Genomic DNA, 143,566 nt, shown 5'->3' with positions numbered 1-143,566 from the left:
CACTCCCCCCCCCCCATCTTCTTGTTTTTGGTGGGCACACATGATTTACCCATCTATGTAATTTTTTGGCTGCTTAAATCAGGGGTGCCCAAACCCCGGCCCTGGGGCCACTTGCAGCCCTCAAGGACTCCCAATCCGGCCCACGGGGAACACCCGCTTTCCAATGAGACTCTGGCTGGAGCCCACCCTGGTCCAGCACAACTGCTCTCAGTGTGAAGGCTAACTGTTCGACCTCTCACATGAGCTGTGGAACGAGGGCTTGCTGTTTGACATCTGTGATGCAGCAGCAGCAGCAAAGGAAAGGCCGGCCTTGCTTTGTGCAAGGCCTTTTATAGTAAGACTTCATTCATTCATAAAAGTTCCATCTCTAGTATAGTCATTTATATGCATTTATTCAAATTTGAAATGTAAATTAATTCTTTTTTTTTTCTGGACCCTGACAGTGTCAGAGAGATGATGTGGCCCTCCTGCTAAAAAGTTTGGACACCCCTGGCTTAAATGCTGTGTTAATCTGGTTTACTCTGAGGCTCTTTCTGTGGCCTCTTAATTCACTGTCATCAGGGCCCAACACATTATTTATGTACCATGTAGTTCGGCAGCACAGAAAAACTAGTACTGCCAGCACAGAAAAGCTATGCCAGTACAGAAAAACTAGTACTATACTGAGCACTGGTTTTTAGCACCCTGAAAATATGTAGCTTCCATTTATTTTTTTCTTTAACAAAAAGTTTCTATCCCAAATGGCCCAATCCTATCCCCCTCCCCTGCCAGCATAACTAGTGTAGTGCAGGCAGGGACTGCTTTCAAACAGTCGCAAAATATCCTCTGCTAGTATGTGCTGCAGGCCTGCTGCAGGCCAGATCTCAACCCTTCCTGGTCCTGATCCACATTCTCAGGTCAATGTGGACTTGTGCCAGCAGTGGCGTAGCTAGAGGGGGTGCAAAGCACTAAGTTTGGCAGCGAGCCTCACTGCACCATGCCAGTGGCCCCCTCTCCTTCAGAGCCAGGCATATGCCTTCATTTTGCTCCCACCACCTGGAAGGGCTCTGAAAGGGAAGGGAGGTGCCCCTTGCACGCTGCAGTGAGGCTCCCTGCAAACCTTAGTGCTTTGCACCCCCTCTAGCTATGCCCTGTGCCGGCGATCACTGCTTTTGGCATCTGTGCAATCACTTTAGAGCTTTCCATATAAGACACTTGTTTTCTCGCAAGATTCAGGATAGTGTGGAAAGAGACTTAAGCATGCAGCCGTTGCATAATATGATATGATATGTCGTTATGTTTTTATCTGTTTTTAAATTATGTTTTAAATTTGTTTTAACCTTGTTTGTAAGCTGCCTTGGGTGTAAGCACCCCTCCAGGGTGTCCCTCCGGGGAGAAAGGTGCTCTAAAAATAAAGTTAATAATAATAATAAATACAGTCATATGCACTGAAATCTTCAACTGTGTGGGGGTGTGTGTGGAGGTCAGGAACAGTGTGAATGTCTTGATCCCCCCCTCCACACTGCACACTGAAAGAATGTCTGTCTGTGACAGGTCCTTCTCTCAGTCAAATTAGAGGGCAAAGCAGCAGCCTCTTAACTGAGGAGGGGTTTCAGCAGTTTGCATAGCCCTGAGGACATGTTGTGTTTGCATAATGCACATTGGTTCCATTTGTCTGAATGTTCACAGGTCACCAAATTCTGCTTTTCCTTTGAGTCACCTTGTATCGAGTTCTAATTATAAGCTCTAATTATAAGCGCACATTACAATTGATCCTGGCTCAGGGACAATACAATGCTTAATTTTGAGAGGAAGAAGAGCAAAAAACTCCGGCAAGGGAGGGGTTGGAGTTGTTCTTTTTTTAGGGGGACTTTAACCACATTGATGGTGTTAAAACTCTGCCTGAAACGTTTCAACTCAGTCCTGCTGGGTGAGAATTGAATGCTGCCTGTAGCCCTGTGCCATTTTAAATCTTTGTCTGGGTTTTAGTGTACACTCTTGAAACAAGCCAAGGCTGGTATTTTCCTGGCTCTTTGAGCCCCTGATGTCAGAATGATGATAAAAAGCCCACTTCAAAGTCTGAGACTTAAAACTCTGACTCCAACTGAATTTATATTTTTGGTTGTCCAAATTGTATTTTGCTCATCGTCTGAACTGAGCAATGCAAACGGGACTTCTGCTATTCAAGAGGGCAGTGAATGTGATGCTTGTCGGCCCACCCCAAAAATGCGGTAGTTCTCTGCCCTTTCGAGCAGCAGGACTTGGCTGCCACTATAGATGAAGTTGAAGGCAATTTGAACCCACCAAGGGTCTCCGCCTGCTCTTTTTTAAAGGGGGAGGGGTGGGCAGATGCACAAACTTCCCAAACTGAATCAAAATTCGAAAGTGAAACTGAATTGAAAGCAACCGGTTCTTCTGCATTTCCAAAGAATCTGACCACACGGTTATCGCAAGGGCCAACCAATGAAAAAACATCTCCCTATGAGGCTGCCCAGGATGCTGATTGGCTGGCCCTTGTGGCAATCACAAAGCCACTTCACCCTTTCTCAGAGCAAGAGTTCAAGTTTTGTTTTTTTTAAAACTGCTAATCTTAATGTTTGATCAGCCAGCCTTATGTTTTCTTTGTGGCTATGAAGGTTCATATGACGAAGCCTTCTACCCAGTGAGACGGGTCTAATACAGCCACATGAGCCTAGCGAAACAGGGTTCCCAAGAATCTGATCTGTTCCTGTGCTCTCTTAACAGCAGTTTGATCTGCAGAATTCAGAAGGTGACGCTTTTCCTGGTACAGATATAAGTACTGTCATTGCAAAGTGACTGTAGGTGAACCACGGCTCAAGGCAAAACAGCCAGTTGGCAACTTTAGTAGCCATGAGTTACCCTATGCCAGGGGTGTCCAAACTTTTTGGCAGGAGGGCCACATCATCTCTCTGACACTGTGTTGAGAGCCAGGAAAAAAAAAAAGAATTAATTTACGTTTCAAGTTTGAATAAATTCACATAAATTTACATAAATGAATATATTAGAACTGGAACTTATATGAATGAATGAATGAAGGTCTCAGGATAGCTCAAGCCCATAAAAGACCTTGCACAAAGCAAGGCCGGCCTCTTCCAGCTGCAGCAGTGACACCTCAGAGGTCCTTCTCTCAGTTCTCAGAAGTCCTGTGGCCGCCCATCAGTCTCCACTCCTGCACTGTAGCAGCCACCCATACCCTCTCTTTCTTTGAGAGACCACTTTTATTTCCAAGGTCCTCATCATCTCCACTTGGTTGCAGCTGTGAACCACACCCAATGCAATTCCAGGTCCTGGTATTAACTCCATACCTCCCAGACCTGTCAAAAGCAGGGGACCACTGCTGACACCACACTATCTCCTCCAGGGATCTTCTGCCTTTCCATTACAGCAGGGCTGTTTGATCCCCAGCCCGGGGGCCGGATCCAGGGTTCAGATGGATCCATCTACCTGGTGAGTGGACTGTTTTGTTCTCCTTTCGCATGGCTCCTTTTCTGGGTAGACCCAAGCATCAGCATGCTCCAGGCAGTCGCGACTGCCTGGATATCCTGTTGTGCAGACTTCCGGGGTGCTGGGCAACAGACGCAACTTCCCAGAGCATCCTGGCACTGAAGTCTACCAGACGGACGAGGTGCACTGAGGTGGAACAAAAAGCTGCAATCTGGATGGGGACTAAATTTTCATAGAACCCTGGTCCCTGGGCACTGCTGCATTACATTGTCAGGAGTCAGCTATATGGTGGCATTGACTGAACACCCACAACTATCAAAGGGACCCTGTGGCCAGTCACTAAGGCCAGGTACCCAGAGGCAGTGGTGGCTATGGGGTTGTGTAGATTTCTCTGGTTTTCAAGGTCAGCTTAAGTTGCCCTGCCTAAGCCCCTGTCAAACTTGCAGTCAGTGAGGGCCACTCCGGTCGGTCCCATGCATAACGTCTTCAGGGCCAAGGCAAACATGTACAACAGTGGTCTCTAAATGTTTCGGCCAAAGGGCCACATCAAACATCTGGCATGGTGTTGAGGGCCGGAAAAAAAAAATGTAAATATAAAATTTAAATAAATACATTAGAGATGGAACTTACATGAATGAATAAATGGACTCAAATGTCCAGTATTTCTCCAAACACCAACACAGCCCAAAGCACACACTTAAACAGACCCTCATCCCCCCACAGCACAAACACAGCTCCAGCTGTGATTGGTCATCTGGGCCAGAGGCTCTCAGGGGATCAGAGGTTGGCCGCGGGCCAGATAGAGGCTCTCTGCAGGCCACATCTGGCCCCCGGGCCGGGGTTTGGAAACCCCTGGTGTACAACATGAGTTCTTTTGTAAATGAAGAAAGTCTCCCATTGCTTTCCATAGAAGCTTGCGGGTTTATTTTCATTGAAAAGTGATGAGCAGCGAGAAAGAGGCAATCAGGATGAATAGTTCAGCTGGGATTGTATTGGCAACCTTCAGTCTCGAAGGACTATGGTATCGCGCTCTGAAAAGTGGTTCTGGCACAGCGTCTAGTGTGGCTGAAAAGGCCAATCCGGGAGTGACAATCCCTTCCACACCGGGAGCAAGTGCAGTCTGTCCCTGGTCTGTCTCCCTGGCTATGGGCCTTCCTTCTTTGCCTCTTAGCCTCAGACTGTTGGCCAAGTGTCTCTTCAAACTGGGAAAGGCCATGCTGCACAGCCTGCCTCCAAGCGGGCCGCTCAGAGGCCAGGGTTTCCCACTTGTTGAGGTCCATCCCTAAGGCCTTCAGATCCCTCTTGCAGATGTCCTTGTATCGCAGCTGTGGTCTACCTGTAGGGCGCTTTCCTTGCACGAGTTCTCCATAGAGGAGATCCTTTGGGATCCGGCCATCATCCATTCTCACGACATGACCAAGCCAACGCAGGCGTCTCTGTTTCAGCAGTGAATACATGCTAGGGATTCCAGCACGTTCCAGGACTGTGTTGTTTGGAACTTTGTCCTGCCAGGTGATGCCGAGGATGCGTCGGAGGCAGCGCATGTGGAACGCGCTCAGTTTCCTCTCCTGTTGTGAGCGAAGAGTCCATGACTCGCTGCAGTACAGAAGTGTACTCAGGACGCAAGCTCTGTAGACCTGGATCTTGGTATGTTCCGTCAGCTTCTTGTTGGACCAGACTCTCTTTGTGAGTCTGGAAAACGTGGTAGCTGCTTTACCGATGCGCTTGTTTAGCTCGGTATCGAGAGAATGAGTGTCGGAGATCGTTGAGCCAAGGTACACAAAGTCATGGACAACCTCCAGTTCATGCTCAGAGATTGTAATGCAGGGAGGTGAGTCCACATCCTGAACCATGACCTGTGTTTTCTTCAGGCTGATTGTCAGTCCAAAATCTTGGCAGGCCTTGCTAAAACGATCCATGAGCTGCTGGAGATCTTTGGCAGAGTGGGTAGTGACAGCTGCATTGTCGGCAAAGAGGAAGTCACGCAGACATTTCAGCTGGACTTTGGATTTTGCTCTCAGTCTGGAGAGGTTGAAGAGCTTTCCGTCTGATCTGGTCCGGAGATAGATGCCTTCTGTTGCAGTTCCAAAGGCCTGCTTCAGCAGGACAGTGAAGAAAATCCCAAACAAGGTTGGTGCAAGAACACAGCCCTGCTTCACTCCGCTTCGGATGTCAAAAGGGTCTGATGTGGAGCCATCAAAGACAACAGTGCCCTTCATGTCCTTGTGGAAAGATCTGATGATGCTGAGGAGCCTGGGTGGACATCCAATCTTGGGGAGAATCTTGAAGAGGCCGTCTCTGCTGACCAGGTCGAAAGCCTTTGTGAGATCAGCTGGGATAACTTATTAAAAACCCCTCCCCCAGTGTGGGTTTGCCTCATCTCATGGAGGAGGGGCCACTTCCTAGTTTATGCTAACCCTAAGGGCAAACTGCACAACTAAGTGCATGTCTAACTAGACCTCCTTAGAAATGCTGGAATCTCCTGGACAGACTTTTTTTCAGGCTGAACTGGCAGCTGCTGTTTGGAAAGTTGTTTGTTCTGATTCCGATTTGCTCTAGCAAATCTTGCAAGATCTGGACACCCCATAGAGCAGCCATTTTCAACCACTGTGCCGTGGCACACTGGTGTGCCGCAGATGGTCTGCAGGTGTGCCACGGGAGTGTCCAAAACCTGATTGTGTGCCTTGACAATTTTAGCACCTTGTTAGTGTGCCCTGAGATGAAAAAGTTGAAAATCACTGCCATAGAGATACATTTGCCTAAACTTCCTCATGAATCTATGGTTGCACCTTGTGGTAATGGGCTTGTAATCCAGGTTGTGCCCTTCTGGGCTGAGTGAAGTGTGCCTCCCCAGGTCCTACCATACCTGGGCCCTCTGCCAAAGCAGACCCAATGCATGGGTGATCTGTGAACAGTATTTCTCACCTTTGTGTATGTGTGTTTAATTGAGTAACATGAGGGGGGATTCAGACTGGAACATCACAGAAGGCACATTTACCCTTTTTTCTGTACCGTTTTCCTGAGAGAAGGTTCTGTTGTGTATATGTGGGAACACACGCACACAAACCTATCTGAAAGGATTTTTAATGTCTTTGGCTTCCCTTTGTTTTACTGCCTACTTGAAACAACCTCCCCTTTTTGTTGTTACAGAATTAATTTAGTTCAAGGTGTTTTGTAATTGTTTTTCTATTGCACTCAACTTCCAGGCACCTTCACAATCTCTTCTGCCAAGGCCTTCAAGGAAAGTGTTCTTTCCTTGTAGTAACTTCAACTTGCATGTTGGCAACAGGGCTACAGGAGTTTGGTTTGGTTATGGGGAAATGGGTTGAACTAAATCTTTTTTTTTGGGGGGGGGGGGGGAACTCATCTTGTGAGGAAGGTAGGTTTGAGCCTGGGAATCCATGCATGCAAAGCGTGTCTTCTGCCACTCAGAGATGGCACCCTCCCCTTCAAAAGTGCCTGTTCTTCCCTGAAGAAAAACAACGTGTTTGGTCTCCTTCCTTCCTTTCCCCCTCCCCAAACTGGGTTGGGAAAATTCAGAATACTAAATTTACCATAGAAAGGAACAGCACGCAAAAGTGATACTCCGTTTGTGCTGCAGTAACAAATGCTACTGCCTTGTTCTCTGTTTTAGGAGCAAATTCAGACCTCTGATTAAGGATGATCACAAGTCTGCCCACAAAGCAATTCTGATCCCCAGAAACTGGACGCTTCAGCACAGGTCGATTACCCTCCCCATCACTTTGCTGATGGTACATGGGGGACTTCTGCATTGAGGATCAAGCAGGCCTCTCACCTGGCAGAAGTGAGAGTCCAGATAAGGAGCTTCTTTCCCAGTCCACCAACAAGCTCTGTTCCTACTGCAGATTTGCAAAATGGGCTTGGACCTAAATCTGGAATTTGGAGCCTGTTCCTCACAGAGCTGCTACTCGAAAGCATCCTCAGTGCAATGGTTAACCCAGTTCTGCCCAGCCAACAGGTGTACACATTTTATCCCTGTTGCGTACATGGGCAGAAATGGCCCAGTTCATTGGTTTCAATTCGTCTTGACCAGGGGTCCCCAAAGTTTTCAGTATGAGGGACGCATTGTATATTTTGTACATTTTCAAGGGCCAGAAAAAAAAAAAACAGTTTCATGAACGAATGAAATTTAAATGAATAAGTTTTACTTGGATCTTTTTATCATTGGCATGTTATGACTCAGAACAAAAAAGAAATGTGACCATTACAAAGCAACAATGCCATGCTTAAACGGAGAAATCATATTATATATGAGTAAATATGTCAAACATTAGCAAAAACGCAGACCAAAAAAAAAGTTGCAGCAGGTGAGATAAAAATCTTGTGGCAGGCCTGATTTGCCCCCACCCCAGGTCTGGAGTTTGGAGACCCCTGATCTTCACAAATGCCTGATGTAGAATAAGTAAGGTTGAAACTGGAGAGTACCCAAAGGTCACCTAGTCCTGCTTTCTCCAACTTACTTGGCCAGGTTTCTTTGCAACCCTCTCGCAATAGGTGTTGCTTTGGATGTGGGTGTCTCAGAAACCCTTCTGTTGGAATTCTGGTCCTGCTTCAAGTTTCTTGAACTTCCAGGCCAGGGAGTGCAAAGGATCAGAGCTGGTGCTTAAAAACAAAAAGACACCTCATTTTGCGCACACACAGCCCACTTGAAATAATGCAGCTCAAGCCAGCTTGCTGCGTGCAGTCTTGGCTGGCCGACAATAGTACTTAACGTCTGGCAATGTGAACCCACCCTGACGATGAATACGAGCTCGAGCTGCCTGCGAGCTGTGGGTGTTTGATTCCTGAGGGAAGCTACTAATTACGGCATTATAGTTCCTGAAAGACACCACACTCTCTCGGGTGCAGCACCAAGGAGAAGTGAAGAGCACCAGCTTTCATCTTGGAAGTGCTTATTAGCCTCCAGAATGAGCAAGTCCTGGAAACAATCCTGCTTGGGTTCTGCCCCCCACCCCAAGTTGCAAGGTGGGAGGAACTGTGCAGCTGATAGGGCCAAGGGCTGATTGGGCCGCGGGTGGCCTTTTGATGAATGCTGCCTGTGGAGTCCTGTATATTTTGCTTGACTGTGTGTCGCCGTTCCCCCCCCCCCCCCATTTCGACATGTATAATTTTATCCCAGTGTTCCGTCTCCTACACCTTCATATGCTCCAGCTGTTCTTCTTTTCTGCCCCTGGCAGTAACGCTGTCCCTATTTTGTCTTAAGAGAAGATGTTGGAAGGGTAGTCTTAAAAAAAAAATACTAGTGTGTGCTAGAACAGTAGTCTTCAACCTTTTTTCATGCCATAACTCCAATATATAAGTAAATAAAGTATATGCCTGGGGACCCCACTGTTAATCCTGCCTTCTCCCAGGACCCTATTCAGTCACCCCCATCACTGCCCAATCCCCACCCCCATAATGCCCTTCCAGTACAGTTCACTGTAGCCAAATATTCTTATTAGAGAGAGCCAAAAAACTCAGCATGAAGCCTGGCACTAGTGAAAGGTATATTAGCACAATTGCTAAGAGCCTGAGCAGGACTGGGCCACCATCTCCTGGAACTTGAAGGTCTACGTCAGATGCCTCCTCCTTTACCTGGTGGAGCTCTAATCCAGTGGTCTTCACCTTTTTCTTCACCCAGACTATATGCCTCTGGGGCATAACTCATGGGTGTGTCCTCGGTGCAAGGAGCTCCAGGGACTCAGGGAATGCGTCCGCTCCCTTGAAGCCTTGGTGGCTGATCCGGAGAAGCAGAGGCAGGCAGAGAAGGATCAAGGGGAGACTTCCGGGGATGATCAGGCTTCGTCCCACCTTCAGGTGTGCAGCTCCTCAGCTGCCCGGGTGGGAAGTCTCGGGACTGGAGGACGTCATCTTGGAGAGGAGGGAAACAATCCCCTAGGGCAGACCCCTTCTCCAGGGGACGGGCCCATATCTGAATGCACTCAGGATACTCCTCAGCGGGAAGGGGGTCGGTGGCTTCTTGTAGTGGGGGATTCGATTAATAGAAACATAGAGAGGGGGGTTTGCGATAGATGTGAGGACCGCATGACGACTTGCCTGCCTGGTGCAAAGGTTGCGGTCATCACTTCTCGTCTAGACAGGCTGGTAGACAGTGCTGGGGAGGAGGTAGCGGTTGTGGTGCATGTCGGCACCAACGACATGGGCAAGTGTAGCCGGGAGGTCCTGGAGGACAAATTTCGGCTTTTAGATAGGAAGCTGAAAGCCAGGACTTCAAAGGTAGCGTTCTCTGAAGTGCTACCTGTTTCACGTGCAGGGCCAGCTAGGCAGGCGGAGATCAGGGGTCTCAATGCATGGATGAGAAGGTGGTGTAGGGAGGAGGGGTTTAGATTGTTAGGCACTGGGGAACGTTTTGGGACAAGCGGGCCTGTACAAGAGGGGCGGGCTTCACTTGAACCAGAATGGAACCAGACTGCTGGCGCATAACATTAAAAAGGTGGCAGAGCAGCTTTTAAACTGATCCCTGGGGGAAGGCCGACAAGAGCCGAGGGGCATCCAGTTTGGGACTCCTCATCCCTATGGGACGAGGATGAAGAGGTTAGAGAACAACAAGGTAAAGGCAGAGTAGGAGAAGAAATTGGGAATGGCACAGTGAGAGGATGCGGGGACAAAGGAGCGAATAAGCAGCCCATCCTGGGGCATTCCATGTACAAATGCTTTTATGTCTCCGAGCAAAGATGGGAGAACTGGAATGTCTGGTGACAAGGGAAAACATTGATATAGTGAGCATAACGGAAACCTGGTGGAATGCGGAGAATCAGTGGGATACCGCAATCCCAGGCTATAAACTCTACAGGAGGGACAGGCAGGGGCGTGTTGGAGGTGGGGTAGCCGTTTAGGTTAAGGAAGGGATAGAATCCAGCAAAGTAGAGATTGAAGGTGGGTCCGACTCCACCGTAGAATCTCTGTGGGTTAAATTACCAGGCCTGAGGAGCGATGTAATACTGGGGGCATACTATCGTCCTCCAGACCAGAAACCCGAAGGGGACCGTGAAATGAGGAAACAGATCAGGGAGGTAACAAGGAGGGACAGGGTTGTAATCATGGGGGACATCAATTATCCTCATATAGACTGGGTCAATTGGTGTTCTGGTCACGAAAAGGAGACCAGATTCCTTGACATGCTAAATTACTGTGCCTTAGAGCAGCTAGTCATGGAGCCCACCAGAGACAGGTGACTCTGGATTTAATATTGTGCGGTACACAGAACCTGGTTAGAGATGTAAATGTTACTGAGCCATTGGGGAACAGTGATCATGCTGCGATCCGTTTTGATGTGCACGTCGGGGGAAGAATACCGGGCAAATCTCTCACAAAAACCCTTGACTTCCGACGGGCGGACTTCCCTCAAATGAGGAGGCTGGTTAGAAGTAGGCTGAAAGGGAAGGTAAAAAGAGTCCAATCTCTCTGACATAGCCCATTTCTAAAACCAGGAGGTTGCGCATACACATCATGGCTTGTAACCCATAATGGATTTTTCCTCCAGAAACTTGTCCAATCCCTTTTAAAGGCGTCCAGGACAGATGCCGTCACCACATCCTGTGGCAAGGAGTTCCACAGACCAACCACATGCTGAGTAAAGAAATATTTTCTTTTGTCTGTCCTAACCCGCCCAACACTCAATTTGAGTGGATGTCCCCTGGTTCTGGTGTGATGTGAGAGTGTAAAGAGCATCTCCCTATCCACTCTGTCCATCCCCTGCATAATTTTGTATGTCTCAATCATATCCTCAGATGAGCTGCCTTCCCAGGCTGACAAGTCCCATCTACCCGCCTCTTACGACAAGTACAGCCAAACTGAGGGCCTATTCTTATCCCCAGCCCCCAGGGGTAAGCTCATCTGAGAGAAGGCAGCTCATCTGAGAGAAGGAAAACTCTGATCTCAAACCTCCACTGCCTTGTGGCTACATCCAGTTACGGAAAAGGCTTCAGGAGTCAACCTCGAGGCAAAATCCGGAGCTGGAGTCCCTGAGGCAGTTCATGGCTGAACGCAGTCACGTTCTGGCAACTCCTGCAACGCTGCTGGAACCAACCGTGTTGGCCTCTGCCTTTCCATTGGACCATTTCAGCGACGTGGAGAGGGGGGATTTGCTACATGGGTAACAGCCTATCCTCCATACCTACTTTACCCAGGGTTCGTGCACTGGAAAGGACACTCTGTTCCAGAACCACCCTTCAGAGTGTGACACCATAGTCTTCTGAGACTGAAGGATGCCAACAACAAAAAATCACGTCACTCCTGAGGCGCCTCTTTTCTAGGCTGAAGAGGCCCAAACGCCGCAGCCTTTCTTCATAAGGAAGGTGCCCGAGTGTCCAGTTCTGGTCGCCGCATCTCAAAAAAGACATAGTGGAAATGGAAATGGTGCAAAAGAGAGCGACTAAGATGTTTACGGGGCTGGGGCACCTTCCTTATGAGGAAAGGCTACGGCGTTTGGGCCTCTTCAGCCTAGAAAAGAGACGCCTGAGGGGGGACATGATTGAGACATACAAAATTATGCAGGGGATGGACAGAGTGGATAGGGAGATGCTCTTTACACTCTCACATAACACCAGAACCAGGGGACATCCACTAAAATTGAATGCTGGGAGAGTTAGAACAGACAAAAGAAAATATTTCTTTACTCAGCGTGTGGTTGGTCTGTGGAACTCCTTGCCATAGCATGTGGTGATGGCATCTGGCCTAGATGCCTTTGAAAGGGGATTGGACAAGTTTCTGGAGGGAAAATCCATTACTGGTTACAAGCCATGATGCATATGTGCAACCTCCTGATTTTAGAAATGGGCTATGTCAGAACGCCAGATGCAAGGGAGGGCACTGGTTGCAGCTGTGAACCACACCCAATGCAATTCCAGGTCCTGGTATTAACTTCATACCTCCCAGACCTGTCAAAAGCAAGGGACCACTGCTGACATCCAAAGCGGCGTGAAGCAGGGCTGTGTTCTTGCACCAACCTTGTTTGGGATTTTCTTCGCTGTTCTGCTGAATCAGGCCTTTGGAACTGCAACAGAAGGCATCTATCTCCGGACCAGATCTGATGGAAAGCTCTTTAACCTCTCCAGACTGAGAGCAAAATCCAAAGTCCAGCTGAAATGTCTGCGTGACTTCCTCTTTGCCGACGATGCAGCTGTCACTACCCACTCTGCCAAAGATCTCCAGCAGTTCATGGATCGTTTTAGCAAGGCCTGCCAAGATTTTGGACTGACAATCAGCCTGAAGAAAACACAGGTCATGGTTCAGGATGTGGACTCACCTCCCTGCATTACAATCTCTGAGCATGAACTGGAGGTTGTCCATGACTTTGTGTACCTTGGCTCAACGATCTCTGACGAGTGTTCTCTCGATACCGAGCTAAACAAGTGCATCGGTAAAGCAGCTACCACGTTTTCCAGACTCACAAAGAGAGTCTGGTCCAACAAGAAGCTGACGGAACATACCAAGATCCAGGTCTACAGAGCTTGCGTCCTGAGTACACTTCTGTACTGCAGCGAGTCATGGACTCTTCGCTCACAACAGGAGAGGAAACTGAGCGCTTTCCACATGCGCTGCCTCCGACGCATCCTCGGCATCACCTGGCAGGACAAAGTTCCAAACAACACAGTCCTGGAACGTGCTGGAATCCCTAGCATGTATTCACTGCTGAAACAGAGACGCCTGCGTTGGCTTGGTCATGTCGTGAGAATGGATGATGGCCGGATCCCAAAGGATCTCCTCTATGGAGAACTCGTGCAAGGAAAGCGCCCTACAGGTAGACCACAGCTGCGATACAAGGACATCTGCAAGAGGGATCTGAAGGCCTTAGGGATGGACCTCAACAAGTGGGAAACCCTGGCCTCTGAGCGGCCCGCTCGGAGGCAGGCTGTGCAGCATGGCCTTTCCCAGTTTGAAGAGACACTTTGCCAACAGTCTGATGCTAAGAGGCAAAGAAGGAAGGCCCATAGCCAGGGAGACAGACCAGGGACAGACTGCACTTGCTCCCGGTGTGGAAGGGATTGTCACTCCCGGATTGGCCTTTTCAGCCACACTAGACGCTGTGCCAGAACCACCTTTCAGAGCACGATACCATAGTCTTTCGAGACTGAAGGTTGCCAATACAATACAATACTGCTGACATCACACTATCTCCTCCAGGGATCTTCTGCCTTTCCATTACAGCAGGGCTGTTTGATCCCCAGCCCGGGGGCCAGATCCAGGGTTCAGATGGATCCATCTACCCGGTGAGTGGACTGTTTTGTTCTGCCTTCGCATGGCTCCTTTTCTGGGTAGACCCAAGCACCAGCAAGTGAGGTCTCTTGTTATCTGGTGTGCTCCCTGGGACATTTGGTGGGCCGCTGTGAGATACAGGAAGCTGGACTAGATGGGCCTATGGCCTGATCCAGTGGGGCTGTTCTTATGTTCTTATGTTCAGTAATCATCTTAGTCACTCTCTTTTGCACCTTTTCCTTTTCCATTTCCACTACGTCTTTTTTGAGATGTGGCGACCAGAACTGGACACAATACTCCAGGTGTGGCCTTACCATAGATTTGTACAACGGCATTATAATACTAGCCGTTTTGTTCTCAATACCTTTTCTAATGATCCCAAGCATAGAATTTGCTCCCAAGCACCCACCAGGTACCCTTCTGTAAGCTCTCTTGCTGGGCACAGGGATAATTTCTGTTGGAAGTTATCTAGAAATACTCCCTCTCTAACAGTTTAACGATTTTTTTTTTTTTAAAAGGAGAAGCAGCATTAGGATGAATTGTTCTGACCCTGCATTGAACTGAAAGAGGGTTTAATTGCACGTTATGGAGGACAGGTTGTTTCTTCCGACTTGGATCCTCGCAACTAAAGCTGGGTTTAAAAAAAACAAAACACCATTGTGCCATTATGTCATTGTGTTCTTCATCTCTTCTACCCTCTGCAAGTGGCAGGTAATGAACTGGGGCGTAAAACATTGAAACACCACATTGGGTCCTAGAAAGCTGCCTTATGCTTCCTTCAGGCCACTGGTCCAGCTAGCTCAGAATTGTCAACATTGGCTGGCAGCAGAATCTCACCTGGGTTTCAGGGAGAAAAAGATCTTTCCCAGTCTGACATAGAGATGCCAAGCGAAAGCAGAGTTCTTTTCACACCCCCAAAGAAATGAAGCAGAACCAGAACAAAAAGCCACAACTGTAACTTAAATGCATCCAGCAGCTTATTGATTTAGGGAAGATCTAGCAGGGCACGTGTGATTCTGGAGCAAATAAAAGAGAAATTGACAAAGCCACTAACGCATAATCATAAAATGCAATATATCTGAGGATAATGATGGGACGTGGGAGAAGTATCAAAATAAATGCAGATCAAGCGATGTGATGTAGCACAACCAATTAAAAGGGATGTGCTCGTCACTGAGCCTGAGTCACAAATGAAATCCCGAGTCAGTGACCCCTCAACTCAATTAGCTAGTGATGCACAACCATCATAACTCGGCCCATGAGCAATTTAGAGTCGTTTGAGTTGAGTCACAAGTCATTTCAAGAAACTAGTAGTCTTCTGGACTCTTCCCCCCAGCCTTGTGCAGCCAAAAAAAGACTCTTAAGCCTTCCTCCTCCCCTCAACCCCCCAGCCCCTGCCTCCTGGAACTCCTACTCTCCTCCTACAGTGTCTATGGCTGCTGTCCTTCTGAATGCCAGCTTCTGGATCGCCCACAAGGTCTTTGGCATGATGTGGAAGTGGCGGGGGGAAAAAATCAGCCAGAACACACACACGATATAGGGACTTGTGATAGAACTTGAGTCTTTTTGAGTCCCACCTTTTTTTTTAGAGTCACTGGCACTGAGTTGTGAGTTGAGTCAGGGTCTGCGATGTCTGTGACTCGAGTCTACTTGAGTGTTTAAAAAAGTGTGTTTGTGCAACTCGAGTCAAGTAATCCCGAGTCAAGTGCCCATCCCTGCCACATAATTCTATTAAGCCCATCTAAACTCTTCCTGCCCTATACTTCAGGCCCAAAGCCTGCTAGCTTAGTTCCAGGCTGCAGTACCAAATACATCCCGCAGAAAACAAACCTCACCAAATACAATGAGATTTGGCAATTAGTAGTCCTGCAGGACTGCACTAGTTAGTTGGCAACCTTCAGTCTCGAAAGACTCTGGTATCGCGCTCTGAATGGTGGCTCTGGAACAGCGTCTAGTGTGGCTGAAAAGGCCGATTCGGGAGTGACAATCCCTTCCACACTGGGAGCAAGTGCAGTCTGTCCCTGGTCTGTCTCCCTGGCTACGGGCCTTCCTTCTTTGCCTCTTTGCCTCAGACTGTTGGCCAAGTGTCTCTTCAAACTGGGGAAGGCCATGCTGCACAGCCTGCCTCCAAGCGGGACGCTCAGAGGCCAGGGTTTCCCACCTGTTGAGGTCCACTCCTAAGGCTTTCAGATCCCTCTTGCAAATGTCCTTGTATCACAGCTGTGGTCTAGCTGTAGGGCGCTTTCCTTGCCCGAGTCCTCCATAGAGGAGATCCTTTGGGATCCGGCCATCATCCATTCTCACAACATGACCGAGCCAACACAGGCGTCTCTGTTTCAGCAGTGCATACATGCTAGGGATTCCAGTTCTTTCCAGGACTATGTTGTTTGGAACTTTGTCCTGCCAGGTGATGCCGAGGATGCGTCGGAGGCAGCGCATGTGGAATGCGTTCAGTTTCCTCTCCTGTTGTGAGTGAAGAGTCCATGACTCGCTGCAGAAGTGTACTCAGGACGCAAGCTCTGTAGACCTGGATCTTGGTATGTTCCATCAGCTTCTTGTTGGACCAGACCAAACATATCGGTAAAGCAGGACTGCACTAGAAATTTCCTAATTTAACCCAATAGCCAACCCCACTAAGTTAAAAGAGGAAAATCAAGTCCATAGCTTCCAGACTTGCTTAAATCTCTCAAGACTGATGAGTGGAGACCAAGGAATGGCTGGACAGCAGGGTGCAGGGTGAAATTGGTGATATTTAAAGATACTCCAAAAAAAGAGCTTCATCAACTAAAATTGGCTTTATTTTGCAAATACCAAAAACAAACACCTGCCCTAATAAGTAAACTTAGCCAATGTAATAGGCAGGAATGGGAACTTGTCAGGTGACTCATGTCTGAGTCACAGAAACATGTGTTTTTTGCTGACTCATGTACACTTGAGTCAGGACTGTCACTAAGGAAGGCTGCAAATTTAACCACACTTTCCTGAGAATAAGCCCTATTGAACAAAATAGGACTTACTTCTGAGTAGACCTGTATAGGATTGTGCCTTTAGGCACTGACTCGAGGTGCTGACTCAGAAATTAGTCTCCACATGTGGAGACACAGTTTGTCTGCTTACCTTTTTCAGTGTGTGAAACACCTCATGGGGCCATAATTCAAACCAGGTGAGCTGCAGCAGAAAACTTCCACCCAGAAGGCAAGGAAGGGTTAACGTTTTACATCAAGCAAGTGGTGTGGGAGGGAGGTGGGAGCAGGCTGTCTTGTCCATCTCTGAAGAAACCAATGATTATTGAATGAAGAATGGGTGGTCTTTTTTCCCTTCTGGAGAGTAGGGCAGAAGGAGGAGGCCAAGGGGGTTCTTGCCTTAGGATTGGCTGGAGGGGGGGAGGAAAGAGTCAGGGAAGCCAGGAAGCAGTTCCTCATGGCTCTGGCCATTGTTACCTGGAAGGAAGAAGCTGGCTTCCTCATTGAATGATAGGCAATGGGACTACTTATGAGTAGAGCTGCAAAGAATTGGGTCATACTCTTACCATAAGACTCCCAGCTGCTGCCATGCGACCCTTTTCCAGCTTGCTGCTTCTGTCCCCTCCTGCTGTCCATTCCACCCCCTCCTGCCTTGCAGAGCTCAAATGCTTCCCAGACCCTTTTGGTCCGTGCCCTGGTGTGCCTGACCCAAAATGACTTGGGAATTTCAGAGGGCAAGTTAGCAAAGAGTGCCCATTAAGACTCATGCACAAGTCGAGTTACAGGGATGGAGACTCAGGACTCAACTCGAGTCTTGCCACAGTGCCAACTTCCCATCCCTGGCAATAGACATAATTATATATAATAAATATCAAGACTGAATAATAATGATCCATTGCAAACACTTTATCAAAACTGAGTTACAAAAGCAATGCGTACACCCAGTCACATAACAACTCCATTCTGGATGGGTGGGGGTGAACTTGCATTCCTTTCCTTATTGCAGCAAGGAGCTTTTTTCTGCTTCTTGCAGGGCTTCAAGTCTGCAAGGTCCCTGACTGGAGGTGACAATGAAATGTGTGTACACCACAGGAAGTGAAATGCTCTCAGAACCTGCTTTCCCATCACTTCCAGCACTCTTTAAAAAATCCTCTCTCTAGCCTTCCTTTAATGGGTCTTCAATCTTAGGCTCTTGCAGAAAAATAAGTCCTATGACCTTTTCAAGGTCAATGCAGGGTATTTTGTGTACACAAGTTTTTCATTACTGCTTATGCTGTAATGAATGTGTTGGGGTTTTTTTTTAAGCTTCGTCTCAAAAACTGATCCAAAGGGGGCTTTTTTTCCGTGATCGGAACTGATCTCAAACCTAAAATCTCTCTGTTGCCACGATCCTGAATTGGAATCAACCCCTAAACACAAAGCAGTCACCAGTCCCAAAAATTGCCACAAAAAGTGGTTCAGCCATTTCCATGGCATGATTAATGGCCCAATCCTAACTGCTCCTTACGCTGCCAGAAAAAGCATTCCAGCAGCACAAGGTCCTTTATGGCTGTGGCAAAACATGGCACACTGTTTTGTTCAGCCAGGCCACCTCTGCGAGGGGCCAATGGTTTGACCACATCTGCTGGAGCCGGTAAGACAGCATGGGGGGTGGGTGGGTGGGAGGGAGGGGGAGTGGGTATAATAGAGAGGGGAGGAACAGGGAGCAGACTGGGGCAGGGAGGAGGGCAGCTCAAAACCAGGAAGAGGGTGGCATCGGTGTCAATAGCACCACCAATATCCTATTCCCTTGACCAGCCTCAATCTATCTTCCTGGATCTAGTCAGACTTGTGCCAGCTAAATTGCAAGCAGCAGAGGTTTACCCCCAGGCAAAGGAACAAATGTTTCCTTACCTGGAGGAGGCCTCTGGGACTGCCCCCCCCCCCCCACATACACAGAATGCAGCATATGCTCCAGTGGTACAGCTTCTAGTGTGTGCAATAGGATTGAACTGTTAATGCTTTGTTTTTGTGGGTTTTCTGTTGCAAACATTTTTTAAACACAAAGTAGCTTGAAATTTGTGCTTTTGTTTTGTGTTTTTTTTAATTTAAATGTCAAGTTAAATAGTTCTCACTGTAATTAGAGAGTTTGAGATTATTCTGCTTGAAATGTACCTTGACTCAGTGCTTCAAAATCAGTTTAAACTGTCACTGATAGTCCTAAACCACCTTCCTTCCTTCCTTCCTTCCTTCCTTCCTTCCTTCCTTCCTTTCTTTCTTTCTTTCTTTCTTTCTTTCAAGGTGCCACAGGACTTGTTTGTTGTCAATTGGTTTTATACCCATCTAGTATCTTCTCCATGCCCCTATTTAGATTTTGTGCTCAGATGTGCTTTTGTACAAATTTGTCTGCCCCTTCCTGTGACTTTCTATGAGGTGAGAGCAGGAGATATTCCCAAGAACTCTCTCCCTCCCCATGTTCCTGCTTCTGCTCCATCTCTCCACTTTCTAATTGCTTCCAAACAGGTTTTCTAGAACCCTCCAAAGTGGCATGTAGGGAGCAGCCCAGGCATGCCGAAATAAAACAGGCCTCCAGGAATTCTCTTTCTCTCTCCCCTCCCTTTTTATAAATAGCTGTGGAAGGCTGAAGACAGCTGGTGTTCTGCAAAATTGAATATAACTTTGAATCAAACTAGATGTGGGAGATCATGACTGGATTGTTTTTTTTTTTCTGTTTGAAGCAGTTCTGGAGGAGGGAGAACTTGGCTTGGGCCTCAGTGCTGGGGGAAGGGTGCCCAACCCACCAGAGACCCCTGTTCTGGAGAGTCACTGGCCAGCATCAAATCTCCTTTTTCTGGGCAAGGTGATTGAGCAGATAGTGGCATTTCAACTCCAGAGGGTGCTAGATAAAATGGACTATCTGGATCCCTTTCAGCCTGGCTCCAGAACAAAAGACTTGTTCACCCTGGAAGATGAGCTGTGTCAGGGACTGAATGGGGGAATTCATCCCTGTTGATCCTGCTGGACCTCTCAGTGGCCTGCAATACCATTGGCCATTATCTGGGGCAGTTGGTTGAGTTAGGATTTGGAGGCACTCTTTTGCTCCTTCCTGTCTGACAAATCCTGGAGACACCTGTTCGGCACTCTAGTCATTGGTGTGCAGTACCACATGGATCTATCTTGCCCCATCCATGCTGCTTAACATGTACATGAGCCTGCTGGGATTTGGGGATTTGGAGTCAAGTGTCATGCTGGTGACACTCAATGCTCTCTCTTTTTTCCATCAAATCCTAAGGGGGCTGTCAAGATCCTGGAGTGCTGCCTGGAGGAGGTTGAGAATTGGTTGGTTGGCAACCTTCAGTCTCGAAAGACTGTGTTATAAGCCTACAGCACCCAGTAGTCCCAGGCGGTCTCCCATCCAAGTACTAACCAGGCCTGACCCTGCTTAGCTTCCGAGATCAGATGAGATCGAGCATGTGCAGGGTAACAGTTGCTGTCTTGAGAATTGGATATGGGTTAATAGACTGAAATTAAATCCACACAATACAGAGGTCCATCTCTCCCAGTCCAGCCATCCATGACTCAGGTGCTACCTTCCCATTCTGAATGGGGTTGTACTCCCTCTTCAGGAACAGGTGTGCAGCTTGGGAGTCATCCTGGACCCAGAGCAACTCCTAGATTGCTAGGTGGCAGATGTGCCAAGGGGGGCTTTTGCCCATTTTGGCTGGTGCACTAATTCCTGCAGCCATACCTCTAAGGCACTGGTTCTCAAACTCTCTGGGAGAGTTTGAGAACCACTAAGTACTTGTGTGGGTAGAGGCAGTGGGGGTGGGGGGAAGGCAGCGGCGCGATCCCCAGGATCGCACCGCCCAGGGGGGCTGCAGGGGCTTGGGTGCATGTACCCAAGCCTCCTGCAGCCTCCCCAGGCTGCGGGGAGCCCGGCGTGTCCTGCAGCAGGGCTCCCCGCAGCAGTGAAAGTAGATCTCTCCACATTTACTTTCACTGCTGCAGGGAGCCCTGCTGCAGGTTGCGCCAGGCTCCCTGCAACCTGGGAAGGCTGCAGGAGGCTTGGGTGAGTGCATCCAAGCCCCTGCAGCCCCCCTGGGTGGCGCGATCCTGGGGAATCGCACCGCTGCCTCCTCCCTGCCTCCAGGCTGCCCCCGCCCCTTAAGGGGGCAGAGGCCACAGCTCACAGGCTGGGGCATCACGATGCCCCAGTTTGACAAGCCCTGCTCTAAGGGCGCAATCCCACCCCACTTTCCAGCACTGACATCAGGGTATTGCAGCTCTGAAGTAAGGGAACAAATATCCCCTTACTTTGAGGAGGCCTCAGTGACTGCATTTATATACTGTTTTTGTGTGCTCAGAAAACATCTTCTGCAACTCACTTTATTAGCCTTACAACAGCTTTCTAAGATAGGTAAGAATTATTATCCCCCAGATTGCAGCCGAGGCTGAGAGGGAACGGCCTGCCCAGCACCATCTATTGAGTGATGGCCGTGGTAAATCAAGCCAGTCTCTCAATTTGCACGCTGTCATTCGAGCCTTTAGGGAAAGCTGCCTGCATAAGCCCAAATAACACATGACTTTCTGTAACCATTGGACCTGGTCTTCCCAAATCTAAATTGCCACCAGTTAGTTTTCAAGTAAACTCTTGTGCTCTCTTCAATTGCATCCCATAAAATTAAGTTGCAATTCTATAAACACTTACCAGGAAGTAAGTTCCATTCCACTCAGAAGGGCTCACTTCTGAATAGACATGCACAGGATTGTACCGTTAGACTCTTCAACCTTCATGCTCTACTAGGTTTCCATAAGCGTGCAAGCCGTGCTGGTGAGACATTGCTCTTCTGCAGTGGGCTGGGAATGGAATTAAACCAGCCAAACACACGACATGTGATATAGTGCTATGCCAGGCAGCCACAACGCTGAACCAGATCTCTCTATAATGTTTATAATGAACATGACTTAATGTTTATATATTTGATGGTTGGAGAGCAACTGTCCTTGTTCACCCCAGCAGAGTGTCTTTTCCAAGGGCTTTTCTTTCTAGCCTCTGAGCCCCTTTGGGACAGGTACACTAAATCTTCATTTTGTTTGCTACGGAGACAGCTTTGAACGCGTTTGTTGAGAAGCAGTACATAGACCTCTTTAATAATCAGAAGTCAGTCCTGCTTTGCAAAGCCTCTTAGAAGTTGCTCCTTTTTCCACTGAGCAGGAAGCAATTCTGTTGGCATCCTTCAGTCTCGGAAGACTATGGTATCGCGCTCTGAATGGTGGTTGTGGAACAGTGTCCTCTCCAGTGTGCGAAGCCTGGGTAAAGTAGATATGGAGGATAGACTGTTTCCCATGCAGCAAATCCCCCCATCGCTGAAACGGTCCAATGGAAAGGCAGAGGCCAATACAGTTGGTTCCAGCGGCGTCGCAGGAGTTGCCACAACGTGACTGTGTTCAGCCATGAACTGCCTCAGGGACTCCGGCTCTGGATTTTGCCTGGAGGTTGACTCCTGAAGCCTTTTCCATAACTGGATGTAGCCACAAGGCAGCGGAGGTTTGGGATCAGAGTTTTCCTTCTCTCAGATGAGCTGCCTTCCCTGGCTGATGAGTCCCATCTATCCACTGGCTGTTTAGTCGCCTCTTACGACAAGTACAGCCAAAGTGAGGGCCTATTCTTATCCCCAGCCCTCAGGGGAAGGAAGCAGTTACAGGGGAAGAATACCACATTACTTAATCAAATCCTTAATTAGCCAGTTCCTGTTCTGGAGGTGTGCGTGGTGTCTCTCCAGCTCCCTCTTTCCTCTCTTTAACAAGACCACCAATTGGGTCGGGGGGGGGGAGTCACCCCATCACTTCTTAAGCTTCCGTCCTGCAGCAGGCTGGCAATAGCGTCCTCTGGATTCTCTGCTTAAAACAAAAAAATGAGGCAACAAAGGATGCAATTCTAGACTCCAGTGGCTTGTGTGGAAACAACCCAATCTACATTTCACAGCTCCGCAGTCCCTTTCAAACCAGGCCCCATTAAATCGTTGGGTTTGCCTCATTACTGTGCTAGGAGTAGTTGCTGTTCCTGAAGAATACCAGGAGAATTTTCTTCTGTACATGATATAATGACTTCAGAGTTTTTTGAATAACAATAAAATTGAATTGTAAAAAATGAAAACAAGGGAAGAGGCTGCTGTGGGAAAGAAGCAAAAAATTACTGAAATACAGAGACCATCTCCAGGGCTTACAGTTCTAGCTGCACAGAGGATGGTTTTTCGCCCTCTATAACAGGCTGTTGCAATGTTAATATAGTCTTCCTCCACAACATATTCGCTTTGTGGGAGACTTGCAGATACGCTCTTGGGCTGAGTCGTACAGGCAGAGAGAGGCTCTTCTCCTTTATCATGTCCTCTTCTGTCTTTTGGCCTTGACTCTTCTTGGAAAGAAGCAAGTGTTGGACACTGCTTTGTGGAGTACTTTTTGTTGAAAAGTACTGTATACAGTATAAATCTTCTCATCAATAATCATATTCTCTCATCAGTAATAGAGTATGCCTGACCATACACAGAGTGCTCTTTTCCCCCCACTGAGCAACTGCAGCCTATTCACTGTGCGCTTGGAATAAAGAGGATGAAGCTAACATGCTGGCTTAATGAGAATGATTCCATGCACTGCCTTATCTCTTTTTTCAAAGCCTGGACTATGTTCTTACAAAGCTACAAGCAAAACCAAAAATTAAACTGTTCTGCAGCTACCAAACCACCACGAAATCTTAAGCCAAGCACACCTCCATGGAGACAGGATCATCACGTGCCCTGAGGCTGAGACCTGGGCAAGTGGGAACTCAGAGGTGAAAATTTTTGGAGGAAAGAGTGGCGCTTGGCACCGCACTATGTGGTGATTCTTTAGGAAGACCTCTGACTTCTCCTTCCTCATGACTCTTCAGTGACTTATGCTTGCGCTGCTGGCAGCAGCCTCTCTGTCACAGTCCCGCACTGAAAGATCTGAAGACACAGCAGTGGGGGCCGGGGCATCACGACTGAGTCTTTAAAAGATGGCCACCACCAGTGCTGCTGCTGCCAGCTTCAGGGGTGGGGCACCAAGGCCCCCTCCCAAAAAAAAACCCAGAACCGGCCTTGAGGTTTATAGTCTAAATGCCTAATCCTGTTTAGGTGTAAGTCCCTATAACACTCAACCCTTTCTTCACCCCGCGGGGGGCCGGCCAAGGACCTCCCACTCATGCACAGACAGACTCACTATGAGATGTCAAGAGAAGATTAAAGAGAAGATTAAAGGGAGACAAGATAACCAAGCACCAAGAACCAGGGGAAATCCACTAAAATTGAGTGCTGGGACAGTTAGGACAGACAAAAGAAAATATTTCTTTACTCAGCGTGTGGTTGGTCTGTGGAACTCCTTGCCACAGCATGTGGTGATGGCATCTGGCCTAGATGCTTTTGAAAGGGGATTGGACAAGTTTCTGGAGGAAAAATCCATTACGGGGTACAAGCCATGATGTGTATGCGCAACCTCCTGATTTTAGAAATCGGCTACGTCAGAATGCCAGATGCAAGGGAGGGCACCAGGATGCAGGTCTCTTGCTGTCTTGTGTGCTCCCTGGGGCATTTGGTGGGCCGCTGTGAGATACAGGAAGCTGGGCTAGATAGGCCTGTGGCCTGATCCAGCGGGGCTGTTCTTATGTTATTAAACAAACCACATTGAAATATCACTATTCCATCAAAAGTTATAGGCAAAAAACCAGCAGGGGTGGGATGATGGTAGATTGCCACACCCAGCACCCAGGGAATTGCCCCACCCACTTTATGGAAGAAGGTCCATCACAGGCGTGTGACACTTTGGCCTCCTGTACCTGGTGATGCAAACCCTCGTGACGTCACTGAGTGGACTGAAGTGATGGGAAAGTAGATTCAGACTAGACGTGAGTTAGAATTTTCTACCCAGCAGAGCCACCCAGCACCGTAACTGTCTCCCTCACACAGTAGTGGCCTCGCTCTCATGGGAAGTTTTCAAACAGAGGCTGGATGGCCATCAGTCAGGAATGCCATAGTGGCCTGTGCTGAGCAGGGGGTGATGACCTCTGAAGTTCCTTCCACATGGACACCCTGCAATTCCCCTACTCCATTGTTGTTTTTAAATGATAAACAACTGATAGCAAAGTATTCCTAAATCCCAGCCCCCTGTATCTTTTTTTTCCTGGTAGACAAGTCCTTCTTGCAATCAGTCACTGTGTCCTTGTTATGACCTATGGTTTAGAGAGGGGAAAAATTCAAAATAGGTTATTAAAAGGATCATGAGTAAATATAACTAAAAGAATCCCTCTCATTGCTGAATGCTGAACAATCTCCTATTGGCACTGAAGAATTCTTGGTGCAGCCTCATCCCTTTTTTTGCACAAGTCACAAGTCTGGATTCCTTGCCACAAGAACTCCTTGCCAGAGGAAATGGTGATGGCATCTCACCTAGATGCCTTTAAGAGGGGACTGGACAAATTTCTGGAGGAAATGTCCATCATGGGTTGCAAGTCATGATAGGTATGTGCAAGCTCCTGGTTTTAGAGATAGGCTACCTCAGATTGCCAGATGCAGGGGGTGGCACCAGGATGCAGGTTGTGTCCTGCTGTCTTGTGTGCTCCCTGATGCACCTGGTGGGCCACTGGGAGTTACAGGAAACTGGACTAGATGGGCCTTTGGCCTGACCCAGCAGGGCTCTTATGTTCTTATATTCTTGTGTAGAGGCCAGAAACTGCCTGTAGTCCACCCCAGAGGCAAGCACTTCATTCTAAGAGTGTCAGTAATCGACAGCTAAGCCAGCACCTTTAGCCCCAAAACAACTGGACAAAAGGGCTGTCTTGAACTTCCAGCTATGTGATAAATGAAGCCAGATAAGAAGCAATGCCAGAACTCTGCTTAATTCTCAGAACAGGGGAACCTGTAGGGAAGCCCCATCTCTTGGCCTGCAGGACTTGCGTCCTAATCTCAAGCATGTGACAGCTGGCTCTGATTGCTCAGTGCTAGGGGAGGGAGAGTGTTCTTTGCACATGCTCAGGTGCACTCTGCTCCCTGACTGGTATTCCAAGGCCGAGTCCAGCCATTCCTCGAACAGGTATTTGGACTGAACACCGAAGAGAGGGTAGATCTGCTATTGTCATCCATAAGTTCTTTGGCGCCCTCCTCCCTGCTCTTTGCACAATCAATAATTACTTATATCTCCACTTCCCTGGTTTTCCCTTGGGTGGCTGCATTCTATGTTTATCTTGTTTGTCACGTGACCTACAGGTAAAGCCGGGACTGCAGGTCTCCAGACATGTCCCTCAGAGCATCCTAAAGTGGCTGCCTGCCGTTGCCTGTTCAATTAATTGATTTGCTGGCCGTTCCTTTTCCGGAGTTGGATCTGTGACCAGCCCCTTGTTTGCAGCTCCTTTATCGCAAAAGGCCAGGAATAGAGCTGGCAAGTGTTTCTTTGTCCTTCCTCCCAAGAGGGACCTGCTGTGTCTGGATGGAAGCACATCAGTATGCCAGTCAGAGATGGAGAAGTCCCTGGTGCAGTCAGTCTGGTACCCAGAAAGAATCTGAGCACTGTTTAAAGGGAAGGCATCAGAAAAGGTAACAGGCGAAGCAGGAGCTCTTTTGCCTGCAACACCTGGATTCCTCCTCAGCCATTTCTCCCCAGCATTCTTCTCCCTCCCGCAACCCCCCCCCCAATAATCTCTTCAGCTGCATCTAGGCCACAAAAGTAAAACTGGATCTCTAACCTATTTAATTGCTGTAGCTTCTGATCTGTGTTACAGGAAGGCTCCTTCTGGCAGTGGCTAGAAAGCTGCAGTCTTCCTCCTTCCAGCATGTAGGCAGATGGCTCCTATCCTGGGTGTAAAATGAACTGTACACCTGGATTAATACCTGAGCAACCTTTGATGACTGTGGGCATCCTGCTGCAGCTTTTGCCATTCAATAGGCCCCCTCCTACAAGGTCATCCCCTTCCCCCTCCCTCTCCCTGGACACTCATGATAAATATCACGTATTAGGGATGCTCTGCTGGGGAGAATCTCCAGGCCTATTCCTCTGGTTGCCCTCTGGAAGACAAAGATGCCTTCTCATCTCATCATAACCAAGGAGGGAGTTGGTACCACCAAGCAAACAAGCCCCTATTAAGGGCACGTGTCACCAGATGAGCTCAAGTTGTGTTGACAGGATGAATGATGAGAGTGATGCGCATTTTTGCATCTGGAAATGCCCAGATTGTTTTTCTACTGAATGTGTTTCTTGGTACTGAAACAGGAATGGCATGTCTGATAACGCTGAAATTGTGGCTTAGAGGGAAATGTAATGTTGATGGCAGCGTGGTAATGATTAGATCAGATTAGATTGAGCCTAACTGGGGAAGAAAACTGGGCTTGATTCCTTGTGCAGCCATGAAGCTCTCTGGTTGCCCTTAGTCACTATCTCTTGGCCTATCCTACCTTGCAGGGTTGTTATGAGGACGGCCGGACCTCCTTGAAGGGAGGATAAAGGGATAAAGATAGAATAAATGGTGTTAGAAGTGGAATAGTTAGGCCTGTGATAAGGTCTGTATCCTGTTCAAAGGCCCAATAAGCTGAATTGGCTTGAAGTTGCAACTTGCCCCAAGGGTACTGATACACCAGCCAGTTCAGCACTTGAGCAACTTCCAAAAGTTCCTCGGGTAGCCCAGTTCCCTCTGGTCAACCAGTCAGCACATACTTCAGCAACATACTTATTAAAGCTTTACCATGTTCATTAGTAAGAGGAAATCCCTCTATCCCACATGCTGGGGCTCTTAAAAGGAGGGTTCCAAACTGTGAGTGAGGTACATATATTTTAAAGGCTGCAGACAACAATGAACTCACTCCTTACTACAGGGCTAAATTTTTAAAGTCCCACCATGCAGGATCAGTGCAGAAGCAGACAGAGTGTCCCACCCTACTCCAGGCACAAACCACACTAGAGGCTCTCTTCTCCCACTTATATAGCTCATACCCTTTTTGGTCTGGTCCAGTCCAGTCAGCTTTAATTCTGCTGAGTCATAATCTGCCCCTCTGTTGCTACCACATTCCCAGCTTCTAATTCCCAGGTACCTGCATTGCTCCAAATTGACAGCACCTGGTCGCTGTCCTTGCAGCCCCCCATGTCATCAGATAAGTGGCCACCTGGCAGGTTACTCCCTTTAGGTTTCCTGAGCAGAAATGCTCCACACTGGAGAATCTAGTTTGTCAGCTTTCTTCCTCTGGCTGGGCAGTCCTCTGACTTCTCCCTTTACTTCAAACAATTTCACACTTCCCTTCAATCTGAATGTTACAGAAAAGACATTTCCACTTCAGCACAACCCAGATCTTACAGAAAGGGCATCTCTCTTCCAAGCGCAGCACACCCAGCATTCTTCGTCCACATTCCCCACTCACTCCTCTGAGAGGATATAACAGGATGCGGGAAACCCACCTCCATGACAGGACGTAGAGGCATAAACGGGGGTGGGTTTAATGTAAGAAGAGCAGTGGCGTAGCTAATGGGGTGCGGAGGTGGTCCGCCCCAGGTACCACCCTTGGGGGGTGTAACACCACAAATGCCCCAACATTGCTCACATCGCAAAGGTTAGGCTTAACCCCATCATGCCATATACCGTTGGATGCAGAATTTCCAGCGGAATGCAATGCAAAAACCCGGATTGAAACATCTCCTTTCCATCAAAAGTTATGGCCAAAAAACCGGAAACAAAAAAAAATGCATGGAACCCTATGGAAAATGAAACTGAGCCATATCACACATTTACTCATGATTAGGCGAACTTGCCATAGTTCGTTGGAAAGGGCAGGCTGAGAGGAATCCAGTGACACCAGAATGGTTCCTATCCAATGAAAGCAGCCCCCAAAAAAAACCCAAGAAAGAAGTCCCTCCCTCCAAGCAGATAAATGTATTAAGCCCTATGGAAAGCAAAAGTAAGCCACATGGTCACGTTTACTTGCAAGTAAGCAAAGGTGCCTTGGCTCCTGGTCAAGTCAGGCAAAGAGGAATGCAAGGCTAACTGCAAGGTTCCAATCTGATGAAAGTGGAGCTCAACAAATGCTCCAGAGGGTGGCACCCCCCCCCAAAGAATAAACCAGAGGCTTGAGCTGGTAAGGTGGGCACTGGGGAGGGCTGAAAATCATCACTTCTGGTGGGTCCTGGACAGTTTGTCATTCTAAAAAGTGGGTCCAGTGTGAAAAGTTTGAGAACCACTGCCTTAACTCAAAACAGGCTAATGGGACATCGGGGGTGACGGGGTGACACTCTAGTGACCAAAATTCTGGAAATCCTGGCTTTTAGGAATGCCACCATCATGTTATATACCATCTGATGCAGAATTTCATCCATTGCTTGTGGGGAAATATTCACTGCTTTTATTTTTCTGGCCATTATTATTATTCATCCCATGTCATGACTATTACTATCTCTGTCTCACCTACCTCACAGGGTTGTTGTGAGGACAGAATAAGGGGAGGAGCCATGTACACCACCCTGAGCTGCTTAGAGGAAGGGTGGTATAAAAATTGAATTAATTAATTAATCAATATAATTAATTAAACAATATAATTAATTGATTAAGTCATATGCGGTGACAAGAATTTATGGGCCCCGGGTGTCAAATGACCTAGCTACGCCTCTGAAGAAGAGAAGGCACGGAGGAGGCCAGAGGCGAGACTCCAGAAGTGTGATCAGTTTCCAAGTGACTGCTCCTAAAAACTGAAATGTAGCCAGGGGGAAGAGTTGTGTGTGGGAGGTGCTTAACCCTTTCAACTTGGGCTGCTTTTCTACCTGCACTGGAAAAAGATACAGTGACCTCATTACCAAAGAGTACAGGCAACACTTAGAGAAAAGTAAAGGAGCAGTCTCATTCTCTTTCCTCTCCTTGGATCTCTGATAGAAATCAAGGATGTGGGGGGCGGCAGGTGAGGCAGAGCCACCCCACCACAGAACACCTGGGTTATGGGTGCTTGCGCTCTTCACATGGTGGCAATGGTGGCAGCGCTTTTTGAAGGACTCCAGTGGAGTGGCTCTGCCTCACCAGTGCTGGAAAGCACTGACATACTGTTACCCTGCACATGCCCAGTCTCGTCTGATCTCAGAAGCTAAGCAGGGTCAGGCCTGGTTAGTACTTGGATGGGAGACTGCCTGGGAATACTGGGTGCTGCAGGCTTATACCATAGTCTTTCGAGACTGAAGGTTGCCAACCAACCAACCAAGGGGTTAGGATTGCACCCATAGTTTATTCTGTTGCAGCACAAGCCTAAGCAGGTCTACTCAGAAGCAAGTCTCACTGTATTCAAAAGAGCTTATTCCCAAGAAAGTGTGTATGGGGTTGCAGCTTTAGGGCCCAATTCTACCCAGTTTTCCAGTGCTGGTGCAGTTGTGTCACTGTGTACTGTATCCTGTGGTGGAGGGCCAGTCACTGGGGCCCCCTCAAAGTATGGGAACTTGTGTTCCCTTACCACTGGGCTGCATTATGGCTGCACTGGAGCTGGAAAATTGAATAGGATTGGGCCCTCTGTTATTTAACACAGCGGCCAGAAAACCCTAGTTCTGCAGAGCCAACGGAGTGAGGAACAGCTCTGGCTGAAGGATTAAAGAGGTAACAATCAATATTCTACAAGAGGAGAATTCTACAATATTCTCTGTGGTGTTCAAAAAGCACCACTGCATCTGAGGTATGCAAGCACATGGTCTGTGTGTGTGTACTTGCACACCCCACACCAACAGCACTTTTTGAAGGACTCAAGTGGGGAGGCTCTGCCTCACCTGCCTCCCCAGCCACTGTTCTACAAGGCTGCTTTCCCATTTTTTAAAATGTAATCTTGGCTGTAGCCAAGAATCACCTTAACATAAGAACATAGGAACAGCCCCACTGGATCAGGCCATAGGCCCATCTAGTCCAGCTTCCTGTATCTCACAGCAGCCCACCAAATGCCCCAGGGAGCACACCAGATAACAAGAGACCTCATCCTGGTGTCCTCCCCTACATCTGGCATTCTGACTTAACCCATTTCTAAAATCAGGAGGTTGTGCATACACATCATGGCTTGTACCCCATAATGGATTTTTCCTCCAGAAACTCGTCCAATCCCCTTTTAAAGGCGTCTAGGCTAGACGCCAGCACCACATCCTGTGGCAAGGAGTTCCACAGACCGACCGCACGCTGAGTAAAGAAATATTTTATTTTGTCTGTCCTAACCCGCCCTTTTGACCTTTGCAATGAGTCCTGTAGGTTCTATCAGATGAAGCAGAAGAGGCACGTGCTGTGGCTCTTCTTCATCCTGTTTCCTTAAAGTAGGTATACTGTTCAATGACAAGATGCCTACTGTGCTAGATGTGGAGATCCCAAGTCTCTGAAATCTTCAGCTTAGGATCTTGAATTAGGCTGGGGGAAAGATTCAAAAGTGAGGTAATCCCTTTGTCCAAACTGCTTAAACCATTTCTGCCCAACCTTGCATATACGCAACAGTAACTAAATGTGTACACCTGTGGGCTGGGCAAAAATTGGTTAAAATGGCTTGGTGACAGTGAGCTGAACTCCAGAACTCTTCTTCAGGCTGGGTCTTAAATGAGTCAACAAAGGGGGGGGGAGTGTTGCAGCCCTAAGTCAGTGGTGTGTAACCTGCTTAAGCAGCAGGTGTTAGGCAGACTTGATTAAATGAAGGTTCAAAAGCAAGAATAGTGGGACACTTGGGAGCATCACACAGATAGGGGGGATATTCAGCCTATTGAGTTCATAAGCAAGGTACCTTTAGAATTGGACCCTTCCAGGTGCAAAGTGGATTTCAGGTAGTGCTGGTGGCTGCTGGGACAGAAGGACAATAGTGTGTGAGCAAGAGAGAGTCATTCAGATCTGGCTGGGAGAGACTGCTGGCTTGACCCTGGGAGAGCCACTGCTACTCAGAGTAAACACTATACTGGACTTGTTGTCTGACTTTGTATCATCTTCCTGTTCAAAGGCAGGTACTGTACTCTTCTTTCTGTTTGTTCAATGGAGATAGTAATAGTATCTGGTTTTTTCCTTGTTTCTGTTGTCTTCTGCCCCAAAATCCTTTCTCCCTTTGGTGTCTCCTGTTTACTTCCTGCCATCCTCTCATCTCCTTCCTTCCTCTATACCTTGTGTGCCATTTCCAACATCCCCCATCCCCCAGACTTCCATTTATTTCACTGAAGCTTTGATCAGCTCTATATGCTTTTTTTCCCCTTGGGGAAGGTCTAGAGTGCTTAGCCAGGAGAGAAGGAAGGGAGGGAGGCAGCTGTGGAACCCTGGGCTATTACAGGGGCTCTAAGGCTGCAATCCTATCCACATTTACCTGGGAGTAAGCCCCATTGAATATAATATCTGAGTAGACATGCCTAGGATGGGACTGTAAGGCTGCCCTCCTATCCACACTGACCTGGGAGTAAGCCCCATTGACTATAATGTGACTTACTTCTGAGTAGACATGCCTAGGATTGGGCTGTAAAGTTCTCCCCGTCCCCCCACCGCCCGGGCCTCCCCTTGGCTGGAGATCAGGGGGGGGGGGAGCCAGGAGGTGCAGAGAGGAGGAGGATCCCCCCCCCCAAGGGAAGGGCGAGGAAGGCGGCTGAATCTCGCCAGCCCACCTTAAGAAAAACAATGCGTGGCTGAACCGAGGCAGGCGGGCAGGCAGTAGGGGTGACCTGACAAAAACAAGTTAGCTCGGAGCAGGCTGGGCAGCAGTAGTGGATCGCCCCCCCCCCATCTCCTCCAGGCAGCTCCCCGGCTTTGCAAGACTGAGACCAGGCAGGGCTTGGCGGAGCAGTTCCCCAAAGCTGGGGAGGGAGGGAGGGGGGAGGGAGACTCTTCCCCCCCTTCGTCGTCGTCCTCCTCCTCCTCCTGCCTGAACTGGTACATTGTTGCAAGCGGAGCCCCGCCAATGCTAGGCAACCGGGGGGGGCCGATTGCTGAACCCGCAGCGAGGGGGGCGCCGGAGCTGCAGCGAGACACGGCCAGACTGCCAAGCGCGGCCGTCCGGAGGGGGCGCGCACAAACCCGGGCTGCGGCGGAGGGGATCGGCGGCTGCCTGGCTGGGGGCGCCCGTCCTGTGGATGCTGCCCGCCCGCCCTCTCGCCCGCTCGCCCTTGCACCCACCCCGGCGCTTGCTCCTGCCCACCCTCGGGGGATCGCCGCTGCTCCCCGGGCGGGGAGCCCGTGATCCAGCGGCGCCCTCCATTCCAGGGGTCCCCCCGCCCCAGCCCACCCCCTGGCGAGCTGCCCAGCTCTGGGGCGCTGCGGAGAGCGAGACCGCCGCTCCGCCAGGTGAGTGCAGGAGGGGGCTGCGTGGACGTGCCTGGCTGGGCATCCTGGGGGAGGGGGAGGGCTGGGGGGCTGGGGGGCTCCTTGGGCACCGATCCCCCCTCCCCGCTGTCCGCGCGTGTGTTTTGGTGCTGGGCAGTGGCGTAGCCAGAGGGGGGACAGAGCGCTGAGTTGGGCAGGGAGCCTCCAAGCGGCCCCTCCCCTTCGCAGCCATTCGCCTCCGTTTTGCCCCCCGCCCGGAATGGCTCCGAAGGGGAAGGGCCGCTTGGAAGCTCCCTGCTCAACTCGGCGCTCTGCCCCCCTCTGGCTACGCCACCACCTTCCTTGCTTGCTCTGCTGACGCTCTTGACATGCTCTGTTCCCTCCAGTAAGCCCGCGATCACTCCACCTCGGAGCATGGATGCCAGAGGGCTGTGGACCTGCCTCCTCCTGCCTCTGCTGCTCGGGAGATGGCCAGGTAAGCCGCGACCCACCCGTTGTAGGGGAGATGTTCTTGAAAGAGCCAGCCCGGTGGCATAGCCGGAGGGGGTGCAAAGCACCAAGTTTTGCAGGGAGCTTCATCGCAGCGTGCAAGGGGCCTCTCCCCCCCCCTTGGGAGCCACTCCAGGCAGGGGGAGCAAAACGCAGTGCTTTGCCCCCCCTCTAGCTACGCCACTGAGACAGCTTTGTTTTCCAACTTGGATCCACACTCCCTAACCCCCCCCTTTCTCCTTACAAAACCAGTTCTCTGGCATCAGTGGAGTGGCATAGCTAGAGGGGGTGCAAAGCACTAAGTTTTGAAGGGAGCCTCAGCAAGGCATGCAAGGAGCACCAGATGTCATCTCCATTTTGCTCCCCTTACTCGTAATGGCTCCAAAGGGGGGGGCCACTTGCACGCCATGTTGAGACTCCCTGTAAAATTTAGTGCTTTGCACCCAGTCTAGCTGCGCCACTGTCTGGGATGAAAATCCACACAGGAAATATTGGTGTTTTTGTGGGTTGCTGCAACTGGAGCAGCAGCCGTGAGTTCACACAGGGCTGGTTGGATGCAGCCTGACCCCCTTTCTCTCTTGCAAGATTTTCCTTCCCAAACAGCCGCCTACAGACTGTTTCTAGATGGATGGCTGGGACTTGCAGCAACATGCTCAGGCAGGGTTTTGTAACTGCCGGAGCAAGGCAGAGGATTGCAACTGTGCCAAGGACATGCTGGGTCTGTGGTGGTCATGGGGTAGTCGTCCTTGGATGTAGTATTGGTGCTGCGGAGTCATTGGGCTGGTGTGCAAGATGGGGGGGGGCTGTTGACCCAGTAAGGGAGCGGAGAAGACAACAGAGAGAGAAGAGATGAGGTCCCTGTCTTGTAGCTTTGCTGGGTGTTTGCTCATTTGAGAGGGTAGGAGACACTTTGCAAACAGCCCTCTTGAAACAGCCCTGTAAGTTCGATCACATTGTTCCAACGTGGCTATTATATGTGGACTGTTGGTATCAGGTAGACCACAGGACTCCCTGTTCAGGTGGAAAGTAGTCTTTCAAGTTCATGACAACCTCAGACTTGCTGGGGAGGGAGCCTGCTGAGGAAAGTGGCTTGACCCACCCTAAGCTCATGGAGAGAACCTCCTTTTTCCTCGAGGTTCACCAAAGTCTGGATGGATCGGTGGGAGAATCTTTCTAGAGCTGTGGCCAGTGTCTGTTTCAGCAGACACTGAATGATTTGCATTTGCATCCCGTAATATTAGATTGTTACTCACTTTGGTTTCATGGGTAGGGCAGGTTATAAATTGCAGCCAATGAAGCATGGGTTTCCAACTTGAACCTCCCCCCCCCCCCCCTTCATTCTCACAACAGCTCCTTGGACTAGAGTGTGGGGGCATTTTCATTTTACAGATGGAAGTGACAAGCCACTCCCTGTCACAAGGCTACCAAACCAGGTTTTGGCTGGGCTGTGTCTGAATCTGCGGCTCTTGGATCCAGTGTTGTGTCTCTGTGAGCCCTACAGACACTAATGGATGTTTAAAAGCTTTCCGGTTCAGGGCCAAACAACACATTTATGTTAATCAAACAAACTGAGCATGTGTGCTGGAAGGATTTTTGGTGATCTGGAAAGGGGAGAATTAGGACCATGGTGCTAGGTAGGGGAGCTACCACCCTCTCCCCCCCACAGTCCCAGTCTGGATCAGGACCCTACACAGCTTCTATTTTCCCCAGTGGAAATGTCCATTGGCATCAAGAGTCTGATCTGCTTATTAAAGATGATTTAAAACGGGGACCTGTATCTTTTCAACACATCCCTGTTGAATTCTTTGATAATTAAAGAAGGAAATTCAGTTGTCTGCACAAGCAAGCAGAAGGGGAAGTCTTTCCAAGTCCTGGTTCCTCATCTTTACAATGGGAATACTAGCATTTCTCTGTTTTACATGGCAATTGTGATAGTACATTAACTATAGAATTGGATAGGATTCAGCTGGCCACGATCTCTGTCAATTGTCTGAAAGCAAGAGGAGATTCTATACCTGCCCAGGATGTCCTTTTTTCCTTGAAAGCTTTCCAGCCTGCCTTGCTTCCTGATAGGTGCCCATCCAGCCTTAGCTGGTTGCCATTGTCGGCAGCTTGTTCTGCTGTAAGATTTAACTGTAGGAGGAGGAAATTTTCCCTGTCGTTTTAAGGGCATCTCCATGTACTATAATTGCTGCGGGAAATGCCAGTGTTAAGCTGGTGTTTCCCATAACAAGTATATGGGCATTCCACATCAAAGTTCCAGAAAACCTTATTAGGCCAGGTCTCCCAGACAGGGGAGCGCTATCTGGTGTCTTAAATATACATTATGTTCATATGTGATATCCCACACTTTCCCCTGGGGGCTGGGGAAAAGGCCCTCAGTTTAGCTGTACTTGTCGTAAGAGGCGACTAAACAGCCACCGGGTAGATGGGACTTGTCAGCCTGGGAAGACAGCTCATCTGAGAGAAGGAAAACTCTGATCCCAAACCTCCACTGCCTTGTGGCTACATCCAGTTATGGAAAAGGCTTCAGGAGTCAACCTCGAGGCAAAATCCAGAGCCGGAGTCCCTGAGGCAGTTCATGGCTGAACACAGTCATGTTCTGGCAACTCCCGCGACACCGCTGGAACCAACCGTATTGGCCTCTGCCTTTCCATTGGACCATTTCAGCGACGTGGAGAGGGGGGATTTTCTGCATGGGAAACAGCCTATCCTCCATACCTACTTTACCCAGGCTTCGCGCACTGGAGAGGACACTCTGTTCCAGAACCACCATTCAGAGCGCAATACCATAGTCTTCCGAGACTGAAAGATGCCAGCAACAACAATCCCACTCTGGTCGTAATGCATGGAGCAGCAAAGATTTGACATGGGGAGGCAGGGCGTCTGGCTCAGAAAAGAAGCCAAGCTATTGACTGATTGGAAGTCGCTTGTGCACTTAGGGTGTGGAGTGGCCCATTGCTGGTTTTTGGCAGCAATTACAATGTGTTGTAAGAGACTGTGGCATTTAAAGTGTCTTCTGGTGCTGAAAGCACACTGTGTACCAGTTGTCATCCTTGTAATTAAGGTATTACTGCACCACTATTTTGCAAAAAAGGGGGTAGGGCTGAGTTTGAGGGACTTTCCTAAGGCCACAGGTCATGAGCTCGTGGGAGATGTAAGAGTTGGGCAGTGCCTAACTGTCTCTTGACCACTGCATCCTGTGGTTGCTGTGTGCAACTAGTGCTTTTTATCTGATGTTTGATGGGTTGGATGACAATCTTGCTTCTCTCCCCTTCCTCCTTCAGAATGTTCCAAGTAGCTGAAAACTACCAACCCGATCTCCCTTAATCTTGTTTTCCTGTAGGCTAAACACACCCACGTCCTCTGCTCGCATGTACGATTTGCTTTACCCCTGTCACAGCAGGGCTGGTTCACACATGCTCCGAATTGAATGTGTGAGCTGACTCCACTGTAAAGCACTGGCAGGCAAAGTGAAGTGATTGATTTGGATGCCTCAGTCAGTGTCTGCGTGGTGCATGCCTGCGAAATCCGCCCACAGTGAATTTCATTTGTTATGTTTGCATCCTGTCTTCCTTCCATTCTGGCATTCAAGTTAGCACTCGTAGGCTTCCCAGGCGGTCTTCCATCCTGGCGCAATGGCCTGGCCTAGACCCGCCTAGCGTGGTGGTTCCCGCAAGGTGGCATCATGTGGCCTCGAGTCTTGTCCTGGGATTGGGATTTCACCTCTCTGCAGTGCTCACTGGCGACACTGGCTGTGAACCTTGAAGAAGCAGAGGTGGACCCCAGGAGGACCTGTTCCAGGTACCTTTCTTGGGTTGAGAAAGACTGGCATCTAAGAACATAAGAAGAGCCCCGCTGGATCAGGCCAAAGGCCCATCTAGTCCAGCTTCCTGCATCTCACAGTGGCCCATCAGATGTCTCAGGGAACACACAAGACAACAAGAGACCTGCATCCTATTGCCACTGCCTTCCATCTGGCACTCTGACATAGCCCATTTCTAAAACCAGGAGGTTGCACATACCAATCATGGCTTGTAACATCTGATGGATTTTCCTTCATCTATCTGTCCAATCCCCTTTTAAAGGCATCTAGGCCAGGTTTCATCACTACATCCTGTGGCAAGGAGTTCCACAGACTAATTATGCACTGGGTAAGAACATAAGAACAGCCCCACTGGATCAGACCATAGGCCCATCTAGTCCAGCTTCCTGTATCTCCTCACAATCACTTCTGGTCTTCACCACTCTGAAAAGTTTGGTATCGTCTGCAAACTTAACCAGCTCACTGCTCAACCCTGTCTCCAGGTCATTTATGAAGAGATTGAAGAGCACCGGTCCCAGGACAGATCCTTGGGGCACACGCTTTTCACCTCTCTCCATTGTGAAAATTGCCCATTGACACCCACTCTCTGTTTCCATCTTCAACCAGGTCTCAATCCAGGAGAGGACCTGCCCTCTAATCCCCTGACTGTGGAGTTTTCTCAGCAGCCTTTGGTGAGGGACCGTGTCGAACACCTTCTGAAAGTCCAGATATATAATGTCTATGGGTTCTCCCACATCCACATGCCTGTTGACCTTTTCAAAGAATTCTGTAAGGTTCATGAGGCAAGGCTTAGCCTTACAGAAGCCACGCTGATTCTCCCTCAGCAAGGCCTGTTCGTCTATGTGTTTTGAGATTCTATCTTTGATGAGGCATTCCACCATCTTACCCCGTATAGATGTTAGGCTTATAGTTTCCTGGGTCCCCCCTCTTTCCCTTTGTAAAGATTGGTATGACAGTAAAGAACTCTTTTCTTTTGTCTGTCCTAATGCTCCCGACACTCAATTTTAGTGGATGTCCCCTGGCTCTGGTGTTGTGTGAGAGGGAAAAGAACATCCCTCAATCCATCCTCTACATAATTTTGTGCGTCTCAATCATGTCCCCCCTCAGGTGCCTTTTTTTATGACTGAATATCAAATGCTGTAGCCCAGGGGTGCTCAATAGGTGGATCGTGATCTACCGGTAGATCGCGAGGCAAAATGAGTAGATCACGGAGTGCCGACCCCCCCCTTCAGGTGCCTCTGAGAGGAAACGCCGGGAGTAAGGCCCATTGTACTCAATGGGGCTTACTCCCAGGTAAGTGTGGCTAGGATTGCAGCCTCAAGCCTAATCCTAGGCATGTCTACTCAGGAGTAAGTCCTGTTATACTCAGTGGGGCTCAAGGTACACCAACATACATTGTACACATAAATGTTATATGTTATGATGGTGCGAACATTGTAAAAAAAACTCTGGTAGATCTCCGGGCCTTGCTGGGTTTCAAAGTAGCTCTCGAGCCAAAAAAAGTGTGAGCACCCCTGCTGTAGCCTTTCCTCGTAAGCGAGATGCCCCCAGCCCAGTAATCATTTTGTTCACTCTCTTCTGCACCTACCCAGAGCTGGGCCTTGTCTGTGGTGGCACTCTGTCTGCGGGATGCTCCCTCCCTTGAAAGCCACATTGCTACATCCCTTCTGGCCAGTGAATATGTGTTTGTTTTTCCAGGCCTGTAAGTTTTTGGTTTTCTGCTGTTTATGCATATTTTAGAACTGCTCTAAAATAGTATTTGTATGGTGTCCTTTTCTTCCAGATAGGTATGTGCAAGAGTAAAGTGTGTCTGGAAACTCCATTAGGTTAAAGGCACACTGGGAGGAGACTTTGAGCAGAAAAATGGTGGGTGGAGAAAAGGCAAAACATCCCCTTGTAGCCTGGGATGTGGACGGGTCTGGATGACTTATTTATTGCCCTGCTGGCCCCACCTGATTAAGGATGTGGTGCGCCTTTCCCGGTTTCTCACCTCACGTCTAGATAAATGCTGCCAGTACTAGTGGTAAAAAGTACTAGTAATAGAACAGTATAGTGGTTCTCAAACTTTTCAGCATCAGGACCCACTTTTTAGAATGACAATCTGTCGGGACCCATCGGAAGTGATGTCATGGCCGGAAGTGACATCTTCAAGCAGGAAAATTTTCAGCACCTCCATGTGACAAAATCAAATCCATCAGGTAAATTAAAAGTTTCCAATAAGTATAAGTTTAAAAATGTATTGAAAATAAAGCAGAACCTTCCTAACCTCCCTCCCCCTCCCCCCCGCAAGCAGTTGCTGATCTGTTAAAAAAAAAAAAAAATCCTAGACATCCCAAAAGCAGTAATCCTACCCACACTTACCAGGGAGTAAGTCCCATTAACTATCATTGTTAAAAGCATATACATAGTAGCCTGTTCAAAGTACAGATCTGTAACATTTCCCCAGATGCAGTCACATAGCATAAGAACATAAAAACATAACAGCCCCACTGGATCAGGCCATAGGCCCATCTAGTCCAGCTTCCTGTATCTCACAGCGGCCCACCAAATGCCCCAGGGAGCACACCAGATCACAAGAGACCTCATCCTGGTGCCCTCCCCTACATCTGGCATTCTGACTTAACCCATTTCTAAAATCAGGAGGTTGCGCATACACATCATGGCTTGTACCCCATAATGGATTTTTCCTCCAGAAACTTGTCCAATCCCCTTTTAAAGGCGTCTAGGCTAGACGCCAGCACCACATCCTGTGGCAAGGAGTTCCACAGCCCGACCACACGCTGAGTAAAGAAATATTTTCTTTTGTCTGTCCTAACCCGCCCAACACTCAATTTTAGTGGATGTCCCCTGGTTCTGGTATTATGTGAGAGTGTAAAGAGCATCTCCCTATCCACTCTGTCCATTCCCTGCATAATTTTGTATGTCTCAATCATGTCCCCCCTCAGGCGTCTCTTTTCTAGGCTGAAGAGGCCCAAACGCCGTAGCCTTTCCTCATAAGGAAGGTGCCCCAGCCCCGTAATCATCTTAGTCGCTCTCTTTTGCACCTTTTCCATTTCCACTATGGTAGCATCAAGTCTAGTATCTTAAAAATAAAAGACACATTGAAATGAATGGGGACCTACCTGAAACTAGCTCACAACCCACCTAGTGGGTCCTGACCCACAGTTTGAGAAACACTGAAGTAGTATTAGTGTGTGCAGAGGACAGCTCAAATGAATTTGGCCCTTCCCTTACTGTTAAGAAGACTAACTCCAATGTGAAGAGTGGGGCCAGGAATTGAGCATACAGTTGTATGGTGCAGGTCTGGCACTTAAAGTATTGTTCAATCCGGCCCATTGCTTATGGAAAAGCAGCTTTGGAAGAGGCAAAGTAACTGTCGCAGTTTAAACCTCTAGCTTGGCCTTTGCTTGGCAAGTGGTGATGTGCCTTGCTGTTGAGTTTGTTAATTTGGGAGAGAGATAGAACAGTCTTTAGCAAAGGCCTTGCAACTGGTTCCTGAAGATGAGGGCTAAACTTGTGTCTGGGGTGGAAAATGTTGCATGAGGACATGCTCCTCTGAACAAGAGAAAAAACCTTGCATCTAAACAGCTAGCATGTCAGGAAGCAGGCTAGACAAGATCCTTCTTCCCTGTGTGCTAGTTTTCTACATGCATTCCATAATGTGAACTTCGTCCTGCAGTCCAAAGTGGTACGGTCTAGATACAGGTTATCCACCCAGTCTTCTGTCTTGTCAGAACTGCCCAGTAGGTTGAAGGCTTGGAAGGGAAGCAGTGTCACTTCCTGTTCTGGTCTCTCCCTGCTCTTTTTTTCTCCCTCCCCCCCCCAACCGTAATAGTGAGCAAACCTCACATGATTGCATAACTGCATTTACTGTGAGACATTTTGTAATGTTTTCCTTCTTCTCACCACAACAGCCTTCGCAGGCAGTTCTGAAATTCAGACTTCATTTCAAGGGAATTGCTCCCTTGTACGTACTAAATCGTTGGCCTGGCTGGCTTATGTGTCTGTCTGTCTCTTTAGTACGTGGCCTGGGTGCAAGCACTGCCGGCTTGATTGAGGCGGCAGGCACCTTGGAAAGGCTTGGTGGTGCCGGAGTGTGCAGCTCTTTCAGTGAGAACGATGCCCACTGCCCCCTGGGAAAAGAACTGAGAGGGCCACTGCCTCTGCGCCCTGCTTGTAAACATCCCAGAAGCATCTTGGTGTATGCTGGGGTGGGAAACTTATCTGCACAGAACCCGGTTCTCACGCAGCAGAAGTGCCCATCTGCAAGACAAGCCTTGCTGCTCAGTTGCCCGTCGCTTTCATGGGAGTGTGCGACCGACCCCCTTGCTTCAGTGTTGTGCATTTTCTTTGGTGTGCACATTTGGAACGGGAGTGGAGGAGGGGAGATTCGGGTTGCCCGACAGCATCAAGATGGGAGAGGAAGAGCCCCAAGGCTTCCGCTTGCTTGAGCATCTGGAAGGCAACCTGACCTCTGAATTGCGGTCCTGGGGCTGGCTGAGGCAGCACAAGCACGGGGAGGGGTTGTATGGGCCCAGGCAGGAGAAGGAGTCTTAGTGCTCAAATGACACCGGGGCCAACGTGAAGGCACATGGACTGGGTGCGCACACCGGTGGGGCAGAAGCTCTGAATTTTGCTGGGTGAGAGAAGCCCCTCCCCAAGTAGCCTATGAGAAGGGGAGAGGGGCTTCTCCTTCCTTCTGACTAAGCTTTGCAGGAGAACAGGCTCTCCTCCCCCCCCCCCCCGAAAAACCGATTTTGCAAGTCCCATCCAGCAGCAGGGAAAAGACCTTCTCACTGCCAGAGCCTCCTTTCTCTGGCCACAGGAGCCCCAGTTGGTTGGAGCCTGTGTGTTCGGTTGACCTTCAGCTTCCCATCCTCGTGTTCACTGTGGGTCCAGGCCTCTCATTCTCCAGCTGTGTTTGCATGTTGCAAGCGGGCTGGAGGGAATTGCTGTCAAAGGTTTGCCAACGCGGGTCATCCTTCCCGCCTCTGTTGCCTACTTCCTTCCTCAGTCTATGCTGATCCTTATCCTTACAGGAAATTATTGCTGTGTGTGTATAATGTGTGTCATTTGCTGTCACACTCTTTCTCCCCCACCCCCTGCTGCGGCACTGATGCTTTTTAATTTTGTGTGCTAGTATGAAATGATGATGCATCAGCCCGGCGTACCGAATTCATTTCGAACCACCTGCGAGAGCAGAGGTCTGGGCTGTGGCAATGCTATTCTGGGCTATCTCGTGACTGTGTGGAACTGAGCTGGTGGAGCTGCCTGCCAAGGATGGAGGGTGGTGTCTTAAAGAGCGCTGCCAGCCTGGAAACACTGGGGGAGCTGTATAAAAGCTCTGAGGCAGAATCCTTTAACATTCCCAGAGCTTCTCTTCCACTGTAGCATGTTCTGGAAGGGAAATCTGGTGTCATCAGTGGTACTTTTTAGCATAGTGAATTTGGGGCCTGAGAGCTCAGTAAGGGGAGAAGGAAACTATAGGATAGCTGTGAAAAAGGTCTATAGCAGTGGTTCTTAAGCTTTTAGCACTGGGACCCACTTTTTAGAAGGAGAATCTGTTGTGACACACCGAGGTGATGTTATGATTGGAAGTGACATCACCAAGCAGGAAGAGTTTTAACAATCCTACCCACACTTGACCAGGAGTAAGCCCCCTCGACTATCATTGTTAAAAGCATAGTAGCCTATTCGAAGTAAAGATCTGTAACATTTCCTCAAATGCAGTCACATGTCATGGCAGCATCAAGTCTAATACATTAAAAATAAAATATTGAAATGAATGGGGACTCAGCAGGAATTTCCCTGCAACCCACCTAGTGGGTCTCGACCCACAGTTTGAGAAACACTGGTCTACAGGATGCATGGTCTATGCCTGAGCTGGGAGAATGTTGATAGAGAAGTTTTTCTGTCTCAGAATACTAGAACTTGGGGCCGTCTGGGAAAACTGATGGGCAGGAGAGTCAAGGCAGATGAAAGAACTGCTTCAGCAGATGTAAGTCAGTTTTTGGAATTCACTGTCACCCGTGGTGGTGAGGATGGCCACTGGCTTGAATGCCTTTCCACAGGTCTTTCAGGGCTAGTATTCCATGGAATATCAGTTGCTGTGAGGTGGGGGCAGGGGCTTTATGTTCCACTTGTACTTATAGCTTCTCCAAAAGCATCAGGTTGGTCAATGTGGGGAGCAGATGGATCTTTGGTCTGATCCATCAGGGCTGTTCTGTGTTTTTACAGTGGCACACCTGCTCTCCATGTGTTCATCGCCTCTCCTGCCCAGAGCCTGTGCGCAGTGGGCCAGCAGTTGCATAACAGGCCCCCCTGCCCACCCCCTTCCAAGACAATCCATGTAGGATGAGTAAATGGGTGGGCAGGGGGAGCTCTGAGGCAGGCTCCGCCCTCTCTCCCACCTGTCTTCTACTGACTGTGCGAACAAATCCTATGTGTGCGTTATTTGCTGTGTGCATGTAGGATACTCCACACCATTGGGAAGACTGTCTTTATAGACTTCACAGTTGCTTGTACAGTTTGGTTTCACATGGCACCTGTTCCCCCAGCCTACTAAAAGAGAGCGTTGGTTGGGAGTGGAACTTGTCGCTTTTACCCTGCTTCTTTCCAGTGCCTGTATCAGGTTGCTGGGGGCTCTGGGGCACATTCCTATGCTGCAGCCTCCATGCTCCTGTCCCCCCCTCACCCTTATGGTACACTGTTACTCATGCTAAGGGCTCAAGGGTCCAGCTGTCTAGGTGGGCCTTCTGTTGGGGGTGGGCTCTTGGTCAACCGAGCTGCCTTCCAAGGAGTGTGGCAGAGTGCTCTCTTCCAATCCTCCTGTGGCCGTGTTAGGGTGACCAGATATCATAGCCACAAGACACCCCAAAATGGAGGACATCCAAGAAAAATGTAGGACATGACAAAATAAGAGCTGAAAAACACTTGCTTAGTGATTTCACGTGGTTAATTTAAACATGATATTACTGTTTATTAAATTCAAAACTATATTACCCATTATTTGTTACATACAATATACTAATTACAAGAAAGCTATGTGCTGCCTGCTCACAGGGAAAAGGAGGAACACATTTTACAGGACACGAGGCTAAAAAAAAAAGAGAACATGTCCTGGAAAAAGAGGACATTTGGTCACCCGGAGCCCTGCGCTCCCAGTTATGCATCCACACAGTGAACTTTGGAGCAGAGCAGTGGCAGGCCTGCCATTAACTAAAAGGGGCAAATGCCACAGGTGCAGAGCCTCGCATGCCTCTAGGACAGCGCATAAGCCACTCTGAGGCTCCCAACACAGTCAGAAACTGTGCTTCCGGTTTACCAGGAGGTTTCCCTGATGTGTCCTAGAGTTGCAGAAGGCTCAGTGACATTTTGGTGAGTGGGGGAAGCAGATTTGCACTGGGGGGGGCAGCAGCATTCAGTGGGGGGCAGGAGGTCTGGTCTAGAGGGTAAAGCCTCCGTTTGCCTGAAGATAACATCCACAGGTCGCCAGTTCGAGGCCACCGGCAACGTGCGACCTTGAAGCAGCTGTCAGGCTGAGCCGAGTTATTCCATCTGCTCTGAGTGTGGGAGGACAGAGGCCAGAATGTGAAACCAGATCAGAGTGAAACATCTGGACTGTTGTGGTTCTTGAAAGATAGAACCTTCTTTCAGTTGTAAAAATCCCTAAGGGGATTTAAATAGCCTGCCTAAGTAAACCGCCTTGAATAAAGTCTGAGGAGAAATCTGATGACCAAGAAAGGCGGTATATAAATACCTGTATTATTATTATTATTATTATCATGGACCTTTGCCCCAGGGTCTTTGGAGGTTCACCTCTAGAGCAGAGTGGGGATCTTAATCTCCATTTCCCCATAACCGAGCCTAGTACTCCAGCCACTACTACACTGCTTCTCAAAAGCTGAAGAACTGAGGGAGTTTCAGTTTGCCTTTATCTGCTCTTTTTATGATCGTCCGTCCTATTTATTGTCACAAGCATAAGTCATGATGACCAGAGAAAGATCAACTGCAAAGCGTTCCAGGAAAAAAAAAATGTCTTCAGTAAAACTGACCCACCTCATATGAATCGCTGTGGAAGTCCATCACATGTGAGTATTTTAAAGAACCTGACTCTTCAGCAATTTGTCTTTAGTAGCAGCGAGGACGGATGTTGCTACATCATGCTTCTGTTAACACCAGCTGCTAGGAATGCCTGTTTTCTGCTGGAATGGCCAGAAGACATCTTGGAGCAAATGTAGAGTTAAGTGCTCCATTCTGGTATGGGCTTTTAAATATACTAGCTGAAGAAGTGGGAAGGTCTCCAAGGATGTCGCCCTCCCAAAGCAGTGTCAGAGCTCATTCGTAGTATTTCTAAGCAAAGTACCCAATGGCTTTCCTCCAGGGACAAATGGCAGTGGGGTGCTTGTCTGTCTGTGAGGTTTGGCTAGAAAATGGCACAGGGAAAAGGACTGGAAAGCTGTTTTTTCCCCACCCCATGCTGCTGTTCTGATCTATACCAGCACTCTTGCAGCAGTGCTTAAAAGCTGACATGCAGTGATCTGTTTCTTGTTTCATCTAGTTCTGCCCAAATGCTGCAATCTGAAACACTTAAGAGTAAGTGGGGTTGAACACAGTGGGATTTACTTCTGAGTAAAAGCATAGGACTACACTGCACACCTGGCTTCCAGCATGGTTGATTTACAGCTGGTAGATAAAAGAGTAAAGACTCCCCTGAGAGGAAACCAAAACTGTATTGGTTTCCAGGAGAAAGTTCTGAAAACTAGTTTGCTAAACCAAAAGGGCCATTTTGAGATTAGCATGAGTATGAATGCACTGAACCCCCCTTCCCCCCCTTATTTTACTTGTAGACATTTCCAATATGCCATCTAGGTTCAGCTGAGGCACTTTCTGGTCCCCCAGAGAAGGGGTTAGGCTGGATTCTGGGTTCAAATCTCAGCTCTCCCCAACAGTCAGAGTCCATGGGAATGTCACTTTAGCTTTTGTTTTCCTCATCTGTAAAATGTAATAGTAGCATTTTTGCTTGGTCACTTTAAGATGGTGAACACAAATGGCTCTTGCATGTGGCTTGCCCACATTGAGTGACATGACAGAGACTTGAGCTGGAGTCTCTTGCCTATAGAAGGATTAGATGAATTCATGGAGGATTATGTCAGTGGCTGTTCTCTCACTGAATGGAACCTCCATGTTCAACTGTCTACCTCTAAGTACTAGACGCTGGTGGCAAACATTTGCCTGCCTGTTCTCTTTGTGGACTTCTGATGGAAACAGGATGCTAGACCAACATGGAGCTAGATGCTCCATTTAGAGCATAGGAACCTGCCTTGTACTGAATCAGGTTGATTCATCTGGCTCAGTGTTCTCCACTCTGGTTGGCAGCAACTCTCTGGGGTCTCGGATGAGAGTCTCAGTTCTAACTGGAGTTGCTGGGAATTGAAATGCCATGCAAAGCAGGGGCTCTCCCAGAGAGCAACGGCCCCTCGCACTTTTGGTCTGATTCAGCTGGGCACTCTGTATCTAAGGCACGACTGACTGGCTATATCAGTGTGTTTATCTTTGCCACAGCTGCCTCTTCGTAGTGCTATCTGTGCAGGCTGACAAAAAGACTTGTTGCGTTCCTTCCAGAGACGCCACCACTTTTGAATGAGGGTGAATGATTGCATATTTCAATGCCCTGCCATGTCTGACAATGCATGGAAATCGAGGCTGTTGGGGAGCAGTTGTTTTTCCCCAACCTACATAAAGAATCAGTATAGGAGTGTTAGGTGTTGGGGAGAATTTTAATTTGCTTTCCTCATCTGTAGTCATACGACCCAAGAAAGGCTGAACCAACTGCTGCTTCTGCAATGAACCGGCTCTTAACTGGAGCTCAGAATCCTTGAAGAAGCCAGAACCGGGTCTCTTTGGGCCCAGTCCAACATTCCAGTATTCCAGGGCTGATGCAGCCCCAAGGTAAGGGAACAAATGTTGCCTTGAGGCGGCCTCCCTGACTGCCTCCCCACTACAGGATGCAGCACATGCCCTGTTGGCCAGTGGTGGTCCTGGGCTTTTTACCATCCAGGGCCACCCCTGTATTTGCCGCCCCCCCCTCCTGACCTGGAAGTAATTGCGATGATATCATCACATCACTGCAGTCACTTCCAGAATCACGCCAGGAGTTCAAACCTCTCCCGGCGCAATTCTGCACCTCTCTGGGGCATCTCTTTCATCTCCTCCAAGGCCGCGATTCAGACTCCTCCACTCTGGCCGCGATTCAGCACCATTTTGGGCAGCCCCCCGGTCTCTCCTCCTTTATAGTTTCGCAACTTTTGGAGTGCTGCCACTCTAGACCACCCCCCGCCTCCTGTAGAAGGGAGGAGAGGGGGGCAGCCTACAACAGTACATAAGAACAGCCCTGCTGAATCAGGCCATAGGCTCATCTAGTTCAGCTTCCTGTATCTCACAGTACTGGTTCGTGGCCAGAGAGGCCACAACTTGCAGCCACTCCAGCTGCAGTTCTGGGCGCCATAAATGGGCGATGGGGAGGCAAGGCTGGCGGCACTGCAGGCGTGGCTTCCGGGGCATTTGCCCCATTGCCCCCCCCAGGTATGCCACTGCTGTTGGCACAGCTGCATCAACCCTGGAAAATTGAATTGGAATGGGCCCTTATACAATCTGAGAGATCAGCCCAAAGTACCCCCAGCATTTCAGTTACCCATCTGCCATCCAAGGCAGTTTATTTCATTCCTGGCCTGCTTTGGGGACTTATTGACAAAGGCTTTCAGCCGAGTTCTTATTCCAGTTTTAACACTTGGCGCCTCCACCAGAGAAGCCTGGGAATTATAGCCTGGTGAGAAGGTAATGCCTCTATCACAGGTCACCCCAGAACTGCAGTTCCCAGGGCTGTACTGTACTAGTCGCTTTTCTCTGTAGTGTGGACTTGATGCATTTTCTCCTGTTTAACCTAAATCTGTCTTCCTGTCATTCCAAGCCATTTCTTTCCTTCTTGCCTTGTTCACCGTATTCACCAAGGACAGTCATATTTTTCTCTCTACTCTGACGGCCTTTTGCATATTTGAAATCTGACAGCCAGCGGTCCCTTTTTTCATCTTGTTTTCTCTGGGCCAGACACATCCTGTTTTTCTTCAGAATTTTCTCCTGCATGTTTGACTTCTGGATATTTTTTGCTCTTATAGTTTTCCTCCAAACAACTTCAGGCTTGTCAACAGCCTTGAAATGTGGTACCCAGTTAAGTATTCCACAATGAACTCCTAACTAGCCTTGGGCTGAATAGCCCCCCCCCCCTTTTTGGTTAGAAATGTTGTTTCCTTCTCTCACCAGCATGACTTAGACTGTGTGACTCTCTTCCCCTTTTCTACCCTCTTTGGGGTTATTTTTAACCCTGTCTGCAGCTGTCTTGTGCAATAGTCACAGGTGTGCAAAAGGTGAACATCCTTGCTATGAGCAGGGACATGTGGTGGGTGGGGCAACAGGTGAGGCAGAGCCTCCCTACTGGAGTCCTTCACTTTTCACTTCATGAAAAGAGGCTGCACTTTTCGAAGGACTCCAGTGGAGAGGCTCTGCCTCTTCTGCCTCCCCACCCACCACATGTCCCTGGGGCAGGAGGGCTCATGCACATGTTTTCCCCAAGGTTTTACTTAATTATTTAATAATAATAAATATAGGTATTTATATACCACCTTTCTTGGTCTTTATTCAAGACTTTATTCAAGGCGGTTTACATAGGCAGGCTGATTAAATCCCTGTAGGGATTTTTACAGTTGAAAGAAGGTTCTATCTTTCAAGAACCACAACAGTCCAGATGTTTCACTCTGATCTGGTTTCACATTCTGGCCTCCATCCTCCCACACTCAGAGCAGATGGAATAGCTCGGCTCAGCTTGTCAGCTGCTTCAAGGTCGCACGGTGCCGGTGGCCTCGAATTGGCGACCTTGTGGATGTTATCTTCAGGCAGACGGAGGCTCTACCCTCTAGACCAGACCTCCTGCCCACTTTTTCTCCTCCTACTTTTGCTACCTAAAATCAGAATGGGCAAACATTTGGCTCAGCCTAAGTGTAGCAAGTCATTTCTCATACAAATCATCATTACAATAGCCTTGTACGGTAGGACAGTATTCTTATGTGACCCTTTTATGAAACTAGCATCCCAATGAGAGAGTGATAGGTGCAGTGGCTGACTATTCAGATGAAATGTGCTTCACTCAAGAGTAGCCAACCTTCACTCATGCATTCCGTGAGCAGAGCTGTAACACACTGCCCTGTTGTTTGACATCACTACGTCACTTCTGGCTTCTCCCTGAAGGAGGGGGCAGTAGCTATGGCATACCCCATTCCTTTTCCTCTAGGACCCTCCAAAGGAACAGGGTGCATGAAATCCCCAGCGCCTTCTCCATAACTAGGGCAATACGTGTCTGTTTTGCTGTTTGGAGCTGAGCTTCTGAGAATAGGGGTTTGCCTAAAGCCGTCTCAGGAGCTCATGGCTAAAGTGAGATTTGAACTGGGGACTTAAAGGCTTGCACACTTTGCCCCCTGCACTACGCCTGCTTTTGAAAACAGCATTAGCGTCACCCAAGAGCATGGCATTGTATGGGTTTTGCGTATTGTTCCCTAATGGCTGTTGATGGAGCAGTAATCCCAGGGCTGCCACAGTGCGCATACTTTCTAAGGCACTGCACCCAACCCCAGCTCTCTCACTTGGGTACATTTGCTACAACTTGCTTGAAAGCATTTTGTCACATGCGTGCATTGAACCCCTAAAGACAATGACTAGTGTGTGTGCATTTGGGTTCTCAGTTCTTATGTTTTGCCTTCTTGGGATGTGCACCTTGTGGCAAAGCCAGCTCTCTGATGCATAGGATCATCCTCTAGTCACACACCCTCCTTATTGTCATGCAAGGGCCCAACTAAATGCAACGGAGGCTGCTCTGTTTGGGGCCAATTCAATCCAGCTTTCCAGAGTGGATTCAGAGTGGATTTCCAGCTGCATCAGTGGGTTGTGCACTGCATCGTGTGGGGGCGGCAGCAGTCACGGAGGCCTTCTTAAGGTAAGGGAATGTTTGTTCCCTTACTCTGGGGCTGCATTGTGGCTGTATCTATCAGCACTGGAGGGTTGGTTTGGTTTGGGTGCTTTGTTTCTTCATGTGTCTATCAGTGTTTCTCAGACTGTGGATTGGGACCCACTAGGTCTATGCCATTCATGTCTCTCTCTGGCCCTTTACTCTCCACTCATTTCACTTCTGGTATACGAGTTGGACCAGGAGCAAAGGCAAGAAAGGATTGAACTTTCCTCTCACAGGTCACGCCCCTTCTGACCCTAAACCAGCTTCAGGCTTGAGGGTGGTTCTCATCAAGGTGCCACCCAGGGTCCTCTCCCTTGGCATCAGGCATTGGCAAAGGGTCGGCTTTTTAGTTCTGCTGCAGCAGAGAAAGGAAATGTGATGACACCTTGGCTGATAGCTGCCCACAATGCCCACCCAACATGGCTTTGTGCTGACACCCTACCCACCTTCTTCTTGAATGAGCCAGGCATGTGCGCCTGCCTCTATCCTCTGTGCTTTGGTCTCGCAGGAGAGCCAGACTTGCTGAAAGGAGGGCCTCCTTCAGACCTTCAATGATTTTCAACCGGTGTGCCGTAGCGCATTGGATGTGCTGCAGAATGTCCACAGGTGTGCCGTGGGGGTTTGGAGCACAGCGGCAGAAAAATGCTGTTCCAGCTTCCACGGTTCTGTTTCTCAGGCAACGGTTTGTGGTAACAAATTGCCTGTTATTACTACAGCCCTAGAAACAGAGCCGCGGAAGCCAGGAGAGTCTCCCGGAAATAACATCACAAGAGGCGTAGACCATAGAGAAGACCATAGAAGTCAGTGAGAAGAAAATGCTGAAAATTGCTGCTCTGTGCAACACTGTGGGAGAGCTCAGAGGCAACAAAGGGGTTCAGAAGCACCGGGGCGGAGAGAGAAGCAGCTGTCCACTGCGGGAGTTCTGTGAGCACTGGGTGGCAAGTGAAGATGAGTTGAGCTTTCAGGCAGTTGCTGGTTTCGCTTCAAATGCAGTGCGTTGAGTGCTGGGGTACAGGCTGTGTTCCAAGACTGGACTTCTTTGAAATGAGAAAAGCATTCCGTGACTGCTAGGCGGCTATCTGTGTCAATCGACACCCACAAAATTGCTTTTGCAAATGAGACTTGGGTCTCTCTAAAGCCTCAAAATGGCTTCCCTTCGTTCTTCATTCCCTGCCTTTAATTTTTTTTAGCTATAGAGAAGTCAGTCCAGTGAATTAGAACATGAGCAGCTCCAACCGATGGTGAGGACCCATGAATAACTTGTGCTCTGCTCTGAATTGGTCTCACATCCGAAGGCCCTGGTCCTCTTCTTCTTTCAGACTTCGGGATATTTTAAGAGGAGAACAAGGGGTGAGGGGGAAGTTAACTCACAAACCTGCCTGATGCTGAACCAGACCACTGTTCCATCTCAGTCAGTACTGTCTGTGCTGACTGGCAGCTGTTCTCCAGGGTCTTGGGAGACTTTCCCAGCCATACCTGGAGATACCAGGGTTGGAACCTGGACCATCGGATTGCAAAACAGGGGCAGGGGCTCCACCACTATAGCTGTGAGCTACAGCCTCTCCCCAAATGAGGGCCCGTACTAGACAGTACTAGAGTTTTTCCCAGCCATATTACGTGACAGAGCAATCTCATGCATATTCAGTGGAACTTGCTTCCAAGAGAGCATGTACAGGATTACAGCCTTAACTGGAGATCCCGGGGACTGAAGCCGAGACCATCCCCATAACACATATGAAATGTGACCCCAATGCTGCTTTGATGGTCATGGTGCCTGCAGGTGTGTGTGTAATTTTCTTGTCTGTTTTTCCCCCAACCTGTCGACAGAGATGAAAGATGGGGAGATAATCCCTGACTAGAGAAACCAAGTAGGAGAACTGGCAACTCTCTGTGTCTGACTGAAGTGTGTGTGTGTGTGTGTGTGTGTGTGTGTGTGTGTGTGTGTGTGTGTGTGTGTGTGTGTGTGTGTGTGTGTGAGAGAGAGAGAGAGAGAGAGAGAGAGAGAGAGAGAGAGAGAGAGAGAGAGAGAGAGAGAATGATTTGTTTTAAATGCTGTCTTTGACCTGGTGGCTGCAGTTTGTGTGTTTAAATCTGAGCAAGAAGGCAAAAAAATATTTTCATGTTTGGTCCCAAGAGTCTCCCAGCTGAGCTCCTTTGGCAGCTTCCCTGGAGGTGGGCCCTAGTCTGAAAAGGTGGGAGGCTGCTGCAGGAGAATTGGTTTTCAGCTGCTTGGTTGTGTGGTCCACGATGGAACCTTGACCTGACTAAGGGAGCTTCCCAAACTAGCGCCACAGTTGAACATTTAGAGCGAAAAGGAACAGCAAAACTGAAGCCGAGAACCTCTCAGTGCAGTGCATGAAATGTGGCCCAAACTCTGCTGTGATCATAAATGAATAATATGATGCAGTAAATCATAAATAAGCACAGTCGACCAAAGGCTGCCTGTGGAATATTTTGGACAATCAGGTGAATGGGGGTGAAATTGGCCATTCCTCTTTCAGCCCTCGTGGCCTCTTTCACCACCACTGCCCTGTCTTGCAACAATGGCTGGAGCACCAGCAGATTCCACCGTTTTTCCCCAGAGTCCGCTTGGAATGATGCTGTGTCATGATATGGTGGTGTGATGAGGGCAGTTTGGGGTGTGGGAGAGTGCTGACTCTCAGGAGAAGCAATGCTGCCACCATTGTTAGCTTTGTCACCATTGTTCTTTTGGAGTATGGCTGACAGAGGCATAACTAGGGTGGAGCCTGAAGGGCGCCTTTCCCAGGTGCTACACCAAGGGAGGGGTGCATGACTGTCCTTCAGGCTCCACGCTGGTTACAGAGGAGGTACTGGTGGATTTGCACCCTGTTCCCCATCCTTCAAAGGGAAGCCTCCACAGGAAAAGGAATGGGGGTGCAAAGGCGCCAGCATCCCCTCCTCTGAGGAAAACCCGGAAGTGACATCAGAGTGTTGCACAACGTCAGTGTCCTGGGTGCCAGGGCAATGAGTTATGCCTCTGATCACTGAAATGTGTTGCAGCCTGGGCATAGCAAAAGTAGAGGGACCACTTTGTCATAACCATATAGGAAAATGGGATGGAAATGAAGTGTGTGTCCAGTGGTGCCGGCTAGGAAAGAGGTGGGTCCTTGGGTTGGGGAAGCTAGCAGCGTCCTGGCAGCAGGTGAGAACTGCCCTTCATTCTCGCTCTCTTTTTCCTGTGTTCTTTGCACTGCAGCAAGGTATTCTTGGTGTAATCCTTTTTTCCAATCCCCAAATCCTTGCCAAATGATTCAAAATGAAAATGAGAGCTGGGTTTTGAGAATGGATTCAATTAGGCAGAAGAAGAGAACAGGGAGATAACTGAATGTCTGTGCAGCTTCCAAGTTCTGTAAGCAAGACTGCATTTTCTTGATGCAGGGCTCGGGAAGGAGGGGAGGAGAAGTTCATTGGAATGTGATGTGAGCAGATTTCACATGCCCAGAGAGGCCATCACTCAGTAGTGGAACATACACCTTGCGTGAAGAAGATCCCAGGTTCAGTCCCTGGTATCACCACTTGAAAGAATATTGGGGCAGCAGGACTGGGAGAGCCCTGCCAGCCACAGTGGGCAAATGGGGGCAAGATGAACTACTGGCTAGTGCAAGGCAGTTTCATACTCTCTGGGTCTCTGGAGACTGCCTAGCTAGAGAGATCTGTCATCTGTTGTAGCAGATCACCCCCCCCCCTCCACCGCAAAGATTTGTTCTGGGTGGTTGACCCTTCTTTAATTGGCTTGTCATCTTCTGCCAAGTGATAATGAGGCTTGTGTCCACCTTCAACTCTTGATGTTGAATAGTACAAACCCAGCAATGGTCACTTACTGCATGACAGTTTGAAGCTGCTTCATGTGGAGACAGACTGACACTGTCTATTTTCTGATGGGCAGTGGCTGCCCAGGGCCTCAGGCCGAGAGAGCGCCATTGCACCCCTGGTACCTTGATCCTTGTCACTGGAGTTGCTGGTGATCAAGCCTGAAAAGTTCAGCACACAAAGCATATGCTCAGCCCCTGTGATGTGACACCTTCCTGCAAAGTAGTTTTCCCTCTTTCCCTTTAGCATAGACCCATCTGAGAAAATTTTTAGGATGGTCGTCTTACTTCTATCCCTACACTTACCAGCCCCTGCAAGGATGGAAGGTGCACTTCCTAGCAAATACTGCAGTGCCTTCTCTGTGCAGCTGCCATTCAGAGGTTCTTACTGATGTGCTGACTTGCTGTGGAATTCTGGGCCCAACTCAGAGGGCAGAAAGCAATGATTGGAAATCTCACTGCTTTTCTCCATTGGGTAGGGGACAATTTGGAATCAGGATTGCAGAGGAGCCTGTCCCTGAGTGCGTGGGCGTTAGCAGTCACCTACACACAGGCTTGGAGCCACCACTAGCTGTGGGAGGAAAAACAGACGAGAACTCTTGTCGTGCTAGTGAGTTTCTCCCCTCACCCACCCACTTGCTAGTAGCTGAGAAGGGGAAAGTGTGTGAGAAGAAATGGGGGTGATGTGTGTGTGTGTGGGGGGGTGTAACTATTAGAGCACTCTCTTCATGCAGAAGGTTCAGTCCCTGGCATCTGAGGAAAAATCCATTACGGGGTACAAGCCATGATATGTGTGTGCAACTTCCTGATTTTAGAAATGGGCTATGTCAGAAGGCCAGATGCAAGGGAGGGCACCAGGATGAGGTCTTCTTGTTGTCTGGTGTGCTCCCTGGGGCATCTGGTGGGCCACTGTGAGATATAGGAAGCTGGACTAGATGGGCCTATGGCCTGATCCAGTGGGGCAGTTCTTATGTTCTTATCTCTGAAAGACCCTGGTCTAAAACCCTGGAGAGTTGCCTCCAATCAGTGTAGATTGTAGATGATGCTCAGTAGAAGGGCCAGTGTTCTGATGTTGCAGGAGGCAGCTTTCCATGAGACAGAGAGATTTGAATTAAGATAATGCTGCAAAGGAGAGGAAAGGCTAGCCGCATACCACTGCAACCCCAATCCAGATTGCCCCCTCCCCACAGCTGTCACTTGACCAGCCACAGAACTCCCCTGTGACAGAGTTTAGGCCTTAGGCTGTCAATGATGGAGCTCTACTTATCTTCAAGATCACACCATTTCCTCTGTCGCATTGCGATCTTTGTGGTCTGTCTTAAAAGGAAAACACTCCCTTCTTTTTTAAACACAGGATCTGCATGATTCTTGCAATTAACTGTTTGTAATCAATTCAGCATCAATGCCTGAAGAAATTAAGACAGGGAGGTCTGGAATTCTGGGCATGCGCATCTCACTTCTGTGAGGAACATACAGTCTGTAGATCTGATAAGTTGCATAAGATTTGCATAATAACAGAGTGATTTGTTGTTTTTCATTAAAAGCACTTCTTCCCTACTGCAAACAGTGGAAACAAGAAGGCCACTTATGAAGATATGTGCTTGGGAACTTTCCAGCAGAAGCTCTACTGAAATCAGTGGCGTAGCTAGAGGGGGTGCAAAGCTCTAAGTTTTGCAGGGAGCCTCACTGTGGCATGCAAGCAGCCCCTCTTCCTCCCCTTTGGAGCCATTCCAGGCAATGGAATGGTGCATACACCTCCGTTTTGCACCCACCACCTGGAGTGGCTCTGAGGGGGAGGGGCTGCTTGCACGCCACAGTGAGGCTCCCTGCAAAACGTAGTGCTTTGCACCCCCTCTAGCTACGCCACTGACTGAAATGAATGCAGTGCCACTGGGCTCCTTTCTGTGGGTCTTATGTGTGAGATTTCCCCCCCCCTCCCAGGACAGGTATGGGCATGGGGAAAATCACTGAGAGGTGGAGGGATATTGCATGAATCCCTCCACTAACACACTAAGATTGTGGGGTGAGGAGGTGGCATCTCTTTTGCTTAGCTTTTTGGGATGAAGTTATATTTCTGTTCCCAAGTGTTTTCTATACACTGAGAACTAGAAGCTGGATTTTGTTTTTAAAGCAAAGCAAATGGAAGAAGTTGGATTATTTGTGTGATCAGATGAATGCTTTTTTTCCCCCCTCAGAACTCCATCTTTGTGCCCTATTTAAAAGATGTGGATTTTCATCAAATGTGATGCTTTCATTTTATTTAGGAATGATTCCACTGGAAACTCATGCAGTGCTTTGCCCTTGTATTAAAAAATTAAATTAAATTAAAAGGGGTTTAATGAGGGGATTGGGGCTCTGAGACTTTTCCTACAGCAGTTGTGTTGATGTCCTTGGCAGAAGCACATGCGCGTTGCCTTTGACACTTTTTCAAAAAGCTCTTAAGATGTGTCAGGCTCAGCAGGAGACAAGCTGAGAAATTTGCCTAGGGGCATAAGCTAATATCTCTAGGACAGGGGTCGCAACCTTAAATACTCAAAGAGCCGTTTGGACCCATTTTCCACAGGGAAAAAAACCTCAGGAGCCACAAAACCCTTTTGACATCTAAAATGAAGATAATACTGCATATATAGTTTTTTTCCACCTTTATGCTCTTATAGGTCCCATTTTTATAATGTAGCCCCCTCTTGTAGCTTTTAGTTAGTTTTGTCATACATTCTTGTCCTGTGTTTTCAGACACCTGGTCCTCTATGGTGTTTTGCCTGATTCCAAGGCCATTCTCTGCCTGGAGAATTAGGCCCACTTTAAGCAAATTAGCTCCCCTTCTTTCCCCCAACAAATGACCCTGGTTCTGCCCTGCAGTCCTGCTGGACCCCACCTCCAGGGTAGCTCACCTGTTCAACCTGCAGAGGTCCTCTCTCCTGCCAGCAGCCTCCCACCACTACAGCAGACCCTGGGTCCTCAGCAGGTCTTGGGCACAGCAGCCACACACCAAACTCCAGTGTCTCCAGCAGTCCATTAGTCACAAAGTCAGTCAGAGCATCCAGGGCAGTCCAAGATCAGATTCCAAAGTAAGTCAGCCAAATCAGTCAGAGTATCTTATTGCCTCAAAGTCAATAAGCCAAGCCCGTCTCCAACCCACACCCCCTTCCTCAAGTGCTCCTTATATCCCTGAGGGCCCAATTGCCTTCAAGTGGCTGCAGCTGTGCAGCACACTCTGCTGGATGCCCAGGCCTTACCCTTAAAGGGGCCACTGCTGACACCACATCTACCTCCTCACCAGATCTTCCAGGATTCCAATACATATGGCGGTTATGACATCTGCTTATCTTACATGGATACTAAAGAACTCCTCCCACCTTCCAGAGGCACCCTACTGGAAGGAAAAAAGGACACAGACTCCAGAGAAGAAGCCAGAGCTGGGGGGGAAGGTGGGAGGGGCAACCACAGGCCAGCTTCTGCCCTGCTTGCCCTCCCTCCCTCACTCACTCACTCACTCAGGCTGCAACCCTCTCCACACTATCCTGGGAGTAAGCCCCATTGGCTACAATGGGACTTCTGAGCAGACAAGTTGGTTGGAGCTCTCAGGCTGCAGTCCTCTCCACACTTTCCTGGGAGGAAGCCTCACTGACTACTTGTGAGTAGACCTGCATAGGAGGGGGCTGAGGCTGCAGCCCTCCACACCTTCCTGGGAGGAAGCCCCACTGACTACAGCGGGGCTTACTTGTGAGTAGACCTGCACAGGAGGTGGCTGATACAGCTCTCCACACCTTCCTGGGAGTAGCCCAGGGACTACATTGGGGCTTACTCTGGAACAGACCTGCTCGGGCTCCCACTCACCCATCCTTGCGCTTGGCCTTGAGCAGGCTTCAAGGCTGCCATCCCAGGCACCCTTTCCTGGGAGTAAGCTTCATTCTCTGTAATGGGGCTTACAACTGAGTAGACACATGTAGGAGCTCTGTAATGGGGCTTACAACTGAGTAGACATGCATAGGAGCAGGCTCCACGGCTGCAATCCCAGGCACCCTTTCCTGGGAGCAAGCTTCATCCACTGTAATGGGGCTTACTACTGAGTAGACACACAGGATGTCTCCTCTGCTGTGGAGGAAAAGCCTCTCCTTGCACTGAGTGGGGACCTGCTCAGGGAAAGGCGGGCTGCAAGGGCTCGAAATGGCTGAGGAGGAGGGAGGCTCAGGATTGGCTGGTGGTCAGCCAGTGAAGGGCCCTGAGCCATTCCAACAGAAAAAGCCAGGAGCCTGCTGGATGCTGATTGGCTGAGCCTGCTGGAGAGTTGGGGGAGGGAAAAACAGGGAGCTTAAGCCTGCAGAGCAGCAAAATTGAAAAGGGAAACCAATGTGGGGCAGGTGGGGGTGAAGGGAGAGGAGGCAGTGAGCTCAGGGGGCGGAGGGAAGCAGCCTGCACTCCCAACACAGGTGCCTCCTGTTAACCCCTTTGCCTCTTTCACCTGGAGGAGCCACAGCAGACAGCTGAAAGAGCCACATGCGGCTCTAGAGCTGCAGGTTGCCGACCCCTGCTCTAGGAGGTCATCATGGTTCCCAGGAGCTGCCTGAGAGACACTGTGTAGCTCATATTTAATGGGCCGGCTTGCCAGCGGAGCAAGAGTTCTGTAACTCTGGAGGTGCTGGCCCAGCAACAAGCATGACAAGACTGCCAGTGCAGTTGACTTTCAGTGTCATGCATGGTCCAGTGGGGAGACTTCCCATTGGCAGTATAGGTAAGCTAACAGTGGGGGCAGGAGGAATGGGGGAGGAAGGAGTTTCTGGGCAGGGCTGGGGTGGGGCAGAACAGGAAGGGGAAAATTACCAGCAGCACTCATGTGCTCACTCCTTCCCCCCTTCCCTCCCCCTTACTCTCCTTGGTTCCGCAGCATCAAAATAGCTGGTATACATCTGAAGAGACTCGGAGCCCAATCCTAAGCATGCCTACTTAGAAGTAAGTCCCATGATAATCAATGGGGCTCACTCCCAGGAAAGTGTGAATAGGATTGCCGCCTCACTGGGGTAGTGGATCCCCCCCCCCCCCGCGCACTGGATGCAGTTCTAGAAAGGCCTGCCAAGACTTTGGACTGACAATCAGCCTGAAGAAAACACAGGTCATGGTTCCAGATGCGTACCTTGGCTCAACGATCTCCGACACTCTTTCTCTCAATACCGAGCAACAAACAAACAAACATCGCATTGCTCTCAACAACGCATGCGCTCTCAACAAACGCATCGGTAAAGCAGCTACCACGTTTTCCAGACTCACAAAGATAGCCTGGTTCAACAAGAAGCTGACGGAACATACCAAGATCCAGGTCTACAGAGCTTGCGTCCTGAGTACACTTCTGTACTGCAGCAAGTCCTGGAATCTTCGCTCACAACAGGAGAGGAAGCTGAACGCTTTCCACATGCGCTGCCTCCAACACATCCTCGGTATCACCTGGCAGGACAAAGTTCCAAACAACACAGTCCTGGAACGAGCTGGAATCCCTAGCATGTATGCACTGCTGAAACAGAGACGCCTGCATTGGCTTGGTCATGTCGTGAGAATGGACGATGGCCGGATCCCAAAGGATCTCCTCTATGGAGAACTCATGCAGGGAAAGCGCCCTACAGGTAGACCACAGCTGCACTACAAGGATATCTGCAAGAGGGATCTGAAGTCCTTAGGAATGGACCTCAACAGGTGGGAAACCCTGGCCTCTTAGCGGCCTGCTTGGAGGCAGGCTGTACAGCATGGCCTCTCCCAGTTTGAAGAGACACTTGGCCAACAGACTGAGGCAAGGAGGCAAAGAAGGAAGGCCCATTGCCAGGGAGACAGGCCAGGGACAGACTGCACTTGCTCCCGGTGTGGAAGGGATTGTCACTCCTGAATCGGCCTTTTCAGCCACACTAGACGCTGTTCCAGAACCACTTTTCAGAGCGCGATACCAGAGTCTTCCGAGACTAAAGGATGCCAATGAGATGTTGGTGCAGCTGCCTCAACAGGGGAGGCTTTAGTTAGGATTGGGTCCAAAGGCTATCGTGATCCTATGCAGCTGTCTCTGGGAGTAAGTCCTCCTATTAAGCACAGTGGCACTTACCTGAAAACTGCATGGGTTGGTATAAAATATACCTTTTATAGTTTTTTAATATATCTGTTTTACTTCTTTATCTGCAGATTTTATATCCATGGATCTGGCTCAATGCGGGTCCCCTGGACCCATGTTGCGCCAGACTTGGCCCCACCTGGACCCTCCGAAGGCCACTGGTGTTGTGTTCCGATCACCTCCAGAGGGCTTTCAGAAGCCACAGAAGCTGTGCACATCTGGCTGTAAAGGTCAAAAAAAATTATTTCCACTTCCTATTTTTAATGCCTTATAAGGCATTAGGAGGCCTGGGGTATCCGTGGGGGGGGGGGATTCGAGAACGAATCCTTCATGGATACTGGCTCCACCTGTAATCCCATGTTTTTGTGTGTTACATTTAAAATTATTGCAAGCCACCCCAAGAGTCTGAGGGCGCCAGGATGCAGGTCCCTTGTTATCTGGTGTGCTCCCTGGGGCATTTGGTGGGCCGCTGTGAGATACAGGAAGCTGGACTAGATGGGCCTTTGGCTGATCCAGTGGGGCTGTTCTTATGTTCTTAAACTACAATTCCCAGGAGGCCTTGCAGGTCTCTTGTTATCTGGTGTGCTCCCTGGGGCATTTGGTGGGCCGCTGTGAGATACAGGAAGTTGAACTAGATGGGCCTTTGGCTGATCCAGTGGGGCTGTTCTTATGTTCTTATGGAATGAAATGAGTGACGTCTTTAGTAGGCATAAGTGGTAAGAGAAGAAAACACTTGAAGAAATGCACAGATGAGTGGTGGTTGTTATAGTCTTAATGGGGAATGGCTACATGAGTTGTCATGATAAGCACCTGCATTTAATTTTGCCCCCACGCTATATCAGCACTCCATCTCTCTTGCAGTTGCATGGGAAGGGTTGTGGGGGAATCCACTGCTGGTCAAACAAAGTTGGTCATTGAAAAATGCTTGGAGAAAATCTTCTTTTCCTGACAACTGGACGTCTCGAGGCAGGACTGGAAGACCACACATGTAGACTGAGACCCGCGCGTATAAGCCTCTGATTTCCAGGCTGTTCTGAGGAAGCCTGAGGTTTCCTGGAAGCTTCTCAGGGATTCCCTGGTGGGAAGAATGAGGGTTAACAACCCAACCCTGCCTTGTCCACAATAATCAGCCTTTCCCCTGCAGTGCACAGCTTTGAAGGACCAGGGTGTACCATGATGTGTTTTCATGGAGTGCCAGCTGGGCCTGGGCAGCAGTTGATGTGAAACAAGGCTATGCAGTGTGTGACTTGATTGATGTGCAGGAGTTTTCCCACAGTTAGCGCAATATGGATAAAGATCCCCATGCGTGGTAAGAAGCTCTGAAAACTACTAGTTGCTACCTCAGTGTTTTGTGTAACCATTTGGGAGGATCCTTTTTTATTCACAAAAATGGATTAGCAATTGATTTTGAGAAGACTTCAAAGAATGTTTTAAAGTCATTAGTTATTGCTTTCTCTGTTTAAGCGAAATTCCCATCTGCTGCTTCTTTCATGCAATAAAATTTGCATCCTTTTTTTTTTCTCTCTTCCAACAACATGGCCAAGATTTTTCTTGGTTTTCCCATATTCCAGAAAGACTTAGTATGGCAGGTTGGACCAGTAACGTAACTTGTTGCTCACTGTATCCCATCTTTGCTTTATTTCATGAGCTGCACCTGGAATACGTTCTTCTCTGTTTGTGTTAAACTCTTTCGGTTTTTTCTTTTCCTGTGCTGCTACTGATTATCATCATCATCCCTCTTCTCCAAATCTTGAAAGTGTTCCCTATTGTTAATGCGTCCCATTCCCAGGACCTGATTTATCTGAAAAAGGTCTCCTTATCTTGTTTAGGTTGGGTTTGAGTACCGGTTTTACTTGGTAAGAGATTATCCATTTTCTATATCTTTAAATATATCTTTCTCTGCAAATGTTAACACAACTAGCACGTGATATGCATAGATCATCATCGTGATTGTAACATCCTGCACCTTTAATTGTACTATACAGCAGGAGAAGCAAAGATGTGATCAGTCCTGGAGAATGCCCCATGTCTCCCTGTCAAATAAATGCATTTTTTCCCAGATTACCTGATCCCCAGACATCCTCTAATTCTCCGATTTGTAACCAGTTTCTAAGTATTCGGGGTATTCTACTGTGCACTGAGTTGTGGCTAGAGGTGTTAATAATGACCATTGACAGCATTAAGGTCTCCTTCTAGAATCCCATCTCCTTCTTTCCAATTTTGTAGATCTTCAATCGTTTTCTCGTAATACAGTCTCTGGACATTATTAGGGACAGCTATTGGATCAATAGCTGAGGACTTCATTTTCCATCTCAGCATGTATCAACCATCTGAGTCTTGTGATACAGGAGGTCTGGTCTAGAGGGTAGAGCCTCCATTTGCCTGAAGATAACATCTGAAGGTCGCCAGTTTGAGGCCACCGGCACCGTGAACAGCGAGACCTTGAAGCAGCTGACAAGCCTAGCCGAGTTATGCTGAGTTATTCCACCTGCTCTTTGGCCGCTGTGAGCCTGTGTGGGAGGAAAATGGAGGCCAGAAAGTGATAACAGACCATAAAAGATCCATCTGTAATGTTGTGGTTCTTGAAAGATAGAACCTTCTTCAATTGTAAAAATCCCTATAGGGATTTAGTATAGCCTGCCTATGTAAACCGCCTTGAATTAAAGTCTGAGGAGAAATCTGACGACCAAGAAAGGCGGTATATAAATACCAGTATTATACACTTTTCCTAAGAAAGGCAGTTTATGGCATGCTTCTCCCCCATACGACCCCTTTCTCTTTGTCTTAGCTGTAGCATCAGAAGTCTGTCCATTGATAAATATTTTTCACAATCCTTTCAAATTGGGTTTCCTATGTGCATAATACTTCTAGTAATTGCCCTTCAGATCCTATTGCTTGTGACGGGGCAGGGAGTGGGGTGTTCCTACCTGAACTCCACACTGTATGTTTTTTAGCCTCAGGTCATTTCCAGCTTCTAAAATAAACCTTTGGAAACTAAAATGCTGGATTCTAAAATTTTGGACCATCCGAGTTGGGTGTGAGTTTAATTTTTGTGGCATTTTTCAGTTTGTAGCTGTAATTCTGTTCATAAGACTTGAACATCAGCTGGGCCTTGACAAACCGACTGTCTGTGGGTTTCCGTGAGACTTCTGCCTTGAAGAGGCCAGTCTGTGGTTTTGCCCAAGACTCCCCGAAGCTCTACTGGTCTTCATTTTCAGTTCTGCTATCAATGCTGACTAATGAGATATGGGGGCGGGCGTATTTCCAAAATCCCCATTTGTCTCTAATTATTACCACAAGCTTGTCCCTTCTGCTGGTGGTGGACCATCATATGATGCTCCAGGTTGCAACAGAAGTCCTTTTTTGCTGACTGCATAGTTCAAAATAGTTACACTTCTCAAACCCATCTTCTCTTCCATCGGAAAAAGTATATTGTGCAGGGTGTCAAACATAAGGCCCTGGGGCCAGATGCGGCCCGTGGAGGCTTTTTATACAGCCCTCAGACTTTCAGCTGCTGAATGGCCGTAAACGGGTGGCCGTTTATGTTAAGGAAGGGATAGAATCCAGCAAAGTAGAGATTGAAGGTGGGTCCGACTCCACCGTAGAATCTCTGTGGGTTAAAGTACCAGGCTTGTGCAGCGATGTAATACTGGGGGCATGCTATTGTCCTCCAGACCAGAAATCGGATGGGGACCTTGAAATGAGGAAACAGATCAGGGAGGTGACAAGGAGGGACAGGGTTGTAATCATGGGGGACTTCAATTATCCTCATATAGACTGGGTCAATTTGTGTTCTGGTCACGATAAGGAGACCGGATTTCTTGACGTGCTAAATGACTGTGCCTTAGAGCAGCTAGTCATGGAGCTCACCAGAGACAGGTGACTCTGGATTTAATATTGTGCGGTACACAGAACCTGGTTAGAGATGTAAATGTTACTGAGCCATTGGGGAACAGTGATCATGCTGCGATCCGTTTTGATGTGCACGTCGGGGGAAGAATACCGGGCAAATCTCTAACAAAAACCCTTGACTTCCGACGGGCGGACTTCCCTCAAATGAGGAGGCTGGTTAGAAGGAGGTTGAAAGGGAGGGTAAAAAGAGTCCAATCTCTCCAGAGTGCTTAAAACAACAGTAATAGAGGCCCAGCAGAGGTGTATACCGCAAAGAAAGAAGGGTTCCACTAAATCCAGGAGGGTGCCCGCATGGCTAACCAGCCAAGTTAGAGAGGCTGTGAAGGGCAAGGAAGCTTCCTTCCGTAAATGGAAGTCTTGCCCTAATGAGGAGAATAAAAAGGAACATAAACTTCGGCAAAAGAAATGTAAGAAGGTGATACGGGAGGCCAAGCGAGACTATGAGGAACGCATGGCCAGCAACATTAAGGGGAATAATAAAAGCTTCTTCAAATATGCTAGAAGCAGGAAACCCGCCAGAGAAGCGGCTGGCCCTCTGGATGGTGAGGGAGGGAAAGGGGAGATAAAAGGAGACTTAGAGATGGCAGAGAAATTAAATGAGTTCTTTGCATCTGTCTTCACGGCAGAAGGCCTCGGACAGATACCGCTGCCCGAACGGCCCCTCCTGACCGAGGAGTTAAGTCAGATAGAGGTTAAAAGAGAAGATGTTTCAGACCTCATTGATAAATTAAAGATCAATAAGTCACCGGGCCCTGATGGCATCCACCCAAGAGTTATTAAGGAATTGAAGAATGAAGTTGCAGATTTCTTGACTAAGGTATGCAACTTGTCCCTCAAAACGGCCACAGTGCCAGAAGATTGGAGGATAGCAAATGTCACGCTTATTTTTAAAAAGGGAAAGAGGGGGGACCCGGGAAACTATAGGCCGGTCAGCCTAACATCCATACCGGGTAAGATGACGAACAGGCCTTGCTGAGGGAGAGTCAGCATGGCTTCTGTAAGGGTAAGTCTTGCCTCACGAACCTTATAGAATTCTTTGAAAAGGTCAACAGGCATGTGGATGTGAGAGAACCCGTGGACATTATCTATCTGGACTTTCAGAAGGCGTTTGACACGGTCCCTCACCAAAGACTACTGAAAAAACTCCACAGTCAGGGGATTAGAAGGCAGGTCCTCCCTGTGCCCTCCTGCCCTCCTGTGCCACCTTGCTTGATTTACCTTTGCTAAGAGACACTGCTCTAAATTGGAACTGAGCCCAAAATCATCCTTGTAATGGTGATGAGCTCCTGGGCAAGGCTGATTTGTTTTTTCAGGTGGATTTAATTACAGCTATGTGTCTACAGGTGCATACAGGATTCTAACTCAACAAAAGCATTCCTTCTCTTTTAAATCCACCCCCCCCCCAACTTGGGCTCTTCTGTAGTCAACAAGTAATCAAAGAAAACAAAGAAATCCTGTAGCATGTCTGCAGAAGTGCAACCTTTGGAGTTCTACAACCCATCTACAACCCATCTCAGTTAGGACAAGCTGTAAAAATCATGTTTACTGAATTGGTGGTGCATATACGATACTTTCAGACTATCCAGATGAGCTAGTTTTCCACCACTTAGTGACTGAAAAACTAATCATTTACCATGGGGTCTGCAGGGAGAAATGGTTATCTGATGCTTTAAAAAAAAAAAATTTAAAGGCATTTCTAAGAAAATTTGGAGCAGAAGGTCTCAGTGCCCTTCTAAGGGCCCAATCCTATCCAACTTTCCAGTGCCAGTGCAGCTGTGCCAATGGGGCATGCACTGCATCTTGTGGTGGGGCAGCAGTCACAGAGGCCTCCTAAAGGTATGGGAACATTTTTTCCCTTACCTTGGGGCTGCATTGCGGTTGCACTGGTGCTGGAAAATTGGATAGGATTTGGCGCTAATGCGTGTTGGAATCCATGCACCCTCCAATCTGTCATGCACGTTCATGCATGCTGCTGACGTTCATCTGTCATGCATGCTGCTAGTTCCTGCACAAAAGTCCAGAAAAACCAGTCACTTCCAACTTTTGTGACCTCAAGCCTCTGTTGCATTTTGGTCTGAACTGAACATTTTATGTTTATAAAAAGTGTTTTAAATTTCAGGCTACCTTTTAAGTTTGAGATCCAGGCCAAAGAGCCCTCCTGGATCCTCTCCCCTCATTGGCCCTGGATCTTGGGTGTCATGATCTCTCGGTGCTGAGAAGGTGGGTTGGTGTCATGTGAGTGCCTACCTAGTAATGACAAGTGGGGGGGGGGTTGTGGGAAATGGAAGGAAAGAAATGCATGTCCTCAGCTTTGTGCCCAAAAGGCAGCCTTGCAGCACGCTCTGCCCTGCAGCAACCCTCAAGGAGGATCACCAGTGGGGAATTTTGTTAGCTGGACTTGGTTTCATTTGGAGGCAGCTCTCCCAAGCATCACCCTTTACAGGAACAGGATGTTCCTGTATTGGAACATCCAAGAAGGGGGCAGAGCACATCTTGCATGCAGGAGGTCTCCGCTTCAGGACTTGCCCTCTGGTGAAAAGGATGTTGAGCAGCTGGACTGGGGGCTCTTTGTCAGGTCTTGGAGCTCTGCTGCTGGCCAGAGTAGAGAACACTCAACCAATGGCTTGCCTCAGTCAAAGGCAACTTTGATCTTTTAGCCATGGACGAATACAGCTGAACGTATGCCTTGCTGGCCTGCTTCCTTGCCTGTGGGCTAGTTCCTCCCTGCACCCCGGGGAGGGCACCCTTGGAACTGGCATCTCAACTTTGAACTCTGCCAGCAAACATCTCAGTCCCTGGACATCACTATGAGCCTCAGCTCGGTGGCTACTCTGACTCCCTGGCAACAGTGGTCCCTGCAGATATTCTTGGCTGCTTCTGACCTGGCCTCAATCCCTGGAGGCATGAAAACCCACCCCAAGGAACAACGTACAGCTAGGCTCTCCCAAGCTGTGCTACTTTTTTCTCTATGGATGCAAAAACAAGAGTATAGAGGGGGAAAATGCTGAGAAATCACAGCTGTGACTAGACACAAATAAACAAACATTGACCACCCCCCCTCCAGGAAATCAGGGTGTGAAGCTGTTTGTTCACAGCCCTGCTGGGAATCTTCATTGGCTCCTTCTGAAATGGAAGCTCTATCCAGAGCATTGACCCCGCCGCAGCTGCTTGACCTACAGTGGGACGTTTGTGATGCCAACTGGACCAGACAAACAATGGGGTGACTCACAATAGCCAAGCACTACACCCTCACGCAGACAGCAGTGCGGCCCCTAACACGGAGCATGAACGAGACCCAGCCAGACGGTGTGTGATGGCAGACCAACAGCTTGCAGAGAGCCGGGCTTGGAGCCTCAAGATTGCCTTTAATCTGTAAAGCAATGTTCAGCAGTAATCTTTTGTGCATCTTGTGTTGTTATTTGGCTGGAAGACGTCAAAGAAAGAAGGCAGAACATAAGGCCTCTGTCAAAAACACAGCATGCACTGAGTCACACAAAACTGCCATTGACAAGGCGGCCCAGTGGTCCCTCTTGCTCAGCCGCCTCCTGGGACTGGTAGCCGCTCTCCTGAGACTCCAGGCAGAGGGTCTTTCGCAGCCCCGCGACGTGAGACCCTTTCAGTTTGGTAATGAGAAAATTGGCACCTCCTTGCAAGAGAGCTGATGGACCTCTTTTCAAGGCACCAATTGAGCAATTTTCCTTTTATCGTTTAGTTATATATACGACACAAGAAACACACTATATTTGATCCAACAGTATTACTTTATTGCAACATTTATAAATTTTTGTGTTGTATAGCAAAACAGTTTTTTTTTTTCTTAATAGAGGGAGCCAAATGCAGCCCTCAGGAGAGTCATTCTTCTTTGGTTAATTTTTTGCATACTGTCTGCTCAAATGCAAATAACTGCACACATTTTGATCCTCTGCAATATGTAGAGGTGCAAAATGTTGCTTGGTTATCCAGGGAATTTTGGTTGTGCTCTTAGTTATCCAAGCAATCCTCAAAGACATGAGGAGACTCCAAATAAATTCAGCATGCTTTGATGGAGCACTAGCTAAAGCTGCTACATGTTGCATCTTCTACATCTTATTACCAACTTCAAAAAAATAGCTACTCTCTCTAATATCCTGACATCCTCCAGCAATAGAATGCAACCTATTTTATCTTGATCAGACCACCCACCAATCTTTGTCAATATCAGGTCTAGCTATTGAAGGCTCACATCTTGGTACAATATAGGATTGGGCTGTCAGTTACTTTTTGCAAACTGGACCAATAGTTTCGACTCTTTGGCTGCAATCCTAACCACGCTTTCCTGAGAGTAAGAACAAAATAGGACTTACTTCTGAGTAGACCTGGTTAGGATTGTGCCCTAAATTAAAGAAGTTATTTCCATGTGCAGAATTCTTTTGTTGCACTTATGGCCCAATCTTATGGGCATATTGCACCACCAGAACTCATGTTCCAGCAGCACAGTGTGCATTATGGCAATCACAAAACATGATGCACCCTGGCCGCTGCAATCAACAGTGAGCAGCAGTGGCCAAGCAACAGTGGGAGCCCCGATGCAAAAAAGTTGTCATAAGAACAGCCCCACTGGATCAGGCCATAGGCCCATCTAGTCCAGCTTCCTGTATCTCACAGCGGCCCACCAAATGCCCCAGGGAGCACACCAGATAACAAGAGACCTGCAAGGCCTCCTGGGAATTGTAGTTAAGAACATAAGAACTGCCCCACTGGATCAGGCCATAGGCCCATCTAGTCCAGCTTCCTTTATCTCACAGCGGCCCACCAAATGCCCCAGGGAGCACACCAGATAACAAGAGACCTGCAAGGCTTCCTGGGAATTGTAGTTAAGAACATAAGAACAGCCCCGCTGGATCAGGCCATAGGCCCATCTAGTCCAGCTTCCTGTATCTCACAGCGGCCCACCAAATGCCCCAGGGAGCACACCAGATAACAAGAGACCTGCATCCTGGTGCCCTCCCTTGCATCTGGCCTTCTGACGTAGCCCATTTCTAAAATCGGGAGGTTGCGCATACACATCATGGCTTGTACCCCGTAATGGATTTTTCCTCCAGAAACTGCTCACCCCTATCTCCAGGTCATTTATGAAGAGGATGAAGAGCACCGATCCCAGGACAGATCCTTGGGGCACACCGCTTTTCACCTCTCTCCATTGTGAAAATTGCCCATTGACACCTACTCTGTTTCCTGGTCTCAATCCAGGAGAGGACCTGCCCTCTAATCCCCTGACTGTGGAGTTTTTTCAGTAGCCTTTGGTGAGGGACCGTGTCGAACGCCTTCTGAAAGTCCTGATATATAATGTTCATGGGTTCTCCAGCATCCACATGCCTATTGACCTTTTCAAAGAATTCTAAAAAGTTTGTGAGGCAAGACTTACCCTTACAGAAGCCAGGCTGATTCTCCCTCAGCAAGGCCTGTTCGTCTGTGTGTTTGGGATTCTATCTTTGATGAGGCATTCCACCATCTTACCCGGTATGGATGTTAGGCTGACTGACCTATAGTTTTCAGGGTCCCCCCTCTTTCCCTTTTTAAAGTTTGGCGTGACATTTGCTATCCTCCAATCTTCTGGCACCGTGGCCGTTTTGAGGGACAAGTTGCATATCCTAGTCAAGAGATCTGCAACTTCATTCTTCAATTCCTTAATAACTCTTGGGTGGATGCCATCAGGGCCCGGTGACTTATTGATCTTAAATTTATCAATGAGGTCTGAAACATCTTCTCTTTTAACCTCTGTCTGACTTCATTCCTTGGTCAGGAGGAATTGGCCACTGCACACCGGTTGACAATTGCTTTCCTAAGGCCTTGATAAATCTCTTGTTTTGGTCTCCTGGTTGGGCTCTCCGAAAGGCAGGAGAGTCCTTGAGTCCTTGACAAGTACCAGTCTGTGGCTGGGAGACTGCCTTCCAGCTTGGTGGGTCACAGGTTGTGCAGAATGCCTTACTGGAGCTGCTGGGATTGATCTTCTTTAGCACTGTGCTGTGGTCCAACTCTTGACGCACATGTGGCACACCATGACTGGCCAGATGTTCAAGGCGTTGATGGTCTTATCTCGCATCCCCAGCAACCTTTTGTCTTCAAAGCAAAAAACCAGATTCTGTGTAGTTGTTGCCTGTGTCCTGGTGGTTTTGTTGTCCCTGGCAGGTATATCATTGGTAGGAGGAGAGAGAGAGCATCTATTCCCTCTCATTCTCCTGCCTTCCTTCTGGGTAGCTTCCCAAGTGATGCTTAACCTTTTTGCACCTCTGACAGCACTTCAGAATGACGCTAATGTGGCATATCATGCACTAGAGACAGACTTTAATCGATCAAGGGCGCTGCTTGAAAATGGCTTTAAAATTCACATTTAATGCTTGACATGGTGTTCCAGTCACCTGTGAACCGATGTGATCATGAACAGGTGCATTAGCATCAAGATTGAAAAATTGAAGCATCTGGGCTCCTGGGGGAGGGGGGAAGCAAGTCTCCTGACAGCTCTTTTCAGCTTGGGGAAGTTGACAGGTGCACCTCTTGGAAGGCGGATCCAGGCGGGGCTGGAGACGAGGAGGTCTCAAGCTTTTCATTGACTGCAAGGGGAGTTGCCCGCACCCTGTTTAGTGTCTTCACACCTCTGTGCTTGAAAGAGTAGGCTTTTCAATGTGTCTCCAAAGTCCGTATCTGTGGCTAAATGGAAATGTAGCATTCTCAAATTGTCAGTTTTGCACAAAAGTTGAAGGGGGAGGACAGATGCTGAGTTTGTCAGGGGCACAGAAGTGTCTAGATGTAACCCTGTCTCCTAGCGTGATGGTGGGTGGCAGGAGAGGGAATTAGATGCTGGGTAAATGCCGCACCGTGAATGTTTGTTGCGCAGGTGTTTGTGGCATCATCAGGAAAGTGCATGAAACTTAAAGCAGTAATTTGCACATCAGCGGTTGACATCTCTCCTGTTTGCCTTTAACTCTGCGCTGTTTGAGTTCTTGGGTTGGTGAAAAGGGATGCTGAAACAAACGTCTCTGCAATTTCCAAAACTTTCCCACAACTGCATAGCTCTGTCTCCTCTGTTTTGCCCCTTCCCCTTATACGTTCCAGGCGTTTCAGTTCTCGCTTGTATACAGGAATTAGTTTTCATTGGCCATCTCTTTCAGCCCTTTTGTGTACACATCGGACCCGGGTGCTCTGTTCTCTTTGATTACTAAGGAGAAAGAGCAGTCACGTAACCCATTCAAGGCTGTGGTAGCCTCTCCAAGACTCTTCCTGTGTCATCCGTCACACGAGATGGTAATTCTTCTGCAGTGGTGTAACTAGAGGGGGTGCAAAGCACTAAGTTTTGCAAGGACCCTCACGGCAGCATGCAAACAGCTCCTCTCCTTTGGAGCCATTCCAGGAGGGCAAGTAAAACAGAGGTGACTGCAGGGAACCAAACACCTCCATTTTGCTTCCACTGTCCAGAACGGCTTGGGGGGGGGGCACTTGCACACTGCGGTGAGGCTCCCTGCAAAACTTAGTGCCTTGCACCCCATCTAGCCATGCCACTGCTCTTCTGCTCTGCAAATTAATCCCCAGATTAGCCACTCGTTTCCGTATTTGCCAGGCATCACCTGGGTTCTAAAACAAGCACTGAGGTCTTGGGGGTGTGCAGAAACTCCCTGAGAAATTTCACTAGTCTCTGACCTTCTGGGTGGTGCTGCAACAAGGCCAGGGCAAGAGCTCCCTCTGCCTGAGAGCTGCCTCAGTGGCAGAAGTGAGTCTGGTGCCTGAGCTGGCAAGAGGAAACTTTGGACCATCCTGCACACATATCACTTTGGACAGCAGGTGGGGGCTGATGTGACTGAATGCTTTACAGACTTGCCACTGCACACGCAGTCCCTGCAAACAAGCATGTCTGGGGTAATGCAAGACTTGAAACCCTTTTCTCTAACATGCTAATTTTCTGCGAGTGGTGAGATTCCACTAGGAGCAGGACCTTTTTGGCAATGGCAGCAATTCTGTGGAATCCCCCTGCTCTCTTTCTCAAAGAGCCAGCTTCAAATTGGGTTCTTCTGGGGTGGTTCTTGGGGGGGGGGGGGATGACTTGCTATTTTTGCTTAAGATCATGTATTTTTAAAATTTGTTTGCGCAAGCAGTTTTGAATTGTTCTGGTGAGGAAAGGGATACTTGGGATGTTTTAAAATGCAATTGACAAACTTTGTATGTACCAGGTATTATATTTTCTTATGCAGTAATGCAGAACTTGAGGTTGATCTCAATAGCCAAAATGCAACCAGTCTGCAGAGTTTGTTTGTTTGTTTGTTTGTTTTTGGGGGGGGGGACAACCTTTAAGGTGTCAAAAACAGAATGATTTTTTTTTTTAATCTGCAGAATGCAGGGATTGACAAGATAGAGGGGAATTCCTCTTAGCATAGCCATTTCTTGCCAATGTCAGGCATGGACAAGCAGGTGCATGTTTACTTTAGAACGGAGTAGCAAGTTCTGTTTGCAGTCTGAGGGTGAAAGAACACCAAAGCAGAGTCAGGAAGATTGGAAATGCAATCTGCTGCCTTACAGTGTGAACAGATCGTGGCTACTCTGAAGTAAGCCCCATAGAGGCCAATGGGACTTCCAGGAAGACAGGAACAATAAAAAAAGAGGGAATGGGGAAGAAAAAAGGCTCCCATCCAGCGCCAGCAGCCTTGTATATTGGTCCATGGCATGTTTATTCTACAAAGATTGAAACTAACAATTAGAGAAAGGTTGCAGAGGAGAGGGAAGGAAGAATGCAAACAGACGTGGAGTTAATGACAGGGAAAAAACGAAGGGATGGAAAGATGCACATGCTGGGAAAAAAACTGCAAAAAATGGGGGGAGAGGGGGAAGAGTAGAAAGGCAGAGTACAAAGCAAGGGACTGATTGCAGCATCCTGCAGTGGCGGGGGGGCAGTCACAGAGGCCTTCTCAAGGTAAGGGAATGTTTGTTCTCTAACCTTGGGGATGCATTGCTGCTGCATCAGTGTGGGAAAGCTGGATAGGACTGGGGCCTCACAGATGTGACTTCTCACTGAATAACTGCTTGGTTGGCCTGGGCTCATTTGCACTTGCAAAGGTTGAAGTGCCTAAAAGAAAGAGCCAGCCCAGCTATGACGCAGCAAGGTGAGCTAGGAGCACTGCTTGGCCACTGTTCAGTGGTGCCAAAGTGTCAGTGGGCATAATGACTTCTGTCCCGCAGTGTCTGCTTGCCAGGGGCCCTGGGGCCAACCCCCCAGCACCCCTGCCCACCCCATGACAAGCTGAGCACGCTCACTGCCACCAATGCCAAGAGTTCAGAGATTGGCCTGCCCTGCTGGCTATGCTCTGGTCACTGGGGGTCCTCACCCTGATTTCACCTGGCTGATCTCTGGGCCCCCACACCCCTCTTCCTACACGGGCAGGCACAATTGAGGTGCTGTGCCTTGGGCATTGTTTTCCCTTCTTGCTGGGCAAAGAGGCACCTTTCAAACTCACTGCTCTCTTGTGTTTAGCAGGGACAGAGCAATCCAGCTTCACCTCCCTGCCAGTGGCTGTTTGCTGGTGCCTGCCTTTGGGAGAAAGAGCCGTCCTCTCATTTCTTTTGCTGTGTGAGCTGCCTTGATAACCGAGTGCTGGGAAGCAGCATGGCCCTTGTTAATAATAAATAACATAATCTAAAATGACATGGGCCAGGCCTGGCAGAGGGAGGGTCTTTTCTCCTGCTTGATGATGATCTTCAGAGCCCTCTCTCTCTGAAATGAGGTCTGTCGGGATGTGGCACGAGGTCAGCCAGGGTGCAGGAGTCAAGGTAGAGTTCTCTGAATGCTTGATGAGGTGTTGTTTAAATAGAAATTTTTGGATTTTGACATCCCCAAAGGGAATGTCAAACTTAAATTAATACATCTCCTTCCCCACTTCTTCCATGAGAAATGTATTGACAGAGCAGACATCTTGAAAAGTCATCGTTGCTCTTGGGGTGAAAGTGCCCGGACAGCTTTTAGATCCATTGACCAGCTCCAGAAGTATGCTTGCTGTATTCAGTCCAAATGTACTTTTTCTTCTCTAGGGTCAAGCTCTTGGAATAGGGAACTCTCTTGGAATAGGGAGTGGTTCTACAAGCTTGAAGCCGAATCTGTACAGCACTGATTGGCTGCCACCTGTGATGTGGTGAAGAAACCTCCTTTCTGCCATTCCCTGACCATTTGCACTTGAGTGAATTTATTTTCTTTTCAGTTAAATAAGGACATTAAGGCTGCAATTCTAACCTCGCTTTCCTGGGAGTAAGCCCCATTGAACACAATAGGACTTACTTCTGAGTAGATCTGCTTAGGATTGTGCCCAAAATTAAATAAGGTAAATATAACATGCGTGGAACTTCTAAAAATATTCTAAAGTGGACAGCCTACCTAAAGCATACAAGCAGAGGCCAGATTGATGGCCATCATTTCAGTTGGAAAGGTCACCCCCCGCCCATAACTTGGGGCCAAACTTTGCACATTACATTGTCAGTGCTTCTCAAACTTTCTGCTTCCGGGACCCACTTGGCCAGCCATGGTGGACACGTTGCTTCCCAGGATGCCTTGCAGCTTCTGAGTCACATCCCAAAATGCAATACCGCAAGGCATTCTAGGGCATGATGCAGCCGACAAAGTGGTTTGTGGGGCTGGCATGACCTGGCAGCCACAAGGTATTCTGGGGCATGATATGGCCCAGAAAGCCTTGCAGCTTCCAGGTCACACTCATCCCACAACCCACCAAAAATCAGGTTGTGACCCACAGTTTGAGAACTAAGCTACATTCGGTCCATTATTGACCCTGGATTATTTTCATTTTGTTTGTTCATTTGAAATAGTAGCTTTGACAGATCGGGACTGTGTCATGGGGGAAAAGAGGTGATATAAACCATTTTCCCACCCACACTGTCATCCCAAAGCTGATTGCTCACCTTTCCTGTGTCTGCTATGGGGAAAAACATAAGCATACCAGGGTCAATGAGAATATGCTTAATACAACATATTGTTTGGCTTCTGGGGATGGCACTGTGAGATCTTGTTAAAATATTTCTACTCGCGGGGCAGAACTATATCCCATACAGCTCCAGGTTGCTTAGGAACCGGGGTCAAAGTCTGGCATTGGACCCTTCCCCATAGCAACCCCTGCCCACCCTGACGGTGCACTGGGTGCTGCCACTGCCACCAGTTCGAAGGGTTCAGACAGCCTGGCCAAGTGAGTTTTCTTGTGGGTCGGACCACTCAGTCCTGTGGCCCATTTGGCCAACCCCGAAGTTATTCTAAAAAACTGCGTGCGTTGTAAAAGGCAGTGGTGTAGCTAGATGGGGTTCAAAGCACTCAGTTTTGCAGAGAGCCTCACTGCAGTGTGCAAGGGGCCCCTCTCCCTTCCCTTCAGAGCCATTCCAGGCAGGGGAAGCAAAACGAAGGTGTATGCCTCCATTACTGCTTTTGCTTATTTTCTGCTTGCCTTTGAACCCCCTGTGCCATTCTCTCCGCTGTACCCATTCCATCTAAAGCAGCTTCCTTGTTGCAAGAGGGCTGGGAGTGAGTGCTGGCGGTTTGTTGTCTCCCACACCTTTTGTTGCTCTTTGCTCACCGCTCCAAGTAACGAATGGACCAAGTCAAGAGTGTGAAGAAGCAATTAGCCTGTGTCCAGTGACACTGCCGAGTGTGTCCCTTTTGGGGAACTCAGGACCTAAACTGCGCGTCTCCTAAGCACTTCTTTTGCAACAGAGCAGCTGCCACAAAAAAGCAGGAGTTAATAATAACCGAAGCGTTACAGTTTCTGCCTAAGGAGTTTGAGTCGCCAGCCCCCCGAAGGCTCTGCACGCTCCCCACTCTTCCTATTGCCACACAGTTTTAGCCTCCCTGAGCGGTCGACAGATGGAGAGGAGGAAGCCGGGAAGGCTAGCATGCTCTGAAATCTATCACACACTGTACACTTTGCCGAGCCTACACACACTTGCTGCCTGGAGAGACTGATCCACGCAAGCTCCGTCTCTCGGGGAGTACATCCTCAGAACAGTTACGAGTTTGAAGGCAGCAGGGACCTGTTTTCTGCCAGCATTTGGACTGCAGAGTCCCCTTTTTTCCTTCCCTTCTGGCTCATTTGGAATAATGATGGGCCCCATTCAGTTTTTTGGCAAGAGTTATTTAATTAATTGCTCCCATTTCGAGACATGATGTAGAGGGCAACCTACCCTCCCCGTGAACTTCTGTAGGCGAAATGCAAAAATGTGGGCAGCGAGTCTTGTTGTTACTAAACTCCGTGTACTCTGCAGTGTTTGAAGGAAAAACAAACAGTGCTTTTTCAAATCCACAGATCGGATTCGAGCACCTGTTTCGTACTTGGATGAATATTTGCAGCTACAGGCGGTATTGACATAGGAATTCAAATTAACTTGGAATTTTTTCGCTTTGTGCAAAGTTAATCAAAATTTTAAATGCTCCAGAGCTGAATTACCTGGATTTGGAAATAATTAGTGAACTCCTTACTTGACCAATCAAGTAATGTCCCCCACAGCATAATAGGAGAGACATTTGCAAATTTCATAAATAAAGGGAGGAAATTAAGCTTAAAAAGCTCAAACAGCAAATTTCAAATTCATGAATTCTCAGTAAGCAAAATTAAATCAGCCTGCATGTTTTCAGTTTTGAAGTCTATGTTTGTGCACGTGGAGGCAAATGTGAGTTTGTTCCTTTTCAAAGCTATTATGCTTTTGAAATTCTGAATATGCAAATATTCTTGGCGTTAAACTATTGCCGAAACCAGAGCTGAAGTCCAGAAATACCCAGGTGGGGTGGTGATAGCCCAGATTCATAAGAGGCTTTCCTCCTAACGAGGACAAGACTCCTCTTAGAGACTTTCTAAACCAGCCATTTTCAACCACTGTGCCATGGCACAGTGGTGTGCCGCAAATGGTCTGCAGATGTGCCTCAGGAATTTGGGGGAGGGTCATTTATTAGTAGAGCCATTGGGGGATGTGAGCCCCCACCAATAGCATGGTGTGCCTTGTCAATTGTCAAAAAACTGAAGGTGTGCCTTGACAATTTTAGTGCCTTGTCGTCATGTCCTGAGATTGAAAAGGTTGAAAATCACTGTTCTAAACTCTTTGCTCAGATACATTTGCTGGGCTGGGGCTGCTAATTTCCCAAAAAAGAGGCAATGGAACTTGAAGCTCCCTGGTAGCCACATCACTCTGCATGTACTTGGGAGGGGCGAGGGGGCACTCTCTTTTTTTTCACAGAACCAGAATATACAGAAAACGTGTGCTTAACTGAGATCTGGATTTGGATAGCCATGTGGTCGTGGGGTGGTTGTGGGTGTATTGCTGTCTTGACCTCTGTTTCCCCCATCTGTAAAGTGGGAATAAAAGTGACTGTAGTTCATAGGGCTGTTGGGAACTGACAAGGCAAAGCTGTTAAATACTTCTCAGATTTTAAAATGCTGTTATTGGGTCACCATTTCAGTAGAGCCCTTATGAGGGCTCAAGTGCACCCGCAAGGCAGATGGAAGCACCCAGATTCAGTCCCTGGCACTTTCTGTTAAAAGATAACAGCATTGGGTTTGGGAAGGACCTTCTCCCAATATCCCAGATTGATAGCCTGCTGTAAGCGTAGGACACGCTGGAGTGCCATGAGAGGTCCGCAGGGATTTGCCGCACAGCGGTTGAAAATATTGAGAAACTCTCCTGGGTTAAGTGGCTCTGATTCTAGGGCAACTCCACAGAGCCAGTGGAGGAAGAGGGAATGGACAGTTCATTATAACAGATAGTTGCCCTAGAAGTAGAGCCACAAAACCTGGAAGAGTCACCTGGAATGTCACTTCAGGAAGTCGGAAGTGACATCACAAGAGGCAAAGACCATAGAGTAGACCATAGAGGTGTGTGCCATGAAAAGAAAAACGTTGAAATTTGCTGATGTAGAGGTAGGGCTCAATAGTCTGTATCAATATAAGGCAGCTCTGTATGTCCATGTGCCACTGTTTAGTTATAGGACCACTTGTATGAACATGCATAATTTTCATGCTTGATTCTCCTTTACACTTTGGTTCCCTTCCCACAACATGGAGCAGCTTTCTCATGGCTCCCAGGCTATTTCCCCTCCAGAGACCATACAAGGCCAAATCTGCTTAGCCTCAGCGGTTGAGCTACTGTGCATCTTGCGCCTTTAGGCTATTCCTTGTGCCTGTGGATACTGCACATGCGAATGTTGTTGTAGCGGCAAAGAGACTGGCTCGCAAATTGGCAAGTCCCTGATTTGTATCTCACTTTTTCCTTGAACTTGCCAGGGGGCCTCAGGCAAGTCACAGGCTCTTTGCTTCAAGCTCCTCCTTGCAGTATAATCAACCTACCTGCAAGGATAGCAGAGTTCCTTACACAGAGTTGAGAAGTCTTTGAAGGCTTGAAGTTGGTAGACACATCACTGCCCTGAGATGTGATGCCTACTAGTTTAGATAGTTTTAAAAGAAGAGTGGACTAATTCATGGAGAACAAAAGGCCAGTCATTAGCCCTGATGGCTGGAAGGAACCATCAAGGTTCAACCATCAAGGGTAGTATACCAGTTGCTGACAAAGAAAAGCAAGAGAGGGCCTGATTTGCTTTCACCTCCCCCTTGTGGACTCTGGCACCCGGTGGATGCTGATGGACTTTCAGTCTGATGGACTGTCAATACGACAAGGCTCCTCTTAGGTTTTAGTAAATAAGATGGTCACATTTCCATAAGTCATTCCTGCTGGTTTTTTATGAAAAACTGAATATAGGAAAGAATTACTTCTATCTGGTGAACCTTCTCATGTTGCAGTGTTGGCTGGGGGTGCATTGCTCCAATGTTAAATCTTGTGGCTTATTCAGTACCCCCACTATGGCTATGTACTTGCATGCTTCATGAGCCCCACAGAATCGCCACTCTGTGGCTGTGTGTGCAACCTCTTCTCCCTTGCCACTTTGGCCACACCTTCTCCTCTATCTGCCTTCCTCCCCATATCTGTTCCGGATCACATGTTCCCTGGGGATAGAGAGTTGTCAGGAATTTGTGTGTGTATGAAACTCAGAGAGGCGCCATCTGCACTTTTGGTGCTGCATAAATAATAAAGCTGTTTACAGAAGCGTTTAATCTTTCACTCCTTCTGTTCTCCTTCTTGGATTTGTTATTTTAATGGGGTATTTTAATCAGTTTGTTTTAATGGTGATGTTGGATTATGTAATGATTGTACAGCGACTTTGTGTGTGGGTAGAAGAATCATCCAAACAGGTTAAATGTGACCCACATGTGTGGCAAGTGATAGCTTTCAGTGGGTATTGAAGGTATCGAAGTGAAGCCTTCAGGTTCAGAGACAGTGTACCTCTGAGTAGCACTTGTAGGGAAGCACAGTGGGTAGGGGTTTCCCTTGAGATAATCTGACTGGCCACTTTATAAAAGAGGCTGCTGGTCTAGATGAAACTTTAGCCTGATCAGCTGTTATGATCTTTAGCCTGATCCAACAGGGCTTTTCTGATGCTCCTGCATTAATGGGATGACTTGCTGAGCTTGTCATTTGAGCCCATAAAAGAAATATATCTAGGTAATTCTCCTACGCAGGACCAAATGAATATAAAATCTATACTGCTTTTCTATCATTACCTTGATTTAAATGAATGCAGCAAAGTAAATTAGTGCTACAGCAATCGTGAGGATAAACACGTGCACCCAACCGTTCTCATCATGTAGCTGTTGACTGGTAAAGTATCATCAGCGCGTATTGCACTTTACAGTTGCATAGGAAGGAAAAAAGGGCCCCACCTTTGTTGCATTTAGTCTCTTCAAGGCCCAGAAGGGAGATGGGCCATGTGAGAGAAGTGGGCAAGCAGTTGTATTTTGCAATCCAAGCCTCTCTGTCTCCTCAGGGGTCTGGTCCTTGGATGGACTTGAGACAGGCATTAAATGAATCGTGCTTGTTTTGTGTTTATCAACATGTGTTTTCCACCAAGTCTCATGCTTTTGGATTTTCTAGTCAGCTGTGAACAAAAAAGGGCGCAATCCTACCCTGTGCTGCAACAGGCAAGCCAAGAGGTTTGCGCTGTATCCAGCGCAGGATAGGGGCCCAAATCGGTTCACCTCCTGAGATGGCACAAGTCCGAGGAAAGCGGAGCGACTTGAAGCCACTCCAAACTCCCCAGGAACGGGAGTTGGGATCCAGCATAAGTGCTGGATCCCAGCCCTGCCTCCCACTCCCCACCCGCTCACCCCCGGGGCCGCCCGCTGCCTGCCCTCTCCCTGCCTAGGAATGCCTCCCTCCCACCTCCTGCCCACCCACTCACCCCAGAGCCTTGTGTTGGCTTAAGGAAGCTGGCTTGTGTCAGCTTCCACAGGCCAGCGGACCTCCGTGCACCAGTCCGGCTTACTCCCAAGGAGGCACAAGCATGCTTGACTGCATGTTTGCACCCTCCAAGTGAAGATTGTGCCCAAAATCAACTTGTCAGAAGAGGCCTGGCGCATGCCGCTGATCTTCTGTATCAAAGAACCCTCAAGGAAATTGCAGTCATTGGGTGGGTGGGGGGAGGGAGGAAGAGGTGGGAGAAACAAGGAGGTGAATGTTGGGGGGGGGTGGTTACATGTGCTTTAGGCTTCATTTCCATCATGGATGAAAACCTTTCAAATCTATGGTTTGGACTTCATTTTTCCTTGTCCTGTCTCAGGTGTTGTTGTTCAGCCAAGGCAGGGTGATTTGTTGCCCTACCGCGGTGAGCTTACAGATGCCCTGGCCAGGTTCAGACATCACATATAACCAGGACCAAATCCAAGGGCCCAATCCTATCCAACTTTCTAGCACAAATGCAGCTGCAGTGCAACCCCGAGGTATGGGAGAAAACATTTTCTTACCTTGAGGAAGCATCTGCGACTACCACCTCCATTGCAGGATGCAGTGCATGTCCCATTGGCATGGCTACATTGGGAAGTTTAATAGAATTGGCTCCCTAGTTGTACCTCCTGCCTTGTTTGTAGACTGTAGTTGAATCAAGCTTGAATTTGCTGGGTTCAGCTGTCATGGCAAATCCCAGTTTGTTCTAAATTACCAATGGAAATTGAAAATTGAGGTCAACCTCTCATGTGCAAGGTGAAGAGGGGAGCATAGGAACAGAGGCTCATGATTGTCTTATTAAATTCAGCAGCTGAATTGGGCCTGCTTGGACCTGGCTGGAGCATGAAAAGAAACCACTGCCTGTATCTGAGGCCAGACTTGACCCTGCAGTCACTTCATCCCCCCCCCCCCCCCCCATTGTGGCCTCATCCAATTTTTCTGATCTGCAGAAATATGGCAAATCTCATTTAGGTTAAAACAGAAGCTTCTTTCCTGTTATCCCTGAACATTCCTGGAAGGGAACAGCTGTGCTAGAAAATTAGACTTGTTTTCACAGCCTATGGCGTGCCGTCTGCCAAGGCCCAAAATTAATATTTAATTTTTATGTAATCACCGTGCACCCGTTGCTATGGCTCTCTGGCACATGACATGCACTGAAGACGCAACAATCAGTTGTCTCCACCCCTTGTGTTCCCTTAGCCACACAAGCTGTTCATGGATGTGCCTTGGCCCTCCAGGCCGAGACCAGTTGTGTGGTTTAGCTCAATCAAGCACATGCTTGGCAAGATCAGAGATGGCTTGAAGCTGCCCCGTGGGCCTTCCCAGGCTCTGATTCTTGAGCTGGGAGCTCTCCACTGAAGAAGCCCTTTGTCTCAGCAGCTCAGCTGGCAACTGATGCAGTTGAAAAAGCCATCAGAAGAGGCTCCACCTAGCCTAGCAGCTTCTTCCCAACAGTGGCCAACCAGATCTGTGGGAAGCCCACACGCATGAAGGCAAGACACCAGCATCACCCCATAGTTCTAGTTGCTAGGCATTTGACCTCTGCAGTTTTGGATAGCTACCCCAGCTGAGAGCTTTGGTAGCGCCAGAGGTGTCACTAAAGGCAGCTGTGCTTGGGGCTGTGACGTTGCGACACTGTGTGACGTTATAGCATCGCTCCTGGATTTTCCCAAAGGAGGAAGAGGAGGAAGCGGTGGTGGCAGCCGTGGCTCTTGTTGATCCTCCAAAGGAGAAGGAATGGGGGCAGCAGCAAGATCGCAAAACCACTGAAACATGAGGTGGACACCTCTACATACCTGTGACCACAGCTGGTGCTGCTGCTGCTGCTGCTTCTGCCACCACCCTCTTGGCTGGGCCTCCCACAGCACCGCCTTCCAGTCTGGTACCCAGGGCGGACTGCCCTCCCCATCCCTCTTCCTATGGCACCGGGTAGAGCACCCCCCTTCTGAACTTGTCTCAGCCCCGTTCAGAGCCATTTAAGCCATAACATTTTGTGCACACACACTGTGTGAAGCAGGACCTGAATCTCCTGCCATTTGACTTCATTTGCTGATGCCCTCCCTCAAGCTTCGGTATTACCAGAGTCGGTGAAAGAGAGAATCTTCTTCCCCTCGCCTTGCATAATGTTCTAAATCTTCATCATGCCTCAGGCACCTGTTTTCTAAATCAAAGCATCTCAGATGCTTAGCCATTCCTCACAAGGAAAAGGCTCTCCCTTCCAGATCCTTGGGTGGTCCTTTCCTAGATGTTTCCCAGCTCTACAACATCTTTTTGCAATCAAAAATGATGAACCCTGCGTAATGCAGCACCACTCCAAGCTTTCCTTCAAGGAATGCTTTCTGCATCTTCCTGACAGCCAAGGACTGCATGAATCTTCATCACAGAGCCCCTGCCTTTAGCGCATGCGAGGCACCAGTCAGGGCCATTAGACCATTCCTTTATGCTCTTCCCCACTTGTGTTGTCACTTCCGGGGCACTCTTTTGGGTTCTACAGCTCTGTTTCTAGGGCACCTGTCTGTTGTAATGAATTGTCTCTATCAGCAGAGCCAATTCATTACTACTACTACTACTAATAATAATAATAATACAGGTATTTCTATACCGCCTTTCTAGGTCCTCAGATTTCTCCTCACGCTTTATTCAAGGCGGTTTACATGGACAGGCTGTTCTAAATCCCCGTAGGGATTTTTACAATCAAAGAAATGTTCTATCTTTCAAGAACAACAACATTCAGGTGTTTCTTTCTTGATCTGGTTTCACATTCTGGCCTCCATCCTCCCACGCTCAGAGCAGATGGAATAACTGGGCTCAGCTTGTCAGCTGCTTCAAGGTCGCACGGTGCCGGTGGCCTCGAACTGGCGACCTTTGGATGTTATCTTCAGGCAAATGGAGGCTCAACCCTCTAGACCAGACCTCCTGCCCAACCATCCTGCCTGACTCTAGGTCAGTGATGGCGAACCTATGACGTGTTTGTTACGGCCACGACATTTTAGGTGACACACCAACCGTTCACTAACACCTGGCAACAACTGAGCTGTCGTATTTCATTTTTGTCATTATCTGATGCTTCCTTATATAATACTTAGATAGCAGCACAAGTGATTTGATTGTACTTTTTTAAAATACATGAATGTGTAAAGAATTGTTTCTCTTTTGTTTGGGGGACACGCCAGCAGAGTCAAGTTAGACATGTTCGAAATGTTTGGCATGCCAAGACCAAAAGGTTTGCCATCACTGCTGTAGGCAGTTGCCCTAGAAACAGAGCCACAGAACCCGGAAGGGTTTTTCAGTTATTTTCAATCGCTGTGCTCCAGATTCACACAGCACACCTGCAGACCTTTCATGGCACACTAATGTACTGTGGCACGCTGGTTGACTGGTTGACCACTGCATTAGACTTCACATGAATTGAGAACATGCCCTAGAACAGTGTTTCTCAAACTGTGGGTTGGGACCCACTCGGTGGGTCACGTGCCAATTTCAGGTGGGTCCCCATTCACTTCAATATTTTATTTTTAATATATTAGGCTTGATGCTACTATGGTATGCGACTGCATTTGGGGAAATCTTACTGAGCTGCACTTTTAACAAGCTACTATGTATATGTTTTTAACAAGGATAGTAAATGGGACTTGCTCCTGGGTAAGTGTGGGTGGGACTGTAACCTAGGATTGCTAAAAATTTTCCTGCTTGGTGATGTCACTTCTGGTCATGACATCACTTCCCGTGGGTCCCGATAGATTCTCATTCTAAAAAGTGGGTCCCGGTGCTAAATGTGTGAGAACCACTGGGTTAGAGAACTACTGAGTTGTTGGGGGGGGGGGGGTTGGAAATTATTACTGTAGCTCAGTATATGCTGCCTTGAGGACTGTTGGTTGAAAGACAAGGTATAAATCCTCTAAATAAGTATCTCTCTCTCCACCTTTGCTGCTATTTCATTTGAAGAATCCCTGAAAAGCTTCCAAGGTGCCCCTGGGTTTTCCAGAATATAGTTTTGAAAACTGATGCACTATTTATTTGCCTCATCTATATAAATTCTTAAGCCTTTTCCAAAAGGTTCAAGATAGGCAGCACTTTCAAAAGCAGGATTTTGCATAGAATATATTTAAGAGAAAGCATCCACTGAAAATTGACTCATCTCCACTGGCTTAAAGTAGATATATGAGCTCTGCAGTATCAGCACCTGAAAGGCATTCGTTGCTGGGTGTAACTGAGAGAGAGAGACCTGTCATAGCTCCAGGACTTAGTAGACATGCAAACCAGGAAGCCAGCAATGAAAGGAGCTTCAGCTGCTGACTGAAATAGCTAAATAATCATAGAATCATAGAGTTGAAAGGGATCTAATAGGTCATCTAGTCCAACCCCTGCCTAACACCAAGTCAGTCTGCCAATTTTGGACAAAATGGACAAAGCCTATTGGGGGGGGGGAAGGGGGGAGGACCTTGTTGCATGTTTGTACCAGGCCCAGAGAAGTGATACTAGACAGGTTCTGGAACTGAGCCCTGGGGAGCTTGAGTTCATGCTTATGCACAGCAATCATGCAGCCCTTTTAAAAACAGAAAGGTACCTGAAGTAAATAGAGTTGCATTAGCTGCCCTGATTCAGCTGGGGAGAGGTTGTGGAAATTATTTATGATCTTGCAATTAATAAGAGCCCAGGAGTGGATGGCTTCTCAAAGAGTTTTATAGAGCCTTCTACCCCTCTCATCCTGGCTGGACCACTCTCCTTTAATTATGAAGAAATGTCTGGAAGAGAATCAACTGCATCTTGGAAAGAGGGAGAGATCGACATGAAAGCTAAAGGAGGCTCACACCCAGAAATGCTTCAGTCCAGCTGCCTGAGACTGGTACTTTTGGAAGATTTTGAAGTCAGTGCTCAGTCTTGACAAAGAGAACTTTAATTTTTGGCCTCCCAAAGTAATTAATAAAAATAGGCTCCTGAGGGAGGTGCACCAGACCCCACTTCTGCCAGGCTTGTAACCATTGTTGGTTACTTAGATTTTAAAAGCATTGGAAAAACTGGGAAAGTGAGGAATTGTGTATGTTTTACACTGCATTGCAACTCACTAAAATTGAGTGTTGGGAGAGTTAAAACAGACGAAACAAAATATTTCTTTTACCTAGGGTGTAACTAGTCTGTGGAACTCCTTGCCACAGGATGTGGTGATAGCATCTGGCCTAGATGCCTTGAAAAGGGTGTTTGACAAAAATTTCTGGAGGAAAAGTACATCAAGAGTTAGAAGCCATGATGTGTATGTGCAATCTCCTGATTTTAGAAGTAGGCTACCTCAGAATGCCCGATGCAAGGGTGGGCACCACGATGCAGGTCTCTTGTTGTCTTGAGTGCTCCCTGAGGCATCTGGTGGGCTACTGTGGAATGCGGGAAGCTGGACTAGATGGGCCTTTGACCTGATCCAGCAGGGCTCTTCTTATGTTCTAACCTGCTTGTCAGCACAGAGAACTTCAGGGTTCTGCCCCAAACCAGAAAACTGCGTTACTCTGGGGAGAGGATTGGACCTATGACCCACATTCTGTGAGGGTGTTACCATGACAAGTTCACTGCTCCAAGTTTGTGCATCTGAACACACTCTTATTTAAATATCAAGACAAATTCCCTAAGCAATCATCTCATTGTAGAGCAGGCAATCCATACAATGGGTGAAGTGGGGGTTCTATTGGAAATTGGTTTTGGCTGGAGCTTTATTTATGTGGCTTCTCCTCATTTAGGAAAATCTTTCTGCTAAGATTGCAGTAAGTGTTTTTTTTATCTAGGAAATTGAGTGCCAAAAAGGGGCACTGGAGAGGTGGCCAGTAAGTTCTTGCTAGTTCTTTTTCTTGCTCTGTTTATTGAGGTTCTAAGAAGGTTTATTGAGGTTTATTGTTTATTAACTAAGAAGGAATGGCAGTGTTAAAAATACATCTTGCAGGAATGTGCACACAGTGGTGTGCAGGTGGCTTAATGGCATCTATTCTACAACCATTTACATTTTTATTTGAATTTAAGAAATTACTAGTAGAGATTAACTGAGTCTCCAGATACAAGGTTAATGATAGCAGAACATAATGGATTATTGTAAATATTATCCAGGTCTTAAAGAAATGGAGAACGTATTTTAGAAAGAATGAAAGGTTAAGCCTATAAAATGCTTGGGTGTCTATATACCCTTTGGTAGATTAGTATTTTAATTTCAACTTTTGAACTAATGGTTACCCAGGTTACTAAGGATTCCACAGTATGAAGGAAAATACAAATTATCTTGGTTTGGAAGAACAGCTTTTTTAAACATGCCTCTGCTTTCAAAAGCATAATTGCAAAATTGGGACTTGCTCTCAGTCAGTGCCCAATCTGGGATTGAACTAATGGGGTTAACGACTGTTAATAGTCTAGGACAGTTAATAGGACAGTGGTTCGCAAGTGTACCTGGTTCACAGTGCCCCCACAACCTCTTCTTCCAAGCCCAGCCAGGCGCCACTATCTTGGATCTCACAAAATCTCATGAGATCCAAAATAGCAGCACCCAAATCTTGCGAGATTTTGTGAAATTCAAGGTGGCAGTACCCAATTCTTGTAATATTTGGGTGCCGTCATCTTGGATCTCACAAAATCTTGCAGGATCCCAGATTGCGGTGCCCAAATCTTGTGAGAATTGAATGATGCCATCTTGGATAGCACAAGATTTCAACAAGATCGAAAATGGTGGCACACGTGGAAACAGGTGGGAGGGGGCCACTAAGGACATCCTGCAGAGCACCTGTGAGTGTGCTGCAACATCTTAAGGCATCGCAATAAGAACATAAGAACATAAGAACAGCCCCACTGGATCAGGCCATAGGCCCATCTAGTCCAGCTTCCTGTATCTCACAGCGGCCCACCAAATGCCCCAGGGAGCACACCAGATAACAAGAGACCTCATCCTGGTGCTCTCCCCTACATCTGGCATTCTGACTTAACCCATTCCTAAAATCAGGAGGTTGCGCATACACATCATGGCTTGTACCCCATAATGGATTTTTCCTCCAGAAACTCGTCCAATCCCCTTTTAAAGGCGTCTAGGCTAGACGCCAGCACCACATCCTGTGGCAAGGAGTTCCACAGACTGACCACTCGCTGAGTAAAGAAATATTTTCTTTTGTCTGTCCTAACCCGCCCAACACTCAATTTTAGTGGATGTCCCCTGGTTCTGGTATTATGTGAGAGTGTAAAGAGCATCTCCCTATCCACTCTGTCCATCCCCTGCATAATTTTGTATGTCTCAATCATGTCCCCCCTCAAGCGTCTCTTTTCTAGGCTGAAGAGGCCCAAACACCGTAGCCTTTCCTCATAAGGAAGGTGCCCCAGCCCCGTAATCATCTTAGTCGCTCTCTTTTGCACCTTTTCCATTTCCACTATGTCTTTTTTGAGATGCGGCGACCAGAACTGGACACAATACTCCAGGTGTGGCCTTACCATCGATTTGTACAACGGCATTATAATACTAACCGTTTTGTTCTCAATACCCTTCCTAATGATCCCAAGCATAGAATTGGCCTTCTTCACTGCCGCCGCACATTGGGTCGACACTTTCATCGACCTGTCCACCACCACCCCAAGATCTCTCTCCTGATCTGTCACAGACAGCTCAGAACCCATCAGCCTATATGTGAAGTTTTGATTTTTTGCCCCAATGTGCATGACTTTACACTTACTGACATTGAAGCGCATCTGCCATTTTGCTGCCCATTCTGCCAGTCTGGAGAGATCCTTCTGGAGCTCCTCACAATCACTTCTGGTCTTTACCACTCGGAAAAGTTTGGTGTCGTCTGCAAACTTAGCCACTTCACTGCTCAACCCTGTCTCCAGGTCATTTATGAAGAGGTTGAAAAGCACCGGTCCCAGGACAGATCCTTGGGGGACACCGCTTTTCACCTCTCTCCATTGTGAAAATTGCCCATTTACACCCACTCTCTGCTTCCTGGCCTCCAACCAGTTTTCAATCCACGAGAGGACCTGTCCTCTAATTCCCTGACTGTGGAGTTTTTTCAGTAGCCTTTGGTGAGGGACCGTGTCAAACGCCTTCTGAAAGTCCAGATATATAATGTCCACGGGTTCTCCCGCATCCACATGCCTGTTGACCTTTTCAAAGAATTCTATAAGGTTTGTGAGGCAAGACTTACCCTTACAGAAGCCATGCTGACTCTCCCTCAGCAAGGCCTGTTCGTCTATGTGTTTTGAGATCCTATCTTTGATGAGGCATTCCACCATCTTACCCGGTATGGATGTTAGGCTGACCGGCCTATTGTTTCCTGGGTCCCCCCTCTTTCCCTTTTTAAAAATAGGCGTGACATTTGCTATCCTCCAATCTTCTGGTACCGTGGCCGTTTTGAGGGACAAGTTGCATACCTTAGCCAAGAGATCTGCAACTTCATTCTTCAATTCCTTAATAACCCTTGGGTGGATGCCATCAGGGCCCGGTGACTTATTGATCTTTAATTTATCAATGAGGTCTGAAACATCTTCTCTTTTAACCTCTATCTGACTTAACTCCTCGGTTAGGAGAGGCCGTTCGGGCAGCGGTATCTGCCCGAGGTCTTCTGCCGTGAAGACAGATGCAAAGAACTCATTTAATTTCTCTGCCATCTCTAAGTCTCCTTTTATCTCCCCTTTCCCTCCCTCACCATCCAGAGGGCCAACCGCTTCTCTGGCGGGTTTCCTGCTTCTAACATATTTGAAGAAGCTTTTATTATTCCCCTTAATGTTGCTGGCCATGCGTTCCTCATAGTCTCGCTTGGCCTCCCCTATCACCTTCTTACATTTCTTTTGCCACAGTTTATGTTCCTTTTTATTCTCTTCATTAGGGCAAGACTTCCATTTACGGAAGGAAGCTTCCTTGCCCTTCACAGCCTCTCTAACTTGGCTGGTTAGCCATGCGGGCACTCTCCTGGATTTAGCGGAACCCTTCTTTCCTTGAGGTATACACCTCTGCTGGGCCTCTATTACTGTTGTTTTAAGCAGCCTCCATGCACTCTGGAGAGACTGGACTCTTTTTACCCTCCCTTTCAACCTCCTTCTAACCAGCCTCCTCATTTGAGGGAAGTCCGCCCGTCGGAAGTCAAGGGTTTTTGTTAGAGATTTGCCTGGTATTCTTTCCCCAACGTGCACGTCAAAACGGATCGCAGCATGATCACTGTTCCCCAATAGCTCAGTAACGTTTACATCTCTAACCAGGTCCTGCGTACCGCACAAAATTAAATCCAGAGTCACCTGTCCTCTGGTGGGCTCCGTGACTAGCTGATCTAAGCCACAGTCATTTAGCACGTCAAGAAATCCGGTTTCCTTATCGTGACCAGAACACAAATTGACCCAGTCAATATGAGGATAATTGAAGTCCCCCATGATTACAACCCTGTCCTTCCTTGTCACCTCCCTGATCTGTTTCCTCATTTCAAGGTCCCCATCAGATTTCTGGTCTGGAGGACGATAGCACGCCCCCAGTATTACATTGCTGCATAAGCCTGGTAATTTAACCCACAGAGATTCTACGGTGGAGTCGGTGGAGCAATGCACACTTTGAAAACCCCTGGTCTAGGAGATGTCCATGCAAGAAGAGGCACCTCAGTGTTCGATACAGACACAGGTCACCTCTACCTGAGGGCAGGAGCTGAGGTTGTTAAGATTATCCCTCCACTGCCCTTAGGGTTGTCCGTGGGGGAAGAATGAAAGAAAACAGTGATGGTCTGGTGGTTTGTAGGAGAGCCAGAGACTGGATTTGATCTGTAAGACAACTAGAATAGAGATGCTGAGGAGAGCAAGGCAGAAAATGGGGCGTCTTGGACCCCAAAGCGTGTGGTTGGTCTGTGGAACTCTTTGCCACAGGATGTGGTGATGGCGACTGACCTGGACGCCTTTAAAAGGGAAGTTTCTGGAGTTTCTGGAGGAAAAATCCATTACGGGGTACAAGCCATGATGTGTATGTGCAACCTCCTGATTTTAGAAATGGGTTATGCCAGAATGCCAGATGCAAGGGACGGCACCAGGATGGAGGTCTCTTGTTATCTGGTGTGCTCCCTGGGGCATTTGGTGGGCCGCTGTGAGATATAGGAAGCTGGACTAGATGGGCCTATAGCCTGATCCAGTGGTGCTGTTCTTATGTTCTTATGTTATGTTATGTTCAAAGCAGCTAGCTGGGAATGTAGCCTGATGTTGCCTACAGGAATCTTCTGCTCTCTGCCTCCATCCAAATGCTCATCCTGTTTATGTGTTAATAAAGCAGATATTACCAAAACCTACTAAGTTTCTAGGGATCTCTCTTCCAAGGAAGCCAGGACCCAGGAAGTGCTGCACCCTTGCAATGCCTTGTTGCGCACAGAACGGGGCGCAAGCACGTAATGAAACTTTTCCTTTAGTTCGAGGCTGCCAATTCTTAGTACAAAAGAGCAATTGCAGGAGCTGCAAAACTCTTTCATGAATTTATATGGGGAGGAAAAAAGGAAAGAATCCGCAGCTTTAGAAGAACAGAAGACAATCTGGCACAAAAGGGCAAAATATATATTGTTGTGATGCAGTTCAGTTGGCAGATATGCCTGATAGAAGTGAAATCAAAGGGAGGATGGTTGGTTCAACTCAGAGCAAGGCTCTGTTAAACATCCATTGCGTTTTTCCCCTTGAAGTAGAGTGTTGTTAGGAAGCACAGAAGCAATAGACTCTCTAGCAAATGTTTGGAGTAGGTTAAATCCAATTTAAGTCTTGGGATTTCGCCTCTAGAATCATTTTTAAATGGGTGAGATTGGGCTGTTATGGGACCTGTGCTGTCTGATGCAAGCGGACTGTTTGATGGGGTGCTGGTGTTTGAAAGCGGAACCAACGTCTGTTGTGCCTGCCCACTCACTTTCTTACAGAGTCGATGCCATTCATCTTGTAGAATCCAGATCAAAATGTGTGATATCCTTGATCAAGGCATGTAAAAGATTGTTATCCAGAACCTGTGAAGCAATATTGGAATCGTTTGAGAACTGGAGGACTCGCTTTGTGAATAGTGAGCATCCTGGGCTATGAAATGTACGACAACTATTCCGTTGTAGTGGGAAATCATTGCAAAATACTATCGTATTTGATGCCTGGGAGGCTTAGGCTACCGTCCTAAGCACACTTACTAGAGAGTAACAGGCCAACCCTAACTACACCCCGTCGATGCAGCCACGCCAACAGAGTGAACACTACAACCTGCAGGGGGGCAGTTATGGAGCTGTCCTCGAAGTAAGGGAACATTTGGGAAGGGGAAAACACCACTGCCCAAATGGACCTCCTCAGATCTGTGCCAGCCACTTTGTTAGGATCTGGTACAGGTGCCACCATCAGGAATCACTCTACCCTACCCCACTGCCCACCTTCCACAATGGCATTCCTGCCTCAGCACAGGTCAACTTCTGCTGCAGTGTGTGCTCGTGCCGCCACTGCTATTCGCTGCAGTGTCCCCAAAATGGCCGCCAGTACTGCGCTGTTAGTGATGTGGTCCTGTATGCCTTTTCGCTGCTGCAGAATCAAATTAGGGTTCGCCTAGAAGTCCCATTGCACTCACACGTTGGAATGAGCCAAGTGCTGGAACCAATAGCATAGCTAGAAGGGGTGCAAAGCACTAAGTTTTGCAGGGAGCCTCATTGCGCCATGCAGATAGCCCCTTCCCTTCAGAGCCATTTCAGGCTGCTAGAGCAAAGTGGAGGCGTTTGCAGAGAGTGAGGGAATAGCCTCCTGGGTTTTACCTATACTCCAACATTGGCACATCTGAATCCAATATTGACACACCTGACACAGAGGCGTATACCTCTGTTTGGCTCCCACTTCTGGAATGGTGCCAAAATAGGAGGGGCAGGGGCCGCATGCACACTGCGGTGAGTCTCCCTGCAAAACTTAGTGCTTGGCACCCCCTCTAGCTATGCCACCGTTAGGAACCAGGTCAGGTTATTTCAGTTAATAAGAATAATTGGACATTGGGTGAAGAAATGTTAAGGACATTATGGGGCTGGAAGCATCAATGGATTCAGATGTGTCAGTATTGGAGTATACGGAAAACCTGGGGGCTATTCCCTCACTCTCTGCTTCATAGTCTTTCATCGTCAGTTAAGAACACTGGATCGCAGGGAGCAGCCCTCCTTCTCTGCTGTGACTCTACTGCAGAGGTTATCAATGTTTTTCTTCTCATGGCACACTGACTTCTGTGGTCTTCTCTGTGGTCTTTCCCTCCTGTGATGTCACTTCTGGCTGCCCTAGAAACAGTGCTGCAGAACCCAGAAGAATTTTTCAACATTTTTCAACTGCTGTGCTTCAAACTCCCACGGCACACCTGTGGACCTTTCACAGGACACCAATGGGCAGTGGCACCCACTGATTGAAAATACTGGGCTGGGGCACCTTCCTTATGCGGAAAAGCTACGGCATTTGGGCCTCTTCAGCCTAGAAAAGAGGCGCCTGAGGGGGGACGTGATTGTTGGCAACCTTCAGTCTCGAAAGACTGTGGTATCGTGCTCTGAATGGTGGTTCTGGAACAGCGTCTAGTGTGGCTGAAAAGGCCGATTCGGGAGTGACAATCCCTTCCACACTGGGAGCAAGTGCAGTCTGTCCCTGGTCTGTCTCCCTGGCTATGGGCCTTCCTTCTTTGCCTCTTTGCCTCAGACTGTTGGCCAAGTGTCTCTTCAAACTGGGAAAGGCCATGTTGCACAGCCTGCCTCCAAGCAGGACGCTCAGAGGCCAGGGTTTCCCACTTGTTGAGGTCCACTCCTAAGGCCTTCAGATCCCTCTTGCAGATGTCTTTGTATCGCAGCTGGGGTCCACCTGTAGGGCGCTTTCCTTGCACGAGTTCTCCATAGAGGAGATCCTTTGGGATCCAGCCATCATCCGTTCTCACGACATGACCGAGCCAACGCAGGCGTCTCTGTTTCAGCAGTGCATACATGCTAGGGATTCCAGCACGTTCCAGGACTGTGTTGTTTGGAACTTTGTCCTGCCAGGTGATGCCGAGAATGCGTTGGAGGCAGTGCATGTGGGAAGCGTTCAGTTTCCTCTCCTGTTGTGAGCGAAGAGTCCATGACTCGCTGCAGTACAGAAGTGTACTCAGGACACAAGCTCTGTAGACCTGGATCTTGGTATGTTCCGTCAGCTTCTTGTTGGACCAGACATACAAAATTATGCAGGGTATGGACAGAGTGGATAGAGAGATGCTCTTTACACTCTCACATAACACCAGAACCAGGGGACATCCACTAAAATTGAGTGTTGGGAGAGTTAGGACAGTCAAAAGAAAGTATTTATTTACTCAGCATGTGGTTGGTCTGCGGAACTCCTTGCCACAGGATGTGGTGATGGCATCTGGCCTGGATGCCTTTAAAAGGGGATTGGACAAGTTTCTGGAGGAAAAATCCATTACGGGTTACAAACCATTATGTGCATGTGCAACCTCCTGATTTTAGAAATGGGCTATGTCAGAAGACCAGGTGCAAGGGAGGGCACCAGGATGAGGTCTCTTGTTATCTGGTGTGCTCCCTGGGGCATCTGGTAGGCCGCTGTGAGATACAGGAAGCTGGACTAGATGGGCCTATGGCCTGATCCAGTGAGGCTGTTTTTATGCTGTTATCGCTGGCTGAAGGGCTTGATGTGTTGTGTCCCAAACTAGACATACTTGCTGTTTCACACAGCAATCCATTATTATTGAATAAATCCAGTGTGTTGTTAAGAGGTATTGTACATGTGAAGGGCCTTTCATGCGCTGTATGAAAATGTTGAGTATAATAATGTTATATAGATCTGCGTGTCTAAGAAAAAATTCAAGTGGCACCTCAGAAAGTGGTTCTACAAAATATGTGTAGGCTGCATGGAGAATGCTGGAACTGACCTGTATTATTCAGTATGAAGAAAGACTGTCTGGTCATGCAATGTGTCTGCATGAACTGGATTCGTATGCCCTAATCTGTGATTTGATGAAAGGTGCATTTTGAAGGTCTGATTTTTGTATCATTGTTATGTGAAAAGTGGTGCGTGTTTGTGTTTGTGTATGTTGTTTCCAGGGTGGGTAGGGTTGATTCAAGTCAAGGCAATTTAAATCAATAAATTTGAAGTCATGATTGAAATTGCTAAGAGAAAAAAAAAAGACCAGTTTAAATAATTGATTTAAATCAAACATTTCCATTTATTAGATACAACCTAAATCAAAGTGCCTACTTAATTGGCTGATTAGTAGGTAGTGTCATAAATATTTATAATTGCAGCACTAATTCAGAGTCAATTGCACAGATCAGATAGGAGTAAAAACTCACCCAGATTAGCCTGTGGTGGCTTCTGGCCACTTTCTGCCCTCCTGAGTCAGGCCATGTTGTAAGTGCTTGAACTATTGTTTGATGACTAGCAAAGATGCTTTCCCCACATTACCAAGCAAGTCATGCGTTCAGTCTGAAGCGATTAGATGTTTGTGTTAAATTCAGTTGTTATTTTAAATTGGATTATATTTAAAAGACAAATCTTAGTTAAATCTTTTTCAACCTCTGATTTATTTTTTTTTAAATGTAAACATGTTGCCTGGGAGCACACAAGACAAGATACCTGCATCCTGTTAAGAACATAAGAACAGCCCCACTGGATCAGGCCCTAGGCCCATCTAGTCCAGCTTCCTGTATCTCACAGCGGCCCACCAAATGCCCCAGGGAGCACACCAGATAACAAGAGACCTGCAAGGCTTCCTGGGAATTGTAGTTAAGAACATAAGAACAGCCCCACTGGATCAGGCCAGAGGCCCATCTAGTCCAGCTTCCTGTATCTCACAGCGCCCCACCAAATGCCCCAGGGAGCACACCAGATAACAAGAGACCTGCAAGGCTTCCTGGGAATTGTAGTTAAGAACATAAGAACAGCCCCACTGCATCAGGCCATAGGCCCATCTAGTCCAGCGGCCCACCAAATGCCCCAGGGAGCACACCAGATAACAAGAGACCTCATCCTGGTGCCCTCCCTTGCATCTGGCATTCTGACATAACCCATTTCTAAAATCAGGAGGTTGTGCATACACATCATGGCTTGTACCCCGTAATGGATTTTTCCTCCAGAAACTTGTCCAATCCTCTTTTAAAGGCTTCCAGGCCAGATGCCGTCACCACATGCTGTGGCAAGGAGTTCCACAGACCAACCACACGCTGAGTAAAGAAATATTTTCTCTTGTCTGTTCTAACCCTCCCAACACTCAATTTTAGTGGATGTCCCCTGGTTCTGGTGTTATGTGAGAGTGTAAAGAGCATCTCCCTATCCACTCTGTCCATCCCCTGCATAATTTTGTATGTCTCAATCATGTCCTCCCTCAGGCGTCTCTTTTCTAGGCTGAAGTTGCCACTCTCTTGCATCTGGCATTCAGAGATAGGCTTCTTCTAAAGTTTGAAGGTTGCATACAGTCATCATGGCTTGTAACTTGTGATAGGCTTTTCCTCTATCATTCTGTCTGATCCCCTTTTAAAGGCGTCTAAGTCAGATGCCACCCCAATGTCCTGTGGCAAGGCGTTCCACAGGTAATTACACTCTGGATAAAGAAATATTTTCTTTCTGTTCTAACCCTTCTGCCAGTCAATTTAGTGGATGTCCCCTAGTTCTGGTGTCGTATAAGAAGGAAAAGAACATCTCTGTATCCACTCTGTCCATCCCATGCAACATTTTATATAACTCAATCATGTCCCTCCTCAGGTGCTTTCTTTCTAGACTGAAGAACCCCAATAGGCTCAGTTCCTATACCCAGAGTTATGGGTTTGAGACTCTTGTTGTTTAACAGGCTAATGCTTTTATTTGGGGTCAGCATGTGTCACTCAACAACTGTCCACTTAACAACAGACCGCATATACTGCGGTGGACAAAGCACAACAAAGAGGCTCTTAATGAGGCAGTCAGATCTCCCTAGCCTGTAGCAGAGTGTCTGTTTACAGAACAGAGAGGCTCTTAATGCAAAGAAGAGCACAGTGAGTGTCTGGCAGGGAATGTCTGTTTACATAAGAACATAAGAACATAAGAACAGCCCCACTGGATCAGGCCATAGGCCCATCTAGTCCAGCTTCCTGTATCTCACAGCGGCCCACCAAATGCCCCAGGGAGCACACCAGATAACAAGAGACCTCGTCCTGGTGCTCTCCCCTACATCTGGCATTCTGACTTAACCCATTCCTAAAATCAGGAGGTTGCGCATACACATCATGGCTTGTACCCCATAATGGATTTTTCCTCCAGAAACTCGTCCAATCCCCTTTTAAAGGCGTCTAGGCTAGACGCCAGCACCACATCCTGTGGCAAGGAGTTCCACAGACCGACCACGCGCTGAGTAAAGAAATATTTTCTTTTGTCTGTCCTAACCCGCCCAACACTCAATTTTAGTGGATGTCCCCTGGTTCTGGTATTATGTGAGAGTGTAAAGAGCATCTCCCTATCCACTCTGTCCATCCCCTGCATAATTTTGTATGTCTCAATCATGTCCCCCCTCAAGCGTCTCTTTTCTAGGCTGAAGAGGCCCAAACGCCGTAGCCTTTCCTCATAAGGAAGGTGCCCCAGCCCCGTAATCATCTTAGTTGCTCTCTTTTGCACCTTTTCCATTTCCACTATGTCTTTTTTGAGATGCGGCGACCAGAACTGGACACAATACTCCAGGTGTGGCCTTACCATCGATTTGTACAACGGCATTATAATACTAACCGTTTTGTTCTCAATACCCTTCCTAATGATCCCAAGCATAGAATTGGCCTTCTTCACTGCCGCCGCACATTGGGTCGACACTTTCATCGACCTGTCCACCACCACCCCAAGATCTCTCTCCTGATCTGTCACAGACAGCTCAGAACCCATCAGCCTATATCTAAAGTTTTGATTTTTTGCCCCAATGTGCATGACTTTACACTTACTGACATTGAAGCGCATCTGCCATTTTGCTGCCCATTCTGCCAGTCTGGAGAGATCCTTCTGGAGCTCCTCACAATCACTTCTGGTCTTTACCACTCGGAAAAGTTTGGTGTCATCTGCAAACTTAGCCACTTCACTGCTCAACCCTGTCTCCAGGTCATTTATGAAGAGGTTGAAAAGCACCGGTCCCAGGACAGATCCTTGGGGCACACCGCTTTTCACCTCTCTCCATTGTGAAAATTGCCCATTGACACCCACTCTCTGCTTCCTGGCCTCCAACCAGTTCTCAATCCAGGAGAGGACCTGTCCTCTAATTCCCTGACTGTGGAGTTTTTTCAGTAGCCTTTGGTGAGGGACCGTGTCAAACGCCTTCTGAAAGTCCAGATATATAATGTCCACGGGTTCTCCCGCATCCACATGCCTGTTGACCTTTTCAAAGAATTCTATAAGGTTTGTGAGGCAAGACTTACCCTTACAGAAGCCATGCTGACTCTCCCTCAGCAAGGCCTGTTCGTCTATGTGTTTTGAGATCCTATCTTTGATGAGGCATTCCACCATCTTACCCGGTATAGATGTTAGGCTGACCGGCCTATAGTTTCCCGGGTCCCCCCTCTTTCCCTTTTTAAAAATAGGCGTGACATTTGCTATCCTCCAATCTTCTGGTACCGTGGCCGTTTTGAGGGACAAGTTGCATACCTTAGTCAAGAGATCTGCAACTTCATTCTTCAATTCCTTAATAACCCTTGGGTGGATGCCATCAGGGCCCGGTGACTTATTGATCTTTAATTTATCAATGAGGTCTGAAACATCTTCTCTTTTAACCTCTATCTGACTTAACTCCTCGGTTAGGAGGGGCCGTTCGGGCAGCGGTATCTGCCCGAGGTCTTCTGCCGTGAAGACAGATGCAAAGAACTCATTTAATTTCTCTGCCATCTCTAAGTCTCCTTTTATCTCCCCTTTCCCTCCCTCACCATCCAGAGGGCCAACCGCTTCTCTGGCGGGTTTCCTGCTTCTAACATATTTGAAGAAGCTTTTATTATTCCCCTTAATGTTGCTGGCCATGCGTTCCTCATAGTCTCGCTTGGCCTCCCCTATCACCTTCTTACATTTCTTTTGCCACAGTTTATGTTCCTTTTTATTCTCTTCATTAGGGCAAGACTTCCATTTACGGAAGGAAGCTTCCTTGCCCTTCACAGCCTCTCTAACTTGGCTGGTTAGCCATGCGGGCACTCTCCTGGATTTAGTGGAACCCTTCTTTCTTTGCGGTATACACCTCTGCTGGGCCTCTATTACTGTTGTTTTAAGCAGCCTCCATGCACTCTGGAGAGACTGGACCCTTTTTACCCTCCCTTTCAACCTCCTTCTAACCAGCCTCCTCATTTGAGGGAAGTCCGCCCGTCGGAAGTCAAGGGTTTTTGTTAGAGATTTGCCTGGTATTCTTCCCCCAACGTGCACGTCAAAACGGATCGCAGCATGATCACTGTTCCCCAATGGCTCAGTAACGTTTACATCTCTAACCAGGTCCTGCGTACCGCACAAAATTAAATCCAGAGTCACCTGTCCTCTGGTGGGCTCCGTGACTAGCTGATCTAAGCCACAGTCATTTAGCACGTCAAGAAATCCGGTTTCCTTATCGTGACCAGAACACAAATTGACCCAGTCAATATGAGGATAATTGAAGTCCCCCATGATTACAACCCTGTCCTTCCTTGTCACCTCCCTGATCTGTTTCCTCATTTCAAGGTCCCCATCAGATTTCTGGTCTGGAGGACGATAGCACACCCCCAGTATTACATCGCTGCTCAAGCCTGGTAATTTAACCCACAGAGATTCTACGGTGGAGTCGGACCCACCTTCAATCTCTACTTTGCTGGATTCTATCCCTTCCTTAACATAAAGGGCCACCCCACCTCCAACACGCCCCTGCCTGTCCCTCCTGTAGAGTTTATAGCCCGGGATTGCGGTATCCCACTGATTCTCCACATTCCACCAGGTTTCCGTTATGCCCACTATGTCAATATTTTCCCTTGTCACCAGACATTCCAGTTCTCCCACCTTTGCTCGTAGACTTCGGGCATTCGCATAAAAGCATTTGTACACGGAATGTCCCAGGATGGGCTGCTTATTCGCTCCTTTGTCCCCGCATCCTCTCATTGTGCCAAACCGTCTATCACATCCCATCACCCTACCTTTCCCAATTTCTTCTCCTACCCTGCCTTTGTCTTGTTGTTCTCTAACCTCCCCATCCTCATCCCATAGGGATGAGGAGTCCCGAACCGGATGCCCCTCGGCTCCTGTCGGCCTTCCCCCAGGGATCAGTTTAAAAGCTGCTCTGCCACCTTTTTAATGTTATGCGCCAGCAGTCTGGTTCCATTCTGGTTCAAATGGAGCCCGTCCCTCTTGTACAGGCCCCGCTTGTCCCAAAACGTTCCCCAGTGCCTAACGAATCTAAACCCCTCCTCCCTACACCACCGTCTCATCCACGCATTGAGACCCCTGATCTCCGCCTGCCTAGCTGGCCCTGCGCGTGGAACAGGTAGCACTTCAGAGAACGCTACCTTTGAGGTCCTGGCTTTCAGCTTCCTGCCTAAAAGCCTAAATTTGGCCTCCAGGACCTCCCAGCTACACTTGCCCACGTCGTTGGTGCCGACATGCACCACAGCCGCTACCTCTCCCCCAGCACTGTCTACTAGCCTGTCTAGACGAGAAGTGATGTCCGCAACCTTCGCACCAGGCAGGCAAGTCACCATGCGGTCCTCACATCCGTCGCAAACCCCCCTCTCTATGTTTCTAATAATCGAATCCCCCACTACAAGAAGCCCCCGACCCCCCTCCCGCCGAGGAGTATCCCGAGTGCGCTCGGATACGGGCCCATCCCCTGGAGAAGGGATCCCCCCTAGGGGATTGTTTCCCTCCTCTCCAGGATGACGTCCTCCAGTCCCGAGACTTCCCACCCGGGCAGCCGAGGAGCTGCACGCCTGAGGTTGGGACGAAGCCTGATCGTCCCCAGAAGTCTCCCCACGGTCCTCCTCTGGCTGCCTGTGCTTCTCCAGGTCGGCCACCAAGGCTTCAAGGGAGCGGACGCGTTCCCTGAGAGCCTGGAGCTCCTTGCACCGAGGACACACCCATGACTTATGCCCCAGAGGCATATAATCATACATGTGGCACTCGATGCAGAACACTGGATAGCCCCCACCCTGCTGCTGGCTGTCTGACTGCATAGCTTTGTTGTTGTTGTTGTTTTTAGGGGTCCTTTTAAAAACCGTACACTGGATAGCAGCCCTCTTCTCAAGGGAAGAGGAAGGGCAGTGTCTGGGGCCCTGGCCTCCTCGCCCTGCTGCTGAACTCGCCCAGATGCTAAACTCTTGTGCCTTACCTGGCACTTAGTTCCCAGAGGCACTGGGTTCCCAGAGGCCACACGCGTCTGCAGAGAGCCTCACGCGATGGCCTGCCTAGCTTTATACTCCTGGCTGGCTCCTCCCCCCTCCTTCCTTCCTGATTGAAAGGGGGCTGGCCTTCCCAGGTGAGTTTACAAAAGCTCAGGAAGGCAAATGGCTGCTGATGGGCGTGACCTACTCTGCAGGCTCCTGAATGGACTGCTTGGATTAGCCTAATGGGGCTCTTAATGGGTTGGGAATTGGCCCTTCCTAGGTCCTTTCCCTCCTAGTTCTGTTCTCTTAGGCTGGACTGTTTTTGTAACCTCAAGCTAGTTTTTATTTGGGTTTGTTTAATTATTTATTGCTCTCTAGATCCTGTGTCCCAATTTACTGACCTGTTTAGGTTATGTTCTAACTTAGATTAGGTTTAACCTGGGTTAAGTATAGGTTTAATTTAAACAAGTAGAAAACCTGCTTTTCACTTTATCCTCCTCCCTTCCTTCGATTAAGTGCTACCTTAGGTGCAGCTAACTTTCAATTTTGATTTAAATGCCTGACCCTTGGGCACTTACTCACGAGTAGGACGCTGCGCTTACTCACGAGTAGGACTCTGCTCCTACTCACGAGTAGCCCTATGTACCTCCCTTAGGTGCTAACTTTCAATTTTGATTTAAGGTTGCTTTAAAGGTAAGGTTAAGGTTAGAAGACAGGGAGTTAGAAAGACAAAGCGTTAGAATGAGTACACTTACCTCCTCCTCCTGCTCCTCCTCCTCCTCCTCTCCTTCTCCAAAACTCAGAGGTCTCCTTGCCTTCTCCTCGCCCAGATGCTAAACTCTTGTGCCTTACCTGGCACTTAGTTCCCAGAGGCACTTGGTTCCCAGAGGCCACACGCGTCTGCAGAGACGTTTGCACAACAAAGGCACTAGATTGGGCTGAATGTTCCCTTAATGACCTAATTGCAGAACAGCTTCAGAGACGTTAAGTGGCACATACCTGTATTTGCATTCCTGTTCATATTTCTGTTCTATAATTTTCTTCAGTAAGTCTTTGTCTTGGTAAGGTATATGAGTGTTGGCAACCTTCAGTCTCGAAAGACTCTGGTATCGCGCTCTGAATGGTGGTTCTGGAACAGCGTCTAGTGTGGCTGAAAAGGCCAATTCAGGAGTGACGAATCCCTTCCACACTGGGAGCAAGTGCAGTCTGTCCCTGGTCTGTCTCCCTGGCTATGGGCCTTCCTTCTTTGCCTCAGACTGTTGGCCAAGTGTCTCTTCAAACTGGGAAAGGCCATGCTGCACAGCCAAAGGCGACAGGGGTGACTGCAACAACTACCGTGGCATCTCTCTCCTTAGCGTTGTAGGAAAGTTGTTTGCCCGAGTTGCACTAAAGAGGCTCCAGGTACTTGCAGAGAGCGTTTATCCAGAATCACAGTGCGGATTCCAAGCCAACAGGTCCACCACTGATATGGTATTCTCCCTTAGACAACTATAGGAGAAATGCAGGGAACGACAGCCACTCTTTATAGCCTTCATAGATCTCAGGAAGGCTTTCGACCTTGTCAGCAGGGACGGTCTCTTCAAGATCCTCCCCAAGATCTGATGTCTACCCAGGCTCCTCAGCATCATCAGATCCTTCCACAAGGACATGAAGGGCACTGTTGTCTTCGATGGAAGGTATATGAGTGACTTTTCTGAATTCCTGAAAGTGTTTATTCTCAGGCTGGCTTCAGGACTCCCAGTTAAGAATGTAAGAAGAGCCCCAGTGGATCAGGCCAAAGGCCCATCTAGTCCAGCTTTCTGTATCTCACAGTAGCCCACCAAGTGCTTCAGGGAGCACACAAGACAACAGACAGAACCTGCATCCTGATACCCTCCCCTGCATCTGGCATTCTGGTGTAACCCACTTCTAAAATCAGGAGGTTACACATACCTATCATTACCTGTAACCGTGACAAACTTGTAACCATGACTTGTAACCAGTTGGCAAAACCCAAGCCTGGCACTTTTGCCTTGTTCCCACCGCAGCCGGTGGCGAACAGTCCATGCCTGGCCCTGGAGACTCCCAGACCCCTTTCCGTTTTGCAGCAGGTCTGCATTTTCCCCAAGTCTCTTGCAGTTGTCAGTTGGAGGGTGCGGCTGGAGCAGAGCAGCACCCTGCCACCAGCCAGCCAGCTTGGCCCTTAAAGCTGCAACCTGGAGCTACGACATCAATATAAATCTTACTCAATTCAGATTCAATAATACTATTGGTGTGACAAGGTTGACAGATTGTGCCAAAATTAATACATCAAGTGTGCTGGGGCTCACTTTTGTGTTTTCTCTGTTTTTCAAATAACATGTGTGGCTTTTGTTGTTATTTTTCCTACAATGTCTTGATTGCCATTTTTTATTTTTATTTTTTTTGCTTCCTTTTAAAATAATATTTTGGCTCTGACTTTACGTGCTATCTTGGCAGCGCAGCTTGGCAGTCTAGATTCTGCCAGATCCTTCATTCTGGACTGGTGACACTGCCATGTATGGAGTGGAGGACTGGGGCATCTAGACTGGTTTGGTCTTCTCCAGGGCCTCTGTCAGAGAAAAATCTTGCTTTTCACCTGCTATGTCATTCTTGAGCATGAGATTGCACCCAGGACCTTCTTCATGCTGAGCACATGCTCTGCTGCTGTGCTGTAACTTTCCTCCCCGGTTCCATTGTGCAGCCTCTGTATTGACCGAGAATTGTTGCAGGCCAGGTTTAAAATGGAATTCAATAGCATTTGAGTGTTCTCCCTTTCCTTAATACAGTGATTGAAAAGAAAAGTATTGTGGAACGTCAGACTGCTTGATTGTTTGTCTACGTTGAGAGTAAAGTTCCTTAGGGTCATTAATAATGAGGACTTTATCCAGACTTAATTGATTTATTAATAATGAATCGACATCCAGCCTAGTCTACTCTGCAGTCTTGGAAAAAGCGAATATCAGCAAATTTCCTGTAACCCTCCAGAAGATACAAATTAACAGAATTTCCTAGTAGTTTTCTAGTGCTTGAAAAAAAAAACTGTCAAAACAGAGAACGTTTTATTATTTAAAGGGCCTTTTTGCACATTATTCAGCAACAGAATTTGCTGCTGAGTATATACTCCACTGTCAGCCATAAGCAATCCTGGCTCTCTGATTTCCTTGTGTGCTGCTTGTGTTTTGAAAACACCCATTTCTTGCATTCACACTTTATATATATTTTTAAGTGTACACTTAAAAGAAAAAAGTATAATGTCTGGAGAAAACAGCAAATGTGGATAAAGGCCACGGGTGGGAAAATACTTTCCCCTTCCTTTTCTTTCACTATATTTAGCTACTGAGAACAATAATTAGAAGTGTCAAGTGTTTCACTTCTGCTCTAGTCTCTCGCTATTTGTTATTGACAAATAACCTCCAAATGTCCTTCTTCTTTCTTCCAAGGTGCTCAGGGCAACTTACATGGTTGTCCACAGTGGAGTAGCTGGAGGGGGGCGGTGCACTAAGGCTGGCAGGGAGCCTCAGCGAGGCGGGCAAGCGGCCCCTCCCTTCAGAGCCATTCCCGGCGCAGGGAGCAAAACCGAACCATACGGCTCCGTTTTGCTCCCCCCGCCGGGAGTGGATCTGAAGGGAGGGGCCGCTTGCCTGCCCTGCTGAGCCTTCCCACCAGATTGAGCGTTCCGCCCCCCCTCCAGCTATGCCACCGGTTGTCCAGGCCCCCCCAACCCTCGCAACGAGTGGGTAGGGTAGGCTGAGAGAGTATGACAAACACAAGGTCACACAGAAGTCTCTGGCTGAGTGGGGATTTGACACCCCCAACCTCTTCAGTCTAACCAGAGTCTTAAGAACATAAGAACATAAGAACATAAGAACAGCCCCACTGGATCAGGCCATAGGCCCATCTAGTCCAGCTTCCTGTATCTCACAGCGGCCCACCAAATGCCCCAGGGAGCACACCAGATAACAAGAGACCTCATCCTGGTGCTCTCCCCTACATCTGGCATTCTGACTTAACCCATTCCTAAAATCAGGAGGTTGCGCATACACATCATGGCTTGTACCCCATAATGGATTTTTCCTCCAGAAACTCGTCCAATCCCCTTTTAAAGGCGTCTAGGCTAGACGCCAGCACCACATCCTGTGGCAAGGAGTTCCACAGACCGACCACGCGCTGAGTAAAGAAATATTTTCTTTTGTCTGTCCTAACCCGCCCAACACTCAATTTTAGTGGATGTCCCCTGGTTCTGGTATTATGTGAGAGTGTAAAGAGCACCTCCCTATCCACTCTGTCCATCCCCTGCATAATTTTGTATGTCTCAATCATGTCCCCCCTCAAGCGTCTCTTTTCTAGGCTGAAGAGGCCCAAACGCCGTAGCCTTTCCTCATAAGGAAGGTGCCCCAGCCCCGGAATCATCTTAGTCGCTCTCTTTTGCACCTTTTCCATTTCCACTATGTCTTTTTTGAGATGCGGCGACCAGAACTGGACACAATACTCCAGGTGTGGCCTTACCATCGATTTGTACAACGGCATTATAATACTAGCCGTTTTGTTCTCAATACCCTTCCTAATGATCCCAAGCATAGAATTGGCCTTCTTCACTGCCACCGCACATTGGGTCGACACTTTCATCGACCTGTCCACCACCACCCCAAGATCTCTCTCCTGATCTGTCACAGACAGCTCAGAACCCATCAGCCTATATCGAAAGTTTTGATTTTTTGCCCCAATGTGCATGACTTTACACTTACTGACATTGAAGCGCATCTGCCATTTTGCTGCCCATTCTGCCAGTCTGGAGAGATCCTTCTGGAGCTCCTCACAATCACTTCTGGTCTTTACCACTCGGAAAAGTTTGGTGTCGTCTGCAAACTTAGCCACTTCACTGCTCAACCCTGTCTCCAGGTCATTTATGAAGAGGTTGAAAAGCACCGGTCCCAGGACAGATCCTTGGGGCACACCGCTTTTCACCTCTCTCCATTGTGAAAATTGCCCATTGACACCCACTCTCTGCTTCCTGGCCTCCAACCAGTTCTCAATCCAGGAGAGGACCTGTCCTCTAATTCCCTGACTGTGGAGTTTTTTCAGTAGCCTTTGGTGAGGGACCGTGTCAAACGCCTTCTGAAAGTCCAGATATATAATGTCCACGGGTTCTCCCGCATCCACATGCCTGTTGACCTTTTCAAAGAATTCTATAAGGTTTGTGAGGCAAGACTTACCCTTACAGAAGCCATGCTGACTCTCCCTCAGCAAGGCAGTTCCATGAAGGGACTACTTGACATTTCAACATTTAAGGGATCTGAATGGTGTACTTGGTAAATCAGTATATGCAAATTAGTCTGCTTGGATTTGAGGAACTGGCATATGGCAGTCTGAGATGGGGAAGACCAACAACTGCACACCCCCTGGCTGTGTCTTTTGTGGAGGGGAGGGCATGTTTGAATAGCAGTCAAGTGCACATCTTTGCTGTCTCCAAGCATATGGAACTTCAAGAAAATAATTCCCTTGTTTGTTTGTTTGTTCATGGAAAGTGCCATTATCATCCAGCCCAGTTGTCGCTTTCTCTGGCAAGACTAAAAAATGGCAGAAGGGGTGTCGACTCTGCCACAGGCTGAGCCATCAGTGCCTCTTCACCTCTTGCATCCCCCAGTTGCGCTTTCTACTCCCTCACATCCATCGCCCTGTCATTTCCGTCTTAAACGGAGAGAGAGCCTGGGGGTGGGGGCAGGATTTTTAATTTTGGATAGAGTACTAGTAAGGTAGTAGGATCCTTGTCATTACTATGGCTGAGAAAGAGATCCGCCATGGCCAACTGGCCAGTTTCCAGCTGACCATGTAGTGCCACCTGGTTGCTGAGATTCTTACCAAGAGTTCTCGATTAGGCAGACCTTCATCTGATCCAGCAGGAGACTTCATGTGTGTGTTTGTTTGAAGCAAGGTCGCAAACTTGAGGAATGTCATTTGCTTTGCTACATTAGTTTATCTATCAATCACATTTTAATACCGCCCTTCCTCCGAGGCGGTATGCATAGCTCTAAGTCCTGAACCACTGCACCATCCTGGCACGGACTATCTTTTTGCCAAGGCACTTGGACAGTTCACAGTTTTAAAGAAGAGCTTCTATTTATTGGATGTAATATGACCTTGTAAGGTTACATCAACATAATCCAAAAGGGACAGGGAGGGAAGAGGAACATAAGCAGGATTCCTTGGCCACCAGGTGCCAGGCATGAAACCTTTCTGGAAGGGAAGCGCCATTGGTCCCAACCAGACAGACAGAGGGGACTTTGTGGTCTCATCATTCCTTCTGATGCCATCGCTGTTGGGAGAACCGAAGTATGCACTCTTGCTTTGGAAAGGGGGAACAGGGTGGTGAACCATGGGGGGGGGGAGGGGGTTCTTGTTTAAAATGAAAAGACCACACAAGCATCAGGTTGGCCTGCTCCGGCTTTCATCAAGCAATGAAAAGCTTAATGCTGACAAGCTTTTACCAGCTTGTGGTCTTAGATATATATTAAAGCCAAAATGTAAAACTGCTTCATATTGCTAATTTTTTTATTATTATTTTTTTGAAAGAGAGAGAGAGAAAAAATGTGTACTGAATGCTTTTTGTTCTGCTTTTAAGTGCTAATCTTCTGGTGGGGCTTATCTTGTTTATCTTAATTAAACACACGGAGCTCTTGCAAGGCCTTTGGTTTGATCTAGCAGCTCAGCGCTTGCAACACTTAATTGCCAATTAGTGTTTGGGAGAACTTTTGAGTAGAAAGGAAATACTTGGCAGCACTTGAGATGAAAACAAAAAGCAAACAAGGAGGTGGAAGATCAGTCGCGAACAGCACTGGCGCCCTTTGCAAGACTGGCAAGCATCACTTTGCTTAACAGTATACAGTACGACATTCTACCCTTCAGTCATACTTTACATGTAGACTAGAAATAGCCTATAACCAGCTGGTCTACACGCCTCTTCTCTCTTTCCCAATCCAATGCGATACCATGGAATATTCACAAACATTCTCAAGTAAAAACTGTAATATAGATAAGAGCCAAGCATGCTGTGGGTAGGTGCATGCAGGGAAGCAGAACTGGGGAACACCAGAAGTTCAAAACCTGAAGGCCCAGTCCTATCCAGCTTCCCAGCACTGATGCAGCCATGCCAATGGGGCATGCGCTGCATCCTGCAATGGGAGGGCACTCATAGAGGCCTCCTCAAGGGAAGGGAACGTTTATACCCTTACTTCAAGGCTGTAGTGTGGCTGCATCAGTGCTGGAAAGTTGGGTAGGATTGGGCCCTAAGACAGCTGACTTTAATACCTGCTGTAGCAAAGGTGCAAAGGTATTACAGCAATGCTTGTTCTGCACTTGAGTTTCCTAATGCATCATTTTATTAAATCTGTAGCAGTCTGCATTACATGGATGCACCACAGATTGAAAGCTTTGGTTCCTACCAAAGTGTTCTGCATGCGTGTCCATGCACTATTTGCTGCTGCAAACTCATTTTGCAACAGGAAACTTGCCTGTGGAACAAGCTCTGTGTAATGCTGTGGAACCCTTGCCACAACAGATCTTAAAATAACGATTGCTGTAATATTTGAGGTCTATAAATGTAGAAAATAGGAATGGGAGCGGGGAAACAACTTGAATGCACAGAGTGATTCAACCATGCATGTTCTGTTCTGACAGCCCCATGTAACCTTAGGGCATGGCCGCAAATTACCAATTTCTAGGAAAGGTCTGAAAAGCATCCCATCTGAGGGACATCTTAGGTTGCCATTCTCTGCTGCTTGCTGATGGTCCCTCCATGCACCTACTTGTGGAATGCTGTGGTCTCCTTCTGCTCTCATCACAGAGATGGCCAACAACTGACTGCTTGCAAAAGGTGCCACTTTTTGAAGGGAAGATCAGTTTAGCAATTGAAAACCTCACATAGGGCCAAGAGGCTTGGTAAGCTGGTAGGGAATTCAAGGGCTTTGAGTCCAAGTGGGGGGAGGGTTTCAAGAAGAACAGAGCTTGGACATGCTAGCTTAATGGAAGGGGGCTGCAAAAGCAGGAGCCTGGGAAAGCCATGGGTGAAGAAGGCAGAGGCTAGAGGGAAACATTGGGATAGAACATGGAAGTGGGGAAGAGCATGGGAAGAGTGGAACTGGGAAGAGCATGGCTCTTCTGGTGAAAAGAGAGTGATCTAAGAAGGAAGCTCTGGACCAAAGAGTCCCAAAAGTGATGAAAAGGGAGGAATGCGCCTTCTGCGTGGATTGGAGATTGCCAGGCAAATCTTTCAACTCTGGGTCTTTTTAGACAACAGTGGAAAGCTAAGGCGGCACCCCAAAATCTCACTTCTTTGAGTGTCTTTGGGAGATGCTCAAGTGGGTTTGTATATTAGTGTTGCTCTTCTGGGCTAATGGCAGAATTTTTCTCACATTGTTGGAACACAGCCTGCAGTGTTGCCTTAATTGAAATTCCATTCAAGACGCACTGATTCTGTCACTTTTAAAAATAGATCCCGAGCTTTCCTACTATAGCCTCTTGATGATTCTCGGTTCCTGAGCAGGTGTACCAAATGGAGCAGGAAATGCATTTGTGCTAATTGCAGGTCTGAAGGGCTCTAGCCCTCCGCTGATGAAAAATTCATAACAGCCAGAAAGAACCAAGAATCCATACAGTCCAACCCTTTGCTCTGACCTGGGGCCCTCATTCCTAAAGTGATGCGTGCAGTTCAGACCGCAATGTGCCTCAAAAAGAAAGCTGCAGAACCAGTAGCCAGAAATCTGGAATGGGAGCTTAAGGTACAGAAGATGGGAGTTGCATCTCAAAGATGCTGGATAATGTGCTTGAATTTCTTTTTTTGAACACTACAGTTGCATAATTGTGCACTACACATTTTTAATCAAAGTCTCTTTTTCTGGGAGGCAAATGGTTCCTTCTTTCCTTCCCGAGATGGGATGTTCTATCCTTCTGGAAAAGCCTGCTTGGTGAGACAGCACAGGTTTTCCACACAGAAGGTCTCTGGTTCAATCTCCAGGTAGAAGGGGTGGGGGAAAAACTTTGCCTGAGGGGGGAAATTTTGAAGAGCTGCTTCCAGGCTGAGTAAAGAATACCTTTGCATTTGATGGCCCACTGATCTGACTCAGTATAAATCAACTTCATACAAGAGCCAGGATGATGGTGTTTCAGGAAAGATCCAGGTTCAAATTCCCACTCAGCCATGAAGTGTTATGGGTTACCTTGGGCCTGTTTACCACTATTTCTCAGCCTCACCTAGCTCACAGGGTTGTTGTGAGGACTAAAGGAGGGGAGGAACCACGTATACCACCCTGAGCTCCAGGGAGACCTATTTACTAACATTGTTAAAAGAATATACAGAGTAGCTTATTAAAAGTACAGGTCTGTAACATTTCCCAAATGCAGTCACATCCCATGGGAGCATCAAGTCTAATATATTAAAAATAAAATATTGAAATGAATGGGGGCCCATCTGAAATTGGCTCGTGCCCCACCTAGTGGGTCCCGACCCACAGTTTGAGAAACACTGGGCTAGAAGTTATTGAATAAAAATGAATTTAAAGATCAACTTTTTGAAAAGCAAAGTGCCCACCAGCGCAGGACAGGTTTACTTCTTTCCAAGTCAGAATGATGCTTTTGTGTTTGCTCTTAAGACTCTGCACATAAAAGTACCGGAGTCTGTTGAAAATCTGGGGAAACTGAAGGGGCAGCTGGAAGATCCATGAGGCAGCCAGGTCTCTACACACTACTCCCTCGTCATCTAAAGCTCTTGGAAGCAGCAAATGGAGAAAGTTATTGTCAAAAGAGACTGTTCTTCACACACCACGTAGTTAATCTTTCAATTCAGACGTGGTGAGAGCCATTGGTTTACATGGATTTTAAAAGGGCATTGGACACATTCATGGACGATAAGTCTATCGCTAGCAAATAGCCATAGTAGTTTTGCATCACCTTTGGGACTAGCCATAATACATCTCTGAGTACAGGTGCAGGGAAGCAATGGTGAGAGAGAGCCCTGCCTTCATCTCCCACTTATAGGCTTCCCAGAGGCAGCTGGTGGGCCACTGTGCGAAACTGGATACTGAACTAGATGGGTCTCTGGCCTGATCCAGCAGGGCTGTCTGATATTCTTCAATCTAAGCCAGTGTGCAAAGTCTCAGGTGGATGCAACAAATGCTAACTAACATGGCGGTTGATCAGCTCATGAGTAGAAAATGCCATTCCCAGTTGTTTGGGCATTTGAAAGGGTCCACAAATATCAGCTTGGCCTCCTATTCAAACATTGATCTGTTCTCAACTCCCCCACCCCCCACCATGCACTCCAAACACACATACACACCATCTGCTCCCTAGGCATCCTCCCAACACACACACTTGGGGGTCCACAGCTGTGAAATCCCATCCCACCGTAATATTTCTGCCACAATATTATTTTCCAAACTGAAATTGAGTTTGATGACACTCCGTTCTGACTTTATCTAGGTGTTGAATTTATTTATATGGTCATTGGTTTTATAGCATTTGATTTTTTCCCCTCTAATCTTTGAGGCCGATTTTTTTCCTCTGCAAATAAAGATTTTTATTAGAAGCCAGTGGCATCACAAGGGTTCGCATCACAAGGGTTCGCAGGAGGCCAGCACGTCACCCCCATGCAGTGGGCGGGGCAACACCCCAGGTGGTGGGCATGGTGATCTATCATCGCCCTGCCCCCACTGGTATTTTTGGCTGTAACTTTTGATAGAATAAAGATATTTCAACACAGTTTGTTTCATTGCATTATGCATGAAATTGCACATTGATTGATATATAACATGATGGTATTGTTTTTGCAAATTGTGATTTTGGTCACTAGTGGTGTCACTTCCCCCCAGGGTGTCAACTTACTAACACCTTATTGGAGCAGTTCTCAAACGTTTAGCACTGGGACCCACTTTTTAGAATGACAATCTGTCCAGGACCCATCATAAAGCAAATTGACATAAATTATTATAAATAAAGTAAAATAAATAAGGGAAAGCCAGCCCTGTTCCACCAAGTGAATTTTCTCTGTAGCCCGCCTGCAATAATACCCCCCCCCCAAAAAAAAAATCAGTAAGATTTTCACCCCTACCCAGTACCCAGTTCAATTTAAGTTCTTATATTTCAAGCATATCACTATCAGGACCCACCTGGCTTTACAAGTCTAAGAGCCCAATTCTGTGCCTGTCTACTCAGAAGTAAGTCCCATTATAGTCAGTGGGGCTTACTCCCATGAAAGTGTGGATAGGATTACAGCCTAAAACAAAAAAATTCACCTTATCCTGTCAGGCCTCTGTTTCATTCTTTTTTATGGGGGGGCTGCCTTCTGGACCATTTGTTGAGCTCCATTTGCATCAAATCAGGATCATTCTGGTAACCTCACATTTGCCTTTGCCTGAACTGCGCAGGTGCCAAGGCACTTTTGCTTACTTGCGAGTAAACAATTTGCTTACTTGCAAGTAAACGAGACCATGTGGCTTAGTTTCACTTTCCATAGGGCTCAATACATTCGCTAGCTTGAATGGAGGGACCTCCTTCTCAGGTGGTTTTTTTTGGGCTACATTCATTGGATCAGGACAATTCTGGTTTTGTTGGATTCCTCTCAGCCTGCCCTTTCAGACGGACTAAGGCATGTTCACCTACTCACAAGTAAACACATGATACGGTTCGGTTTCCCTTTCCATTGGGCGCCATGCATTTTTTCACCGGTTTTTTGCCAATAACTTTTGATCGAAAGGAGATACTTCACTCCTGTTTTTTGCATTGCATTCTGCTGGAAATTCCACATCCAACATTATATAACATGATGGTATTACTCCTAACCACCACAATTTTAGCACATCACCCTCCCGGTGTGCGTCACCCCCCTTGTGCGTCACCCTGTGTGGTCTGCACCCCCCTAGTGATGCCACTGTTAGAAGCTTCAATATTATACAATATTTGCTTATTCTTGCTTAAACCCCAGGATGTGCGGAATGAGTGCATTTTGACCTGTAAAGCATTTGTTTACATTCCTTGCCCAAGAAATATTATTACAAAACTAAATAGAATGACACTGTTTTACTTTTCCAAAAAGGGTCCTGTAGCACTCTGAAGACTATCAGATGCCCAAGTTTTTTCATTGTTAACTAGTGTCTATCAGAGGCAGTTTTTTTCCCCAAGACAGAACACTGAAACTCTGCTTAAAAGATTTATCAAAAACAGTACAGTACCCACCTTCTTTATTTTCATTTATAGTGAAACCCGTAAGATCCTTTGCCTGTAAGATCATTCAATTATAGTTCTCAGAATGGACCAAAAAGTTCTATTAAATGTTCAGTAAAGGTTTAGAAGGGAGTAGAGGAATCTCCTTATTATAAAAACATGACTGTATTTTCTACTAACCCTTACAACAAACGTGGATACCCTTAGGATATTTTTTCTAATTCTGCAGGTCTGTGCACAGTTCCCTGGGAGTAAGCTCTGTTGAAATCAGTGGTACTTACTGCTGAGTACGCACGTATAGCTGTAAAATAGATTGAGACGTGCTTAAAAACCTTACTTTCTCTAAAGACTCATTCTGAGCTAGAAACTCAGTCCAAACTAAGAAGCAAACTGGAAAGACAGAGCCAGGCCTAGGGACTTGCAGTGGGTGGAGAGGCAGATGAGGCAGAGCCTCCCCAAAGGACCCTGGAGTCCTTTGAAAAGCACCGCCTGTGTGAAGTGCCCACTGTGCGCATGGGTTGTGAGTGCTTGTGCACCTCGCACAATGGTGACACTGCTTTTTGAAGAACTCCGGTGGGGAGGTCTGCCTCACTGCCTCCCCTCCCATTGAACGTCCCTGTCCTACCTTGCATGATTCTCTCTACCCATCTCCTACTTTTTCAGTTTGGCAAGCTTTTCCAAACGTGGGGCCAGACTCTGTGCAAAATCCAATTGCCAAAGTCAATGGCAACTGCTTCTAGCAGTGGTTCCCAATGTGTGTGCCACAATATCCAGGGATTGGCAAGGCGCTCCCCAGGGAGCCGTGGGAGGCCTTCTGCTTGACAGTGAGCCTGCGGTAGAAGCCTAAAAATAGTGGTAAAGAGACTTGGTGCAGTGGGCAGATCTGCAGCACACGAAAACTGTGTGCTCAGAAAAGCGCTCCTGTCTGCCCTGCCCTTCTAACTGTTATTTTGTAGACTCCGTTCAGCCTCTGGACCTGGAGGTAAGTGGCCAGCGACATTGGTGCATGGTGTGTTTTGCATCATCACCACTTACTTTGGGTTTGGGCAGTGCAAAGGGTGTCATGAGCCCTTCAACTTTGGGAAGCTCTGGCTTATAGGAATTCCTTGGCATTTTTATCAGAGCTCCCAGGGTGGCAATCAGGAACAGGCAGTGGGTGGGGAGGCAGGCATCTCCCCACCCACCACACATCCCTGTTGGCAGTCTGGGAGTATCGAAGGCATACATAGTTGGTAGAAGAGATTCCGTGTCTCCTGCTGAGAGGTCGCTTATTAAAAAAAACTTACAGTGTTTCTCTTCCTCTTCTGTGGAATTGGCCTCTTTCCAAGCCTGTGGTGGTGGTGGAAACAGGGAGACAGCTGTGAACTATTTCTTTATAAATTTTTGGTAGCATACAAGGAAATAATGTCCTAAAAAGGAGTGTTCAAGCAATTACACTTCCAGTGTGTAAACTACTCATTTGCAGCTCCTTCACCTAGTGCGACCCCGCAAGTGTTATACGCGTACAGCTGACGTGTAGATGTTGAAGAAAACCACGTTCTCCAGCCCTTTCGGTGCCTGCTAGCATCGCCTTTCGTTATTCAGCGCAATGTGCAAAACCAAGTACAAAAAACTGCGGTGTGTATTGCACTGAGAATTAAATTTAGAAAAGGATTGTGATGATGTGAGAGAAACAAAACAAAACGTGTTAGAAGTTCAGTCCAAAATTATTATCCAGAACGATTGTTTGTTCGTGCCAAAATGGAGCTGGGGGTACACTGTAATAAAAGGAGCAGTTTAGCGTAGCAGACTGCACAGGTTATTTGCCTATCTGGAGCAGAGCTTTCATAGGCTGCTTAGACAATCCATTTTAATAAATTCCAGATTTTGTTCAGCCATTTGGCTTTGGCAAGTTTGGTTACAGCGTTTCTGCGCTTAGTATTCACACTGATTCATCCGCTGTCTAAAGAAAGTGGCTGCGATATGCTCAGATGCCAGCTTGAAACATACAGGTGTGAATCCCACGCTAAACCAGTAAGAAAGTTTTTTCCTCTGATGTTGTTTCCAGCTTTCATCTCCGAAAGGTGAGAATACATGTTGCATCGGCAAAACCCATGTGACTCCTTTTAAAAGATGTATTTTTAAAAGGCCTAATTGTGGAATACGAACATCCATTACCAAGTGAGAAAACAGACTACATAAAAGTGTCAGACAGTAAAATTGTACACTTACCTGCAATTAAGGTGTATAAAACTTATGTGCAAAACAATATGCCCAGAACAATTTGTATGTGCTGGGCTCAGAGTGGTTGCGTTCATCTCCATTTGTGTGTGTATGTTCAAGCCCTGGGGAGTAAAGAAGCACTATTCAGAAGTGAATAAAGTCAATAATGTCTTTCTGTATATAGAGACTTGTCATCACAGTGTGTTTATATGTCTCCATTGCTTTTACATTTGATAAAAACCAAGCAAAGGCTTTAGATGGGCGGCACAATATGGACCTGGCTTGCAAGAAATTTCCAGGTTGCAACTAGATCATGTTGTAGCTAGAGCTGTGCTGAAATCTTGACTGGTGAAACTTCTAATTTGTATGATGGTATGGGCACTTCCCCCGATCTGTGGGACCCATATCTGTGGTTACACTTATCCACGGTTCGCAGCCCCCCCCCATCTCACTCATGATTCACCTCTTTGTTTTCAAAGGCTTTGCAAAATGCAGCTTTGCTTTGCTACAGAATGCTGAGAAAATGAAAGTAGACGCTGAGAACATCAGCCTTAGAGCTGCTAGGCTGACATTACAGGAGGTGACAGAGAGAACTACCAGGAAGTGGAGTCTAGCCTTCTCTGTCTGCTTCCTCTGCGGTCCCGGTTAGTGCATTTGGATAGGGTCAGTGGCGTCACTAAGGAGGTGAGGGCCACACCGGGTGACACACACTGGGGAGATGACACCACTACTGGCCAAAATTGTTAAAATCACAATCTTTAGGATTAATACTACTGTTTTATATATCATTCAGTGCGTAATTTCATGCAGAATGCAATGAAACAAACCACATTGAAATGTCTGTATTTGATCAAAAGTTATAGCCATAAAACCAGTGAGGGCGGGGCAATGATATGTTTCCACGCCCACTGCCCTGGGCATTGCCACGCCCACTGCATGGGAGTAAGTTCATCATGGGGGTGACATGCTGGCCTCCCATACCAGGTGATGCAAATCCTAGTGATGCCACTGGGTAGGGTTCACTGCTATCCGTGGCTTCCAGTATCTGGAGCGGTGGTGTAGCTGGAGGGGGGCAGAGCACTCAGCCTGGCAGGGAGATGGGCAAATGGCCCCTCCCTTTGAAACCATTCCTGGCAGGGGGGCAAAATGGAGCCATATGGCTCCGTTTTGGCCCCCCCCCGGGAATGGCTCCATTTTGCCCTCCTGCCGGGAATGGTTCCAAAGGGAGGGGCCGCTCGCCCAGCTCCCTGACAGGCTGAGTGCTCCGCCCCCCTCCAGCTACACCACCGATCTGGAGGAGCAACAGGAACCCATTCCCTGCAGATACAGGGGGGCCCCTGTATTTCAGAAGAAGAGATACTTCCACTGAAGTTGCCCAGTCGTCCTCTTTTGGTTCTCTCTTCTGATGTGATTTTACTCATCTGTAAAAAACTCTTAGGTTTAAAAAAAAAAGAAAGCTGTTAGTTGTTTTTTCTAATGCATTGAAAGCCAATGTTGTTGTTGCAGTTCTGCAAGGGTTGTGGGTTGTGAGAGCTTGGGCGCCCCACACGGTGGCGGCACTGCTTTTTGAAGGACTCTGCCTCACCTGCCTCCCCGCCCACCTCACATCCCTGCCCCAGAAGCAGCTGCAACTGTGTACAGAGCTAGTCCTTTGTTGTGCCCAGTGGCCATCCAGTGAGGCAAACTTAGCCTTCCTTCTGCCATGACCTGCCAACTGCTGAGGTGCAGCAAGGCAGCTGTCGCAGCTTGACAGGAAGTGGCAGAGGCAAGACGCTCTAGGCGAGCACTCTTATGTCTTCACACATTTCCTCTTCTGCTTCCTCCTGCCTTTTTCTTAAATCGAGAGGAGGCAGTGGCAGCAATGGAAGGGAGAGGAGGTGGAGCACCTGAAGGGCAAGGTGCCATGTGGGGGGTTTGCAGGCTTCTGCAACTGATTTATAGCAACAGCCACATGAGATGTAATGATTTAATATATAAAATCTAGAGATTCCAGGTTCAGGGGAACTTGGCACTTCAGGGGGAGAGGTATTAGGCCTTCCCCTCTGCATTGTTTTCCTGATGAAAATCCCACCACCACTCCCTTGGAAGAAAATCATATTTCTCCCAGGGGAGATAGCCTATGGCCACAATGAGCAGCTGGGGGAGACAGTTTTTAAAAGGCACAAGGAGAAAGGGTTAGCACACTGGCGTACCTAGAGGGGGCAAACGGGGCAAAAGCCCCGGGCGCCGACCCTCTGGGGGCGCCTCCTTGAGCCTTAGCCCCCCGCCAGAAGAGGAGCACCCAGGAGCACTGTGGAGAGGCAGCAAAAAGCTGCCTATCCATCAGTGCCTTAGCACCGGACTGGGCTGTCCCTTCTCCTCCTTTATAGGAGGATAGAAGACGGGCACCCTAGAGTGTCAGGGCATCGGGAGATGCAACTCCCATTGCGCTGACGCTCTAGGGCGCCCATCTCCTATCCTCCAGAGGAGGGGGAGGGCACCCTAGAGAGGCAGCGCGACAGGAGATGCAACTCCTGTCGCGCTCATGCTCTAGGGTGCCCATCTCCTATCCTCCTATAAAGGAGGAGGGGAGTGGGGCGGCCCAGTCTGGCACTGAGGTGCTGTTGGAGAGACAGCTTCTCACTGCCTCTCCACAGCACTCCACAGTGTGCAAGCGACCCCTCCTCTCCCCCTTCAGAGCCAGGCGTTTGCCTCTGTTCTGCTTCCCCCACTCGGAATGGCTCTGAAGGGGAGAGGGAGGGACCACTTGCAAGCTGCGGTGGGGCTCTCTGCAAAACTTTGTGCAGTGCACCCCCTCTAGCTATGCCACTGGTTTGATTTGCGGCTGCCTGGGAGGCAAGAACTGTGCAGTCAGGACAGTGACTGCACTATGAAGGGAAACATCTTGAGAACTGGAGGATTCTGTGAGTCTCTCTCATAGAACAACACTTGTAAAAACCCCTTTTGAAAAAAATGGGATTTATGGTCAGCCTGCCTATGTAAACTGCCCTGAGTCTATGAGAAAAGCAGTACGATATATTAATACTGTAATAAATAAATACGTATACTTTGATGAAAAGCTCTTCTGTCAGGGGGGAGGGCAAGGAATGGGAGTGAGCAGTTGCAAGGTATGTGCCCCAATAAAAAGAAACTCTGAAGACAACCTTGAATTAATACTCCGCTTCTGTTGCAGGTGCCAGAGGTCAGGACTTGGAAGTGTTGCAGACTCCAGGACCCGTATCACTGTCAGCAGGAGAGACCCTCGCTCTGAACTGTACATTGACGGGCCTCAGTCTACCTGGTGGCGTGAGGTGGTACAAGGGCTTAGACAGAAACCAGCAACCCATTTATAGTGAGAAAGCATCACAAAGCATCCCGCGGGTGACAAGGGTCGTTCCTGAATCAGGAGAAGACTTCAGCATCCGTATCAGCAACATCCGACCTGAGGATGCCGGGACCTACTACTGTGTGAAGTTCCGGGCAGGAAGCCCAGAAAAGGAATATAGATCAGGAAAGGGCACTGTGGTGTCTGTGATAGGTGAGTGCCATCCAGGCTCTGTGACCAAGGAGGGAAATCTGCCCCTTTTGTCCCAGAAACCTGGAGACTTAAGTACATGTTACATGTGAATGCCTGTAAACCCAGACCACTTTTTATTCCTTCAAGTGAAAAGCACCTTTGGGGAACAGGTTTTGCATGGAGGACTGTCAGAGGGGTACTTTCTGCCCAGTGTTGCATATATGCAACAGGGATCAAGTGTGTACACCTGTCAGCTGGGCAGAAATGTGTTAATGCTATCCCCACCAGCCCTTTTGCACTCAAAACCTCCTCTCTACCCCTCACTTGCAGAGGTGAAAAGGCTGCTTTTAATTTCAAGAGAGTCTGGATTTTGTTGCATACTTTGCCCCTCGAACTCTGCAGAGTGAAGAGGATCCTGACGATTGAAGAGTTTCAGATCACATCAGAGGTCAATATCTAATGCAGTTGCAAATAACTTGAGTTTGGGAGAAACCTGTAGCTCCCTTTACCCAAGAGCCCCTTGCTCCAGATTCAGTCCCACTTCCACCCATTACAAACCGTCCTAAGCTGGTGTGATCAGATCCATCTTTTACTGTACCAAAGCCCCTTCATTTTATTTTCCGATGACAAAAAAACTGCACGTTCATTCAACAGCTCTCCCAAAAACCTCTGTCTTCTTATAGTAGACTTATGGCCCAATCCTATCTAACGTTCCAGCACTGGTGCAGCCGCAATGCAGCCCCGAGGGAGGGGAACAAATGCTCCCATACCTTGAGGAGGCCTCTGTGACTGCCTCCCCACCAAAGGATGCAGCACATGCCCCATTGGCACAGCTGCATTGGCACTGGAAAGTTGGATAGAATTTGACCTTAAACCACCACAGTATGACAGTTCAGGGAGTAGCTCAGTGGTTCTCAAACTAGGGCATTGTGACGCCCCAGTGAGAGAGCCCTGGCCTCTGCCCCCTTAAGGGGCGGGGAGGGGGGATGCAGAACAGCAATATCCAGGATCATGTCACTTTTGAGGGGCCCTGGGGCTTTCCTTAGTTCACCAGAGGCTCAACAGGCTCCCGGGGGTGCGGGGAGTCCTGCACGAGCCTCTGCAGGGTCCCCCTGAAGCACACAGACACTCAAAATAACTATAGCGACCCACTTCCAGTTTTTGGCCACGAAACCGGAAGTGGGTTGCAATTGTTGTTTTGACAGGTTTGAGAACCACTGGACTAGCTCAATGTGAAGTGGCAGCTCCAGGTCAGATTTCCATCAAATAGCCAAAAAGGACCAGGAGGGTGAAATTTTGAGGAGAGGGGTGCTGAACATTCCTGCCAGTTTCTGCTTTAACACATGCTCCTCCCTGAGCATTGCTTCTCCTCTTCGGTCTGGGCTCTTCTGCTGTTTTTCAGACTGGTGTTGACCCCAGACTCAGGGCTGTCTCTGAATATCTCTGCCAAAAAGCAAAGTTACCGTATGCAACTTGCATCTTCGGTGGCAAACACAGCAGCCTCAACACCTAAAATAACAGAGTCCCATAAGCTGCCCTTTTACTGGACATCATATTTAAGGTTCCAAAATGATGAATAATTGTTTTAAAAGTACACAGTTTCCTTTTAAATCTCTTCTCCCATCCTTTTCCAGCATCAGTTCTGGTGTGCTCCCTGGGGCATTTGGTGGGCCGCTGTGAGATACAGGAAGCTGGACTAGATGGGCCTAAGGCCTGATCCAGTGGGGCTGTTCTTATGTTCTTATGTTCAGTTTTCACCAGCATGAATATTGGTCTACAAGTGTAAAAGGATATGAATAATATCATTTTGTTTAAAAAAAAAATGCTTTCCTCATGGAAAGGTGAATGTTAGGTGTTAGGTGTTATTGTTAGGTGGATGTCTAACAGCCCAATCCTATGCATGTCTACTCAGAAGTAAGCTTCACTGAGTTCAATGGAACTTACTCTCAGAATTGCAGTGGTTCTCAAACTTTTTAGCACCAGGACCCACTTTTTAGAATGACAGTATTTCTGGGACCCACCAGAAGTGACATAATCAAGCAAATTAAAGTAAATAATTAAAGTAAAAGAAATAAATAAGGAGACATGAGATTGAGAAGCCAGGCCTGTTCCACCAAGTGAATTCTCTCTATAGCCAACACAAACCAAGGCATGTTTGCTTACTTGCAAGTAAATGCAAACTGTAGCTTAGTTTCGCTTTCCATAGGGCTCAATACAAGGGGCCCCGTCTGCAGTTTGACTTATCTGTGGATCAGTTCCATGGGGCCCCCTGCACACACCCCCACCCCAAAGGGCTTCTGAGCCCAGCAGAGGCCACCTGCATTCAGCCATGGCTTCTGCCGGGCTCAGAATGATGATTATAGGCCGGAAAACGTTGCTTCTGGTTTTCGGCCCAAAACCAGAAGTGACGTTTTTGGCCTATAATTGTCATTCTGAGATTGGAAGAGGCCGTGGATGGATGCAGGTGGCCACTTCTGGACTCAAAAGACACTCCAGAGGTGAGCTCAATTCCCCTCATCTCCAGAGGGTTAGGGCATTCCTTCGTATCCGCGGTTTCACTTAACCGCGGGGGAGGGTGGTGGTTCCAGAACAGAACCCCCACAGATACGGGGGCACACCTGTACATTCGTCAGCTTGGGGGGAGGAACTTACTTCTTCCAAAGGGCTCCATGCATTTTCTTTCTCGGCTGACATCTTGTCAGTTTCAGCTTTGCGACCCACCAACAGTCAGGTCTAAGGTCTAAGGAAGGCGGGTCCAAGGCTCACAAGAGGGCCTTTACCAAATACAGGACCCCTATTAATATGTCAGCCCTTCCTCCTGCAGCCACGCCATCCCAGCCCTTGATCAGCGGCCCTCCCAGCAGAGTGACATCAGGGGCTTCTGCGACTTTCAACTGCACCTCGGATGGATTTTCCCCCCGAGACATCGAAGTCACTTGGTACAAAGACAGGAGCCCAATTTCAGCTCCTCCCACAATTGTTCTGCCAGAAGGAGAGAGCACCTCCTACCAGGCCTTCAGCACTGTGGATGTTCGGCTCACAGACAAGGATGTGAAGTCCCAGCTCACCTGCCAGATCAGACATCGCACCTTAAAGGCTTCCCTGCAGCAAGTGTTTAGACTTGGAGATGTCCTGCGAGGTACGGAGGTGGTGGGGTTGTGGTTGTGATCAGGAAGGGGATCACTGCAGCGAGAGGAAGAGGCAGGGGTGGGGTGGCTGTCTCCATTGGGCCTGGCTTGTGAACTTTACGCGGCTTCTGGTTGGCCACTGTCGATCTCTTGCTTAAGCCGTTTCTGCCCCATGTTGCATATATGCAACAGAGACCAAATGTGTGCACCTGTGGGGTGGGCAGAAATGGGTTAATTGCTGCGCTATGGAGTAGAGCAGGGTAAAGGATCAGGTAGTGAATCATTTGGGAGCCCTTTCAATGGATGTTGTCAAAGATTTACTCTGGGTTTGCAGGATGCAGAAATGACCCTTTTCTGTTAGGGGTTGCTGGCAATTTAGAGTCACGCTAAACAGCACACTCGACATTGCCAACAGTAGCCTGATTTGCCAGGATGGCCCTTTGTGGAGGAAGTGGTGAGTGTCCCCTCTTCTTCCATTACTACCTTTTCAGTGACTTTCCCAGCAAAGAGGGCAGACTGGCCCAAATCGAGGCAGTGCCCACATTCTGCCTCCATGAAAAAGAAATTCCTCTCTTGTGTGTGTGTGCCCCCATCAACATCACTGCTGTCCTCTCCTCCTCCACTTCTCCTAACCACCCGGGCTCAGAACCTCGACCTCCCTGCCCAACCGATTTATAAGAAGTACCGGAGGAGGCTGGGAGGAGGCCGTGGCACCAGCTCTCCTTGGCACCCTTGCCACAATTTTCAGCAGCAACGTTGGCGGGGAAGGGAAGCCCCACCCCTCCTTTTCTCACTTGGTCTCTCAAGAAAGCAAGTGAGAAGAGGGTGGGGCCGACAGCCAGGTGGGGTGGCCGGGCAGGCACCATAGGCTGGGGGAAGCAGCAGGCAGGTGTGGGGCCTGTCAGTTCTCTACTACCCCTACTCCACAACTCCAAAGCAGCCATTTCACCCCGCTGCGTGGACGGGCAGGCCCTGAGACAAGCAGACCATCAAGTGATAGTTTCAGGCATTTCTTTGCATGTAACATGGCAGCCACTGTTACCCTGCACATGCCTGATGTCATCTGATCTCGGAAGCTAAGCAGGGTCAGGCCTGGTTAGTACTTGAATGGGAGACCGCCTGGGAATACCGGGTGCTGTAGGCTTATACCATACTCTTTCGAGACTGAAGGTTGCCAACCAACCAACATGTAGTTTGTCTTTAGAGTCAGGAGAAATAATAAATTAGCCCTACTAAAATGGAAGCAAGACACACTCACACACCACTGATGAACAAGGCCAGGTGTGCATTCCGGGCAGACCCAGCCTCCCCTGTCCACCTATGTCAACCAAAGAGCTTTCTGGACGTGGGCTTTGGATTGTGCAAACTGCCTGTTCCAGCAATGCTGTCTGAGAGTCTGGTCACTCCTTGACAAGCCTGTTTCAGTGCTGGCACCTTCAGTGCCCACATGGCAGACATTTCTGTTCAGGAAGTGGCACATTCTGGGCCTAAGCAATGGGCTGGTTCTTCTGCTTGCTGCTTTTTCTGTAAAGGAGGCCTGTATTCCTCATGTGGCACTGGGACAGAGGTTTTGGTTAGCAAGGGCTGAGGTAGGCAAACCTTGCATTGGGGTGTCCTCCCCCATCACTGTGCTGCACTGACAAGCAGAGTTCTACTTACTCAATGTTGCTTCACGTCAGAGCTCTTAAAAGGACATCAGCCTGATGGAGTGCAGCATCCTTCCCAGAAAATACACCAAACTCTCTAGGTCAGTGTTTCTCAGTGAGTTGAGATTCACTAGGTGGGTCATGAGCCAATTTCAGGTGGGTTCCCATTCATTTCAGTGTGTATTTTATTTTTAGTATATTAGACTTGATGCTACCATGATATGTGACTTCATTTGGGGAAAGGTTATAGATTTTTGCTTTTAGCAGACAATGGGGCTTACTCCCAGGCAAGTGTGGATAGGATTGCAGCCTTTGGGATGTTTGGTGAATTTTTTTAAACAGATTAGCAGCTGGTTGGGGCTTGCGTCTGCATGAGGAGTCTGTGCGCCACCCTATCTCCCCGAAGAGTGTTGCAAAAGTGCTTTATGTCACTTTCGCGACACTCTTTGGCCGGCGCAAGAGACTTGTGCCAGCCAAAGGGGCGCTTTGGATTGCACACTAAGCAAACTAACTCAGACACTGTGCTCAGTAAGGACAAAATTGGACAAAATTTGTGTTGATGAGCTTGGGGTGCTACTCTAAACAAGGTCTGGCATGCAAAAAAAAAAAAGATAAGAAAGAGAAATGCTATTCCAACCTGCTTGTAGTCCAGTAAAGATGCTGTCCTTATGCACACAAGGTCTTGATATGGATTTCATTTGTTTTGTTTGCTCAGTGCCACCCAAAGTCCAACTGGAAACCAATCCATCACTTCCCATACCTCTGAATGCCTCTGTGAGGATCACCTGCAACGTGGAAGGATTTTATCCCAATGACACCAGCCTGGTCTGGTTGGAGAACAGCAGAAAGACTGAAGAAGGGAAGGCCAGCCCCATGATCCAGAATCCAGCTGGGACATTCTCCCTCAAGAATTCCTTGGAGTTGACGGCCTCCTTGGAGAAGAACAAGACGGTGTTCGCCTGCCAGGTTACTCATAATTCCCAGCCTCCAGTTACTGAAGAGCTAACACTGGAAGTGGGGGTGCAGCCTGAAAAAGATGGTATTAGTGACTCAGCTGGACCAGGTAAAGGTGCATTTGCGTGACCATTGGGTTCATTGCCCCAGGGTTCATTGTCACTTTTTCCCCTTCCTCTCAATCCAAACAGATTTTAGGCAGAGGGGGTTGGTCAACTTATATTGTGTAAGTATAAGTGATGCTGGTCTTTTGACGAGTTCTAACTTGTCCAGAGCTTGTAGTGTAGCCTGGTTAAACTTTCATTTGAATCCAAGCATGACGCTGTCTGGGTTCATTCATCCTTTGCATGCCCATTTTGACTGTGAGAATTGACCTCTTGCATCTTATGTGTGGCAAATCCTCCTCCCGAAAGCTTGTGATGCAGAAGCCATTTCGAACGGCCTCTGCATGGAAGCTGTTTTGCTTGCTAGCTGTAATTTATGCAGTGGCTCACCACATAAACAGTGCCAATTGCAAACAGAGTTTTCACACCCATACAAGGAATGGCTACTTGAGATGTGGAAACTTTTCCCGTAACGGGATGATCTCCGGGGTGCGTTTCTGCACACGCTACAGCTGCTTTGTGGAACAGCAGGAGTGTTTTCAAACTACCTAGCAACCAAGGCAGGTTGACCTGAGAAGAATGCAGTTTATATTTAAACTCAGGCTGAGGTGAAATCCCATTCCCCATTTCCACCATCCTCTCTGCAGGGAGCCGTTTTGGCTATTGTGGAGCATGGAGGAGATTTCAAGGGTGTGAAATGCGCCAGTATTCCTCCTGGCTGGTGGCCACCATTTTGGTTCCCCCAGGATGCCCAGAGTGATGTGGTGCCATGTCATAACCTCATTTCAAGGGATAGTTGGATAATGAAAATGGCAGTCAGCAGCCAAGAAGAGCAAGAGGGAGTGCTGGTGAGATTTGCCTCTGCAACGCCAAAATTCACCACCCACCCTTAAAATGTGTGAGGATGAGAGTTCCACCACCCCCTATAACACTCTCTCACTTCTCCTGGTTTGGCCAAAAGCTTCAGCCAACCCATGGTTAGAATCCTATCCATCTGGCATTGTATTTCGGTAGTGGTATTCTGTGGTGCCCTGGGGCCAACAGGTGCTGTCTACTGCCACTGGCAGGGAGGTCTTGGGCAGAGGTTCATCTCTGCTGTTGATCTTGCACCTGGAACCTGGACCACTCTGCGCACAAAACACATTACGGCTGCCTTTGGTGTGATTATAGTGATACTTGTCTAGCAAAAGCTGGGACTTTGCTTTTTCTCCATCCTCTAACAGGGGATCTCTTTGCAGGTGATACCACAGTATTCATTGTCGTTGCACTGGTTTGCGCACTGCTCGTTGTGTTGGTGATTGCTGTCATCTACCTCATCAAAGCAAGGCAGAACAAAGGTAAAAGAATGCTGTTGTGTGGTCCAGTATGAGAGATCTTGGAAGCACTGAATATATGAGCTGGTGCCTTCATGGGGGGGGGGGGTTGCTACATGCAGATGCCGCAGTTGGCATAATTTTAGGGTGCAGGGAGGGTGGAGCCAGAGGACACACCCGGGTAGGAATCAGAGCCAGGAGGGGAGTGTTGCCCAGGTAAAGCCCCAACCAAAGCAGGGAACCTCCCAGGAAGGGAGTGTTGCCCACCACCAAACTAAGTGGGAAAGGCATTTCCAGACCCATTGAGTACTTTTGCCACCCACCTGCATCTGCAGTCCTGGTGCTCACCACACTGTGGGCATCCATGCATACAACCAGGGGCTCTCAGTCCTAGCCGCAGTGGCTCCTGACATGGCAACTCAGAAGAGGCCTGCCACAATCCCCCACACCTCTGTGGCTGTGAGCTGCTGCTAACCCCTGTGGAGGTGCCAATTCCCACCAGGTTGTGAGCTCACTCAAGTTTCCTCACTTTTCAGTGAGTGACCAGGCTTAATCCAGCGACTGGTTGATCTGGGCCTTGGTGTGTCCTGTCTGCCTTGTGGGGGCCTGTGTTCTCCACACTAATCAACGTAGCATTCTTTGCAAGTTTTACAGTTGGGAGATGTCCTGCTGATCAGCAACAAGACTAGCATCTGATTGAGGAATGAATCGAATCTTTTGGGGGTTTCAGAGGTGACTGGAAGAGCAAGCAGAGGCTTATATGGAGGCATTTTTCCCTGACACTCCAGGGAACGTGGGGGCAGATGGCCTTGCTATCCTGCAGCTGGATTTCAGTGTCAAGCCTCTGTCTCTGAAGACGGAGGGTCCATTTTGCCATTATGGCTATTAGCTGTTGATGGAACCACGTTGATTAGAGTGCTCTCTTCCTACCACAAAATGGTCCTCTTGTTATACTTGTTATAAACATATATAAGTGGGCCCCTATTCAGTTCTCCGGAGTCTAGTTGCAATCATAGTTAGGATCAAACTACATATGACACGAACAGGCCAATGCTGTCAAGGACTGGGCTGCCCACAGGATTGCATTGCAACAGCAGAAGGAACAGGGACAGGGAGGGGTGGATCTGTCAGCAATGGATCCTAGCCCCTCTTTTCCAAGCCTCCCTGCTCCTTAACCTCAGGCCTGCGCTAGCTACAGAGCTGGCACATGTCCAAGGAGATCCACTGCAGAGCTGGAGGCTTATGGAGGGGTAAGGGGAAATGATTCCCCTTTCCCCTCCAAAGTCTCTCAATCTGCCCTCCCCCACCGGATAAAGTTCGTGACTTTTTGGCATATTTCTGTATATGTTGCAAGTTACTAGCAGCTGAGCAAAATGGATTTTCTAACTAATATTCTTTTTTCCCCTTTTCCATAGGCAAAGACTCCACATCTGTAAGGTAAGTCTGGGCTACTAGTTTCATCAGTGAGTAACAGAGAGGCAACCTGGTGTAATGGTTGGACTTTTGAGTTTGTCTTGGATGCCTTGCTGGCTGTATCTGCTCATTTCATTTAGGACAAGTTCATCCTGGCTGTTTCACAGTCAAGGTTCCCCTTCTTCTTTTACAGAAAACATGGTTAGATTTATTGGTGTGTGTTGTGTACAATGGTACAAATCATTGTGTTGAGAAGGGGGCTAAATGAGGCCACACAATCTCAGAAAAAGGGGAGTACTGTACATAAGTGTGGGAATTGTTTTCTTCCACCTACCCGGGTGTGCAAGTTTAATTACGGGGTTTTTGGAATACCTTGGGAATACCGGGTGCTGTAGGCTTATACCATAGTCTTTTGAGACTGAAGGTTGCCAACCATTTTTGGAGACAACTCAAGAAGACAGTGTTGTGGTCAGTGGTGTAGCTAATGATTGTGGAGCCTGGCGCCAAGCTCAAAATGATGCTCCGGGAGCAGTGTCCCAGCCAGAAGTTATGTCATGCCTGGGCTTTTTAAAGAGTGAAAATTGGGGGGGGGGACCTGCCTCCTCCCCCCAACAGCTCATCACCCACTTGCTCTGCTGCCTTCCCCCAGCCCTCTTATAAGCCTCACTAAGAGCCCAAACCTATCCATGCACCCACCCACCCCCCACTGGTATAGCTGTGCCAAAAATGCCTATCACTGTATCCAGTGGGGGCAGGAAGATCAGGAGGCTTCAGAGGTGAAAGGGGATTTAAATTCCCTGACACCTCTGTAAGCCTCCCACATCACAATAGGTCTCCTTGGACCTGCAGTGAAATTGCTGGCAAAGGTCTGAGGAGAGAAAAGGGGTAGGGAGGCTGCAGAAAAGGGGACAGGATCCTGTGCGCACCACTGGTGCTGGATCCCCCCCTTCCCACTGCCTCCCCTCCTCATTCCTCCCCCTTCCCTGCACCTGCTGTACCCACTCCAGCAGTTGGCTGGCCATCTGCTGGTGGGCTGGGAGTGCTGTCACTTTGCATGGCAGTGTTCCCAAAATGGCCACCAACCGAGCACTGCGCACTCTCCCTCACTGGAGATTTTCAGGCTGAGGTTTGACAAGCACCTGTTGGAGATGCTCTAGCACAGCAGTTCTCAAACTCTCTGGGAGTCTGAGAGCCTGGGGTAAGTGCTGTGGGGCAGGGACTGGAATGGGGGCACCCAGCAGCATGTAAGCATACCTGGGGGGGACTGTGTGGCCCCCCCAGAGGGTCCTGGAGGTTCACAGTCTCCTCCGTGAGCCTCCCCTCCACTGCAGTGAGCTCTGATCTACAGTTGGAGCCCACTTCCGGTTTGCAGGCGGAGCTCTGGAGCGCGGAGTTTCCTAAACTGCAAATCGAAGTGGAGGGAGGCTCGCGGAGGGGGTTGTGTGACTACCCAGTCCCCAATAAGATTGGCTGTTAACCACTTTTTGTACTCTTATGCACAACTAAAGTGCTCACAGTAAAATGTCAACTTGTTGTGTCTTCATCCCATTCTTCCTGCAAGGAATTTGCAGCTCTGAACATAATTTCTTTCCCCAACTCACCCCATTTTCTGCTTATAACCACCTTCTAAGGAAGCGCTTTTTCAAGTGGGTGCTCCTTTTTTTAGCAGGGGGAGAGTAACTGGCCCACCTCACCCCAGCAGTGTCTGTTCTAGTGGCTGTCTGCTGGTATTCATTTGCATTTTTTTAGATTGTGAGCCCTTTTCGGGCAGGGAGCCATTTAGTTTTTTCTCTGTAAACCGCTTTGTGAACTTTTAGTTGAAAAGCGATATATAAATACTGTTAATAATAATAATAATAATAATAATAATAATAATAATAATAATAATAATAATAATAATAATAATTAGCCTGACAGATCATAGCTAGCCCAAGTTCACTGGGTGGCTATGTACAGGAGTGCAGACTAGGCCCTGTCTTCCCCAAACTAAATCCAGGACCCAATGAAAAGATCATAAAAGGATCCAGAATGAGAGAAGGGATCAGGGCATTTAAAAACACTAAGGGCGCAGTCCAAAGGGTGCCTTATGCAGGCCCAAGTCCCTTGAGCCGGCATAAGAGGATCACAAACGTGCCATAAAGCACATTTGCACCTCTTCATGGGGAAGCCAGGCCGGCTCTCCGAGAAGTGCCGGCTTGCGGAGGCTGGCATAAGCCTCCGCCACAGCTTCCTGCAACGGCTTGTGTCGGCGCGCTTGCGCTGGCACAAGCAGCAAAGGTAGGCGTGGGGGGGAGGAGGAGGAAAGGAGGCATTTCTGGGCGAGGGGGGGGTCAATGGGCGGCTCCAGGGGCGGGCATGCGGGTTGCTGGAGGCGGGGCTGGGACCCAGCAGTTGTGCCGGATCCCAATCCCCGTCCCCACAGAGAACGGAGTAGCTTCTAGCCGCTCTACTCTCCTCAGACTTGCGCTACCTCCAGAGGTGGCGCAGGTCTGAGGAGACCCATTGGGGTCAGCAGCCCTTACCCCGGAGTAAGGGGAAGAGTTTCCCCTTGCCTCTGGCTGAGCCGCTGCTGCCCACAAACCCGCATTGGATGCAGCGCAAGCCTCCTGGTTTGGATTGCGCCCGTAATCTCAACGCCTGCTGCCAGAGGGGCCTCTGCAGGGACAACTTTCAGCTGATGTGTGTAGGTGGTTTGCTTACCTGACCAAAGTTAGAAGCTGGGCTGAATTTGCAGGAGCACAAATGTGACCTTGTCCATTGTATCCTGGAAAGCAGCCTCCAGAGTTGCCCTTTCTCCAGCTGTCTGATCTCTGAGTACAGTTGATCTAAATGCCAACCTTGTTGCGTCTCTCCTTCCCATCTCTCTCATCTGCAGGCCACATGGTGGGATTTGAAGCCCATATGGCTACATGAATGGCAAGATGCAGGAAATTCTCTTGGGGAGGGAAGCACAACTGAATAACGAGGGTGACTTGTCATTATCACACATTTCCCTTGCAAAGCCAAGAGGCCTTGTCACAGTGTAACAAGCAAATGGTGCCAGAACGCTGAGAAAGAGGGTTGCTTTTACTCTCTAGTTATTATTTTTTCTTGTCTCTTCTTCTTCAGGCTACATGAATCTGAGAAGACTTCTGGTGGAACAAATCAGGTACTGGTATGACTGCTAAAATTTCTTTGCAGTAATGAGCAGAAGCAAGAATTAGCAGATTGCCAGAGCTTGTTTACTGTGTCAGAAATACCGAACTTTTTGGATTCACCTTGAATCAACAATACTTGTGCACGGGGAGAGATAACAAACTTCTCAGGATCATGGCTCCCCCAGAGGTCCATTGGTGTTTACCAAAGACTCTGAGCCTTGCCCCATTCTGTTCATCTAAGATTGAGTAAGCCCAGGTTGTTGCACAAATGGAGATGTATAGAAGTGTATATATAAAAACAAATACTTAACGTTGCCTTCTACAGTGGTAGAACTTTAAGTGACCAAAGATCTCAGGCAGAAGTCTTACTCATCACCTACCACCTTAATTTTAAGATGCTTGGGCTTGAACCTGGGATATTCTGCTTGCAAAGCATGTCCTCTTCCCCTGAGTTGTTGGTCCTCCCAAAAGCTTGTTTGTCACTGTGGCTTTTGAAAAAGTGTGTTCTGGGGTATACTTACCAGGGCAAGAGTTTGGACCAACAGGCTTGGCTAGAGAACCAAGTGTAGGCCCTACAGCATCCCTTGGAATGGTCTGTCATGTGCAGGATTTCCATGTGGATGTGAAAAAGGTTCTCAGATGTTATTTTAAGGCCACTTTTCCAAAAATTCAAACGCAACTTATAGAAAAGACATGGATTCAAACACTGAAACTATCAAGTGCGAACCACAGACCAGGAAAGAAACCAACCAACTGCAATGACAGAGTGTAGCCACATTGCACCTGGGCCACTCAGCCAAGCATGAGCTGAGAAAGAGCAGGGCTGCAAACCTTTCAAAAGCAGGGAGAGAAGAGAAGGGTGCATGGTTTGATGGGAGAGCATGTGCTGTGTATGCAGAAGGCTCCAGCCAACAGGGTCCCAAGGAGGAGATGCTGCCAAGGGTAGACACTTTTGGCTAAATGAAGCAATAGTCTGACTTGGAATAAGACCCATCTGATGTTCACAAAAGCACCACCTGATTTCATTGGGCTTGTATCTGAGAACTGCCCATAACTGTGTTATGAGTCATGTCTACTGACAGGCTTGGGGCAACATGCCAGGGTCCTTCTATGCTGCAAACTGTGGTGTGCACCAAAGTGCCCCTGCCTACCCCCCAACCACCGAAAGTCTGCATTAAAGTCTTCACAAGTTTTTCCCTGAACAATAAGGGCTAGAATCATGCTGTGATCACAACTGCATCTGGCCTGGAAGAATGGGGAAGAATGAAAGAAAACAATGATGGCCTGGTGGTTTGTAGGAAAGCCAGAGACTGGATTTGATCTGTAAGACAACTAGAATAGAGATGCTGAGGAGAGCAAGGCAGAAAATGGGACGTCTTGGGCCCCAAAGCGTGTGGTTGGTCTGTGGAACTCTTTGCCACAGGATGTGGTGATGGCGACTGGTCTGGGCGCCTTTAAAAGGGGATTGGACAAGTTTCTGGAGGAAAAATCCATTACAAGTTACAAGCCATGATGTGTATGTGCAACCTCCTGATTTTAGAAATGGGTTATGTCAGATGCAAGGGAGGGCACCAGGATGAGGTCTCTTGTTGTCTGGTGTGCTCCCTGGGGCATTTGGTGGGCCGCTGTGAGATACAGGAAGCTGGACTAGATGGGCCTATGGCCTGATCCAGTGGGGATGTTCTTATGTTCTTATGACTGAGTCTTTTATCTGAGGATTGTAAGAAATGCAGAGAGGAGGAGGGGAGAAGCTTTGCCCTTTAGATAAGAACGCTGGCTGCAACAAAAAAATGTATTTCTTTCCCTCACAAAATAATCACAAAATGTAACTTGCTTATGAAAAGGCCCAGCTGCACAGTAGCCTATCACAGTTTTATTTTTAGAGGTTCTCTTTTGTGTGGTGCAATTGTGTGATTTTGCTGAGCAAACCGAGCTTTCTCCACCCTCTGCGTGGCTGTTTTCTTGCCGCCCGCGTAGCCGCTCACGTATAGGCGCAGCTGCTCTAGAATGGGGAAGATGTCATCCCTTTGGGACAATGGAGGAGCGAGATGTAGTTTCATCTCGGCTGCCAAGAGCTCAGTACGATGGTCCCACTGCTTTATGGATGAGAAATTATTCGGGATTCATACCTCCCAGGGGCTTTCTTCTCTATTCCTTTCAGCCAATTGTGTGGCAACAGATCCAGGGACATCAAGACCTGGGACACTGCCCGCCCGCACACCAGGGAACAAAAGTCCCTTGCCGTGATCCTCATGCAGTTTTCACAAACCCAGAATTGTAGGACTTCCAGTTCTTTGTTTTTTTAAAGGGGGCACATATACAAAGGAGCTCCTTCATTCACATGAACCCTCTAGATGTAACTGGAAGTCCCACACTTCTGGGTTTGCGAAAACTGCTGAACAAAGCCCAATACCCAGGCAGGAGATGTGCTTCTCATTCAAGTTTGCAGGATCAGTGCAGATCACACCCATGGTGGGCTGGAGGGAGGCAGCCACAGGCTTGGGATGAAGGGCACCCCAAAGCTGCCCCCCCCCGCTGTTGGAGGAATTTCTTAAACCTGGTTTCCTCCTTAGGGGGGGGAGCAGAGTTGCTTCAGCAGCAGAACCCCCCTTTGCTGGGAATCAACCCCAGGGAGCCTCCCACACCCGGCTGACTGCTAGTCAAGAAACACAAACAACATTGGCTGGTTGAAGTTGCAAGAACAGATTCATTTACTCATGATTCATTGGAAGTAAGGTTACAACATCTGAATATGTTTAGAGGTACACTGACTTAAAGATAACAAGGCCCTACAGCTGCCTTGTCCTGCGTGCCATGTGGTCAAGATGGCAGCGCCAGCAGATCCCTGCTGCATGCCATCTTGTCTGCTCAGTTGTGGTGAGGAAGAGGGAAGAGAGAGAGAGGAGAGCATGCTCAGGAGTTATATAGGGTCTGGATCACGCCCCTCCCACATAGGTCATCCAAGGTGGACAGGAAAATTGCAAAGGACACTGGGCTATGGCTTAACCCTTTTTAGGACACTCTCCTGCCACCCCTTGAGAGCATACGGAGTTGCACCAATTCCAACACCCGCCACCTACCACTGACACAAGCCTGGTTGACCATTAGCAGCTAATATGGTGCAATTGTTGTGGGCTGTGCCACTGCAGCCCTGCAGATCTTGAGGGAGTTGCATGTTTCAGTGATCCATTTGGAGAAATCGGAATCCGTTCATGTAGAAAACAGACATGTTGCAGAAAGACTAAACTTGAATTTCATCTCTTTGACGCATACATTTGTAGTAGTCTTTACAAATCGTAGTGCCATCAGTGTGGTGCATGATGCTTTCTCATTGTGTAAGGAGACAGGTTTTTGCCCCAAAGGAGCTTGCAGTCTAAGGGAAGATTACAAAAGGAAGTATTGTTTCACATAAATTCAGATGTGGCTCGTGAAATTCACTACCAGAAGATATTGCAGTTTAGCCACTGGCTTTAGATAGCTTGGAAGGGCTTTTAGCTATCAGCCTTGATGGCTGATAAACCTCCACCTGGTAGAAAAAATATGCAGAGATGCCTGAGGGGAGACATGATTGAGACATACAAAATTATGCAGGGGATGGACAGAGTGGATAGAGAGATGCTCTTTACACTCTCACATAACACCAGAACCATGGGACATCCACTCAAATTGAGTGTTGGGAGAGTTAGGACAGACAAGAGAAAATATTTCTTTACTCAGCATGTGGTTGGTCTGTGGAACTCCTTGCCACAGGATGTGGTGATGGCGTCTGGCCTGGGCACCTTTAAAAGGGGATTGGACTAGTTTCTGGAGGAAAAATCCATTGTGGGTTACACACCATGATGTGTACGTGCAACCTCCTGATTTTAGAAATGGGCTATGTCAGAATGCCAGATGCAAGGGAGGGCACCAGGATGAGGTCTCTTGTTATCTGGGGTGCTCCCTGGGGCATTTGGTGGGCCGCTGTGAGATACAGGAAGCTGGACTAGATGGGCCTATGGCCTGATCCAGCAGGGCTGTTCTTATGTTGTTAGGGGCACCTGTTCTGATCCAGCTGGGAGATTCTTGTGTTCTCCTATTCACTTTTTCCTCCCCTTTCTTCCTTCCTTCCTGCTCAGGTTCCTGATCCCAACAACGTCGAATATGCAGACCTAAACTTTGACAAAGCTCCCAAGAAGAGCCCACGCCAGGCAGTCGAGCCCAGCCAGCAGTCCGAATATGCCAGCATCCAGACTGGTCAGCCAGCTCCCAATGACGACAATGTCACCTATGCAGATTTGGACATGGTGCACCTAAGCAAAGCACCCAAAAGACCTGCCCCGAAGCCGGAGGAAGCCAGCTCGGAGTATGCCAGCGTGCAGGTGCAGAGCAAATGATCTCTGGCTCTGGCTGTCAGCTCTCTGTTGCTCACCGGCGCTTCTGGAGGGATGCCTGGGGTCTCCTTGGATTCTTGGCTTTGGCCTAACTCTCGCTTTCCATGGAGGCACAGTGGGATTTGCCTGCCAAAGTGTGGTTCCTGTGGTTTCTTCAAGTGGGACTTGACGTACGTAGCCAAGGTCAAGGAGGAAGCCAAATGGTGCTACACACAGTTGCTTCCTGGTCTTTTGGCTAGTTCATGGTGCCTCTTCCTCCCCTGCTACCAAGTGGACGAGCGAGGCCTAGACCGCCGGAGGATCTAACACCACTTACCACTGGAACAACAGCTTTGTTCTCTTAATTCAGCAACGCAACACAATAGACACACACACACCCACAGAGCAAGAGGTGTACGATGGCAGTTGCTTTTAAGCAGGAGGACTGTTCTTGCCCTGCTGAAGACCTTCCCTCTGCTCTCTTCAAGGCAGCCAGGACTTGTCTCAGGTGCCACCTTGAGACGCCTTTCCAGGACTGATCCAACTTGGCTTCCCCAGTTGCCTGTGGGATAGAAAGAAGCTGTTCGACACTTTCACTATCAAGACTCTCCACTGGGCTGAGTGGAATGTGGGAAAAGGAACCTCCCACCTTCCCTGGTGCCCCTGGGAGGAGGAAACCTGTTTTCTTGACCATGATGGTGTCTGTTTCACTTTGTATTGCTATAACCCACAGATTCCTTTTCCCCTGACAACACGTCTCGGGACAGTGCCTCTTTGAGATGCAGCAGCCTGTGCGCGGCCCGGATTCCCCTTTGCCATCTCACCTAGTCCAGGGCGCCCTCTCTGGCAAAGCCAAATGTGTAGACAGCCTTTTGATGTGATGTTCTCCTTTTAAAATAACCAACTACTTTTTTAAAAAATTTCATCCCAAAGTGTCTCTGCTGTTGCAGGCCTTGGATATACATTGTGGCCTGTATAATGGCCTTGGGCCATAGGAAATTAGGGATTATGTTGCAGAATCTGGTCCCTGGCCCTCCCACTTTCCTCTTCATAATCCCCTCCCCAATCTGATTGGCTCACTGGGGCAGAAACTTCAGCCACAGGCCTGTGGAGTGCAAGTGCTCTGTGCATGTGCGTCATGTGACAGGGATTTCAACTGAAGATGGCTTGCTTGACCAGAAAAAAATAACCCTTCCCAGGTCAATCACACAGCCAAGCATGTCCACTCATCTCTGTCCATAGCTTGGTCAAGCAGGGAAGCTCCACACTTTGGCCTGTTGCATTATGGAGAATCTGTCATGGGTTGTTTTTGCTTTCCTAGGTGGTGGCCATTCTGTGTTTTAACATTGATCCTGAGTGTGCACTACCCCAAGGCAATGTGGCCAGGACTAGAGAGGACTGGGCTGGTGATTGCAGGACTGGCAGCAGAGAACGGGAGGGGAAGAAGCAAGGGGGCTTGGCAAGATGACAGAGGGACTCAGCAGGCCTGATGTCCTATTGGTCACCTCTTGAGAAGGAGGGCTGTACTTGAAGAAGAAACATCTATGTGTGGGACCAAAGAAGTAGGCAGTTTGTTGCCCCTTGATTGCCCCGTGCCCTTTAGGAAACCCAGGCCACCAAGGCTCACATTTTCAGTATCCGTGGGGCTTTGTTTGCCTCCTCCTGGCCGCCTTGCTCCTTCTCCATTCCTGAAATGCAGAGCGAGGCAGAAGACCACCAGAGCGAATGAGTAGCACCGTCCTGCCCTCCCGGGTGGGGCTCCCCCAAAAGACACCATTGTACCACCTGTATTGACTGTTCGGCATTATAACCGTTTACTCCGTTAGAACTAAAAACTACCAATATTTGTGTGTGTTCTTTGTAAGTGGGTGTAGTACTGTGTACTTAGCACTAGTGTGAAAAAAGCACAAAAGCAAAGCAAAGAATAGAGTGCTGGGGGCAGAAATAAAATCTTAAACCGTCCGCTTCCCACAACCAAGACATCATAACCAATCCTCAGTGATTTTTGCTGCCAGTAACCAAACTTCCCGTTTTTTGTTTTTTGTATTTTGGTGGCTCTGTGTGTGTTCCTTTTTATTATAATGCAACTTAGGAACTAACTGGCATTTTGCAAACATAAAAGGGAACAGCAAAGAAGGAAGGGGTGGGGTTGCAGAAGTGTTGTCATCCTGTTTTCTTCCAGAAATGTTCCAACTTTGGCCCTGGAGAGTTCAGGGTCCAGCATGGAGAAGGACAAATCATGACAGGTTTTTGCAGGTCGAATCTGAATTGATTCCGCATTATGTGTCAAAGAACCAAGCTGGCTTGTACTGGTAATTTCCTGGTACTTGTACTGTACTGGTAATTGTACTGGTAAATGTACTGGTAAATGTACTGGTAAATGTACTGGTAATGTCTCAAAATGTGCTGGCATCATATGAAGTGTGTAGCTGGCTCCTTGTCAGGACTGTGAACGGATCGGCACATGTTTACACCACCCAGGGCTATTTGACCACCATATTCCACCTTCTAAGAAGACCTATCCGTGGTGTTTGACCCACTGGGACAGTTCATTCTTGGGTTTCCAAATTGTAGAAAAATTCTGTAGGGAAGACATATACACACTTGGGTGTGAGAAAGGGGACACATGAAGTCCTGGAAGCTGTGCAAGATACAGGGTCCCTGGACTGGCATTTCACCCTTCCGACGTTATTAAGCCCTTTCAGTTGTATCCTGGTTGCACTTTTAAAACACGAATAGGGGTTCCTGGTGTTGGAACAGCCCTCAAGGCTCAACTAGCCCTTACAATATAGAAAACTGTTGCTACAATAGAGACTCGTTGTGACTGCCCAAAATGAGTGCCGCTTGTTGAGTCGTTGGATTGACCCTCTGTAATGTCTTGTACAACTTACATCACAGTGTTCTGTGTTTCCCCACCCCCCACGCCACGTCCTTTGCTGTCAGGAAAATGAAACTTCACAACATAGCAGTTACAGAGGGGGAAGAGGGAATTAGATGCTCCAGTGCCCTTTTTGGCCTCAGCTCTGTGTTTACCCAGACATCAACTCTGGCCTTTCCTTCAAGGCATGAATCTAATACCAGCTGCTCAATGTCTTTTTTACCACCTGCTCCATTGCCACCATTCCTCTTCCCAGTGGTGTTAGATGGGAATGCATGGAAGTCCAATGGTACCATTGCTTGAAAGAGAACTCTAGAGCTTTAGCTGATCAGAGCCGGCCCAAAGTGGGGTGTTGGAGATTCCCCCCCCCCCCCCCCACTTAGCTTTTGCTGGAAGGAACACAGGACCAGGAGGGGGGGAAAATGAAGCAGTTGGGATGTATTTGTTGCAGATCAAAAATGTATTGGATGACTGTTTGTACAAATTGCACCTTAAGTTTGTTCTTTTGTTTTTGGTTTTTGTTTTCGCTTGCAAGATATTTTTGTAATAAAAAGTTCAAAGTTCTGCATCATCGGTGTGTCTGCATGAGTGATGGCAGCCTTGGCCGTCGACGGGTCTGCCCGCTGGGCAGCATGTCAAATGTCACCTGCTTCCTTGTAGGAGAGACAGAGAGGTTAGAACTAGAGAAAGGTCCATTCTCAAGAGTCCACCCAAATATTTGAAGGCAGCAATTAAATATGAAAATAGCTTGTGTTGCAAAAATCTATCCGTTCACAAACCAATAATTATCACAAGAGGCAATCTACAATTATAGAGAACTGTGATTATGAATAAGAGCCCTAGTTCCAGTTTGCTCTTCATTCTGAAGGAGAACAATCGTTCTAATTATTATTGTATGGACTTCAGCTACAGCTGTTGAGAGCATAGAGGAGTAATTGGTCTATCAACCATAGTTGTCTTGGGACGCGGAGTGAATGGATTGGATGGGAGCCCTTCAGTTCCCCAGCCACCAAAATGTGATTTTTGAGTTGAGTCTTTCTGAGAAGCACTTGTATAAACAACTTTGTATAATTGTGGATCGTATCAATTTTAATTATTATTATTATTATTATTATTACTGATTTGTGAACTGAGGTTTTTTTGGGGGCAATGCAATTCATTTTCTTCTTTTAGAGATGACAACTTGATGGCATTAGTGTGAAAAGTCAGGTCCAAGGATAAATTTTCACAGTGGGGAGACAAAAAATGGAAGGCAGGTAAGGGTAGCAAGGGAGGGTATGTTAGCCAATGAAGTTACACCTACTTCCAACATGGTTATGAGCGACGATGCAGGTGAAACAAGGACCTTGTGGAAAGGATGAATTTGAGGAAGGGGAGGTGAGATGTCACCGTGGAATTTGCTCTGGATGAGAAAGCAAGAAACGATGATGGGGTAGCATCACGAAGAACATGCTTCAGGAGGTTGCACAACCCATGACAGCTTGTAACCTGTGATGGACTTTTCTAGAAATCTGTCCAATCCCCTTTTAAAGGCATCTAGGCCCGACGCCATCACCACAACCTGTGACCAACATCTTGTGACTGAAAAGCAGAATGTGTCAAACTGAATGGTGCTTGCAGAGAGGCAAAAAACAAACATTCCTCATGGTCACGAGCCAATATGACCCTGGCCCCTTGACTGCCTCAATTTGACCATTACTTCTTCCTCATTGATCTGTTTTTCCATATTTTGAAACAGAGCAACAGAGCAGGGACAAAACAGAAGCTGGGGGGAGCACTGACCTACATCCACTTCTCCGCGCTCCCTTGTTCCAGCCCTTCCGTATCTCAAAACACTGAGTGGCTAAGCGAGGAAAAGGAAGCAGGAAAGCTGGGTGAGCTAGAAGGCCTGCATCCAGTGCCATGGTGGAAGGTGGTGGTGGCACTGGGGGAAGAAGAGGACATCGCAGCAGTGCTGATCCTCTTCTCTGATCAGGAACAGAATGGCCACCATCTCCTCCACCTCTGTTTGAATTAGGAGGACGGGTGGGGGCAGAGGAGGGTGGCAGGTTGCATGCAAGCGGTTGGCCCTCTGGATGGTGAGGGAGGGAAAGGGGAGATAAAAGGAGACTTAGAGATGGCAGAGAAATTAAATGAGTTATTTGCATCTGTCTTCACGGCAGAAGACCTCGGGCAGATACCGCTGCCCGAACGGCCCCTCCTGACCGAGGAGTTAAGTCAGATAGAGGTTAAAAGAGAAGATGTTTCAGACCTCATTGATAAATTTAAGATCAATAAGTCACCGGGCCCTGATGGCATCCACCCAAGGGTTATCAAGGAATTGAAGAATGAAGTTGCAGATCTCTTGACTAAGTTATGCAACTTGTCCCTCAAAACAGCCACGGTGCCAGAAGATTGGAGGATAGCAAATGTCACGCCTATTTTTAAAAAGGGAAAGAGGGGGGACCCGGGAAACTATAGGCCGGTCAGCCTAACATCCATACCGGGTAAGATGGTGGAATGCCTCATCAAAGATAGGATCTCAAAACACATAGACGAACAGGCCTTGCTGAGGGAGAGTCAGCATGGCTTCTGTAAGGGTAAGTCTTGCCTCACGAACCTTATAGAATTCTTTGAAAAGGTCAACAGGCATGTGGATGTGGGAGAACCCGTGGACATTATATATCTGGACTTTCAGAAGGCGTTTGACACGGTCCCTCACTAAAGGCTACTGAAAAAACTCCACAGTCAGGGAATTAGAGGACAGGTCCTCTCCTGGATTGAGAACTGGTTGGAGGCCAGGAAGCAGAGAGTGGGTGTCAATGGGCAATTTTCACAATGGAGAGAGGTGAAAAGCGGTGTGCCCCAAGGATCTGTCCTGGGACCGGTGCTTTTCAACCTCTTCATAAATGACCTGGAGACAGGGTTGAGCAGTGAAGTGGCTAAGTTTGCAGACGACACCAAACTTTTCTGAGTGGTAAAGACCAGAAGTGATTGTGAGGAGCTCCAGAAGGATCTCTCCAGACTGGCAGAATGGGCAGCAAAATGGCAGATGCGCTTCAATGTCAGTAAGTGTAAAGTCATGCACATTGGGGCAAAAAATCAAAACTTTAGATATAGGCTGATGGGTTCTGAGCTATCTGTGACAGATCAGGAGAGAGATCTTGGGGTGGTGGTGGACAGGTCGATGAAAGTGTCGACCCAATGTGCGGCGGCAGTGAAGAAGGCCAATTCTATGCTTGGGATCATTAGAAAGGGTATTGAGAACAAAACGGCTAGTATTATAATGCCGTTGTACAAATCTATGGTAAGGCCACACCTGGAGTATTGTGTCCAGTTCTGGTCGCCGCATCTCAAAAAAGACATAGTGGAAATGGAAAAGGTGCAAAAGAGAGCGACTAAGATGATTACGGGGCTGGGGCACCTTCCTTATGAGGAAAGGCTACGGCGTTTGGGCCTCTTCAGCCTAGAAAAGAGACGCTTGAGGGGGGACATGATTGAGACATACAAAATTATGCAGGGAATGGACAGAGTGGATAGGGAGATGCTCTTTACACTCTCACATAATACCAGAACCAGGGGACATCCACTAAAATTGAGTGTTGGGCGGGTTAGGACAGACAAAAGAAAATATTTCTTTACTCAGCGTGTGGTCGGTCTGTGGAACTCCTTGCCACAGGATGTGGTGCTGGCGTCTACCCTAGACGCCTTTAAAAGGGGATTGGACAAGTTTCTGGAGGAAAAATCCATTATGGGGTACAAGCCATGATGTGTATGCGCAACCTCCTGATTTTAGGAATGGGTTAAGTCAGAATGCCAGATGTAGGGGAGGGCACCAGGATGAGGTCTCTTGTTATCTGGTGTGCTCCCTGGGGCATTTGGTGGGCCGCTGTGAGATACAGGAAGCTGGACTAGATGGGCCTATGGCCTGATCCAGTGGGGCTGTTCTTATGTTCTTATGTTCTAAGTGTGTGACCGGGCATCAGAATTTTAGCTGCGCTTAAGGTCTGCTTATCCCTTGGGCAGGCTTACCTGACCCTCTCTGACCCCCATGCACCACACTGGGTACAAGCACACCCTGGCTTTTGCTGCACTGAAATAGGCACAGCAAAAGCCGGCCAGGACTTGGGGAGGCAGAGTCTCCCCCTTGGCTTCCATCGCACACCACCTGTGACCACCACAGTCTGCACCATTCCAGAAGCAGCACTGACGGGAGGCCGTGCCATTCTCCCCCATTCCTTGTCCAGCACCTTCTGCTAGGAGGCTGTTCATGTCGTGGCCTCCACCCAAACGTTCTGGGAGCAGATTCAGACTGGACCATATTATAGAGGACTGTACGCAATTGCGGTGTGTTACTGGCATTGCTTTTGAAAACATGGGCAGCATGCGCAGCAGGTGGGACACACGCACAATCACATTCAGAGTTCCGACTTAGCAGTGAATGACATATCCATTAATTAGCAAGTGGACGCGCAGGATGGAAGCGCACAAAGGGTTGTTTTCCGTGCCCCAAAATTTATAAAGGCGGATTCACCAGGAGTCTCACCAGCACCACTCACTCACTCTTGGAAATTCAGCTTCCAGGAAAGAATGATTGACAGCTTGGCTGACCTGAAGCTGCTCATGCTGGAAGCTGGGAATGCAGACCCACACACCAGATATGAGGACCAGCCCATGAAGGATTCCATCTGGAAGTGAAGGGCAGGGGCTAAGAGGGTAATTTGTACCCGGGCCCAGGGTCAAAAGGGAGGGCCCAGGAGCCAAAGGAGGGGGCCCAGAAATTACCTGGGATCTGACATTTTCCAATCTACTCAGACTTGTTGCCTGCACAGGATGCTGGGGACACAGCCACAACTGGGGATGCTGGGGACACTACTGATGCCACATGGGTGGGTAGACCTGGGCTCCAACGACTTTTCCAGCTGTCTCCACCCTCCCCCCACCCTGTTTTGCCCCTCCCTGCCCCCATTCTGCTTGCCCATCACCACTCTCTCCTGCTCTGTTTCACATTTCCCCCTTTGCAAAGGGGCCCAAAAGAAACTTTGTACCGCCCCTCCAGATAAAATTCCGCTCAGAGGCCCTGGTGAAGGGTTCTAGTATAGCCTGCCGATGTGAACCATCTTGAGTCTGTAAGACTCTCACAACATGTTGTGAGAGACAGTGAGATAAGGCAGTATACAAATGCTGTTGTTGTTAATACTAATACTAATACTACTACTACTAATAATGTACTCTTAACTCTGGATGGGGGAACCTGCCACCTACAGTCATACACAACTGAACCCTCAAGCAAGCAGTTGGAAGGTGGGAAGAAGAGGAGAGGGGAGGAGCGCATGCCTTAGGAGCTGAGAGACGTGGCCATGGCAGCCAAACTGGGGACCTCTCCTCTAGGACCACGCCGTCAATCCCAACACTGAACTATCTATTCACTGAAAGGCAATGGATAGCCCACCTTTCCAGACCAGACCAGAAAGCTGAATCCCTGCCTAAGGAGCCCATGGGCTGCAGAAGATGTCCACATAGAAGCAGGGCAGAAACTATGCTGGACAGTGACATAGCTAGAGGGGGTGCAAAGCACTCAGTTTGGCAGGGAACCTCACTGTGGCGTGCAAGCGGCCTCTCCCCCTCCCCTTCAGAGCCATTCCAGGCAGTGGAGCAAAATGGAAGCATAGGCAGAGCGCATGGGTTGAGAGTGCTTGAGCACCTCACACGGCGGCGGGGCTTTTTGAAGGACTCTGGTGGGGAGGCTCTGCCTCACCTGCCTCCTCGCCCACCACACATTCCCAGTACACATCGCCCACCACTCAATTCTTCAGGCAGCTCACTTCCACTGCTGTTTACGGCTTCCTTTTGGTTTCTGACAAGCCCCTTAAATTCTCCTCCTGCCTTAAGTAACTACTGCTGCCATTTGAATACCTGTAGGTGGACCGTCTTGTTGTTTTAGGTGAGAATTTTCAGGCATGCAAACTGGGGAAGCAGGAGGACTGCTATACTGACTGGGGATGTCATCATCATCCCTGCCTCTAGCACAGCAGTGTGTTGTCTTTTCCTAGACCAGGGGTGCCCAAACCTCGGC

At 48.2% G+C, this 143,566-nt stretch overlaps 1 protein-coding gene and 1 pseudogene across 2 annotated transcripts; one reads left to right on the top strand and one right to left on the bottom strand.

Moving 5' to 3' along the window:
- Nucleotides 1-19,982: 19,982 nt before the first annotated feature.
- On the bottom strand, nt 19,983-20,099 carry LOC136650083 (5S ribosomal RNA; annotated as a pseudogene).
- Nucleotides 20,100-32,353: 12,254 nt separating this feature from the next.
- On the top strand, nt 32,354-138,038 carry LOC136649484 (tyrosine-protein phosphatase non-receptor type substrate 1-like). 2 transcript variants are annotated; one of them, XM_066626145.1, is made up of 9 exons: nt 32,354-32,904; nt 33,270-33,358; nt 118,266-118,610; nt 121,414-121,728; nt 124,079-124,426; nt 125,660-125,758; nt 127,150-127,171; nt 130,256-130,295; nt 134,400-138,038. In XM_066626145.1, exons 2-9 carry the CDS (start codon nt 33,298-33,300, stop codon nt 134,655-134,657), a joined length of 1,488 nt encoding a protein of 495 aa, XP_066482242.1. In that variant the 5' UTR covers nt 32,354-32,904; nt 33,270-33,297; the 3' UTR covers nt 134,658-138,038. The 2 variants fall into 2 exon arrangements, with proteins under 2 accessions (XP_066482242.1, XP_066482240.1); XM_066626143.1 differs by having other exon boundaries at nt 130,256-130,301.
- Nucleotides 138,039-143,566: the final 5,528 nt, after the last annotated feature.

The sequence above is a fragment of the Tiliqua scincoides genome, chromosome 4 (assembly GCF_035046505.1).
Source record: "Tiliqua scincoides isolate rTilSci1 chromosome 4, rTilSci1.hap2, whole genome shotgun sequence".
Taxonomy (NCBI): domain Eukaryota; kingdom Metazoa; phylum Chordata; class Lepidosauria; order Squamata; family Scincidae; genus Tiliqua; species Tiliqua scincoides.
Note: the sequence above shows the minus strand (reverse complement) of the source record. Positions and strands in the feature narration are given on the sequence as shown.

Coding starts and splice junctions, on each gene's coding strand:
- LOC136649484 (XM_066626143.1), top strand. CDS start 33,298: ATGGATGCCAGAGGGCTGTGGACCTGCCTCCTCCTGCCTCTGCTGCTC. Junction 124,427..125,659: donor TAGTGACTCAGCTGGACCAG/GTAAAGGTGCAT, acceptor ATCTCTTTGCAG/GTGATACCACAGTATTCATT. Junction 127,172..130,255: donor AAAGACTCCACATCTGTAAG/GTAAGTCTGGGC, acceptor CTTCTTCTTCAG/GCTACATGAATCTGAGAAGA.